Source organism: Simochromis diagramma, unplaced genomic scaffold, assembly GCF_900408965.1.
Source record: "Simochromis diagramma unplaced genomic scaffold, fSimDia1.1 OVJJ01000205.1, whole genome shotgun sequence".
Classification (NCBI taxonomy): Eukaryota; Metazoa; Chordata; class Actinopteri; order Cichliformes; family Cichlidae; genus Simochromis; species Simochromis diagramma.
In genome coordinates, this window is record NW_024386782.1 from 14950464 (window position 1) to 15094642 (window position 144179).

The 144179-nt window shown below is 39.8% G+C and overlaps 6 protein-coding genes and 1 non-coding gene across 25 annotated transcripts in view; 5 read left to right on the plus strand and 2 right to left on the minus strand.

Moving 5' to 3' along the window:
- The first annotated feature begins 5289 nt into the window (after positions 1-5289).
- On the plus strand, positions 5290-24824 carry ano8a (anoctamin 8a). Of its 6 annotated transcripts, none has more exons than XM_040022116.1 (18): positions 5290-5627; positions 8163-8273; positions 11226-11358; positions 14162-14300; positions 14408-14504; positions 14798-14914; positions 15071-15198; positions 17074-17235; positions 17964-18116; positions 18551-18677; positions 18853-18908; positions 19012-19086; positions 20770-21267; positions 21505-21660; positions 21739-21930; positions 22038-22169; positions 22382-22492; positions 22899-24824. In XM_040022116.1, the coding sequence occupies exons 1-18, from the start codon at positions 5426-5428 to the stop codon at positions 23559-23561; spliced, it is 3252 nt and encodes a 1083-aa protein (XP_039878050.1). In that variant the 5' UTR covers positions 5290-5425; the 3' UTR covers positions 23562-24824. The 6 variants fall into 6 exon arrangements, with proteins under 6 accessions (XP_039878050.1, XP_039878051.1, XP_039878052.1 ...); XM_040022117.1 differs by having other exon boundaries at positions 21508-21660; XM_040022119.1 differs by lacking the exon at positions 5290-5627 and adding an exon at positions 5755-6122.
- Positions 17630-17702, plus strand: trnak-cuu. The gene has a single exon. It is a non-coding gene; the product is annotated as a tRNA-Lys (tRNA).
- An 81-nt stretch (positions 24825-24905) lies between the features above and the next one.
- On the minus strand, positions 24906-29593 carry LOC120727692 (DET1- and DDB1-associated protein 1-like). Its single transcript, XM_040022124.1, has 5 exons — positions 29252-29593; positions 28926-29006; positions 28710-28761; positions 27154-27215; positions 24906-27028 (listed from the first exon to the last, which is right to left on the minus strand). Exons 1-5 carry the CDS (start codon positions 29258-29260, stop codon positions 26924-26926), a joined length of 309 nt encoding a protein of 102 aa, XP_039878058.1. The 5' UTR covers positions 29261-29593; the 3' UTR covers positions 24906-26923.
- A 3241-nt stretch (positions 29594-32834) lies between these two features.
- Positions 32835-34659, minus strand: mrpl34 (mitochondrial ribosomal protein L34). The gene is made up of 2 exons (XM_040022122.1): positions 34495-34659; positions 32835-33472 (listed from the first exon to the last, which is right to left on the minus strand). Exons 1-2 carry the CDS (start codon positions 34548-34550, stop codon positions 33157-33159), a joined length of 372 nt encoding a protein of 123 aa, XP_039878056.1. The 5' UTR covers positions 34551-34659; the 3' UTR covers positions 32835-33156.
- Positions 34660-36709: 2050 nt separating this feature from the next.
- Positions 36710-42812, plus strand: abhd8a (abhydrolase domain containing 8a). Its single transcript, XM_040022130.1, has 5 exons — positions 36710-37209; positions 39438-40267; positions 40367-40537; positions 40690-40906; positions 41021-42812. Exons 2-5 carry the CDS (start codon positions 39447-39449, stop codon positions 41231-41233), a joined length of 1422 nt encoding a protein of 473 aa, XP_039878064.1. The 5' UTR covers positions 36710-37209; positions 39438-39446; the 3' UTR covers positions 41234-42812.
- A 3207-nt stretch (positions 42813-46019) lies between these two features.
- kdm4ab (lysine (K)-specific demethylase 4A, genome duplicate b) lies at positions 46020-69683 on the plus strand. Of its 5 annotated transcripts, none has more exons than XM_040022125.1 (23): positions 46020-46205; positions 50122-50266; positions 50364-50539; positions 50692-50806; positions 50932-51125; positions 51522-51571; positions 51698-51801; positions 51897-52034; positions 52147-52373; positions 53255-53421; positions 53540-54207; positions 56748-56855; positions 57057-57168; positions 57448-57623; positions 58054-58267; positions 58786-58865; positions 61400-61455; positions 62909-63017; positions 63945-64136; positions 65665-65835; positions 65943-66062; positions 66746-66838; positions 68181-69683. In XM_040022125.1, the coding sequence occupies exons 2-23, from the start codon at positions 50144-50146 to the stop codon at positions 68316-68318; spliced, it is 3531 nt and encodes a 1176-aa protein (XP_039878059.1). In that variant the 5' UTR covers positions 46020-46205; positions 50122-50143; the 3' UTR covers positions 68319-69683. The 5 variants fall into 5 exon arrangements, with proteins under 5 accessions (XP_039878059.1, XP_039878061.1, XP_039878060.1 ...); XM_040022127.1 differs by having other exon boundaries at positions 57060-57168; XM_040022126.1 differs by having other exon boundaries at positions 46020-46201.
- A 25915-nt stretch (positions 69684-95598) lies between these two features.
- Positions 95599-144179, plus strand: part of st3gal3b (ST3 beta-galactoside alpha-2,3-sialyltransferase 3b) — a 49918-nt gene continuing 1337 nt past the window's right edge. Inside the window, exons 1-14 of one of the 10 annotated variants that reach the window (XM_040022134.1) lie at positions 103772-104177; positions 104284-104313; positions 105958-106105; positions 113144-113218; positions 113700-113741; positions 114948-114990; positions 116238-116330; positions 121471-121565; positions 126589-126652; positions 126749-126844; positions 127639-127825; positions 137784-137930; positions 139709-139855; positions 142697-144179. The exon at positions 142697-144179 is cut by the window's right edge and continues 1337 nt beyond it. In XM_040022134.1, the coding sequence (XP_039878068.1) occupies positions 105997-106105; positions 113144-113218; positions 113700-113741; positions 114948-114990; positions 116238-116330; positions 121471-121565; positions 126589-126652; positions 126749-126844; positions 127639-127825; positions 137784-137930; positions 139709-139855; positions 142697-142786 (1188 nt within the window). In that variant the 5' untranslated portion in view covers positions 103772-104177; positions 104284-104313; positions 105958-105996 and the 3' untranslated portion in view covers positions 142787-144179. Of the gene's footprint in view, positions 95710-103154; positions 103732-103771; positions 104178-104283; positions 104314-104457; positions 104735-105957; positions 106106-113143; positions 113219-113699; positions 113742-114947; positions 114991-116237; positions 116331-121470; positions 121566-126588; positions 126653-126748; positions 126845-127638; positions 127826-137783; positions 137931-139708; positions 139856-142696 lie in introns of those variants that run through there. The other 9 variants (XM_040022136.1, XM_040022135.1, XM_040022137.1 and 6 more) reach the window with 9 other exon arrangements.

The window sequence follows — 144179 nt, forward strand, 5'->3', positions numbered from 1 at the left end:
CACACAAAGCTCTTGAAGTTATCATATCTGTTTAGTTTGAGCAAAGCAGAAAATAATTAAGAAAAATTGGTGAACGCTGGGAAAAATACCCTCTTTCAGATGTCACTGATAATATCTTAAATTCATATGGGTACTTTTCAAAGGTCATGTGACTCCTGGAGTTCCCCATTTAAATCATAAAAAGTTATGACAGAGGTCTAGTGCTACAACCCGGTGCAACACGCTGATAACAAAATTAGTCTGATAACAAAAATCTGCCTCTCAGTCCGTGACAATGACAGCCCCTTCCTTACTTTTGCTTAATAAGTAAGGAAGTGCTTTTGTTTATCTCAGTGTGTCATAGACCTGTAGTGTCTTTCTTTCAATGTGATAAAAGGGTTACAGGTTCACATATTAACTTTGCAGCAGAACCATCCTTCATGACGCTAACCTGTGTACTGCTTCCATCTAGTGTCTATGCCAGTGTATTGCTATACTACAGGGTGGGCCATTTATATGGATACACCGTAATAACATGGGAATGGTTGGTGATATTAAAGTCCTGTTTGTGGCACATTAGTATATGTGAGGGGGCAAACTCCTCAAGATGGGTGGTGACCATGGTGGCTATTTAGAAGTCGGCCATCTTGGATACAACTTTTGTTTTTTCAATAGGAAGAGGGCCATGTGACACATCAAACGTATTGGTAATGTCACAAGAAAAACAATGGTGTGCTTGGTTTCAACGTAACTTTATTCTTTCATGAGTTATTTGCAAGTTTCTCTTTGTTCACAGCCATTGACATGTCGAAGAGGTTAACACGTGAGGAGCGGATCGAAATTGTGTTGATATCTGGTGAACGCAGTAACCGGGTCATTGCAGCAGATTTCAATGCAAGACACCCTACGAGACCACCCATCTCCCATGCTACAGTTAGCAAACTGCTTGCTAAGTTTCGTGAAACTGGTTCATTGTTGGATTTGCCAAAATTTGGACACAAGAAAACTGTCACTGATGAAGAAACATCAGTTTCAACAAATAACTCATGACAGAATAAAGTTACGTTGAAACCAAGCACACCATTGTTTTTCTTGTGACATTACCAATAAGTTTGATGTGTCACATGGCCCTCTTCCTGTTGGAAAAACAAAAGTTGTATCCAAGATGGCCGACTTCTAAATGGCCACCATGGTCACCACCCATCTTGAGGAGTTTGCCCCCTCACATATACTAATGTGCCACAAACAGGACTTTAATATCACCAACCATTCCCATGTTATTACGGTGTATCCGTATAAATGGTCCACCCTGTAGAACACAAGGGTGTCATGAATGCCCGTTTATCTTTCTTTTGATCGTTTCATTTTTACCTGCCTGAAGGGTACACCAATTTACAAAGCAGGAAGTTAATGCAATTTATAAAACCTGAGGTTTGGTTTATTTTTTACCAAGTAGTAGCCTATACTGGCATACAAAGTCAAGAACAGAAAGATAATCAACAGTACTCCATTTTTATCTCTAACTTCAACTTACTTTGTCAGCGCTCAGCCGTGCTTACCTTTCGCTGCTGCTCACGTTGCACAGCCTGCTGAAAGGCAGACACAAGATCTCTTTCTGAGCTGAGGGACAATTTGTCAGGTCCATGTGCTGACATGACAGTGAAAACTGTGGTAGGCAAACAGCTGTGCCTTTGTGTGACAACAAAAGCAGAAGGTGTAAATGAATAATAGATTCAAATAGCTCTAATTATTGTATCGCTATCCAGCTGAATGCTTTCTTTTATACTGCTCGTGAAAAACGATGCACACATATTTAAATACAACGGCATATGCTATTATTAAAACCTTAATTATGACATTATTAATGCTTCATATTGTTTTTCTTCATAAAAAAAATAAGAACATTTACTGGGCTTGTTGATTGACTCACCATAAACCTTATAAGTTACGGCTTTATTTTATGCTATTATTGCTTTAATTCTTTGTGGTTTGGGTTCAACAAGGAGCTGGAAACTTTTCTCAGAGGATTTTGCTCCATATTGACATGATAGTGTCACACAGTTGCTGCAGATTCATCGGCTGCACATCCATGATGCAAATCTCTTCTTCCAACCACATTCCAAAGACACTCTGTTAGACTGAGATCAGGTGACAGTGGGACGGTTTGAGTTTAGATAACTCGTTGTCATGTTCGAGATGATCTCAGCTTTGTGATATTGTGCGTTATCATACTGATTGCAACCATCAGGAGAGGGCTACACTGCCGTCATAAAGGCCTGAACATGGTCAGCGATAGTACTCGGGTAAACTGTGGTGCTTAACTGATCCTCAAAACAGGCTCAAAGCGTGCCAGGAAAATATCCCCATGAATTTACTCCACCAGCTTCCTGATCCATGCTTTTCTGCTGTTTATGTTCAATTCTGACCAAACCTTCAGGGGTACATATGCTTGACTCTTTGTGGGCCCTCTTCCATTCTTGATCCATATCTTACATGATTTTATTTCATTTTATTTCAACAAATAATTTAGTTCATAACTGTACACAATAATCTGTAGTGTAGCCATTCATGAGCTGCCTTTAAAAACACATAAGACCAAAAGTCCGTTTAGTTTGAAATATCCCCACATTTCTACAATTATATTAGTTTTCAATGAGTTTAGCTTGGAGTATCTAACTTAGGGGTGTATTATTTTCTTCATTTATATTTCAGTATTTATTATTCTCTTGGCCTAAAAAAGCTTAAAGTGCAATCTTAGCTTTCTAACATGCTCTGTCCTCTCCGCGTCCTTCCCATCACCCCAGGGTAACCTTCATTTTGCTCTCTCTTTTCACTTCCATCATCTTTTATCGCATTCAGGACTGATTGGAGCCCCTTAACCTTACAGCATCATGCTGCTTTCAACCTGTTTGGCACAAAGGCACATCAGAGGTCAAACCAGATCATCAAGGCAAACCAGAATAATTATAAATGTACTTGTCTTGATCATTGTGTGTAAAAAGTGTAAATAAGTATCCATATTTACTTGTTTCCATGAAACGCTAATGACAGTATTGTACAGGTCTAACAGCAGTGTGTTTACGATATGTGCGATGATGTAACAGCCGCCATCTGTTAGTGTTCCTTTGATGCTATCAAACATAAAAGTTATACAGCAGTTTTTTGGTCTTGACTGGATGATTTAGCAGAACATGAAACTGTGAGCATCTACGTGGATATGTTGGTGTTTCATAAGAACTAACCAAAGGTAAATAAATGCGTCCATCGCCATATAAGTGACTACTTACATACTTTTTTTTAATATTAATTAAGGAGCATTGTATTATTTTAAAGTACTATTTCATCAGCCTTAAACACTTGCTTAAAAATGCCTTGTTTACATCACGGCCTCACTGGTCCAACATAAGCTGAAGCTGAAGCTGCTATTGATAGAAAAGACTAGAATAACTTTAAACTGCTGCTACATGTGCTCACCTAGTATCACATAATCTAGAGAGGGACCTGCTGCTGCTTCAGTCTCTGGCTGTTTCTGAAATGAATATTCATGTGTTAATGAGTTAAGTCGTGCTGGCTAACTCTGATAGAACCACTGGCTCACTGTCTTTAGCAAACGCTCTTAGCTAAACCATTCTTAACCTGTTAGTTGTGCTCTGCTCACCTTTATTTTGAAAGAAGTCTGTTAATGGCTCATTTGCCTCACTTTGCTTTCTTTCCCTTTCCTTTCTTTTGATTCCTTGGTTAGAGAGATGACTTCAGGTATGCATTATCAATCAACTGTAAAGTCGAGTCCAAATGTGGGGTGAATGAAATGATTTCGTGTCAGGAGATTTATTCAAGTACTGCAAACAAAAACAAACTTGTCATTCCTGTAGTTGGGGCTCTGGGGAATCTGTCCAACTTCTTCCTCTGCTACAACATCCATGCTACCATCCGAATGTCACAGACTCATCAGCCTTGCCAACGTTTGTCCAATTCTCTAGTTTTGGTGAATGTGTGCCAACTGTAGCTTCAGTTTCCTGTTGTTAACTGACAGGAATGACACATGGTGTGGTCTTTTGCTGCTGTAGCCCATCTGCTGCAACGTTCAATTTGCTGTGCTTTGAGAGATTCAAAGTCTCTTAAATCACATTTTTTCCTGATTCTAATACTCAGAAATGTGTCACCAGAGGGTGGTCAGAAAATACCAACATGCACATTTATTTATGTTGATCTGAGCAGCAGAGAGTTCACAGAAGCAGTGGACCTGTGAGCTCATGAGAAATAAACGTGAATTTTGTTTTCTTCCTTCTTTAGTTTTATTAAAATTGTATTTGAGAATTGACTTTGTGCTTACTTAAATGTATGCAATGATGTCTTGGGAAATATTCATGTGCACTTCTATCGAACAGGGAAATGGTTAGTGTGGCTTGACCTAATTAAAATGTGACATCATTTTTTTTGGTTTTGTTTGTCTTGTTTTGTACATGAACAAACGTGTAAAACTCAACTTCATTATGACCAAATACATGACCCTGCCTAAAACCAACTTGTTAGTTGTGTCTAACCATAGTCGCATTTGCTCGCTATATTTTTAGTTGAGTGAGAAAATTTGGAATATGTAACTAGGCCAGCAAGTCACACAGAAAAAAAAATGCAGTGAAATGAAAAGGCTTCCATATGCAGTCCAGAGCCACATTTTATAGATGCCAAAATAATGAGATATGACTCAGGGATTATTAAAAACATGACCATGTCAGACTGTCAGGTTTCTTAATTTACTGCTGTGTAATAAGCAAACTACTGAGTGTCACGTGCATACAGACTTGTATAGAAGCTGCTGTCACCACTAGACCCCTGGTAAGCCATGGTAACCACTTCCTTGGCTGCATTCTCCTGCTTGCAACCTCAGAAGATGATTTAAAAAGCAAACTAGTCTGAATTTATTTTTTTAACTCACAAAAGACTCCGATGATATCCTGGGCAGAAAGAAGATTGATTTAAAAACCATTGGTTACAAGTTTACAATCAAAAGTATATTAGTTACAGATACAGGCCATTAAGTCCTGGTGATAACAGGCTATTAATCTTGAGCACTGACTTAATTTAATATGCGAGAACTTCCAATCCTGAAGGGACTCAATACAATCCTGTTGGCTTTGTAGATTTTCAATAAATATATTTTTTCAAAAAAACCAAAACATAAAGTGCACCTTCATGCCGCCAGTGGACCTGCAGTCTGCTAGGTGTTCCCCTAAAACTCTGTCGTCACACAGTCACGACTGGTGCGCGTAACGTGTACATGCCATGATCATGTTCCTCCTCCTCTTCCTCCTCCTCCTCCTCATCTTTCACATACATTAGGGTTTCCCTTTGCACGCAACAGCCATGAAATAAACGAAAAAATCAGAGTCCTCCGTGCGGTGCGGTCTTCCAGCCAATTCACCAACTGGAGTATTTGTGCACCACCATGCAAGCGGCGGGCACCGCGGCAGCTGATGCCGATGCTACTGTAAACAGTGGCAGCAGCAGCAGCAGCGCCGCAGCCATAAGCGACAGAGACGGGGCAGGGGAGAGGATGGAGAGGACGGTGCCAAGCGAACAGCAGCAGGACAGGACCAACAACCAGCAGCAGCATCAACAGACGTCCTCAACCCCGTCTGGAGTGTTGAGTGAGTATCGCAGAGAAAGATTGAGGGGGTGGGGAGAGGGGTGAACTGCAAAATGTGTGTGTGGACTCGCTTTCTCTGTGGTCACAGAAAGCGAGTGTTTGTGTGCCTTTACCAAAGAAAAAAGAAAAAAGAAAAAAAGAAATGAGTGAGAGAATGGGGATAATGCACAAACGATATGGTGCAGTCACTGGTGCTGAACAGACTTTACTGAATGACTCACTGGGGAGACAGGAGGGATCCGTCTGTGACTGGGTTGAGGTTTCCGTGTCCTTTAATTTCGCCGCTACACGGTGCGCATTCCGATTCAGGCAGGCCCGGGAAGAGTCCGAGGCAGGCTTTCTGGTCCACAGGTGCATGAAGGGCTGATATGCAACGGATGTGTGTGTCCCGGCGGGCTGTCGGATACTGTGCGCTATACTCCGAAGACACTAAATAATGCGCTGCGAGCTCAGATGTCAGCTGTGACTTTACACGGAGAAATAGCATGCTACAGTAGTGAGTAAGCAAGAGGTGGATGGATGGATGGATGGATGGATTATGGAGATTATAAAAAGCAGTGAGAACTATATGCGCTGTCATCTTTTACTCCACTCTTCTGTGACAATTCATGGGGGTTTGCTCTGTGGTGGCATGTTTCAGGACGCATAGATACCTTGCCTTTATTAAAGACTCGGGTAATAGTCTGGGCCTCTTACTGTATAACCCTTACAGTCCTGGCCTGAACAGTGTCACGATAGCTACTGCTTTCATTTACGATCTGACTTCAACCAGCCAGCGTAAACCACACTGGGGGGAACTTTGGTGTCACATAATATATATACATACATAAAAAAGAACTTTAAACTTTCAAAGGTTTGGAAAGATATCCTACCATTTCCCATTGCTCTGTCAATCTGGAGGCTACAGCAGATTATCAAAGCTTCCGTCTTTCTGGTTTGTGTGTAGCCTGTTTGTTGAAGACTTTGCACTTCATGGATTCTTGCCTGCTGTTTGACCATTGCATGCTGGGAAACCACCCCATCCCAACTTGACTTGGTAACAGAGTATGTAAACAATATTTAGGCTTACTCCTGAATAAATATTTAAATTAGTAGTAAAATCAAACGGAAAACAACAGAAGTAACTTTCTAAAAGCATTCTTGAGCTATAACTTGCTGTCTGATGAATCCCAACAAAAATATGACACAGAGTAAACTAAGACACAGTCTCATATTTGATCTAATATTTAATATTTACTGTTAGACTTGTTTTTTTAGAGTCCCATTGCGCTTGATAAATATCATCATTCTCATTCGTTATGTGAAACCTCTCACGTTTGTATCAGTAAACTAGATGTTAAAATCACAATTAATGATCAGAAAAGCAAAACAAACTGCAAAACCTGGACTGATATAAAAACGCAGCTGTGAAAAAAAATATCCGATAGCCAGTGCTTAGTAAGTGTAATTTTGTTTGTCATGTTATGTATTAATTTATCTATAATTAATATGATAAATATGTCTCATGGTGTGCACCTGCTCCATTGCATTCTTATATTAAATAAGCTCATCATTTAAAGATAATTTGACCCTAATTTGATAAAATGCTTCTTCCCTGGGAGAGAAATTTGCATGTCAGACACACGTTCAAGTAGAGGATTCTTCATGGCTTTAATGAGCATTTCTGTCATGGGGAACCAGCGAGAACATCGGTGTGCAGTACTCTGAAACACACAGAGCATGGAGTAGAACCAGCCAGTGTCTGTAGCTTGGCTTGGATCGCATCATTATGTCATACAAAACGTCAGATCTTTATGAATTTATTCATCGCATTTCTGGTTAGCTGTGATTGATGTTGGAGTTTATTAGTTATGTATTGAATGCAGTGAGCCACAAAATACTGTAACACAGAAGATGACAGCAGCACTGAAGGCCCTCAGAAAGAGGGCTAATACGTGCTGTAAGTAGGTGATGTGATATTGCAGAATGTGACATCCAGAAGACAGGCACACACTGAAAGAGTGTTACAGTATAATTCAGCGAACTATGAAGCGATTCGCCCATCACCGTGGCTGTCGCTCCTGAGCGTGAGCCACTGAAAACCAACGTGTGAAAGGCACAGCAATAAAAATGATGACTTCAGACTTCAGCGTGTCGTTATACTGCACAAGTGGGATGACGCTGCTGAGTACAACCGAGGCCTGTTGGTTTGTCAGCACTTAATTTTTATCTAGAGAGGCTTGAAAAAGTAGCTTGTTAGTGAGTATTTACTCACCGACCAGTTTGCAGATGGTTTGTTTGTTTGCCTCTCAGAACATTTGCTCAGTCACAGCACTGTTAACCTTCACTGGAGATGACTCATTATTTTCTACATTTCAGTCCCTATGTCACCGTGACAGAGCAAACAGTTAATAGTGAATGGAAAATGTTGTGATTAAACTGATATCAATGAAAAACTGGTCAGCTGTGGTTAGCATCTGTCTTTTTTCTCCTTAAACTTTGTTAATCCCAGTTTGACCCAGTCTCATCCTTTCTCTATATTACCTGTCTTTCTTAGATAAACTGTTTGGGAAGCGACTTCTACAGGCCAGGCACTTTATTATGTCACGGAAGTCCTGGTTAAAGATGGTTCCCACAGAGAACTGTGATATACTGATGACATTCCCAGGTACAGTAAGCTCAGACGTGTCCTGTTTGTTTTGTTTGTCCTGTGCTGAAGCCCTTGCTGCAGAGAGAACAGTGTTCATTTAATATCAGTGATGATCAGCCACCCACTTAGTCAGATGATTGTGACTATCAGATGGGCTCTGGGGACAATTAGAAATCTTCCATTTACTGTGCTTGTATTTGCACACCATCCCCTTCTGCAGTGTATTTTAATGAAGCTGTGAATTCGTTGGCCAAACCTTCACATATACAACACGAAAGTCCCATCCTATACATTATGTTGCATTTTAACATGATACTGTTTGTGTGGGGTCTATGTTAGACTGCTTTTGTAAATAATCTTTGGTGACATGAAATCCTGCAGCATATATGTTCAGTTTACTGCATCTGTCTGGTATTTCTACTCTTCATTTTCAAGACAGTGTGTCCTGTTTTTGAGGTGTACATTTTGCGACCTGACTTCCCAAAAAGGTGGGATGCTGTGTAAAAACAGAATACAATTATTTGCTGATCTCATAAATACATATTGTACTTACAGTGAAATACGGAAAACATCAAATGTTTAAAGTGAGACATTTGACCAAGACTGCGGGGGGACTCCTAATCCTCCAACCAGTGTAAAATCTTAACCAAATCAAACATGTGCATCATAAAGAATGAGATAACCATGTCCGGTCAGGGCCTGGGTTAACAAGGACTGCATCGGGTGCCGTTGGCCAACAGGGTGCTGGAGGAATCTGTGCTACTGTTGTTGAAAGATAAAGAAAGAGGAAAGGGGAAGGCATGTTTGAAGGTAAGGAGAGAGAAGGAAAGGCAGGGGAAAGTAACAAATCTAGGGACTATAACTGGTAAAGAAAGAGAGCTGGCTGATATGATGGAGAGAAGGAAACTAAATATATTATGTGTGCAGGAGACCAGGTAGAATGGAACATTGTAGGTGGATTCAAGCTGTTTTACCATGCTGTAAGTAGGAAGAGAAATGAAGTAGGGGTAATCTTGTTGGAAGAGTGTGTGAACAGTGTTACTGAGGTGAAGAGATTTTCAAAGTGCCCAAAAGGTTAGATGTGAATAAAAAGAGAAAGAGGAACTCTGGAGTAAGTTGGATGACGTGCAAGAGAGTGTCTGAAGGGGGAAGAGGGTGGTGATTGGAGCAGACGTCAATGGACATTTGCGTGACAGAAACAGAGGTGTTACGTGGGTATGGTGTTAAGGAGAGAAACACAGAAGGACAGATGGTGGTGGATTTTTGCCAAAACTATAGAAATGGCCTTGGTAGGGAGGTAAGAGGGAGGACCACGGCATGACATATAAGATTGGAGGAAGGTGCACACAGGTGGATGACATCTTGTGCAGAACGTGCAGTCTTAAAGAGATAGGAGGCAGTAAGGTGGTGTCAGGAATGTAGTTATAGGGAACATCAGATGTCTGTAGGATGAGTGAAGGCAGATATAAGGATTAAATAATGCAACAGTCAAAGGACAATAAAGGTGAAGAAGAGAGTCCAGGCAGGACACGGTTGTCAAGGGTGAACTCTGACAGAAGAATGGCACCAAGAGTGAAAGGGATGGTAGTGAGACCTGCTATGATGTATGATTTGTAAATGGTGGCAGGAATTTGACAAAATTCCTCTCCCAAATTTCCAGTAACTGCTCTCCTCAGTCACCGGATTTTTACAGGCTGCTGTTAAAAGGAGAGGGGATGTTACACTGTGGTTTACACGACCCTGTCCCAACCTTTTTATGAGACATGTAATCATTATAAAATGGTACATTTTCTCAGCTTAAGTATTTAATATGTATTTGAAATGTCTTCTTGTCAACAAAATGTGTTTATGCAATTTTATTATCCTCATTATTAAGAACTGAGGTTATATATATATATATATAACCTCAGTTCTTATATATATAATGTCTTATATATATAATGTAAAATGAATTTCATTTAACTTAATTAGAGTAAAGGGATGGTTGAGACTGTTAAGATGTTTTGTGGTAAAACAGGAATTGAAATGTAAACTCTTCGACATTGGATCTTACGATTACTGTGAAGATTTTTTATGATTAAGAAAACAAATCTGAAGAATGCGCGTCTGTTTTTTATGACCACTCTGAAAAACCTTTTCACTGCACACATTTCCTTTTGAGCCGACCTTCAGCGGAAACGTCAGCTGCTTTGATTGTTTAGAGTTCAACTGTTTCCACCTATTTACGCTTTGATGTTTTAAGTCATTCATCTGAAAGTGCACACATGACGCACAGAATTGCACCTTAACTGTCTTATCTTGCGTACCTGCAGTTTTTAATCAAGGCAGGCACGCTTGAATTTTAACCAGAAAATGTAGTCTTATCGAGTCAGCTGGAGCAGTTTTTAATCAACCATAAATGGCTCAGTATGAGTTTATTCTAAGCAATCAAAGACAGCAGCTGTTACAAAATTGTAACTCAACAATGTGCAACAGTCAGAGCTGAATCTGATAGAAAGAAACACAGACGGCACATGTTTATATATAAATTGCACCTGTTTTAAAGCGTTTCCACGTTAGATGAACTTAACGTTGTAAATGCTTTTCAGTGTGATGTTTAGTGTTAGTAAGGTCTATAACAGTATCATTACTGGTTCAAAATGTTCATAGTCAGCTGAAAAAGATTGATTGGTTACAGTCCATCCTCAATAGCTTTTAAAAAAATCTTTGTGGTAAATGGAGACAAGTATTTAACTGGAAAGGCCTGTTACTGCCACCTCCACCTCCCACCTACCTCCCTGCTTCATGACACTTCAGTCAGAGCTGTGAAAAACTGGCTTTGGTTCAGCCTCCTTACATCAAACATGTAATTTTCCTTATAATTTTGATAAACGAGACTCTAAACCTGCCAAGTTAATGTAGACTGTAATAAAACTACATGTAAATGACATTAATGCGATTGATAAAAAATGTCAACATTTTTCCCTACAGACACAATAGATGACCACACTCTGCTGTGGCTCCTTAATCAGATTCGGGTTGGAATCCCACAAGTCAGCATCCAGGTTCGACAGCATAAACACACCCAGGCAAACGCCTTCTTCATCACAACAACGTTTGAGAAGTAGGTAACTCAAACTCTGTCTGTGTGTGTTACGCCATTTTGACATTTTATACCATTATTGATTTACACCTGCTTCATCTTAGCCACAAACAAATACCCGGACTTAGTGTTGGGTCGTGGCAAATAAATGTGTTTTGGTATGAAAGAACTGTGTGTTTACAGCTCCGATTCAGTTAGGTGCAGTTAGATACAAAAATGTGAAGTATTAATTTTACATATATGATTAGATGGTTTTGGCAGATACAGTTAGGCCCATAACTGTCTACTGTTTGTAGACAGTTATTTTTGTTTTTCCGTTACGTGATCTTGTGTGCACCGTCACAGAGGATTTTAAGATTAAAGCCCAGAGTTTCAGCTTTAATTAAAGAGTTTTAAAAAAATTATTATTATTTTTTTAAACTAACATAATTTTAAATATGAGGACTGTTTTTAATATTTGAAAATCCTTTGTAGTCAATGACTGCCTCAGGTCTTGGACTCATGGACATTACCAAATGCTTTGAATGCTGTGTTTGCACTATGTCCCACATAGCAAAATTGGTATGGTCCGAATGTGGCCCACACAATGTGCTTAGACATGGCCCGCATACCGCAAAGAATGACAGCCCTTTGGTGGCCAGGATCTGGTTTGCCAAAGGTGGCCCACACATGGGCCAGCACAAGGCCAGTTGCAGACACACTGGTGGTCCTTTGCTGGCCCATGTGTGGATTACCTATGTGGGCCATGTGTAAGTTGTGTGCAGAGGCGGTTCTAGCCTGTTTGGTGCCCTGGGCAAACACTCCCTCTGGGGCATCTCTCTATATACTGGACTGTATGTAGCAGAGATGACAAGAAAGTTTACTTTGACTTCAGCAGTGAGCAGGCGCACCGAGGGCTCTCGCGCTCACTTTTTGCGTATAGAATTTCAAAAAAACATTGGTGCAAATTATAAGTCTGTATCATGATGTCTGGTGTTTTCGTGTTTGTTGTTTTGTTTTTTCATTTTGTTTTATTTTGCGAGTTGGTTATTAGATGCTACTCCAGCCAGCCAGAGAATCCCCCGCCGCCCCGCCCTCTTCTCCCTGTACTGCAGTCAGCAGGCGCACCTCACAAACAGAGGGCACCCTTACTCCCAGCAAATAGAAAACCGATCAGTGCCTCTGCCATTCCCAATATGCGCTGGCATGACGTCGGGGCCGCATCAGTACGAGCATTTTTTATTTTTATTTTTTGCAGATGCCTGTGATGCCGCCCCCCACCACGATGCCGCCCCGGGCAAAAACTGCTACTGGTTGAGTGCAGCCACGGGCCAGTTACAGACACACTGCTGGCCCTGTGCTGGCCCAGAACAGTTTCAGCTCTGGCCCCAGATGTCAGCCTAATGTGTACCTTAATTAAGCCATGTAATAAGAACATGTGCATAATAGTGCAGATGTCGGCATGATACATTGCCGGCTTAATACCAGATCTGGGCCAGACCTCCTTGCAATGTGGGATAGCTCTGTCTGATCAGTTTGCACCATTTAATTTGTCTGAGTCAGAGCTGTACACATCACAGTTCATCCTGCTGCTTTTATCAGCATCAGCATCATCATCATCGATAAACATGCCAGTCATACATGCCCATGCCATAACACTACCTCCACCATGTTTGACAGATGATGTGGTGTACTTTATTTCATCAACTGTTTCGATTTTTCTTCAGACTTTTCTCTTCCCATCATTCTGATATAAGCTCATCTTGGTTTCATCTCTTCTTTTTTTAAAGAACCGTGGAGGCTTTTTAGATGTTTTCTGGCAAAGTTTAATCTGATCTTCTAGTTCTTGAGTTTAACTGGTGGTTTTCTCTCATTATTTACACTCATGAAGATGTCTGTTGATTGGAGATCTTGACAATGATACCTCCTCCAAAGTGTTCTTGACTTGGTCTGAAGTGTTTTTGTTAACCAAGGAAAAAAATTCACAATTCATCCGCTTTAGTTGTCCTCTGTGGTCATTTTTTTTTTTTGTTGGTGTTGAAGATCTAGCAAGTACATTCATTCATTTTAACAATGTACCAAGGTGGAGTGGGTGGAGGTGAGAATTAGGGTTGATTTGTGACTCTAGAATTGCAGCAAGAGTGAAAGACAGGTGAGACCTGCTATGATTTATGTTTTGGATACAGTGGCATGAACACAAAGACAGGAGGTAGTAGAGTTGAAGATGTTAAGATTTTCATTGGGAGGGACCAGAGTGGAAAAGATTAGAAATTAGTACATTAGAGGAACAGCTCAGGTTTAGTGGTATGGAGACAAAGTTAGAGAAGCAAGGAGATGATTTGGACATGTGCAGAGAACGTAGTGGATATATTGGAAAAAGACTGTGCCAGCTGCCAGGAAGAAGGAAAAGATGAAGACCACAAACGAGATTCATGGATGTGAAGGAGGACATGCAGTAATTTGGTGTGACAGAGGACGATGCCTGAGAGAAACGGAGTCGGAGGCAGATGACCAGCTGTGTTACAAAAGACCAGGTCTTACCCAGCCAAAAAAAATTGGTATTTAGTCAATTGTTCCAATAATAATTTTGTGGCTCTGAAAATGGAGTACTAAGTGTAAAATGTCACAGTCAATGAACAAACTCTAAGCAAGAAATGTAATTAGAGTATTAGAGTAAAATTATTTTGAACACATGTGACAAGTCATCCTCCACCTCCACTTGTATTCACTGCAGTTTGATATTCACCGGCCCTTAATGTACCTAAATAATGAAACATTTTCAGTGCCGCGTCTGTGCAGTGTCAGTTCTCCATCAGGGTTTATGCTGCTGTTCATTCACCCTCAGCTTACTGCGAGGAGCGGAGCAGATGGGCATGCACAAGAACGTTAAACCACAGTTTGGTGGTGGCATGCGGCGCTTTTCCTGTGAGGAGGACAACATCTATGAGAACATTGAGAGCGAGCTCTGCTTTTTTACCTCTCAGGTTAGAAGCCAAACCCTGGGTCATGTTTGAATATCTTAAACAGTATAAACGGATTAAAATGTATGTGTTCTTTTTTTTTCCTGCTTCGTGTTCGTGGTTTTGTTCAGGAGCGCCAGAGCATCATTAAGTACTGGCTCGATAACCTGCGAGCCAAGCAGGGGGAGGTGCTTCACAACATTCACTTCCTGGAGGGACAGCCAATCAGTATGCTGGGGGGGGTGTTTATGAGCACTTTATATTGAGGCATTCCTTAAACACTCCACAAATTCATTTGCTTTTAAATGCAATATTTCATATTTTATCTGAAGTACAAATAGATGCCAAGTTCATCATGAACATCTGTTGTTCTAACACAAGAACCCTCACTGAAAACTATCAGGACATCCACTGTTAGAGTTTTACTTGTTTCACTAAGATAAACTTAATGTATTGTTTTTTTGCTTGATTACATGAGATTTTAGAATCCATGTTTTTCCAAACTTGATGTGTCTCTTTAGTTCCAGAGCTGATAGCTCGGGGGGTGATCCAGCAAATGTTTCCTCTTCATGAGCAGAGGATACTCAACCAGCTGATGACATCTTGGGTCCAGGCTGTATGTGAGAGGCAGCCCCTCGGTAGGAACATTTACAATTTTACTTTGGAGGGCAGTAAACAGAAGGCCTCCATTAGGCCTACATACAGTTATAAGGAATATTAAATGACACTGTAAAACATTATGTGATGCCTTCAAATCCTAAACCCTCAACATTTTCAAATTTTCTACTTTGTAGATGACATCTGTGACTACTTTGGGGTGAAGATTGCCATGTATTTTGCTTGGCTGGGTTTCTACACCAACTCCATGCTTTATCCTGCTGTCATTGGCTTTCTCCTCTGGATGCTAGCAGAGGCTGACCAGGTACTTGGACCATTTTTTTTCTTTCTTGAAAACATTTGTAATTTTTGGACACAGATTTTTGACAGTAAATTTGCCTCTGTACCCCACCACAGTGGGTTTCAAATACTCAGAAGTAACTGGACAATTGACTACAAACAGAAAAAGCACGTTCCCTCATTATTTCTTGATTAATTAGGAAAAGATCAAAGCTCTAGAGCTGATTCCAAGTGTTCAGCTTGTATTTGGTATTTCTTCTGTTCTCACTATGAGGTCCAAATAGATGTTGATGCAAATGCAGGTCATCATTAATTAGAAAAAAAAGAGTGTTTGATGAAAAAATTATTTCCAGGAAACACAACTTCACAACATGTAGCCAAGTCAAAAACACCCTTGAGGATGTAGGCGTGTCATTGTCAACAATCGGTAATGTACAGAATTTAAACAACTCTACATCAAGTCTACAATCAACAATTGCCTTCATGTGTGGAAGGGTTTGTAAACACTGTATTTCCTTGTTCCTCTTGTATTTCCTTGTTGTAACAAGGTGCAAAACACTGGATACACTCAGTAACAAGGAGGCCAGATTATGCTTCCCCAGACAACACCTATAACACAAAAGCCTGCACAGTTCTGAACAGGTGAAACCAAAATTAACGAGTGAAAAGAAAAGCAAGAAGAAGTAGAGAAACAGCTCATGAAGCATGCCACATTATCTATTAAAACATGTTGGCGGCAGCGTCATGGTATGACTGCAGTGGAACCGGTTCACTAGTGTTTTCTGATAGAAGTAATGGGATGAATTGGAAGTGTACAAGGCTATACTCTCTACTCAGCCTCAGACAAATATTACAAAACTGATCAGACATTGCTTCACGGTGCAGGTGGATAATGAAAAATGAATGTATACTTCAAAGACATTTACAAAGCAAAGAAATCGGATATACTTCACTGGCCGGGTCTGTCATCCAACAGAGCATGCTTTTCAGGTATTAAATACAAAACTGAATGTAGAGACCCACAAACAAGCAGCAACTGAACACAGATCCTGGACAGCCTGAAAGGATTCTCAGGACTAAAAAATAAATAAATAAAAAATCTTTACATTTAAAATTATGCCAGTTTGTCCAATTTCCTTTGAAATGGATTCCTGTGTATAAAACCAGCTTTAATTTCAAAGCAGGTCAAGCCAAACCTTTGTAAAAGGCCTTAAATTAAACATGAAAGTCTGCACTTCAGTCACACCTTCATTGATTTAAAATCCACTGTGGTGGTGTACAGGGGCAAAATAACAAACAAAAAAAAAGCATATTAATCTCAGGAAGATATTTAATTTTTTCTTTAGCTTGTTGTGGAAATTGAAAAAAATGTATTTGTATAAAGCAAATTCAGAGTATTATGTCATCAAACATATGGCTGTGGACCACTAAATATTCAAATAGATGATAGTTGATCTACACGGAAATAATCGTATTCGTTTCAGCGTATCGTTTTGTGGTTTGGCTCTCCTGACACTATAAATACTCTGGCACAGAGGCTTCTAATTTGAATGTGTGAGATTGAAAAGATAGCAGTCCCCGACAGGAAGTAGGCAGCTTTGATTTATGGTCAAGCTGACGTGCTGGCACGGTGAAAGCTGAACAGACAAAACTCCCTCTTCACGATCGCACAGTTGCTATGTAACATGTAAGGAGTAAACACTGGGGTAGTATGCATGAAAGTAAATATGAAATTTCCACTGAATTGCCTCTAATGTTTTTCATAAAATGCTTAAACTGTTTATAAGTTAAAGCAACACATGATACAAACTAAATAATCTAATCAGTGGCACTGCATGGTATAACTTTATCATCACATGTTACAGCATTTTGTCTTTGGTTCTCTAATGCTCCTGCTCAGACCAGTCAGGATATCTGCTGTGTGGTTTTTGCCCTCTTCAACGTTGTGTGGGCGACTTTGTTTCTGGAGCGCTGGAAGAGGCGAGAGGCAGAGCTGGCTTACAGGTGGGGCACTCTGGATACCCCCACAGAGTCCTTAGAGGAGCCCAGACCTCAGTTCAGGGTGAGCACTGTTTCAGATCTTATACCACCAAGAATTTTTCAGTGATAATGATAATAAACTTCTAAAGCTTTTTTTTTTTAATTAATGGATTTACACGCAGACTTTGAATTCTTTTATTCAGCATTTCCATTTTTATCAAGGTAAAAAGCTATATCGCTGTCTTTGCATGATGCAAGGGATCAGTTACTCAGTTCTGCAGCAACTCAGTTGCGTCACAATTCCAGGAAATGTGATCAACGTGTTTCTAAGAGTATTGTGTGAGTGTGAGTGTGTCTGCGCGGGGGGTGGAGGTGTCCAACTCACTGTGTCCTGCTGTGAGGAATGAATAGAAAACTACAAGGGGGGGGGGGGGGTTAATGCCTCAAAAGGGGAGTGTGGGAACTCCTCAGCACAAGCCCGGCTAGCTCAGTCGGTAGAGCATGAGACTCTTAATCTCAGGGTCGTGGGTTCGAGCCCCACGTTGGGCGTGATAGCTTTTAAAGAAGAAACACATATAACCGGAAGTTCTACAAAATAGGAAAATCTGACTTCTTGGCAGGCAATGTTGCAAATTTTACTGATGGCACGAGTTTCATGTAACAAATTATATAGAGAGAATTAGCTGTTTGCTGTGATAAGACACCTCATTTCATTTTTACACTTCAAATGATGACAAAAATCCCAAAATAGCCTCCAATCTCATATTCAGCCTGGCCCGTCTGTTCCCTCCTCCTCTGCTGTCTCTGCAGGGAGTGAAGCGTTGCAGTCCTATAACTGGCTGTGAGGAGTTCTACTACCCACCCTGGAAGAGAGCTCTGTTCAGATGGCTGGTCAGCCTGCCCATCTGCCTCCTCTGTCTCTGCTTCGTCTTCCTTGCTATGCTCCTCTGCCTAGAACTGCAGGTTTGACACCCAGAACAACCGTGTGCAGGTTCAGTGAGACAAAATTAATTTAATATAGTCATGGAGATGATATATATCTGTGTTTAATTCTACTCTTAATGAAATAAATACAGTATATAAGGAGTTTAACAAGAGAGGTAAAAAGTGAGAACAAATTTGCTTCAGACCAATAAAGTCTATCTTTACTCTGTCATAACGTTACCATGTTTTGGGTTTTTTTAATAAAAGCTATGAAGAATGTAAGATCCATGTCAACTGGTAGTCCTGAGATTTGTGTAATGTGTTATTTTCTAAAACAGGTTAAACAGACCATAATCAACTACACCTCCTACCTGCTCACATTCATTTAACGGCCTTTTAAAAATAGCCCAGGGATTTGAGACATGAATGAACAGGCCATTAAAAATGTATCATACTTCTGTTTCACCTTGCAGGAAGTGGTGATGGAGATTCAGGAGCTGCCTAGTATTACAAGATTCATTCCGAAGATACTTCTGGCCATGACAGTAACTGTATGTGATGAAGTGTATAAGAAGATCGCCTACTGGCTCAATGACATGGGTAAGAAGAAATTCAATTTAATGAAGCGTACTTGCCCATGACTGTGATTCAGATTATGTAACTCTTTGGTATGTAGAAGGCTGTCCTATGTCCTAGTCTGCATTTTTACTTTTTGTTAGAGGAAAAACTCCTGCACACTGAATAACACTATTCTTATTTGCATTTCTTTGCATAGAAAACTACAGACTCCAGAGTGCCTATGAGAATAATCTCATCATCAAAATGGTTTTTGTAAGTCATTATTTCCCCTCATTTGGGGATAAAAACAGTTTACCATGAACGAGTGAATGAGTGAGCGTTTGCATTTCTGCAATGCTTTCTTCTTGTTTTGCAGTTTGAATTCATCAATTCTTACCTTAGCCTTTTCTACATTGGATTCTACCTCAAGGACATGGAGAGACTAAAGGAGGTAACCACAGTTTTATTTATTAAAAGTAATTTTATCTTCAAATGCCCAAATGTCACTTTGCTGAACACTGGGCACCGTGGCCCAAAGTAGCGACTCTACACCTGAAACTTGGCAGTTTGCAGTAATAACCTTGTTGTTGTCGGCAATTTTATCAACCAAACTGATTAACCAAAGGATTTTTTTTCAGCTGCAGACAGCTTGGTTATTGAGTTAAAATGAGCGCCATATTTTATTTAGTATTTGGGGGCTTTTCACATGAGTTCATTTCCATTTAAGTCAGGAAGTGGAAATAAAACATTACATTAACGGTTGTTGATATTAACTTTATATCTAATTCAGGTTCAGCTACAAAGACATAAACTAACAACCTCAAACCATATGATCACATGACAAAAATGACTTGAATATTCAAATTCATAAGGTCCCTATTATGTGTGTGTGTGTATATATATATATATATATATATATATATATATATACACACACATATACTGCGTGATGTCAACAGCTAAGCAACTTGAATTTTTATTGTTGTTTCCTTTTGAAGGGGTGTTTTTCCCAACTGGAAACTAATTATGCCAACAGCACATGAATGCAGCATTAGTAGAAATACTTATTTTTTATTAAAAAAGCACTACACACCCAAAAAAGGTATTTTATCCCCAGAATTCTTATAAATACAATATGATAATAGTATGCTATGTTATATTATAGTAAATATTACTGCTGTCTTATAGGTGAACCATTTTTTCAAATGTGCAAAGGTTACATTAAGGCAGGTATTTTGTTTGAGTCTACAAATTCTGAGTGAGTGAACATAGAGTCACGTGGCAAAGTGTAAGGCTACAATCCAAAGTCACTGTTTAGGTGAGAGATTTAATATTAGTTGTGTAATACCGTATAAAGGTCTTCAGCTATCCCTCATTTTTTTGTATTTTGCCAATACAACAGATGCTGTGATTTCTTTAAATTTGCAAACAACAATGAAAGTACAGTAGATGAAGCAAAAACCAGTTTGTTCCAACAACCTCAAAAGTCAATATTTGATATGACCACTTTATTTTTCAGTACAGCCTGAACTCTCCTAAGAAAGCTTTCTTCAAGCAGTCATCAGGAGTAGTTCTCCAGGCTTCTTGAAGGACCTTCAAAGATCTTCTGATGTAGGGTGCCTTTTGTTCGGAAACTGTCTGTCTGCAGTAGATTGTTTTTAAGCCTGCAACTTGGCACACAAAAAGAAATTGGTCAGGTACAAGGACTGAGTGAAAAAGCAGCCAATGTCTAAAGAAAAGCTTTGGAAGACCTTTAGAAAGCCTGGAGAACTACTGATCCAGACCAGTTTAAAACAAAAATTAGAAACAAGTCTATTCCCTTCTGAGTCCCAGAGGGATCCCTGTCAGTCACAGTGCAAACGATGCACGGTGCAGAAGTAAATTTAAAGAATTGAGGGTTGCTCAAGACTATTGCACAGCATGGCATAATAATGAAACACTGTATTTGTTGCCCTAAACTTTAAATCATACAAGATCAAAGCTTTAACAGCAACACCCACAATTTCTTGAACTAAGCACCAGTTTATTATGAATCCCAGAGTCTGTTTTTTCTTTTACTCAACAATCACTGGGTCTTGCTTTGATGTCATTCTTACATTCAGCATAGTAACAGATCCCGTCCTTCTCTTCACAGATGCTAGCTACTCTACTGATTTTCCGCCAGTTCTTACAGAACATTAAAGAGGTCCTTCAGCCTTACCTGTATGAGCAAAACAAGCTCGGTGTGTTCACTCCAAAGGTGCTGTGGGAGCTTCTCCAAGCCATCGTGCTCAAATATGGCCGCCTGGCTCTGGGAAAGGCTCAAGCTTCAATGACATCCTATTCCTTTCTGAGTCCCAAAGGAATTCCTGTGAGTCACAGTGCAAACGGTAACCCAGAGCCAAAGAGAAGAGGAGATCTGAAAGCAGGATTCAGGCTGACAGAGGAAGAGTGGGACATGACCGACAGTGCCATGAAGCAACGTAAAGTCAGCTTCACCGAGAAGGTCGACTACCAGGATGTCACAATGGACACGCAGGCAGCGGATGACAGCTCCCTAGAGGACAGTCCCACGCTGGTGGAGGAGGGCATGGATCCTTCCAGTATTTTTGATAGCTGCGATGAGGACAGTGATTGTGAAGTGCTGCCTCAAGTATGTGGTTTGCTTAATTGAACTGTGTATCAGATTCTATTGCTGCTTCGTATTCTTGCCGTATGTCTTTAAGATGCAAAATTGACGTCCTTTGCTTTAATAGGTATCAAAGGTCTCAATATTACACTGTGCTGTTTGAGAGTCATTTATCTCACAATATCACAACTAAAGTATGCAATGCAAAGCTATAGAATTAAAGCTCCTGTTACTACATTAGCAGTCTAATATTTACTTTAGCAGGACACCAAAGACAATACCACCTCTGTCTGTCAGAGAAGAAGGAATGTGGGGGAGGGCAATGATGACAAGAAATCATGGATCGATCCACCGGAAGAGCCAAAAACTGTCACTCTGACCCAGGCCGAGATTGAGAGTTGTATGCAGACATACGAGGTAGGACGACACTTAAATTGAAAATAATTTAACATTTAATAGAAATTTTGTTGCTTAACGACAACTTGACCCTGACAGGACACACTTCAGGACTACCAGGAGATGTTCATTCAGTTTGGCTATGTGGTGCTTTTCTCTTCTGCGTTTCCGCTGGCGGCCATGTGCGCCCTTATCAACAACATCATCGAAATACGCAGCGATGCCCTGAAGCTCTGTACCGGTCTGCAGAGACCGTTTGGGCAGAGGGTGGAGAACATAGGACAATGGCAGGTCAGTGTGTGTCATGCTTTGAAAAATGTCAGAAAAGCCTCCAGGCTCCAGTGTGCACAACAGGGGCATCTGATAATATGTAAATATCTCTTCCTGTGTGTCACCAGACTGCGATGGAGGCCATGGGCTTGATAGCCATTATAGTTAACTGCTACCTTATTGGTCAGTGCGGGCAGCTTCAGCGTCTGTTCCCCTGGCTTAGTCCTGAAATGACCATCATCTCCATCGTCTTATTGGAGGTATTTGCAGTCGTGTAGATTTGGCAGGGAAGACCTTTGTTTGTTTTCTGTAAATGTGGAAAATGATATTTTCTTATATTTATTGTGATTTTTGGTATTTGTATGACATGTTCAATAGAAATATTAAAGACAGGCGGGAGTGGGAGAATGCCATTGTGCCTTGGTGGAACTGTGTGTTGAGAGTGTCCCTTTGTGGTCTTGGTGGTTTACAGCACTTTGCAATCCTCCTAAAGTACATCATCCATGTTGCCATCCCTGATATCCCTGGCTGGGTAGCAGAAGAGATGGCCAAGCTAGAGTACCGACGAAGGGAAGCTTTCAAGGTATAACTGTGATAGCTTGAAAGACCTTCGGCCAACGTAAGGCTTGCTGTTGGCTGCATACTGTGTCATGTCTTTGTATATCTCTACATTTGTGCCCCTTGGTGCCTCATGGTGTGCATTATCCAACAATGCACACCAGTGAAGCCTTTTCTGATTGTAATGAAGAAGTAACTGTATGTGTTTGTCTGTATAGTCTTGTTGGCATCTTGTCGTGATGATAAGTCTCATTATAGAGATAGCAACACAACTATGAGCCAAAATGGAAAAAAATCTAGATATTTGTATTTATGTTTGCATTTCATCACTGTTAGCATATTTATTTTAAATGTATAATATTTCAATGTGTATTTCTATATGTATTTATCCCTCATCTTCTCTCTTTAATGTCAAACTTCTCCCTCTTTAGAAGCATGAGCTGCAGGCCCAACAACACTTCCAGCAGCAGCTCAGGCGCCGGCGTGAAGAAGAAGAGCTTCAGCGTCATGCTGAGCTGCAGGCCGAAGCCCGTCAGGAGAGTGACTGCCATAAGGCAGACACCCAGCACCAGCATCACCATGACAAAACACAAGCAAGCAAGCCAGGGGACAAGCCCAAGAGACCAAGCTCTCTGCTGGGAAACAACAATGTGATGAAGCTTAAGCAGATCATTCCTCTTCAGGGGAAGTTCTCCTCCGGCACGTCACGCTCACCGGCTCAGTCCCCAACGGGAGGCGAAGCAAAGCTCCCGGGATTTCTGAAGTTCTTGAAGTCACCTGAGGTGAAAAAAGAGCCAGCAGTGGCAGTTGGAGCCATGCAGGGGTCAACAGTGACCTCTTCAGTTCCCCCTAGTGGCCAGGAGAGGTCACAATCCCCCAACCGGACATTCAGTCCTGGGAAGCTGTTCAGCTTCAGCAAGTCAGAGGGTACTGTGGTGTGCCCAAATGGGACACAGCTGACCACCCAGGCTGCTAACACTCAACCCAGTAGGGTTGAGTTAAACACATCCTCAGAGGAATTACCCTCGAATGAGTCAGATAAAGTTGAATCGAAACAACTGACTGATTTAGAAAGCTCCAACTCAAAGACTTAATAAATGATCAGCCAAACCAGTGTATTATTATAAAGTGGAGAGCAGCATACAAGTGACATTGATGCACCTGCACTGCAGGAGAACAGTCATGAGGACCACATGTAAAGTCAGCGAGGATTAGACTTTCACACTTCATGCAACTTACTTCTCACAAAACATTAAACTGTATCTATTAACACTCGACTATCTAACTTCCATGTAAAAATGTACAGTAAGCATAACTCCTTGAATGGAGCTTGAGTAACCTTTAATGAAGGTTCAATTACTGCATGAGTGGTTTTCAACAGCACCAAAACACACTGTATTGATGTGAACGATAGTTCCCCCCCCTTCAATTTCCAGGACTTTATCACCAATGAGCCCTTTTGTCAGCAGTCACGAGCAGCAACTTCCCATTCTGTGTTTATTTCTCCTTCATTTTGATGCCTGTATAAAATGCATGTTGCATTATGTGCATGCATTACTTCTCCATCATGTCTTTTTAGTTGTGAAGCACTTTCAAAGCCATTGTATTCCTCCGCAATAGGTCAGATTTATTCACTGTGACCATAAAAAAAAAAAATTCTATTTTTCTTAACTTTGATTTTCTATGAATTATTTTACTACATAAATTAGTGAATGTACTTCCTTGATGCAAATAAATCTCACTTTAATAAACGCCCATCGAGAAATAAAACACTCACTGTATGACTGACCGCGCTGCTGGATCAATTTCTTTGCTGGATGTAGGGCTTGAATTAAAACGCTCATATACATTCAGAGGCCAGTTTATTAGGTATAGCTGTTCAACTGCTTGTTTAGCCATGCAGACATAGTCCAGATGAACTGCTGGAGTTCAAACTGAGCATCAGAATGGGAAAGGAAAGAACACATGGTTGTTGGTGCTAGAGAGGTTGGTCTTAGAGTATTTTGGAAACTGAGCTGATAGGTAGGCAATAGTAACTCAAATTATCAGGATCTCTGAATGCACAACATATCAATCCTTGAAGCAGATGGGCTACACAGCAGAAGACCAAAAGCGGGTGTGATTGTTGTCAAGAAAAGAACAGGAAAGTGAGGCTACAATTTGCAAAGGTTAACCAAAACTGGACAATAGAAAATTTGAGCAATTTCCATTTTGCAATAATTGTGTCTATCATGTCAATATGGACCAAAACCTCTGAAATATGCTTCCAGCCCTTGGTTGGATCTATGCTGTGGAGAATTCAGGCATTTCTGAGGGTACAAGTGGGTCCAACCAATTATTAAAAGAACTGTACTTAAGTGGTCATTGGTGTATTCTCTTATATAAACATGGTATTAAAGCTTTCAGGTGCCAAGCTATAAAAAAAATAAATAAACAAGTGTTTAAAGTGTTGTATATTACCTGCATATTTGCACATGCAATCAGAAAGAAGGATCTTTCTTCAGTTTCACCCAAAGACTGGCTGCTGGTTACAGAGTCATCTTTACTGCATGTCACAGAGCAATCTATACAAGAACATCCAAAACTGACAATACAACTATACAATCAACTCAAAGCAAAACAACAAACTTAATCAAGTGATGGAATACAAACCATAAGACATCAGGAGAAATGGGTGACTCTTATATGAAGCTAAAGAAAATACACTGCCTCTTTCAGGTTTAAAGTAGTTCTTGTGAAATCTACGTGTACTCTCATTCCACTGACCTGCACAAGTGACGAAAGAAACATTCATGAGTCAGACACACTGATAAAACCTCTGAAAGATGAAATACACAAGTCTATCACCCACTTTCTCTTAAATAAAGTGGGCGTTTAAACAAAGTACATAAGTGGATTAAGGACAGCACTTGCTTCTGGCCAAACATCAAACTGCCCAGGAACAGCTCAACCAACACAAAGAGCCCAAAGCACTGACCCATCCCTTAAATTCCACACACTCAAAGCTGTTGCACGAGGGGGGATCGACATGACATAAGGTCAGTTTTAATTTTGTGGCTGGCTCGTGTACACTGTAGCAGGTTAAACTTTTCAAAAAGTATTTCTTTCCTAAGGTGCAAAAACTCAGCAAATTAGTTAAATGCTTTTGTTTCATTTACAGAAACTCCCTACAGCATAAAAGTTGTCTTAACAATTTGAGGATAACTACAGCTAGCTTGGGAAAGACAAAATTGGAGTGAGTCTTGTTACCTGATAAAAAGGTGAGGGCAATCACAATACACATACTGTACAAATATACAAGATTCGCAGAGCCATGGGAGCAGCTTCACTCTTCGCAATGTATGTACTGAACCTTGTTGATCCAAATATATTTCCTCAACATGGCTCAAATGACTGACGTGTTTAAGCACATGAGAACAGCACATTTACATCTAGGATGCTCAGTAGTCCCTCAAAACAACAGTATGGCTAAAGTGTAAATTTACACATATTCAGTCAAATACTGTGCTGATGGTGCCATTACAAAGATCCAACTGCTGAAGTATTAAGAAGCTGAGATTTTAGCTACAAAATATGTACAAGTAAAAATTGCATCCTCTAGTATAAATATTGGCTTGGATGTTTTCTTACACCAAAGTCCATCCAATTCTGCAGTGCTTAATCTTCCTGAAACACAATGTAAACCAAGGGGCACCCTAAGACGCAAGTGGAAACACACTCATTTCCACATAAGGCAATAAATCATTATAGTTATTATTCATAGGGAGAAAAACATTTCTTCAATCACTCGTCTTGTTTCTGCAACACAGCTCATAAAAACAAACCCTGAATCTAACGCTAAACCACTATTAAAATAATTATTTCCACTTATTGTAATAGCAGTAATCTTTAAAAAGATTACCTAAAATGACATAAGTAACAACAGAAATTGTTCATAATTCAAAAATGTAAGTTCCTGATTGAAAAATATCCACAAGGTCATCTCACAGCACATGCACATTTCAGATATGTGTGAATTACTGCAACTGTAAACCTTTAAAGGGTCAGCCCAAAAGTTTTTTTTGTTTTTTTTTAAATCCCTGGCATCTTTAAATAAAAACTACATGGGTGTAAGTGGAATAAAACCACAGGGACTGAGCAATAAGGAGGTAGATGTTTGATCATTTTAAGACTACTATGAAAAGAAAAAACAAACCTCTGAAGTAGAAGTATGGCCTCCTCAAAGTGAAGAAAACAATGCATGAAAGCAGTGAATAAACTGGGGAAAAAGGTATTTGGTTAAGGAGGAGCTCTAAAGTCAAGTCCAAACATTAAGAACAACTTGACAGCTGTGGTCTGAAATCAAACTGCTCGTGCAGCTGTGGCAAACTTGTTTGCAAACATGTATTTTGCAGCCGGCTCGTCCATTTTGTCCGAGTGGGTCAGTCTCTACTCAGAGAATCGACGGCGCAGCAGTTTATGAAGCTTCATTCGGCTCTCTGTTGTCTGTTCTTGCAATTTTTCGTGGAGGTGCCGTGTTCTCCCCTTCTGTTGGTTCCTGTTCTCGCTTTTTTGCCGCATTCTGATGGAGTAAGGAAAAGGACGTTAACCATTGAACTACAACATAATGGAGACGTGCCATCATAGACAATATAGTTAGCATAAACTGCTTCCTCCATTAGATGAACGATATTTAAAAGCCTTTACCTTCTTATCCCACTGTTGATGTAGATATCGTAATAAGATGTTTGTCTTCTCTGTGACTATAACTGAGGAACAAAAACAGAGATGATCTGATCATGAGAAACACAAAAGCACACAATGCAAAAAGAGAAAACAAATGTAGAAATGCATAATAGATGCAGAGTGTTTATGTAGAGTGACTTTTGGGGAAGATGCAGACATCAATGTTTAGGGAGTAAAAAGAATTGTGATATCAATGAATCAGCCAATGAATCTCTAAATGCATAAATAGGTAGACAATATATTTGAGTCAAAGTGAACATGTTACATGATGAGCCATCTCCAACCATATAGAGCATTTTATAAATGATTTTGTAAGCATACTTGACTGCACACATCTAATGCCTACTGCTGAGAGTAACAATATGAGACATCATATACAGTGATGTGAAAATGTATTTGCCAGCTTCCTGATTTCTTTGTTTGTTTGTTTTTTCCCCCGTGTTTGTCAAACTTACATGTTTCGGATCAAACAAATTTTAATGTTAGACAAAGACAACCTGACTAACTGCCTGTTTTTAAATGATGATTTCATTTTTTTAAGGAAAAAAGCTATCCAAAAACACCTTTCCCTGTCTTGATGCATGCTCAATCATCCAGGTAAGTACATCCCAAAAGGTTGATTCTGTTCATCTGGATGTAGCATTTTCAATGAGAGAACGTTTCGTCACTTGGATGAGTGACCTCCTCAGTCTCAGCTGTGTTCAGCAGGAACTACAATCAAATCTCTGTGACAATTGGTAATGAGTCTTTCACATTGCTGTGAACTTGCTGAGTAATTTGGCCCACTCTACTTTGCAGAATTGTTTTAATTCAGCCATATTGGAGGGGTTTCTACCATGAACGACCTGTTTAACATCATGCCAAAGCATCTCAACTGGATTTACAGTAAGTCTAGACTTTGACTAGTCCACTCCACTCCAACACCTTTTTTTGAGCCTTTCAGAGGTGTATGTTTTGGATCATTGTCCTGCTGTATAAATCAAGTAAGCTTGAGCTTCAGAACAAAGTTATAGCAGGACATTATCCTTCAGCATTTTCTGGTATAGAGCAGAATTCATGTTCCATCTGTTACAGCAAGTTGTCCTGAAGCAGCAAAGCAACATCAGACCGTGACACTACCACAACCATGTTTGACTGCCGGTATGATGCTGCTTTTTTTTTTTTTTATAATGTGTTCCTTTTTGATTTTTATGCCTGCACAGGGGTTGGGGCAATTACTTCTTCCACACAGGGCTAAGCAGGCTTCCCTTGACAAATGATCAGTTAATTAAGTGGATATTGTATTTACTCAGTCATTTACTTTGACTAATATTAAAATTAGTTTAATGATCTGAAACATGAAAGTGTGCCAAATATGCAAAAAGAAAGAATATGAAACAAAGAAGGGGCAAATGCTTTTTCACAACACTGTAAGGTGATACTGATAAGCCTATGACAAGTTGACATCAGTCCAAAGTTTAGCAATCTGTGAGAAAGAACGTAAAAGCCTAGAGGCCATTCACTGGGTGTGTACTTACTCTGCTCTGAGGGATAATCCCGAGTTGGAAGATACACAGATGGTCGACGGTTCTACCAAAAGAAAAAGAAAGAATAAGACAGAGGTCCAAGTTAGTCTATTATTGTTTAAACTTCTTCAGACATCAATAGTGGCATCACAACATGACAAAACGTTCTTGAGCTCAGATTAGAAATGAAAACATCTGAGCATAATGAGAAACACAAGCATCACTCACTGAGGCTTTGCACACCGAGTCTGCATGGAACCTGCTGAAGTTGTTTTTGTTGTAGACGGGCAGTCCCTTCAAGAAATCTCTCTGTATACACAACAGAAAAATAAGACGATAAACACTTAAGTGTAACTACAGCTGCGACACACATACACTACCAGATGTAAAACACACTCAGGCAGGTTGCACAAACAACTCCTGCCCTTCACATTTATCAAGGTGACGTATTTGTAACGTGACAGACTATTTACAGCACGTCGCACTTGCTACAACAAGCAATTCGACGCAATAGCAACTTAAACAGTTCAGGAATGAAGTATCTATGAACCAACCTTCTCCATTTCTGCCCGGGTCGCGCTCTTCGTCTCTTATTGAGCAAAGCACGGTGAGGGTGAAAACCAGCAAATGCTACTGCTTTAGCTAGCTAGCTAGCTACTAAGCCTTGTTTTTGTCGAAGCCAAGATACCGAACTGTTTACCCGTTCAACGGCGCCTGCTACAAAACATAAACTACGTTTGATATGATTGCATCGCGTCACTTCAGTCAGGTAGAAAACTACCACTCGTGTAACTACAAAAACGCCGAGTTTTAGGGTCTTTTTGGCCGCCAACTTGCTACTATTTTAAAACTCCATATTTGTTGTTCGTCTCTTATGGGCGGTTATCTTCTAATACCCAGCCTATCTCATTGGCTGAGCAGTGACAGGTCTGGGAAAAGAGAGAAAGAGCAAGAAGCCGATTGGCCAGAAAGTCATGACGTAGAAGACAAATTCCCCAATACGACGCAGGTTATGGACGAGGGTGCTCATAAAAACAACACTACTTTCTCCACTATTCCTCCCGCACGTACACCGTTTATCAGCTTCTGGGGATCTGCACACAGAGGGAGGGAGTGTTAAAAACGCAGATTATACAGCAGCATAAAACAAGCTATAATAATAATAACATTAATTTAGTGATCGGACTGATTCCTGTCGTGTATATTCAGTTAAAATGAATTACAATAATGGTTTAAGAATATTGCAAGGGTGTTAAACTGTAAATGTTCAGCCCCCCCCCCAAAAAACAAAAACAAAAACAAGACAAAACCTACCTTTAAACTCATATTTGAAGAGCTACAACACAATTTAATTGATTTAAAACATTTAAACATTTGAATTCATTTCAGTTTTCTTTTAAATAGCACTAATTCACAACAATAGTCGCCTCAATATGTTTTATATTAGAACATTAGAAAGAAACCCTAACAATCAGATATCCCCCTAAGAGCAAGCACTTCATGAAAGAACTCTTTTTTACAGGAAGAAACCTCTGACAGAACCAGGTTCGGGAAGGGCCAGCCATCTGCCAAGACCAGTTAAGTGTAAGTGGAAAGAGAAGAAAGCAGAGAGACAGGACAAAAGACACACTATGGGAGAAAGAGCCAGAGTTTAATAATAACTAATGATTAAATACAGTAGTGGACAATAAACATACAGAGACTATTTGGGATTAAATGAAGGCTTTTCAGGGAGTTTTTAGGACAGCCTGATAATAATGTATGACAGTCCAGCCTACCTTGGGATGTTCTGCTAGGTCTTGGCTGCAGCCACCTTCAGTTGCCACTTGTTTGTGGGTCTCTCTGCCAACAGTTTTGTATATAATACCTGAAAGCATGCTCTTTTGGGTTGACTATTGAATAATACCACATCATTTTCTTTTGAGGAACTCTTTGGCTCATTATTCATTTGCACTGTGAAGCGCTGTCTTCATAAATGTATGAAGTGATTCTCAAAGTTTGGGCTGGGGACCCCTGGTGGGCTGCGAAGGTACTGCAGGTGGCCGGCAGCAATAACAAGTTCAGTTTGAAATTAAATCACTACCTACAGCTTCATATTTATATTTAATATGAATTAAAATTGGTAATGGTACATAGTTAGTTTGTGACATTAGTCATTACTCTGACCTTTACTGCTCTTGTATTGAAGTTTGTGTCCCAGTGGCAAGTGGGTCACGCACTGGCCTTAACACTTTGCATGTGACTGGGTAGCATTAACAATTTATAACCAACAGTCTGTGTTGGTCATGCATGTATTTTGATTGCATTTTTCAAGGAAATAAATGACCTTCTCTTATATTTTGATTAGTGTAATGATTTAAGATTGGGTGGAGCCTAATGGGATTTTCTGGATTTTAAGTGATATGTAGCAATCTTGGTTTTGAAAATGGTTGAACTTGTTTTAGTGTCACTCTGACAAAAGATTTTTCTAATTTTAGAGATGTTGCACAAATGAATGAAGGCAGTCCTATATATTTGTTTGATGTGCTCACTCTAGAACGTGTCGTGGTCAAAAACGAAACCACCTTGTTACTGGAGGCCAAGGTAATGCCATCCAGAGTAGGTATCTGATAACAGACCATATTTCTAAGATTTTTAGGGCCAAGTAATACAACCTCAGTTTTATCGGCATTTAGAAGCAGGAAATCAGAAATCATCCAGACCTTTGTGTCTTTAACTAGAATCGTGTCATCTAGCTCTGTTGCTTAATAAAGCTGAGTGTCATCTGTATACGAATGAAAATATGGACACTTTTGCAGTGTTTTCTAATAATGTTGCCCAGGGGAAGCATGTACAATGTAAAAAGTACCGGTCTATGTGGAACATGATTAACTTGTGTGTGAAGACTCCCCATTTACATAACCAAACTGTAGTCTATCAGTGCAGTGCAAAAGCAACAGTGTGTAGTAAAATCTCTCTGTAGTAAAATACTGAGGTCTAATAGGAAAACATAGAAATAAAGTTCCCTGCCAGAGGCCAGCAAATCATTCATAACTTTCACTAGTGCTGTGCTATGATGCACTAAATCTTGGCACAAACTCTAACTCTGCAGCAAGCTCTTTAACAACTACTGTTTCAAGAGGGGTCAGTGTGGTCTAAAAGACAGATTGATGGTTAAGGGGAAGACATTATTGAAGTAAACTAAGATATATCAGCAGTTGCTGTTCTTATAAACACATCTGTGGCATGGCTGTGACTATTTTTGTAATGGTTACATTTTTATTTGTAAAGAAACTCATGAAGTCATTACTAGTTAAGGTTAAGGGAAATGTTTGATCAACAGAGCTTGGATTCTGTTCGCCTGAATGCAGTGCTGAAGAGAAACCTAGGGTTGTTCTTATTTGATAAATAGTAAGATGTCCTAGCTTTAGGGAGGACTTTTTTAAAGCAACAAACTATTTGTACAGCCTAAATGAAGACCTTCTAAATTAGATGCATGTTTGAGAGTTATACCAAGGAGTACAAAAGAGTAAAGTACTTCTGGTTCTGATTTGTTGGGATGTTCTGCTAGGTCTTGATGGCAGCCGCCTTCAGTTGCCACTTGTTTGTGGGTCTCCCTGCCTTTGGTTTTGTATATAATACCTGAAAGCATGCTCTGTCGGGTTGACCATTAAAGAATACCTCACTGTTTCCTTTTGACGAACTCTTGCCTTGCTTTTGCAGTATGCTTTGGGTCATTATTCATTTGCACTGAAGTGTTATCTGATCACTTTTTAGTGATTTTGTCATGGACTAATGACGAAACAGGGCCAATCTGGCCACAAAACTGATTGTTAGTCAATCGTCCAGTTAATTCTGAGCCTCTGTATCTGTCAAATATCAAAAAAGGAGCTTTTTGGTACAAACCAAAGGGCAATCTTTAGTTTTTTTAGGCCACTGTTGTGATGTTTCATTTACTCAAGCACAATACACATTTATCAGATATGCAGAATAAATAATGTATATACCTTTTCGTGTCAACTAAGGTAACACAGACTTATTTTTTTGCTGCAAATGAACTGATCATGCTCATGAGCACAGCGACTCTACAAAAGCCATTCTAAACAGGACAAAACTAACAGAAGTGAAGGTGGTATTTTCATTTTCAGGCCAACCATGCTGATTCTGGAAAATAATTTTATTATAGGAACATTTTTCTTTAAGTCAACAATGTTTACTCAAAAAGAAAAAGAAATGAAGTCACACAAATGTGCTAACACGTAATGACTTTGACCAAAACCGCCCTGACCAGAGAGGGTGGGCAAAACTACAGGGCACTTTTACACTCTCAAGACCAATACTGTGGAACTGCCAGACCCAGACCACACCCAGTATCACACCAGTTAACCCAATACACAAGTTCTTTGCTGCATGCTGAGCACCTTCAGCATATAAGAACCAAGGTCTGTTTCTTTAAAGTCAAATCTTCCATTGGGAACTTTCAGTGTGTGAGCGATTTCCGTCCTTTCAACATCCGCCGCAGAATCACTTCGATGCCTCCTTGTGAGCTGATCCTTTTGATCCAGCCGTGGGTTCTCTTTCGTTTGATGTTTTTGGGCTGATACTCGGTGCCTCTTTTCCGGGTCCGTACCTGCTGGTACTGCCAGGGAACCTGCTGAAACACTCCTGAACCTTCAGCTTGTGAAGAAATTGTATCTGAAGCTTTGAAAACCTGTGTTCTAGCAGCTGCTCCAGGACCAATCCAGCTGCTGAACCATCTAAAGTAAGAGGTTCCAGTTAGGTCTGCTGTGGGAATGCTGTTGGAAGAACAAAGATTAAAATGTTGTTGAAATATGTTACTCTAATTTCAAAATTATGCCACAATAATACAGTAACGTCGTGCAAGTTGTAAATCCATTTATCATAATGAAGTTTATGTGTACGGTTTCATTTTTTCACAACAGCATTATATCAGTTGTACTGCTTCAATATTTACAATAAAGGGGCTAATTAAGAATTTGCAAACAAAATTTAGTGCAGGTTGTCTTAAAGAGTGGTGGACCGGGGGCAATTATAACATCTTTTACATTTTCCTTGATAGCTCACAGACTACGTGAAATATACTGGTCATATTTTCATAAAAGAAACACACACACACTCGTGTGTGTGTGTGTGTGTGTTATTGTAGAGTATACATTCAAGACATCCATTTCTGTTTTTCCAGAAACTTTACAACAGTTCTAGCTTCTACAAAATAGGTTTTAAGTCTTTGTGTTGAGTTATAAGTGCATTTTACTTGAATACGATATTTACCTGGGACAATAAAAAGGTTCCATGTTAAAATCTTGCATTATAGCAAACAACACCTATATTTAGAGTAGGCTGATCAACCATAATGAGCACGATCAAAGAAAGTTGGTCCCGCTTTGAATAACAGATCGCTACAACTGGCCCCGGTCTCCTCTACATAACATATGCAAGCAGAATATTGTACGGATAAAATAACTTGTGCAAAAATTAGAGCAGAAAAGTGTTTCAGTCATCCCCCAAAACTGCTTTTTAAAAGTTCTTTATAGCAAACATTATTACTCTGTGTTTCTCCCCATGCCCACACTGCTTATTAGCAATTAAACGTAACATCGCCTATAAATGTAAATCAGTAGTGTTTGGTTTAGCCATTGCTTGACTAAATAGAAGTTCCCATGAGTATCTATCCAGGTTAACTGCAACTAGCCATGCTGCTAACTGATTACCAAGCTAGCTTTTCAATGTTAGCCTCATAAAGAAACACTGTTTGCTTCGGGGTTAACCTCGCGTGCAAATAACTTAAGTCGCTTACCTACGCACGTGAGTTAGACCACGCAGTCGGGAAAATGAGGACAGCATAATGTTCATTTTGAGATATTTAGGAATGTACAGATGACACCGACATGAGAGCAGTGAATGTCACAGGCAAGTCTGCTTCTTCTTCTTTAGTTTTGTTGAAAGACTGCAAAGTGAATGCTGCCACCTACTGATCCCAGCGTGTAAGATCCACAGAAATGGTTACATTAAAATGAGGTATTTTTGGATATTACTCTGAGTCACGGTACAACTGCTTTTGGTCCCGTTGGACTGACTTTTTTTTTAAAAGTTTTTACACAACATTTACGTTGGTGTAAGGTATTTAGCATTTGTATATTCTAACTGCTCTAATAGGGTGAATGACCCACCAGACATGTTATGAGTTTTACATTGCTTGTGCCAGGTTGAACCCCCTATCGCCTTAATTCAGCCTTAATTCTTCATGGCATAAATTCAACAAGGTGTTGGAAACATTTTTCTGGTCCATGTTGGCATGCGCATTACACAGTTGCTGCATATCTGTTGTTTTCACATCCATGATCCTAATCTCCTGTTCTACCACATCTCAAAGATGCTCTTTTGGATTAAGATGTGGTGATTATGGAGTACAGTGAACACACTGTCATGTTCAAGAAAGCCATTTGAGATTATTTGACTTTAGGGTGTATTATTCTGCTGGGTGCAGCCTGAAGATGGATACACAGTGGTCATAGCAATGAGATGGGCATAGTGATCAACAACAGTCATCTAGGCTGTGTGCTCAGTTCTTACTGAGGAGCATAAAATGTGCCCAGAAAACACCATTGTACCAACACCAGCCTGAATTGTTGATACCAGGCAGGGTGGATTCATGGTTTGGTCAAGATTTGGTAACATGTGTAAACTATGTCCTCATTTTCCTGTTCTTAGCTGAATCTGCAGTCTTCTGTAGCTTAACTGCTTCAAATCTTGGCATATTGTGCATTCAATAGTGCTCTCCTTCATACCTTGGTTATAAAGAGTAGGGATTTGAGTTACCATTGCCTTCCAATATGCTCAAAGCAGTTCAGCCATTCTCCCCTGACCTCTCACATCAACAAAGCATTTTCTGTAAGAGAACTGCCGCTTATTAGATATTTTTTCATTTTCAGGCCATTCTTCCATGTTTTGGAAATCCCAGTAGATCAGCAGTTTCTGAAATACTCTGTCTGACAATAGCAACCATTCTACTTTCAAAGTCACTTAAATGACCTTTCTTCCTCACTCTAACGCTCAGTTTGAGCTTGTGAGCTTTAGATGTGAGAAGATGTTTTTATAATAAAGTTTCTGTATAGTCTATCCTGGCATGCTGACTGAGGACTCCTTGAGCTGTAAGTGTAATTGCTGTTGAGTGCTCTGGTGGCCATCTAGAATGTTATATGTGTAATTCACCTGCATTTTGGAGGGTCTGCTTTTTGCATTGTTGCTATATTTTAATCTAAAAGTTTAGTCATTTAACATTAACTTCAGGCTAGCCTTTGATGTAAAAGACCACCCTGTGATAAGACAATACACACAGAAGCAGAGATGTGCAAACACAAATTCTGAAGGTCTCTCTACTGACAGTCGGTTTCAGTACTTTTTCATAACCAAGCTGTTGCTTAAAGTCTTCCCTTTGTGCAGTACATTATGATTACAGTGATGATGTTTCGTGAATAATCTGCACACGGTAGGAATCCTGAAAAGAACTGACGCACGTTTTGCTTTTAGGCCGGTATCAGTGATAAAGGCCTAATTTTTTAAAATTGAAATTTAATCGTCCGAAACACAGATACAGATACAAACAGATAAACCAATGATTATTTACGCCAAGCAATAAAACAAAGCACCCAGTTGGCTCACGGGCTCTCCGCCCAATAAACGTCACAGATTGCTTTCCAGTGACTGGCACTGGACTGTCACAGCAGCAGGCCTACCAATTTGCTATGTGAGTTCAAGAAGGGGGCACTGCTCGAAATGTGTTAGATTAAAACTGAAAGGTCACGTCTGTCCTTGGTGGTGAGGCAACAATAACTCGTTCTCAGGTGACACTTTATGATCATAGTCCGCAATCAGATGTGGGATTTGAAATAAGACCCCACGCAGAGCCCCGACTGTGGTCACGTGCCAGCCCAATTAATTTAGATAAATTAGCCGGACAGTCATTTTTATCATTTGTCTCCTTTTCAGCGCCCAGGCAGGACCACACAGCCTTTCCCCTTTTTTTCTTTCTTTTTTTGCTGGCCTGTCAGCCCTAGCAACAAGCAAACAGGCGCCTCTCATTGGCCTCCTCAATATACAACTGCTTTCTATTCGCCCTCCCCACCGCCACTCAGCAGCGAAAATACCCGAAGATTGCTGCTGGTGCTGCGGATTCAAGGGCAGCAGGGCTGGGTAGGGTCTGGCCCGAGTGCGCAGTGGATGCAGAGGAAGCAAGAAAAACACGGGCGTCTGTTTTCGTAATGGGTATATCATTAAACTACCAGTGGCACTCTTTTATGGATGCATGCTTTATCTTCACTCCATGCCCCCCTGCGGTCTGTAATGACGGTCTAATTGGGCCAATAAGGAGCTTTTACTGTTTTGCAGCATCTCTAGCGTAGACAAATTGTTGCGCCAGATGCAACGCCGTTCTCGATACTGTGTGGTCGGCCCTTGACTGTCATCTTTGGGTGCAGGTTTCTCATCACCTTAATCATCAGTACTTCTGCAGGTAATGCAAATCTTTTGGTTTTGGTTTTGTTTTAGCTTTTTTTTGTATTGCTCTGTGGCATCTGGATACCTGATGTTTACTGTGCAGCATATCAGCGCCAATAAACGGCTGCACGCATGATGCATGCATGCATTTCGCCTGAGACAGGATTAAAATAATAACAGATTATGAATAATACAAGCAGTGTCATTCAAAGCGCACTATTTGTGAAGCCTAAAGCTGTTATATATATATAAATATTTATATAAACATTTTTGGTGCGTATATTTGTGAGTATTTGAATCTTATTGCGATGTATAAATTGTTTAAAATAATAATTATAATGTGTTGTTGTAGGAGCCAAGCCGCTAAATGTTTGTGAATCAGGCGTTTTTAACATAACGGTCTCATGTTGAAAATATAGGCCACTCACTTCACGTGCATCTTGACAGACTGCGCCTCACTCTGCTAGACTCTTGTTATGGAAATGCAGCAGCACACAGTGTACCGAATGTGTGTTACTGTAAGAGTTGGCAGGCCTGTCAACCTAAATATTCTGCAATGCAGACACACAAAACAAACAACTTCAACATGGCTGAGTAACCTTCAGCCCTGACTTTGGTCGAGGTTGGATGTCGCGGAAACCATTACATTGCTCCCCACAGCCATGTTCCAGACCTGCTGGTGGGATTGGAGAATTGTAGGTCAGGAAGAGAAGCCCAGATTTAAGTGGGAGGACTGTTGGATTTGTGCTGCTGTAGTTTGTTTTGTGCCGATCTGTTGATTGTCGGTGGCCATGTAGAATATTTTTTATCTATGTGTTTTTGTTTTTTTTGTTTTGTTTTATTTTTGCAGACTAGCATGGTAATAACCTTGCTCTTTGGGGAGGATTTTGCTTCTTGTGTTGATGTTCTGTTTTAATGTAAGGTGTACGGTGCTTGAAAAACTGGCACGTGCACAATATACAAAAATATACCTAAAGGATTTGTTTTTGTCAGATTTCCACAGACATCCACCAACAAATAATCATTCCCACTATTTACATTTTGTTTTTATATTTCTTTAAACTAGTCAAGGTACCAGTCATTAAATATACTAAGCACCCAGCATGATTGGAAGACAATAAAGATGTAAACAACATGTACTATTTTGTACTTCTCAGTATACTTTGCCAAAACGCACATTAATATAGCGGAATGCACAAATATCCTACAATAATGCACATAATGCTAAATGGTGATGAGTTGCGAATGCAGCTCAACTCAAATGTTACAAGGGTTTTCAATTTGTGTGTAAAAATAAGGGTTCATTTTGCATCCAGTGACATCACTTTGCATTCACACAAAAGTGTGCTGAATGATAGTGCGGATAATGCATACATAGTGCATAGACACAACAGCAGTTCCTTAAACAAGGAAACAAACAAGGAAACAATAAAGTCTCACCAGCTACTGAAGATGTGACTCAGCCTTGTGTGTTTCCTAGAGATAACTGTGTTTTGTATCAAAAGTGGGGACACTAACGTGTGTGTTTGTGCTGCTGACAGCAGACTGTCAAGCAGTGGCTGGACCTGAACGGAAACATAGAAACCAGCTCTCATCTCCCGCTGGAAAGAACGCAGTTTGGAAAACTGCTATCACGTTGTCGTGAGACACACAGTCCGCAGACATGTGTACAGTCATGCCCTCTGACTGGAGTTCTCTATTTATATATATCCTGATTCTGACCCTGTGAAATGGAGGGGTTATTAATAGCAGACATCTAGCTTGGCCTAGGTTTTTTACATGGTGTGTGGTGCAAATACTGCTTTGCAGTTGTTTGTTGAATGCATCAGAATGTCAAGCCAGGTGAGTCACTGAGGTGAGTGTGTTAGTAGAGACTTAAACAGCTCTGTTGGATATAATATGGCTATTGATTTTGAAATGTGTTAAAGTACCCTTTATTTTGGCGTACTTTCTTTCTGGCTCTGGACTGATGAAGGATAAAGAAAGCCTTTTCATTGTGTCTCTGTTGCTAGGAAACAGCTTGGGTTCAGTTTTGTAGGAATCAAGCTGGGTCCAATTTCTTGCAGTGCAGCCAATGCCATTGGCAAAGCAGTGCAAATGGAACAAGTTAGAATGTTTGAAACTGTGAGACTAAATGAGCTGTGAAAAGTAGGGCAAGACATGAAAAATATTTTTTTCCCACATTTCAAAGGAAGCAGAGTACTGATATGTTTTATTTGTGTCTGTGTGATGTTGTTCCTGCAGGGAAACACCATGCTGACTAGCATCACTGAAGGGATACTGTGCTGCCTGACTGGGAAGACTGCCAATCTAGTCTTGCCCCTGGAGTCATCAGAACCCTCTGATGGTTTTGAGTATGTGGAGGTGAAACCTGGGAGAGTCCTGAGAGTGCGGCATATCGTCCCCGAGCGCCAACCCATAGAAACAGAAAAACAAGTTGCTGAAAAGGACAATGCAGATGTTGACTGCTATGATAAAGATTCTCCCATATCTAATAATGACGGCGACAGTGGCAGCATTGTCCACTGCAAGAGGAAGATCACAGTCTACCGAAATGGCCAGCTGGTGATCGAAAATCTCGGGGATGTTTTGCACTCTGAGATTCTGCAGTGTCAGGATGGGGATTTAGAGCCCTGCAGCACTGTAGAGGTGGAGCTTGCTGACTACAAAGACATAGCCTCTTCTCCAGACCCCAACCCTGTTCCTCCTCCAGTTCCTCCACCACCTGGGGAACATAAACCTGCTCCGCCTCCACGCCGCCGCCGTCGCAAACCCAAGCGCACAGTTTTAATAGACTCCAAGAGGATGATCTCGAGCTGCAAAGGAACGCACTCGGATGTAGCACTGTTCTTCGTGCATGGCGTCGGAGGATCTCTTGACATCTGGAGCAGCCAGCTGGACTTCTTCTCCCGCCTGGGCTACGAGGTCATTGCGCCAGATTTGGCAGGTCACGGAGCAAGCACAGCGCCACAGATTGCAGCAGCTTATACCTTTTATGCCCTTGCGGAGGACCTGCGAGCCATCTTCAAGAGATATGCTCGTAAACGCAACATTCTTATTGGCCACTCATATGGGTGAGGATTTGTGAGATGCTTGTGTTACGGGTCAGCTTAGAAAAGTCAGTGGCGTACAGTGATTAACATGCTGTACCTACCCCATTATATCTCTTCCAGAGTGTCATTTTGTACCTTCCTGGCCCACGAATATCCCGATCTGGTCCATAAGGTAGTAATGATCAATGGAGGGGGTCCCACAGCTCTGGAGCCCAGCCTCTGCTCCATCTTCCAACTGCCATCTTGTGTCCTTCACTGTCTGTCACCTTGTCTGGCCTGGAGCTTCCTCAAGTAAGATGCTGTGATGCTGCAAACAGTAGTGACACACTGTGACAGACAGATGTAATAGATAAATAATAGCTTGCTTAAAATGTTAACTATCTTTAAAATGTACAGGAAAGAGATTTTGGTAAAGTTTTTTTCTTTCTTTTTCTAATCTTCAGAGCTGGATTTGCCCGTCAGGGTGCCAAAGAAAAGCAGCTTTTGAAGCAGGGCAATGCCTTCAATGTGTCTCCGTTCGTTTTGCGAGCCATGATGAGCGGTCAGTACTGGCCCGAGGGGGACGAGGTATACCATGCCGAGCTCACTGTGCCCATTCTTCTGGTTCATGGCATGTGTGACAAGTTTGTGCCCATGGATGAGGACCAGCGGATGGCAGAGGTATATCACACCTTTATCCAAACAAGAGCTATTTTGTTTCATTTATTAGTTATTGTCTCATAGCTTTGGATTCGGATCTGTTGTAAGATTATCCATTTTGGCTCTTGTTTTTAGATCCTCCTGTTCGCTTTCTTAAAAGTAATCGAAGAGGGAAGTCACATGGTCATGATGGAGTGTCCTGAAACTGTCAACACCCTCCTGCATGAGTTCTTTCTATGGGAGCCTGACATGTCAAGAAAAGGCAGCAGCAAGACAGACACAGAGAAGGCGATCGCTGCCAGTGACACTCTTCACACGCTGAAAAACAGTAAACCTGTGAACAAATAACCATCAAGGCATAAAGTTTTATTAAAGAGCAAAGGAGAAGGCCTATTTTTCGGCAGTTGGCATGTATTCCTAAGGCTCCCAGGCTGAGAGCTGTTTAAAACAGGGTCACATCTTATGGATGTAGATGACCACTTGGTGCTCCGAGATGAAGCGGGAAAGGACGTATGATAAGAGGGGCGGACGCCGATACACAGTCAGTTTCTGCTACGCTTTTTGATACCAGTTTGTCCTCCATCTCACCATGTTTGCAAACCAACACAAAGTCTGGAGGTAAAAGGCACCATGATTTGTGTATGAAATGTTTGTGGTGAAGAACTGACCGACGAGGCATAAAAGGCGTGAAACGCTGTTGGAATCGTCTCGCCTCCATCATATATATTCTGTAAAGTACTGCAGAAAAGAGCTCCTGTTCTACCTTAATAAAATGGCTAATTTATCCATTTTAACTCTGCTTTCAGTGGAAGAGAAGAAAAAAAAAACATCAAACATAGTCAACCGAGGAATCAGGGAGGGTGAAGAGCAATTTATAACAGAATAATTGTGTTTGATTAAATGCAGACAGTGGAAAAATAGATTAAATGCATTAAATATACTACACTGTCCATGTAAAATGTGGATAATAACTGTGTCACATGCTTACATAAATGACAATATGATTGAAGGAGAAACACACACATACAAAAAAAAATTTGTACCATATTGTTTTGGAACCACATTCACACAATATGCAGTGTACAGCATCTCAGACACACAATCTGACTGATTAACAAATGACAGAAGCAAGTAACTTTCCTTGCACTAAACTCAAAATCAAAAATGCTATGCGTCAGTATTAAAGTGTAACGATTTCATAATTAATATTAAAACATAAAACAAACATCAAAGCCGAGAGAGATTCTCTTCCAGATTAACAGCCATTGCCTCGATACCATACATATATACACACATATATATATATATATTATCCTAAGGATAAAAAGTACTGAGAGCCTGCATGAGTTCAGAGTATGGAAAGATATATACACAAGGGTTGTTTCAGACAGTTGCAATATATTGCCATAAATTCCCAGCACAATTGTCTTTTAATGAAATGGTTCCTCTCAGTGTGTAAGTATTATTATTGTTTATTTATTTCTGTTTTTATCCTGGCGTAACAGCAACAAACTGATAAAATGTTGTCTTAAGCTAATAACTGATCGCGAAACACGTGTGCGTTACCTAACCCTGCTGCTCCCCGTCCACCCTACACTGTATATCTACTCATGTCGGACTGAAGGAATGAGCAGGACGTGCTGCTCGCTGTTAGACATTCATTCGTGAATGTTGCTTTGTCTCATAGTGGGACAGTAAAGTGTGAATAAAAGCACAGTCTGATTCTCCCTGACAGTGCTTATCTGTTGACTGGATAGATTACTGTTATGTGTAACAGAGGATGTAAGTCAGAGGAAGCCCAAATATGAATCTGCCAAAGGCGAAAAATCCCCTTAACCTCCTAAGACCTGAACTTTTCCACGGCATGCATTTTTAGTTTCTCTTTGATATTTGGACATATTGGGGCCCGATGAACGTAAAAACAAAGAATTACTAGATTTTTTTTTTTACCTTATTTTTGTTTTTAAGAAAAATAAGAGCCACATATGAGCATATTCATTTAAAATTTCCTCGTAAGTGGATATCAGGACCTTGTAAAGCAAAATTGAGTATTTTGGTCTAAATAACCCAAAATGTGATGTCCACATATGTGGACGCCAGGTCCTAGGAGGTTAAGAAAAAAAACAACAACAAAAAAGGGACTTTTGTGCTCTTCATGCTGGTCTGTTATATATGCATTTTAAGAGAGAGTGCAGATGCGAGATGACTGGATTTATGCAACAGGAACAAATGAACAGAAATAGTTTGGGAATAAATGGAACCGGCTCTAAAACATTATATATTCTCTATGGACTTTATAAAAACCAACAAGTGCTGCTGATGCAAAGTACTGTATGTCTCTTTTGGTGTAAAAGGTCAGTAAAACTGTATGGACTACAGGGTGCACATGTACTTCTCCTTATGCTAAAAGTGTGCATATATAAATTGTCAGTGCTCATATGTGCTATATCTTTTTGTGGTTAACAAAATATGTTAATGTTATTGTGGCATTTATTCAAGGGAATCATATTATATGCACTGCCTGAATGTAGATGCATATAACATTATATAGCCTATTAAAACAATTGAATTCAGTGTATGAATGTGCCTTTCCTGGCATGAAATAAATCAGATGTTCCCAGTTAAAAGGTGTTTGTTTTCTCTGTTGAGTGCTGGATATGATTCTTCCTTCTCATCTTCTTCTTCTTTTTCCTGCGGCGCCCTTTAGGGGTCACTGAACATCTGACTACACCTCACCCTCTGCTTAGTATCCTCCTCTGTCACACCAAACCCTCTGCATTTCCTCCACATGACCTTGCAAACCGCCTCTTTAGCTCTTGCTGTGATCCTTTTGTCTCAAATGACTCCTAAACTCGTCTCCACCCTGCCTGCACCCTCTTCTTCATTTCTCTTTGGCACTGTCCATCACTTTGAATTGTTGACGCCAGGAATTTAAACTCATCCACCTCTACTGTACTTTTTTAATCTTTTCAACCTTTCTACTTTGCTCAATCACAAACTTGTCCTATAAGGATTCATTACAAATTCGAAAACGGAAGTGGGCAATTTGCATTTTACTGAAGAAAAAATCATGTTTTGGGGGGGGAAAAAAATTCTATTTTTTTCATCAAGTTTATTAAATAGGGGCCTGCAAATATTCCTAAGGCAATATACTGAATGGACACATATTAGCTCAATCCTATTCTTTTTCTTAAATGACCATAGAAATGCATTTCTTGTCTCTGGACAGCACTTTTTATAAGCAGTCATGATAAAATCTTATTTTAAAATGTTTTGTCGCTCCTCTGGTGTTTCTGTCACTTTTGTGAAACTGCAGACTGGCATCAAAATGAAAAAATTATTTTCTATTTTTCAAGCAAAAACATTCTTTAATTTAGCAAAATTTCATACACTGGGTCTCAGCTTCTTCTTTTTTTGCCAGTTAATCGTATCAAATTTACTTGGGCCTCCTTTGCTCAACTGCTTTATCTGAATGGGGTGAAGCTTTACGCAACTCATTTGCTACAAGAGCAGGAAAAACTATTTGAATTAGGAAGAAAAGGCAGTCGCTTCCTTTTATTTCCTATTTGCATAGGTTAGGAACAGTTTTCTGGACGAGCTGATTTGCATCACTGAGAGGTCAAAGCAGGGTAGGTGCCAGCTCCAGCTGGATAACGGCAGCAGTCTTGAATTCTGAACTATTCAGATACTGCATTTACAACTCTGATTCACTAAAAAAAAAAAAACAACAACAGCACAAAAAAAAATCAAACATAAACTAGTTTTCTGCACCAAATATTCTGATAATATTCTGAAAACTTCTCTTTTTTCTGAGAGACACAGCCTCTCTGGGCTGCTCTGCACATAACCAGTTAGGTTATACACCAGTTATTTTCACCATATGGTCTTGTCTTTTATTTCTGCAAATATGCAGGTACTTGCTGGCTGAGATGGAACAGTGGGGCAGAATTACATAGATAGTTAATTTGGGTGCAGTTAGAGCCATTCCCAGAATCTTTCAGGCTAGCTTGTCCTGCAGCATTGTCTGTTAAGCAGCTGTAAAGGATTTTATTACACATTTTTACATCATACAATTTTATGCTTTCTATACAAGACAGCAGGCATGTTCTAATTCAGAACAAAAGTATGGGGGTTTTCCCACTTCAGAAAGCGTAAGCACTCCCCACTGAGATGGTGTGAAAACATGTTAATCCTGTCAGGGTGATACAAAAGAAAGCTCAGTCAACCACGGCATTTACAATTTCGACTCCCTAAAAAAGGAGACACTAAACTAAACAGACGATACAGTCTGAATGTAACTTTTGAGTTACTATCTACTGCAAAAAGTGGCAATTTTCTAACATTAGAAAGGAACTCACTTGAGTTTAAATAAGGTGAGGCCATGTCCTGTTTCTCTGAGTTGCTGTTGTTTAATTGAGGAACATTATTTTAAAACTTTTTTTTAACCTATTCAGCTTTTGTTTGCTGCCATTTCAACTTGTGAAATAGACGGCTGACACTAAAAAAAATTTTCAGCACTTCGTATGATGTCTTTGCTGTATTGTCGTTGACTATAGGATTTAAATTGCAGAGAAAAACATTAAAATGTTTCACTGGAAATACCTCTGATCATCAGATGTTGCAACTGGCCCTGTCCTTGCTGTCCAGAGGTCAGTGTGGAACTTTCTCCACTGTTCTGTACTGTAATGCACTCTTGTACACTGTTCACCAGGTTACAGTATAGTTTTCTGTCGTAATAAATGTGTATTTATTAGTAGTATTTATGTATTAGTGCTTTTATTAGCATTTATTGTATGTTTAGCATGTTTGTGGATACTGCAGAAATCTGTCTACCTGCATTTGAAGAGCTGGAACCCTTTAACAAAACTTTCTATAACCTACTGAATGAATACCTTTTTCTATATTATCTTGAGCTGAAACTTTAAAGAATAAAAACTGTAATATGAACATTTTAGCAACATGTGTTAAAAACTTAAATACAATGATATCCATCGTTTATAGGTAAAAAGTGAACTATTCCCTTGACCGATACTGTCAGATCAAATCTTATGGTTACAGAAAGACGGTTTTTGCGGTCTTATGACGTGACTCAGAGTGGCTTTATGATTGGCTAAGCGTCTCCCATGCGTGTTGTGGTAAACAAAATCCGAGGAGCGTGTACATGCGTAGAGCTGGTAATGGAGGATACTGGTCTACTCACAGGGGGCTTAGTTAGCAAGCGGTGTTTTGTCTGTTATGTTCCAGGTGGCCGCTTGTATTGATTACGACGATATCAACAACGCGAGGGACTGCTTCTGAGAGAATTAAGCAGCGGTGGTAGGTACGTGCATGTCGAGCTGTCTTCGTCGTAGAATGTGAACTTCTGAACTTACGATGCTAATATGTAGAGGGCGATGCTAGCCCTTTCAGGGTGCAGTCTATTTCCTGACAAAACATCATTGACTTGACAAATGATAGTTTCACTTTTATTGTTGTCTGTGTAATTCAACCCGAATAGTCATTTCAAACGATGCTTTTTGGAATAATTTTATATACCTGTGATGTAAGAACTCAAGCTACCGCTGTGCAAGTTTGCAAAGAGGACACTATACGAATTCGCTGGATAGTGTATACTAGCGTTGGTTGAAATTGTAATACGGCGCATAGTCTCAACCCATGTCGGTGTTAACGTGAACTAAGGTTAGGTTAGTTAACGCAAGCCTTCTCGAATATGCTGCCTGTCACTTTGGAATTAAGGTTTAGTCACACAGTTCACTTTCAGTACTATGTCCTAGTTTGCAGTGTTGCGGACGTCACCAGAGCTAAATCGGACACCAGTGCTATGCTATCATAGTGGCTAATGCTAACATTAAGTGCCGTTACATGAATCGTTTCCTGTTTGTTTAGCAAGTTTGTAAATGAGCAAATATTTGTTTCGTGGACTTCATCTGCGAGTCCGAATTAAAGAGACGGATAAATGGCCGCAGGTTTTTCGGGGGCGGTCACAGTACTTAACAGGCTAGCTTGTTCCACGTTAATGCAATGCTGAAACTTACAAGTGTGCAAGTGCGAACAGACAACAAGGACATTTAAGGACACATTCGCATTAAATAAGGTTATGTTTTCTGTGCAAGACCGTGGGAGCGTTTTAATTCAATGGTAAACGTGTACGTGGTGTGCGCCCACTACAGGACGTATTGAGTACTGAGGCGCTGTGACGGTCTTGACGGTGTTGTGGCAAAAAGTGATTGTCTGCCAAAAACTGATTTCCGGTATTTGCCAAAAACTGATTGCTCATACTTAAACTGCTATAAGTAACTTGTTGGGCTATAATATGGTAAACATATGTCAAATGCATCCCTTATGGATGACATAAAGTCATCTTGAGCCACAAACAACATTCGTGTAACAAGGTAGAAGCCGCAATCAGTTTTTGGCAGTGACTTTTATATAACCTTTATTTATGCAGTTAAAAAATGTCATTAACATTAAAATGTCTTTTGTAAGAGTAAGCTAGCCAACAGCACAGCAGAAATGCCAGCAAATATTACAATAGTTCTGTAAAAATATTTTAAGTGGGGATAAAGGACCGGATTGGTTATAATGTAAGTACAATAACACAGAATTGTAAAGATACTTGAAAAACAGATAATTTTTTTAATTCTATATGTAACCCCTTTGTAAACCCTGTTCACCGAAGTCTGTTTACGAACGTACATAAAGATATTACACATAAAAAATACACAGAAACATTGGAAATCAGTTTTTGGCAGGCAATCAGTTTTTGGCACAACAACTGAAACCACTAGTGTATATATAACACTATATTTTGACGGCGGCTTACTGCAGCGTAAAGATTTAGTTGAGTTGCACTATGAATAATATCAATAAAATCATAAATATAAATCAAATACTGTGCATAAGTCTTGAGCCACTACTTGTTTCTATATATTTCGCTTCCAAGGAGCCAGACTTATCATTTTTAAATTGGTCTCAAGCAATAATTTCTGACGGTTTTCTGAAGGTCTTTCATAGTTTTTCTTTAGACATTGGCTGCTTTTTCACTTATTTTCAGTCCAGTTCTTTTACCTGCACATTTTCAGAGGGTTTGATTTGTTAAGTAAGTAATTTGTTCCAATAGAGCTCGACAGATCACGTGACTTTCACGCATTGCGTTGTAGATACGTGTGGCAGCAAAATCAAAACACTGCATTAAGCGCTAGCATTTCCAGCACCGGTAATCATTAATTCTGCGGTTTTAATCCCTACTTGCATTTTATTTGCCCCAAAAACAGTTATGTACAAAACGAAGGAGAGCACGGCAGGTCCGTACAAAGACAGACTTGACAAAAAGGGCAAAAAAACCAAAAAAGTACGAGGAAAAAAATCAAAGGAGTGAAAGGGTTTCCAATAGAAATAAAACAAGTGTTTCATAATTCATTCAATTTATTGTCTTTGTTTATAACTGGCATCATTGTTTCATTCTATTATAGAATCCTACAGGAAGGAGGCAAAACTGTATTCCATTGTGCTTTATTAGCTACTTCAGTGAGAAACAAATCAACATACTGTAAAACAGTTATTCATCATTTGATTGCTTCAATACAAGGTTCAAGGTTCAAGGTAACTTTGAACCTTGAACCACTTGATTGCTTCAATACAACGCTTGGGCACATATATGCAGGACTTTTCGTGGCTGTTTTGATTTCGCGCTCCCTTTTAACCGATCAAATCTCGCTGTGGTAGCAGCTTTAAACTCTGTATGACCCATGTTGATAGAAGGTGCCCAGTTTGGATTGCATTTCAGCATTCTGTAGGCTGGTTTTCCTACAAAACACAAGACGGCAAACATTAGCCCGCAAAGCAACAGCAAACAAAGCAGCACAGCGCAGCGAATTCAATTCAAATCAATATAAGACTTATTTGTAACCTACATCAACAATTATGTTATGATTAAATTATGTAATAACTACAACAAAAGACTCACCTTTGTGGAAATGCTTGGAGCAGACTAACATGTAAGCTGGAGTGTTCTGGAACGTTATATTTGGTCTTCGAATCACTGCAATCCAGGCCATCTGTCGGCTCTTTGTTACTTCGGAAACACGGCTTGAACAACTTTTCTTCCACGGTGGAATCCGATAAAAACCGATCTTTTTACCCGTCGGCTTCCTGTGGCTGTCATGGGACCGGGTATTGCAGTTAATAATGCAACAGCTTCTTGCCATTCTTTGTGCTTCTTTTTATCACTGTGTGACTGTTTTCTTGTGAAAGCCTGTGTGCACTAGTACCACTTGCCACTCGTACCTACAATCCTTTGCGGTTTTGACGTCAAATTTTCGAGCTCTATTTGTTTTGGTGAATCCATAAAAAAGCCTAAATGTAGCACAGATTGACATGTATATTACAGTATTTTCACACCAACAAGCTTACTTATATCTATGTTATATCTACGTATATCTTAGTGTGGTCTATAGTGTGTATGAACACTGGAGGACTGAAGAAGTGGCAGACCCAAAAGGAAAAAAAAAAAACAATCTACACAGATGAACACTATCTCAAAAGTCATATCCCTTAAGTAGATCCATCTATTGTTCACTGAAGCCTTATCAGAAATGGTCTCAATGAACAATGGCTGTGAAGAAGCCATTCTTAAGGAAGAGGAATGGGGAGGAAAGGCTGAGGTATGCCAGACTAGCCAAGAACTGGTCTGAAAATCAGTGTCAACAGGTTTAATCGAGTAGAAATTGTTTTTTGAAAGTTTTAGCTCAAATCATCATCAAAAAAACATAGAAGTGCTTGTGTGACTTTGTGAATGAGGCAAGTTGTGTAAAGCACTGAGTGCTCAGAGTAGAAAAGCGCTATATAAGAACCAGCCCAAGGCTGAGTCACAAGAGAATAACAATGAAGACATTATATAAATATAAAGAAATTATAAGAAGACTTGGCTAAGAGAGTTCAGGCTGTGTTGATGGATAAAGGTGGTCAAATATTGACTGTCAGACTCTTTTTGTCTTCTACTGTATTTCCATGTATGTTTGCAGATCTTTCTCATTTTCCTAGCAAAAAAATATTATATAAAAGCTGTGGCTCAAGACTTTTGCACAGTACCTTACTTTACATTGGAAAAAAAATAAAATTATTTGTTTACTCTTTATGTGTGAAGAGCGACATGTAAGTTCCACTTAAATGTGTTTCCTTTTGCATGCAAATTTGTTTTGCATGCCACAAAATACTTTGACCATTTACATTTGCAGGCGCTGCCATCAAGTTTTGGAAATGGCTTCGGACGCTTCCAAAGGGATTATGACTTTTTATCCCACTGCTGAGGAATTCAAGGATTTCAGGCGCTATGTTGCATATATGGAGTCGAAGGGAGCACATAAAGCAGGCCTGGCTAAAGTAAGTGCTAACACATAATATGCTAACACTTGGGCCATTATTTGATATTTTTATCTAGCCATTTTCAAAGCTTCACTGTCTAATGTCTTCTTCCAAGATTGTCCCACCAAAAGAATGGAAGCCCAGACATTCTTATGACGACATAGATGACTTGGTGATACCTGCACCCATTCAGCAGGTTGTGACAGGTGTGTCAGGTCTCTTCACGCAGTACAACATACAGAGGAGATCCATGACTGTGAGAGAGTTTCGCAGGGTTGCCAACAGCAACAGGTGAGAAGCGCAAAATTAAAGAGGTTGAAGATTTTTATTTTCTGATGTGTCTTGAGTACTAATACTAACATATTCAATATTTTTCATGCTTTAAATCTGTGTACGGGGTCAATGTTAATAAACTGTTTTTTTTTCTTTTTCTTCTTTTACAGGTACTGTAGTCCACATTATGATAACTTTGAGGAGCTGGAAAGGAAGTACTGGAAGAACGTGACCTTTAATGCTCCTTTATATGGGGCAGATGTTAATGGAACATTGTATGATCCAGTGAGTTAGCATTATTTCACCCGGCACACAAGCTGATGACATCACTGATCATACTGTACTGACTGATTCTGTTTCTGAGTCTCATTTTAAAAAAATATCTTGTTTCCTTTTCTGTTTACTGGTAGGATGTCAGGGAGTGGAATATTTGCCATCTGGACACCATTTTGGATACTGTGGAGCGTGACAACGGCATCACTATTGAGGGTGTTAATACACCCTACTTGTATTTTGGCATGTGGAAGACCACCTTTCCATGGCACACAGAGGACATGGACCTCTACAGTATCAATTATTTGCACTTTGGAGAACCTAAATCATGGTAAAGATGCATGCTAGTTAGTTAATTGATTTACAACTGTAATTTGTTTTATCTAATGGTAACTTGCACAAAGTGTTTTTTTTTTTTTTTTTTTTTTGTTTTTTTTTTAAATAGTGGTTTCTCATGTCTGCTTGAAACTTGGGGGTTGCAGGTTGGGCATGAGTGCTGTTTCATGTGTGGCTGCTGAGGCCTTTGATGGTTTTCATTTACATTAGACAGTTTCGTCTCTCAAGGTGTTAAAGAAGAGGCAGAAAAAGCAGTTAACTGTTAAGTGTGTACACAGTGTTAAAACGAAAGAAAGCATTCAACTTAACTTGTGCATAGAAACCAGGCTGAAAAGATCTAGGGCAGATGGATACATGCACAAAGTAATTTTCAGCATTTGACTGTCTGCAGGTATTGTATTCCTCCAGAGCACGGGAAAAGATTTGAGCGTCTGGCTCAAGGTAGGTGGCCAGTAGGATATTTTCTGTAGATATGTGTTATATAGCTATACAATGAATACATCAGTCATGGATTCTTGTACTGTAATATTTCATATTTCACAAGAGATTTGATGTCTTTCCTTCTAGGCTTCTTTCCCAATAGTGCTCAGAATTGTGATGCCTTTCTAAGGCACAAGATGACACTGATCTCTCCTTTTGTACTAAAGAAATACAGCATTCCATTCGAAAGGGTAACTTTTTTGTAACAATTTATTGTATTTTTAGCCACGACACAGGCTAAATGCAAGAACTGCACTTGCTTATTGTTTTATTATCTGTTCATTAGATTACTCAGGAGGCTGGGGAGTTCATGATCACTTTCCCCTATTCCTATCATGCTGGTTTCAACCACGGCTTCAACTGTGCAGAGTCCACCAACTTTGCTACAGAGAGATGGATTGAATATGGCAAGCAGGCAGTTTTGGTGAGGAGAGTCATTCAGTGTCGGAGAACCAATTTGATTCTTATCTTAGTGGAAAGAAATACGTTTTATTATTACTTAAAAGAGAGTCTGTGTATGCATTTTTCCCTTTTAGTGCTCATGCCGTAGAGACATGGTGAAGATTTCCATGGATGTCTTTGTGAAAAAATACCAGCCAGATCGCTACGAACAGTGGCTGGAAGGCCGAGACCTGGTGCCCATTGACCATTCACGACCCACCCCAGAAGCTAAGGAGTTCTTGGATGAGTCATTTAATGACATCACCAGCAGCAGTGAGACTAGCTCCATCAAGAGCTGTGGGGAGGACGGACAGTGGAAGAGGTGGGCCATTTCCTGTACAAATGAATCTCCTCGTGAAAATGAACTTTTCCTCTATGAAGACAACGAGCATCAAATTGACATTATAGGTGTATCTACTAACAATCTTGGATGAGTTTTGGTCTCTGTGACCTCTGACCTTTGGGTTCAAACTCGTCATGTGATAGTTTGAGAACAATGCGACATAGAATTTTGAAATTGATACCATGTGACCTCTGACCTTTGGGTTCAAACTCGTCATGTGATAGTTTGAGAACAATGCGACATAGAATTTTGAAATTGATACCATGTGACCTCTGACCTTTGGGTTCAAACTCGTCATGTGATAGCTTGAGAACAATGCGACATAGAATTTTGAAATTGATACCATGTGACCTCTGACCTTTGGGTTCAAACTCGTCATGTGATAGCTTGAGAACAATGCGACATAGAATTTTGAAATTGATACCATGGCTGTAGCTATGGGGGGGGGCTTAGGGGTACCAGTGGCTGCTGCCAGTGTTTTTACACGTGGTTTCACTTTATCTCATTGTATGTCATAACTTTACTGTTGTCCACGGCTGGCTATAAGAGTACAAGCAAGAGTGGTTCATAGACTGGTTCTAATACATACTTTGTACACTGCCTCTGTTTGGCGACAGTGCACACTGTAGGAAGATGGGCAGTCGCTGGAGTTGAGCTGACAGCGGGGGTGCCACCTATTGTGGGACCATAAAACCAGCTTTAGCAGAATATTAAGATATTTAGTTCCTTTCCCCTTTTGTAACAGTAGAAATTAAGTACTTCACAAGTGTGCTTTATTAGCAAATTTACCTTAAGGTATCAAAAGTATTCATTCTGCATGTAGTATTCACAAATCCCACATCTGTTTTGTTGAATCTCAGCACTAAACAAAGAATAGAGACCAAAAGACACCGGGTGTGTCTGGAAGTGCCCGAAGAAGTTGTGCCTCAGGTTGAAGATGAAGACGATGAAGAGCAGTATGGAAAGCGTCCTAGACTCAGTCTTATACCTCCACGGGCTGTGGCACAAGATGGCAAAAGAAATAAAGGTATTAATACCGTCTCACTGATTCCTGTATGGCAACCAAGAGTCCAATAACAATTACTGCTTGATGGTGGAGTTAAACAGTGTAGCAAAACTTATTTTCTGTTTCATTTAATTTACAGGCCCACCAAAGTTGGTTGTCACTCCAACCAAGCTCACGCTAATGGATCCATTTCACAGGGGCCTGTCCCAAAGTAAGGGTGACAGTGGCTGCCCTCCTCATTATACCAAGACTCGTGCACCTGCAATCTCATCTCAGTCCAGGTCCAGAAACGGGCATCTCTCAGTCTCAGCAGCCTCTATGTGGACAGAACTTGGAACTCAGCCTGCTCGCAAAATGGGTGTTGCCAGTCTGCTATTCCACAGGACTCTGAGTCCTAAAGATATTCTTCAGGTGCAGAGCTACAGTCAAGAGACGCAGCGGCAACCCACCACACAGCTACATGTGCACAGCTATGCCAGAGAGCACCAGGCCCGCCATCTCCAGCACAAAACCTTAACGCCGGTTCCATCTTCATCTCAGGCGCCGCACTGTGAGCAAATGAAGGCACGGCCTCAATTTGAAATCACTATGACCAAAGTAGCACAGAATGAACAAGAAGCACAAAACATTGTGGTGACGGAGAAAGAAGAACATGAACCCAAAATGTCCGTGCCTGTCGAAGCTCTGGCTGAAGTCAAGAAGCCTCAAGTTGAGCCCATAAGCAAGCCTGCTTCCCCGCTGGTTCACACACAGCCACAAGATGTGAACAAAGTGGAAACTGAGGCTCCCAAGAGTAACAAGAGAAAGGTTTGACTTTGTTTTTATATTTCTTTATTATAAAAATTACAAAAATTATGTTTTTATAATAGACAATTACATTAAAGATGTAATGGGAGAAAGATGTCAGTTGTTATATTTGTTCATTTGGTCAGTGTTGTGTTGTATGCATGTTTGAACACGGGCCACAGTGCATGCATTGTTATCTCTGTAGGTACCAGCAGGCTGGCCAAAGCAGCTTTTAATCACATCTTTGCTCTCTAGTACTGACGCCTGTTCCTAGAAAGCAGATGTGACAACTCAAAACATAAGTTTCCCTCTGAGTAGACTAACCCCAGCATGAGAAATGATGATTCATGGATTAGTGCAGGTCCTGCCTCAGATTATATTAAACTGACAGGCAAAAATCTGCGCTATGGCTGATTTATTTCAATTAATTTATTTTTCTTCCTCTTCAGGCCTTCTCTGCTTGTTCACTCATATAAGAACACAGACATGTATCTTCACTTTAGCACTGTATATAGTCATATGGCAAAAACGGCTGTTCATAAACGCCAAACAAACTAATAATAAAAACATATTTATTAGTGCTGTCAATAGATTAAAAAAATTAACTAATTAATCTCACATTTTTTCTGTAATTAATCGCGATTAATCACAGTTAGTTGATCGCTAGCCTGGTTGCAATTACATTTTTTGCAACTTCATATTTAAGCTTGTAACTGACATTTATTCAATATAATGAAATGGCGAATAAATACAAATAATGTATTCAAAGAGAATTTGAATAGTTTTCTTCAATCTTTTAGCACAGGTTAACTGGTACTAGAAATTATGCCCATCCATCACACCAGTTTTAGCCAACCTACATTGGCTCCTTGTTGAATATCGTATCAATTTCAAAATTCTCTTGCTTACCTTTACAATTTTAAACAATTTGGCTCCCAGCTATCTATGCAAACTCCTCCATTTGTATATCCCTAATAAGACACTTAGATCTTCCAATCAAAAGCTCCTGATGCAACCGAGGTCTCGTCAGAAGTCCAGAGGTGATCGGGCCTTTGCTGTCGTAGCTCCCAGATTCTGGAATAGCCTCCCTCCTTTTATTTGTTCCTCCGAGTCATCCAGTCTTTTAAATTGCGTCTTAAAACTTATTATTTTAATCTGGCTTTTGATTCAAGCTAGTTATGTTTTTTGTTTTTTTTGTTTTTTTGTTTTACCCATATTGTTCATATTGTTTCTTTTAACTGTTTCTTTTTATTCTTTCTTATGCTATTGCTCTGACTAACTGTGAAGCACTTTAGTCAACTTTGTTGTATTATTATGTGCTATAGAAATACATTTTGATTTGATTTGAAACATTTATCCACTCTGTCACTCTTGGTGAGGCACTTCAAGTCCTTGAAACGAGGAACTAAAGCTATGTAAAGCGCGTGTTCTCAACGATATTAATACATATGCATTTTGTTGCAATCCACTTGGCAATTATGTCAGTTAATATTTCCGAGGTAGACTTACTGAGTCCCCGATGCTCCGTGAGTGGTTTGTCGCAAGCTGGGTGACGCGCTACCCAAAGTCCTACCAGCATCCCCGACTAACGTATGCTTCATCAAACTGCCCGAATTGCGTTGACAGAAACATTTCAGGGATTTTGAGTCATTCTGCACTCCAGATGCGTTAATTGCGTTAAAAAAACTTTAATCGCGTTGACCGTGATGGCGGATTAATTTGTGTTAACGCGTTAATTTTGACGGCACTAATATTTATTGTTTTTCTTATTTGCAAGTAATTAATTACAGGCACTATTAGCTTGATGAACACTTATTTACAGATGTGGCTAACAGGACATTTTAACTACCCCAGAGTGTCACTGCATGAAAAATTGTTGAGCAAAATGTATTTAATAAAAAAAGCAGCAATGTAAATGTGCAAGTTATGTCAATAGCGTACACGTAACACAGGCATGCTGTTGCAGTTTGTTTTGAGATGAGTTAAATATAATTTGTCAGGATCTGAGTGTTGTAAAATAACTCAGAAAAGCTCTCCAGATGTTGGTAATCCTGATTGTAGTGGAAATTGGGTCTAGCTTGATCACCAGATGATGCATGCAATGTTATGATATTGTTTAGATTTATTTAATAGCAGTTTTGGTAAAAATTTATTTTTATTACATGAACAAAAGTTAGCTAGCGGAAGGGCACACATCTTTAACTCTAAGACATTCACCCAGATTGATTAACAAATTTAGGAAGTGATGGGGAACGGGCGTATATTTGTAGGCTAACAAACTAACATCCAAAAAGGGAATTGTCTCACCGTGCGATGAACAATCTTAGGTTTCACTAAAAGCGCTTGCTTTGCTAATACGCATGTGAGTGTCCAAACTAAAACAGCCACAGGACTGTCTGGTTGCTCTGTACTGGCGCATCTTTCTGTGTATGATGTTTGCACACTAATCTCTATTAACATCATAGTCTTTTTATAATCTCTCTCGTTGGCGTGTTGAATTTTAAAAGCCATTATTCTAAAATCTGAGATGTTCAATGTAATTCATGCTGTTTAAACTACAGAATATCCAATCCCCCCTCGTGGATAATGGCATTGTCATCCTGAAAGACACCATTCCTGTCATGAAACCAGTGCACGATGAGCTGAAGGTGATTCCTCAGATTCATCATGTAAGTATTTAATACCTGAGACCAGAAGCTTGAAGGCACGGTTGGATCAGATTTTTATCTGGAAAAGTGTGCATATCAGTACAGAGCTTCCATTATGCCTGATTATAGGGAGACCTCACTGCAAATTAATTTTGTATGTGTTTATTACAACATGCATTATGTGTCCTTTAGTTATGTCTTGCTATGCACTTCTTTCTACAGCAGGTGTCAGACGAGCAGTCGTACTGCAAGCCTGTCAAGAACCAGCAGGAAGCACAGCTGTGTAAGCTGCCTCGTCATCATCCTCTGTTCAGGGAGGCACACAGTGATGATGGTACGTAGTATTTTAGATCCTCTGTGTAATTGTGTGGTGTGTAGTTCGCCAGATTACCAAGCACTGTGTTTACCACAATGATTTTATGTCTTGTTTTAGGCTTTAATTTTTTTTCCATATCTTTTTCTTGCTATATCTGCTAATAAATGAACTCAAGTTTTGTAAATTCATAAGACTAAGGTGGTTAATGTTTTTGTTTTATCACTTCACCTTGTCTTCCTAAAACATAATGGATTCACCATCTCCTTCCTTCATTTATGCCACACCTGTTATCCATAGATTTATATGTAGATGTGCAGGTCATCCAAGAGGAGAAAGAGGAGTGGGCAAAGCCACTAACCCAGTTATGGCAGTGTCTGCCATTTAGCCCTGCTGCAGAGAGGGAATATAACAAACGCATGGGCCAACAGGCTCCCTACTGCTCTATCTGCCTGCTCTTCTACACTCACCATCAGGTAGGAACTAAGGACCTAAATTAACAAAGCCATGTGTAGTCTATGTAGGTGTGGTTAGTTTTACAAGTGGTTCACAAAAGTTCTTGTTTTCTAAACACAGACACACTCAGTTCATTTAAATGTCAAGGAGGAAAAAAGACATGTTTTTTTGCTGTTAGGTATTGTCACAGTTAGCAGTGAACTGTGTGTCGCAAACATTAGTAAATCGGTTTGTCTTGTATTCATCTATATTATATCCTTGCTTCTGTTGTAGAAAGAGCAACTATGCATTTGCAAATAATATAATGTGTTAGATATATTAATATACCTCTTTAAATAAAGATTGCAATAAATATGCTGCATGTTTCCTACAGTTACCATAGTACTGGATTAATCAGAATTTGAGGAGAACAATGATGCTAACAAACCTCTAAACTTTTTCTCTTTTAAGTCTGAATCCAATACTGGGAGTTCTAGTGTGACACTGGTGAATCGTCCAGGGGGCCAGCAGTGGTCTAAACCACTGATCCCTGAAATGTGTTTTAACACCCAGTCCAGTAAGATTACTGACAGCGGGGAGGGGCAGCTGTCTAACCCTAATGTAGCTGAGGATGGTACCAGCCGCCTGGTGAGCTGCACTCAGTGCTGCGTACGTGTACATACAAGTAAGCCCATTTTCTCTGACGCATCTATTAAAATAGTTAGAAGAAGGCTGAGGGATTATTAAATTAAATCTTAATTACATTTAGTACATCCAGACCTGTTTGTTTTTCTTTAGGAAACTAGCACTCAGCTGCTTTTTTTCTTAAGCTACTTTAATAAACCATAATTCAGGCACATCAAAGATGAATACATAAACACCCCTTTGACGCTTAAAACGATTCAGCCAGTTCCTCTAGCAGCTGCTGCACAAAGTCTCAAGTGAATGGTTTTGCTGAATGACGTGCTAGAGTTATTTGCTTCACAGAGAACATAAATGGGGAGTAATGAAAGTGGAAAATTTGCTGCAAACAGTAGCCCTCAGTTTGGTTTTTTAAATACCTTCTGCACTGCTAACAGTTGATGGTTTAAGAATATTATACTTAGAAAAGCAAAATAAGAATAAGCAAAAAGTTGATTTTAGCATCTCTGCCCTTTTAAGCTTTGAAATGTCTGAGTTTGTTTATTTCTGGTTCTGTTTTAGGTTGCTATGGCATTTCCAGGGATGATGCAGAGCTAGATGAATGGCTGTGTGCCCGCTGTGAGGCTGACGCCATCACTGAGGTTAGTTAATGAAGGCATGTCCTTTGTTTTTGTTTTTTCTTGACAAGTTAAAATAAGTCTTTAGCCCTGCTTAGTTGTAAACTTGTATCTAAATGAACAATTTAGTACATGTATTTAGTCTAAATGGCATCACATCCATTAGTGTTAGCTTGTGTATGTTGATTATGTTGCACTCCATACTGTACAGTAATGCCACTGTTTTGCACATGTCTCAACTCTGTATATTTTATATATTTTATTTATTGTTTACTCTATTTAATTTGTAAAATATGTGTACACACACACACACACACACACACACACACACACACACACACACACACACACACACACACGTAGAAAAATATTTAGTATACACATCCAGAAATGCATATACTATTATATATTGTACATATATTTATTAGTTTCAGATGTAGCCATTCTTGTATTTTGCTTGTTTACATTATTGTATTTTGCACAACTCTGTTGCTTGTGAAGCTCGCACACAAGAATTTCACTCACATGTGCTGTACCAATGTACCTGCACATGTGATGTGACAATAAAAGTGATTTGATTTGATTTGATGTTACAGTAAAATCAAGTGTTTAGCAGTGTAGTCTGCTGCTTGGAAAGGCTCATAAATGGAAGCAGCTTACCACTGGAATCTTAATGGGCCCCATTTGTGTCACTCTTTCATAGCGGTTCTGCTGTCTGCTAAAAGACACGGAGGAATGTCTGTTAAAACACACAAAAAACATGTGTGTATGTCTTTAATTAAGTGTTAAATGTAAAGTAAAATTAGATGAGGTAAGATGTAAACAAAGCTACTGTATTACAGGCCAAGAATAAATTTGTGCTGAGCCACATTCACCATATAGGATGATAACACACTCACTGTGGGGCCATTGGCATTGAGATGTCAGTTTCTGTGGTTGCATTGAAACCAATACATGTACTCCTTACTTAAAATATATAAACATGAGGTGGTTATACCCACACAAAAAGATGTGAACAGTTCGCTACCTGAAAGTACCTGAAACAAAAAATCGGAAGGTAACATAAAAGGATTACCAGTAAAGACATGCTGTGTTCACGGCTACCTTCCTCAGAGGAATGAATCATTGGTACTGTTTCCCAATAACTAGAATTGCAGAACTTGTATAACAGATAAACTTCAATTGAGAATTTATTTGACTGAAGTTGAAATGATTTGCAGCTCCGGCTGCAAAAAATCTCTTGGCAATTTTTGTGAGTGTGAAGATACCTTTGTTTATAAAAAAAAAAAAAAGTGTCTGCATATGTGCACATGCCAGCTCTTTCTCTCTGTCAAAACATTGTACTACTACTGATGATGATGATGATGATGATGATAATAATAACAACAACAACAACATATTTCATGGTACAGAATAAGGCATAACTGTTCACGTCAGCACTACAGAATTGGCTTGTTGTTTTTTGGGGGGTAAACAGAACTGAGAGCCGCATCATTAAAACTTGGCTCTGTATGACGTCGCTTCCTCTCTGCAGAGATAGCGTTAGTGGCCCCTTCCTCTTGGTGGACATGTATTTTTTCCACCTTTTGTTTTAAAAGATTATCTGAAAATTTCCTTTGCTCTCAGCATTCCCATCAGCTCAAAACAATAGGGAACTATTCTGGGAATGTCTCCTGAAGATAGTCTAAATCCCTCTGACCACTAGTGGGCAGTGCTCCACTGTACACTTCATTAAGCCTGAGACGATGTTATGTAGTTTTGTGTTTGTGTTTTTTACTTGTGGAAGTTTTCGGTCTTATCTAACTTGATGTCATGGTTTAAGTACACTAAAAAGTTTTAATTTTTTTTTTTTTGGTAGGTTTACTTAAAATGTTATTGCTACAGATGTCCTTGTTCTGTTTTTAGCGAATTTTAGGGCTTTAATCAGGATTCAGGGTGTCCACATTAAGCTGTTACTTCCCCATGATTCACAGATCTTGTGTCAGTGCTTTTCTGGTTTATATCTTGTATAAAGGTTTCTAAAAAAGGTGTATAGAAAGCTATTAAAAATAGCTTGCAATAATTTTTATATTTATTCACAGAAAAGTAAATATTAACAAGATAATAAAATGTGAATATTACTGCCTAGCATAGCTTTAAATGGCTTTAAGAGACTTGATACATTCAAGTCTTTTTGTCCAAATTTTTAGAAGCAAAATAAACAGAATTTTTTTTTCCTGCATGTGATTCTTTCATGAATGTTGTGCAGCTTTTTGTTTATTGGCGACACTCGTTTGTTTATTGGTTTATTTATTTGAAACATGCAGAGGTGGTTTTTCGTGTTCTAGCACATGTCTGTTGGGTTTGTAGGACAAACAAATGATCAGACAAGATTAAGCTTCATATGACTGATTTTTTTTTTTTTTTTTTTCATGCAAACCTTTTACAGAATTGTGGTTTTCCTCCAGTGTAGACTAAGAACAACATACTGTCCTAATCAAAACATTCAGTTTGGTGTAATAAGAGAAATGAATCATATACTACAGCTAAAAATATATGATGCATGTTTCTTTTTGCAGGACTGCTGCCTGTGTTCCCTGAGAGGAGGAGCTTTACAGAGAGCCAACAATGACAAGTAAGAAGTACTGAAATAAACAAGTTATGATATTCTAAACACAACTTTGTCATTTACACACAGTAATGCAGCAAGAGGTTGAAACTGGGGCTCTGCCTCCACCTTTGTTCACTTGTTTGAAGTTGTAAGAACTTCAGTCAGGAAAACATTTCCCTGCTTCTTGGATTCAGTCAATCACGCTCAGTCGCAACATTATGTCATAAAATTGTTGTCATTCTCTTTGACTGCTGTAATTTTTGCTTCCTTTAACCTCTTACCTCTGAAATCATCTCATCCATTAGACCTTTAAACTAATCTAATTTTTCAAATTCATATGTGTGTTGTGCAAACAAACAAACATCTGTGGTTACCCAAATAGAAAAGATTGACTATCTTGACTATATTGACTACATGCATTTTCACACGCACCCGAGTCCAGGAGCTGTACTGAATTTATGTTGAGAGCGCCTGAAGGCAAAATCCTTTAGCCCAGATGATGTTAGTCACACCCTGTTTGAGAGTAGAGCGTTCTCAGTGTGCTGAAGTTCAAATAGCAGATTTTCCTCACACTGTCAAAGTGATATCATTCAAAAGTCATCTTGAGTTCAGCCCAACTGGAGAAACTAGTTTATCTTTAGATTTTTGAAAATACATGATTTAATTTTTTTTACAGTTTCATTCATTTATTTAGTATTGAATATGTGTAGACAATAACATGTATCCCTAAGGCTTTGTCTACACTAATCCGGATAAAGTTGAAAACGGCGTTTTCGTCTAAAAACGCTCCGCGTCCACACTATCGTTTTCAATCGTTTCAGAACAGTTGTTCATCCACTGAAACGCCTGAAAACACTTTTCTGAGCATGTGTGAATCGTGAGACAATTCGACCTGCATAATTTCTGTCTGCTGTTTATTTACTTTCCGGCTCTTTGAAACATCACGGCAAAAGGTCGAGGAAAAGCACCGAGTTTTTTAAATGGATTAACAATGAGGAGTTCTTGCTGCATGTAACACAAAAGTACAAAGTTGCAAAAGCGAGTGAGAATTAAAGAATTTGAAGAAAAGCTATCTGGAGCAGGTACAAACTGATATTAATCTTTAATAGGGCTGTCAAAATTGAGCGCAAACAAAACAACTGCTGTATAATGCCCTCTGCTATCTTTGTTTAATTGGTCACATGATGGCATCATATGACTAACATGCATCATCGTTTTCGAAAAGGCTCCGATTTCGCTGTCCACACTGCAACACGAAAACGGCGTTTTCAAATGTATCTGCTTTGGAGAGCGTTTTCAAAAAGCTCAGTTTTCCTCGGCCAAAAACGCCGTCTCAGTGTGGACGGAAGGCCAAAACAGAGAGAAAAAGATGCTTTTTCAAACGAAAATGTATTAGTGTGGACATGGCCTAACATTCGGTGTGGGTGTAACAGCATACTCTTTCTGTGAAATCCAATTCATGTTGCCTTTCACACAGGTGGGTTCATGTGTTGTGTGCCATAACTGTGCTGGAAGCTCGCTTTGTCAACATCACTGAGCGGAGCCCCGTTGACCTCTCTGCCATCCCATTGCCACGTTTCAGACTGGTAAGTCAGTACAGCTGTGTACTGTAGGGTTACACATGAGTGCGGTGACCCACACAAGGCCACGCGTTTTGTAGATTTGGGGATATCGTTCCTGTGAATGTGGAATGCATCTGCCATGGAATGCAAATGACACGGTAAGGTGTGTGTGTGTGTGTGTGTGTGTGTGTGTGTGTGTGTGTGTGTGTGTGTGTGTGTGTGTGTGTGTGTGTGTGTGTGTGTTTTTCACTTCCGAGCACAAGGGCACTTGGGATGTCATGAGTTCACACATCACTTCTAGAGTCCCTGTTGTACTGTCACCACAGTTTTACTTCTTGTTTTTGTATGTTCTAAAAATAAAGAAAAAGTACCGCTTAACTGTGTAATGACACACACACACACACACACACACACACACACACACACACACACACACACACACACACACACACACACACACACACACACACACACACACACACACACACTTTTTTTAGCTTCCTGTCAGCTCACCGAAGTAAATTTCAAAATAATGTAAAAGGATTGCACTATCCTTGTCTTGTAGTTTGTTTGAGATCTAAGCATTGTGATGGAAACAATCCAGGAATTCAGTTACGACAGTTGGCCTTGTTGGCATTGTTACGCGTCTGTAACACAAAGGAACCTTTGTCAAAGGATCTGCTTTTACGTGTGTTTAAATAAGATATATGATGTCACTAAATTGTCAACAGGAAGCTGTGTAATTTCCTCCAGCATGTCTGCATCTCAGTTTGTGTGCCTTTTATAATTCATTTCTGACTTCCTTCCTCTCATCCTCCCTGCTTGGCTTAGACGATTTCTTTTCTCCTTCTTCGCTTCTCATGTTTTTCCTTTTCCTAGCCTCCCATTTACAATATGGAACACTTAATTTCACCCCCTTATTTCACTCTTTTGTCTTTGTTTCTCCTGTAGAAATGTGTGTACTGCAGGAAACGGATAAAGAGGGAAGTGAAAGGCTGCTGTGTTCAGTGCTCCCATGGGCGTTGCTCCACGGCATTTCACCCCACATGTGCTCAGGCAGCTGGTGTCCTCATGCACCCAGATGACTGGCCATTTATTGTCTTCATCACCTGCCACAGGCATAGAGCACCAGCCATACCTGAGGTAATCGTGGAGAGTCCCAGTCCGGCCAGTAATAATTTCTGAAGGTGTAAAACAGATTACCAGTGAAAGGAAATGACAAACAAATTTGCCTTTTTCTCAGCATGAGCTTACACTGCTTTTTCGTCTTAAAATTGTTTCAGAGAAACGTTTTCAGTTCCTCACTGTAAAGAAGTGTTAGTTCCACATTATCAGCAAGGTTTAAAATGACCCTGAATGGCTTTCTGGGACTTTGATTTGAAGAGCAATTAGGTTTGATGTGCAGGTTAATGAATACTGTTAAATTAATTATTTTTTTCATGCGCTTCCAGCTGAATGTATAGAGATACTGGGTCATAATAAGAACATAATGCCATCCCATGGTCTCCTTACACCTTCATCACATCTTTTTTTCGTCTCATCCCTGTGATACATTCTAAGTTCAGATGTAAAGTTGCGGTCTAGCAACATGTCTAAACATCGTACTGTTAGAGACACTTACTCATCACATCCTAAATCACACATCAGATGTGTTGCTGAATTGAAGAAAAATATGTACTAGGCAGTTGGAAGCTAAGCTGCTAATTTGCAGTGGTGTTTACAGTTTACAGTGATGTGCTGTGTTGGACTGGTGCAGGTGAAACTGTGGTCATGTTTGGTTTCATTAAGGGTAGCAGACGTCAATATAAATTCAAGGTTATGATTTCGTTTAGCTTCACACATTAAATTCTACCTTTTGTACTAGCTTCATAATGTTTAGAGGGTTGGAAATCAGCCATATAGCCCTCTGCCTGTATCTTGTGGAATTCAGTTTGCTAGATCCACAAAAGAGCAGTAAATATCAGAGTAGGCGCACAGGTCAGCTGATCGCAGCCTGTACACAAAGAAAATTCAGCCAGAGTGCTCAATAGAAATGATTAAATGACTTCTTTAATGTAACTCTTTGCCCCACGCTGCACCGCTGCTTAAGTGGTTCAGTCTCCAGCTCATTGTGTCCATATACCCATTAAAATAGTTGATGTTGTTTACACTACTGTTAGGAACTGTGGCATGTGTTGTGTAGCATTTAAAATTCCTCTCTTTTTTTTTTTTTTTTTGGTTTATGTTATCAGTTGATGAAGTGTCTTTGCAACAAGATGCTTTTATAAAGTGAGGACTGTCTTGCCTCCCGTTGTAGCTTCCAGCACAAGCTTAGTCAGCCGTGCAGCACCATAACAGCTGGAAGCTACCACAGGGATTTCTGCTTTTGCACGTTGAAGCTTTGATTCACTAACTGGAGAAGAATAACACAATAAATCTGCTCTGACAGTCTCCTTGGTATTGTTGTGACTACCAGTTTGTGTTGGTTCTCATGTGTAGTGTTCATATCTTTTTTTGAACAATGGGGCAGGGATAGTGTTTAAACATTGCTGTAACCTGCTAATCCATTTCTCTGAGTTATCTTTATTGCACTACAGCCACCGTCTTACCCTTAATTTTTTTCCCCACAGTCCCAAGATAAACTTTAAAGTAATAACATTTGATTAACACTCAGTATGTTTGTCTTCCACAGCGCAGCAAAGCTGCCATGCAGGAACTGGTAGTGGGCCAAAAGGTGATCTGTAAATACAAGAATGGCCGTTACTACCAGAGCGAATTGCTGGAGCTAACCACGGCTACGTTTTATGAAGTGGTGTTTGACGACGGCTCATTCAGCGACAACCTCTTCCCTGAGGATATTGAGGTTAATAAACCTCTCAGATAGCTAAACCTGCCCTCAAGTTTTCCTTTTCTAAATGCCCTCCCTTTCCAGATGGCCTGAGGTCAATATTTGTTTAAATGTGTTTGTAGAACCGGGACTGCGTCCGCCTCGGCCCACCTACCAAAGGTGACGCTGTTCAAGTTCGATGGACAGATGGGTTGATATATGGAGCCAAGTTTGTAGCTTCCCACTCCATCCCCATGTACCTGGTAAACATGCATTTATCCCTCTGATCCTCATCAGCTTCAACTCTGTTTGATTAGACTCCATCAACACATAAAATGCTGGGTTAGGATGATTGTAAAGTCTTGGTTGTCTGGTTTAAAAATTAACATTTTGTCATGTTAAACAGATGGTTGCTAACCAGTTTGTAATACTTTAAGATGAAGGGTCTTTATCAGTCATGTTTTTTAAGCTCTAAACAGAAAATAGGAGCCTTTATGCGAGTGTTGATGGTAGATCAGTTTGTTGCATTCTCATGAATCCAGTGTGTTTGAATATCTTTAAAGAATTTCTTGGCACAAAGAAGAATCACATAAAAACTTGTCAAGCTTAATGTAGATAAAATGTTTTTCTTTAATACATTTAAAACAAGAATTAATGTGGTCGTGATGAGAAAAATTCACTTTAACATCCAACAGGATAAAATAGAGCGAGGACATTTTATGCCTGAGGGAGGTGAACTTTACTGTTACATCAGTCAGGAGCAGAGTCAGACATTTCACTTTTTGTTACACTTACTTGATAATGTTAATCTTTGTTGCCCTAGGTGGGAATAAATGGGAATTCTACTCTGGCTATGAAGAAAACTATTATGTGACACATACAATACAGTATGAGTAGAAATATTCAAATACGCTTTAATTTAAGCACTTCCTCTATGTGTGTGTAGGTGGAATTTGAGGATGGCTCGCAAATCTCTGTCAAGCGAGAAGACATCTACACTCTAGATGAGGATCTGCCTAAACGGGTCAAGTCAAGGATGGTGAGCTAAAAATCTCAATGCTTTATGTTTTGCAGAAATAAATATGACACCAGTTGTTGGGATGCTGTGTAAAATGTAACTAAAAACAATGGAATGAATAACTTAAACTCGTATTTTATTTAAAATAGAACATAGAAAGCACACACGCCCGAGCCTCAACTCTCGCGGCCTGGTACTAAACGACTCATGGACCAGTATGGCCCGGGGGTTGGGAACCGCTGATCTACGGTACATAATACCAACAGATTCAGGGAATCTGGAGAAATGGTCTTCAGACCTTTTCCCAATTTCCAGGAGAAAAGGTTCAAAATCAGTACTGGATGCCTGAGATCTTCAGACCGTCAGGCAGCACTGCATTAAAATCACTCCATGGGCTCAGGAAAACTTCCAGAAATCACTGTCTGTGAACACTGTTGACGTGCCATCCACATATGCAGGTTATAGCAAAAGAAGCCAGCAATCACTGCTGTCTTCTCTGAGCCAGAGCTCATTTAAAATTGGCTGACACATACTGGGAAACTGTTCTGTGGTTAAAATTTGAAATTCTTTTTGGAAAACATGAACATTACACCCTCCAGACTGAAGAGGAGCTTATAATCAGCACTCGGCTGGTATGGGAGGTGCATAAGTGCCCGTGGAATTGACAGTTTGCATATTTGGAAAGGTAGCGTGACAACTGAAAGGTATTACAGGTGTTAGAGCAACATGTGCCCCATCCAGATGACACCTTTTCAGGGAAGACTTTGTATATTTCCACTAAATAATGCAAAACCACGTACTGCAGCTATTGCAACAGCGTGGTTTCATACATAAAGAATCTGGCCTTCACCAACTGAAAACATTGAGTATCATGAAGTGAAAAGTTCAACAAAGAGCCGAGACTGTTGAGCAACTAGAATCCTTTGTCAGACAAGAACAGGACAGCAGTCAGTTCTCAAGGTGTAGACTGTTGGTAATTGATGAGGGGACGATTAATCTTTAACTATTTATCTGTTCTGTTATGAGTAATAACGGGTTTGTGAGCTTTGCAGAACGTTGCAGTCTGCTTTTATTACCTCTCAGCTCTAAAAGGCTAATAGGGTATTGTCATCACCCTGCTTGGTGGATGACATGGACACCAAACTTTGTGAACACGATAGCTTGAGAATGAGGTGACATAGGATTTTCAAATTGGTCCCATAGGTGCATCTACTTTGAAGGCTGCAGGGTGGGACTGGTGACGTATTCTTTTTTCCTTCTTTTCTACACAGCTAGCCAACTTTGTTGTGCAATTGCAGCTGTATGTTTGCATCACAACTGTAGAACTAAGCAGTAACTTTTGTATCCCCTTTTTGGTTTTCAGTCGGTGGCATCAGACATGCGTTTCGAGCTCTTCGCGCAAAACGACGTCAAGCAGAACACCAAAAGGCAGCGGGTCATCAATTCTCGATATAGAGAGGACTACATTGAGCCGGTCATCTATCGAGCCATCATGGAGTGACATCCTTTTCTTTCTGAGGGTACTGCTTAAAGGATTGACTACCCCTCCTGCTCTTCCACGGCCTGTCAGGCTCCATATTTATAAACTACGGCTGGGACTTTAACTGACTCTTGTGTGCTTTGAATAATATTCATCGACATTCATGTCCCATTGCAGTCTGGAGATTGTTTGCTTTCCCCCATTTCATCGTTTTTTTTTTTCTTTCCTTCAGGAAGAAGCCATTAATGAATTAAATGTGAAAAAGATTTGATATTTTCTTTGTTCTCTGCCACCCTGATTAGCAACTGTTGACTAAAAAACTCTACATGTTATACAGCAGAAACATATTTCTCATTTAAATCACAATTCACTGATTCAGACTGATGTTTTCACAATTTTTGCCATAAAGAAACTTGTTGATGGAAGTTTTCTCAACTCTGTTTTCTCCACTGATGCAGACACACTGTAGCCGTTGACTGTTGACAGTTTGAGTTATGAAGAATTGTGTCAAATCATAAACCCCAAAGAACTAAAATTCTCTGTCACCGTTTTAACAACGGTTGATTTTGTTGCTTATTGCGTTACATTTTGTGGTTGAGAAATACGTATACGAGTATGTAGTTCACCCATACATAGTTGTCATTGTGCATCTACTGTGAAGACAGAGGACGTTTGACATGTTTTACAGGCCCAAGCCTTACACTTCAGAGGGCCTACAATACCTTGGTTTATTATAATTATTGTAATTAATGTTATTACTATACTTTTATTTATGCAAGTGCATCAAGTTTGAAAACAAAGCTATTTTTGTCATGTCCTTTTCACAGTCTGTAGAAAACCTCAGATGTATTTATATTTATTATATTGACTGGTTTTCAGACATGCTGTTTAAACTGAGGCTCGCGTTTGCTCTGCAGTGAATTCGGGAGGTAAAGATTATTATTGCTAAAGTTGTTCAAATAGCTTATTGTTATCTTCTTTCTGAGCTTTTTTTTTTTTTTTGGTTTTTTTTTATTTCATTTTTTTATTTTCGTTTTGTTTTCGACTTATTGCCTCAACCAAGTGGAGTTTTTGTGTTTCTGATAAATGCTAGCTTTAGAGATTGTAGTTTCAGATGATAGTTCAATCCCTGATGACGACAAACTCCACGACAGCTCATTTTTGGATTTAAGTGAGTTTGCTTTCATTTGCAGTTCCTTGAACCTGCTTTAAAACAGACTTGTGCAGAGAATTACGAACCTCTGTAGGATGACCTTTGCAGATACCTTTTAGCTATGATCTTGGCTACTGTTGGGTTTCCTTTGGGTCTGTCTCCACAGCAGCATTAAGTCTGTACACTCTTTGTAAACACCAACTGTTTGAGTAAAGTTTTGAATACGAAAAATACCCTTGTGTAATTTATTTTCTCTACAAAATCCTGGCATGTACTAGCATGTAGCAACTATAAATCAAACTTTTCTTTCTTTAAGGGAAAACAGAAACTCATTACATGAATAAGTCTACTCTGCTTGGCTTGCCCACTCCTGCTGTCAGATAGTGGTAATAGCTGTATTCAAAATGCAAAATATATGTATACATCTCTGTAAGTTAAATCATATCACATGTTAGAAAAATTTAACAACTGGTACCAGCACTGGGGTAAATATATGTACAGATAGATAATTATATTTGCATATATCTTCTCGGACAACATAAATAATCACACTATAGTTAACAATAAGCTGTGAGTTGACCGTAAGTGAAGTGTTAATTTTAGTAAACAAGTGCACATGATTAGAATCTCTTTTAAAATCAGCATATTTGCAATTCTAATATGCACATTGCAGAAAAACAGCTTATTCTCAAGAACTTATCCCCACTTTGAACTGTGATTGTTCACATTGCATTATCATACTGACATTAATATTGGCAAAATTATTTGGAGGGGGTGATGGTGCATTTTACTATTTAAGAAAAGAAATTGTGTAAGATTTGATTCTGTTTTGTTTATAGAGTAATAATTACAACAGCACTTTATACTGTAAGGCAAAGACCCTACAATAATACAGAGAAAATAATTACATGACCCCCCCTATGAGCAAGCACTTGGTGATAGTGGGAAGGAAAAACTCCCTTTTAACAGAAACTTCCCAAAACCAGACTCTGGGAGAGGCAGCCAATCTGTGGTGACCAGTTGGAGGGGAGGGGAGGGAAACAGGACAAAACATAGACTGTAGAAGGGAGCCGGAGATTAGTAATAACTAATGATTAAATGCAAAGTGGTGTAAACACATAGTGAGTGAAAAGAGGTGAGAGAAGGAGTAACACTTAGTGCATTAGCACCTTAGGCCTACTGCAGCATAACTAAAGGAGGATTCAGAGTCACCTGATCCAGCCCATGTAAGGAAAAGGATTTAACAGAGAGCCAATGAAGGGAAGCCAGTCTGAGAGAAATATGAATCTCTCTTTCGGTCCCCGTCAGTACTCTCGCTACAGCATTTTGTGATCAACAGAAGGCTTTTCAGGGAGTTTTTAGAACAACCTGCAATAGTCCAGCCTAGAAGTGATAAATACACAAACTAGCTTTTTAGCATCACATGACAGGATGTTTCTAATTTTAGAGATAATGATCAAATGCAAGAAAACAGTACATATTTGTTAAATATGTGCACTGAAACATGTGCCTAGTCAAAAATAACTCCCAAGATTCCTCACAGGGTTACTGAATGCCAAGGTAATGCCATCTGGAGTAAGCACCTGGTTGGACATCATGTGTCTACGATGTTTTTAGGGCTGAGTACAATAACCTCAGCTTTACCTAAATTTAGATGCAGGAAGTTAGAGTGCAAACTAGAACTCAGACATAGCTTATAAAATCAACAAGTGTTCAAAAAAATTGATTTTTTTTTTAAAGAAAATACAAATCCTATAAAGTACGGACCCGTGCTGCTCATCTGTTATCTGCATTGTGAAATTTCATAGTTAACTTTGTCAATCACCAACATTAAAGATCCTTTACCTAAACTGGTTGCTCAGTAAAGGGTGCCCAAGGTCTTTGAATCTCTTTTATAATCTACGATTTACTGCCACTGACACACTACACCCCAGACCAGGCACAACACATCAGATGTATTGAACTGCCTGAGAGAATCTGATGCAACTGCATAGCAGAGCATACAAAAAATTTTTTTAATTGCTTCATTTTATCTACTCCCAGCATACGTCATTTTGTTCACCACAGTCCCCACAAGAAGAAGAATCTATGTGGATTTAATGCTACTGAACCTTTTCCTATAAATAACTGAAACACCTGGGAAATATTAGCAAATGGTTTATAAAATACTAATATAGAGCTGTAAGACCTGTGTTTTTATGTACAATTTTGTACATGTCTGTAATAGTACCCAGACACGTCTTCAAATTTTCATGAACACACCTGATGACACAGGCTGGTGTGTATTAGCAGAATACCTTGGCACACAAAGCTGAGTACCTACCCTGCTGTGACACAGACACACCCTAAGGTTTCCATCACATGATTCTGGGAATTTTATAGTCTGATTCAGCGTTTGGTTTACTTACTAATCAAGGAGTACTATTTGACTTCTTGTTAGGTGAATTCCTGATGACGTGAGTGAGACCATAAAACTCCGCTTACGTTTCAATGAAAGACGGGCAAGATGTGGTTATCCACGTATAGGCTGAATACCAACATCCTGCCTATTTCACTTTTGTGCTGTGCTTTCCCTACTGTTTTTTTCTCTAAAAGACACGTAACAAGAAACCCCTCTTTGGTTTCAGGACTTTCTGAGGTGGCACCTTTGGTTTTGTTACATCATACTCATGCATCGCTTTCTATCGTCATGAAGGAAGTCAAGATAATCATGGCTTCCTCTGTTGTATTGCTTCTTTTCTAAATTGGTGATTTCCAAATCTTTCTGTTTGCACCAGGGTGAAATTATTTCCAGATCATCAGAAACACTATTTATTGCTGGAATCTATGGTAAGCTACCTGGTAATAGCATTGTCATACTATACCTGGTAAAATATTTGTCATTCATTGTTCCCAGATACACAATCCTGATGACAAGATACTTTGTCTTTTCCGCTAGCTAAGGGGAAGGGGTGTCGAAGGGTGTCCGATTTGACCCAGAGGATTTCTTTTCAAAAAATGTTTTTCACTATTTCTTTTGATTTATTTTTATTTTTTGTTGTGAAGGGGAAAAAACGATTTAACAAAAATTTTCAGTTTTATAATTACAAGACAGTCTGTCTTGAAAAAGTTATTTCTTACAACTCGAGCCCAAAAAGTCATGCTCACAGCTTGTTTTTGTTTTGTTTTTTGTTTTTGTTTTTTGTTTAAATCGCTACAACAGTATTTCTTTATCATGTAGAAAAACTGAGATGTACAGTTGAAATTGCACATGTTGGGTTTTCTGGTAAGCTATTTCACAGATTAAATATGTGGTCAAACTTCTTTACAATAAAAGAGAGGGGAACTTTGCTGGCCACACCTTGACGTCACAGTTGCGATTTGGTGCCAAAAGAAGCCGGATTTCATCTGATCCAGGTAATCTCAGAGTTAACACTGAGGTTTCTGTTGTAGAAACGTGGTTCACGTATAACGCCATGGTAACTTATGCTGGCTGACAACACAACAAATGCTGGTGACTTATGTAACTTACTTACTATTCCTGGGAAACATCTCAAACCTGTGTAACCAGATTATTCCAATAGGGTAAACAGGGGATTGATTGTCACACTTTTGCCTCTATGTTGTGCTGTGTGTTGTCTTCCTTTATTGCAATAATTGCATAATTGCAACAAAAAAGTAATTAACTATCAATAAGACTCATAGACAACTAAAGGTAGTTATCAATGGGTTTAAAAAGTAGTAAACATCAGTAATGTTTGTAATAGACACCACCTAATGCCTAGTGTATTTAACACCAGCGATCATTTTTGTGAATGATTCTACATGTGAGCAGTGAAATTCAGGACTTTACATGGCAAATGGTAAATGGTCTGTATTTGTATAGCGCTTTTTTTCCAGTCCCTAAGGACCCCAAAGCGCTTTACACAACCTGTCATCCACCCATTCACACACACACACATTCACACACTGGTGATGGCAAGCTACATTGTAGCCACAGCCACCCTGGGGCGCACTGACAGAGGCGAGGCTGCCAGACGCTGGCGCCACCAGGCCGTCTGACCACCACCAGTAGGCAACGGGTGAAGTGTCTTGCCCAAGGACACAATGACCGAGGCTGTCCAAGCCGGGTTCGAACCCGCAACCTTCCGATTACAAGGCAAACTCCCAACTCTTGAGCCACGATCGTCCCATACTTTAATAATGTAGCCTGTTTTAAAGCCATAAAACAAGTGAGATTCCCATGACTGTATTTTGAACTGAGTTACTGATGTCATTAAAGGCCAGAATTTCACTGTATCTTTTACTATTTTCCAACAAGTAATTCGTGCAGTAGTGAGCAAGTCTATGTAAACACGTGAGAAGAAAAATGAACTATAGTCATATCAACCTGAATCTGAACTGTCAGTTTGAAAGTCTCTGGGATCTTCCTTTTTAAGGTTGCTAGCCTTGATTTAGCAACCCTCTAACTTATTCACAGTAACACACATCACTTATGACAAATGTATAACCTTGGATTGCCAGCAGTAGGGTAGACTGGAGTTGGTCATCACAAAATGTCAGCGTGTCATTGATGGTTCATTACTTTTTGTTAAAAAAAAGGAAACCAATCTTATGGCAGCACCTTAAACCTCAATTTAATGAAGCAGTTGTTGTTGAAAGACCCTTCACTGATCAGCAATTCATGCAAGAGTACAGTGTGAGAACCAAACTTGCTCTATCCTACTATTTCTGAGATCAGTTTTGGCAGATAACACATGAAGCCATATTTCCTTTGTCAGAAGAGCAATGCTTTTAGATTACCTAGATGCAAAAATATTTCTTATACTTGAGATTTGTGTAGTCCTTTTTACTTGAACTGCAATTACACAGAGCACACCAAAAATACAATGTTCAAATTAATTTCACTTGTATGTGCCGGCATACCAAAGCTATTTTCACATCTCCTTTATCAGGCTGTGGGACTGTAAGCTTTCATTTTTAAATGAAACCGGTTTACTGTCACCTAAGAAATAAAAAACAGCTCTGAGAGCGCACTCAGTGATTAAACTAATCTTGAATAAGGTTGTGACTACAGTTCTGTGTGCTAAATCACGAGATAGATTTATTTATTTATTTTAATTGCAGGATTAATTGGGTGTCTGTTTTGCAAATGTTTTTTAATTTATTTTAGATTTTTAATCATCGTGTCTGATAAAGTCTCTGGAGTAGGGGGCAATGATAACAATAATTCTGTGAAAGAAGAGTCACGTGACATGGGAAACTTCCCTTTTAGATGAGTCAAATGCTGCTAACACGATGTCTTTCATGAAAAGGAAACACTGGGTTAACTTGGTTGATTTATGTAACTGCTTATCTCAGCTGTAAATGTTGGGATAAGTGAATCCAGATAGCAGAAAGGTATTCTGGTTGAACTTGCTTCGTGGTGTAGGGATCAGATCAGAGCTCTATTTTTAACATAAAATGGTTTGTCTTTAAATGGTTGACTTACTCTACATGGCGTAAGTATGATTGATTATGAGATAACGACACACTTTAGATTTAGTTCTCACGGGTTTCTGAAGGTTATTGACTGCTATTCAATACTTTTAAGTCCAGTCCTTGTACCTGACACATTTTCAAGATTTTTTTTTTAATTATTTGTTTTTGCTTGAGCCACTTAATACTGACTTGAAGTATTCAAACATAAAAAGGCATCGAACTCAAGTTAAGCTGTTTATCATTTGTTCTCGTGTCTTTAGCTGAATCTACAAAAGGCCAAAGATAAAGTCTGACAAGCATAAAATGCTGTATTTGCACTAACAAAGAGCTATTAGCTGAAAGTGTGGCATATCATAGCATGGTGTTTTGTGTCCTTAAAAAATCTGAGGAAAGAGGACAGTGGAGAAAAGAAGCAATGTGAGGCCTAAATTATCCACAGCAGATGAACAGTATCTGAAAGTTAAGACGTTAACCTCGTAGGACCTGGCGTTCACATACTGTATGTGGGTTGTCTAGACCACAATACTAAATTTTACAAACATGTTCTCACTGGGGGGGAAAAGTTGAAGTAGCAGTTTTGGAGTGAAACGTTTTGTGTTTCATGCGATGTTCAGAAATCTTTTACTTTTTTGTACTTTGTTACAGACATACGTCTTCCTGCAACTCTTAGCAGCACTTCAAATGAGCCATATTGCTCAAAGGGGCACAATTGTTGTTTCCCATTTTGTTTTTGTACTTGGGAAAATGCTGCTGTGTTCAGACACCAGATAAAGATGAGTTGCACATCATTACTCAATTGTGACTTTATGGTGTTCTACTGAAATTTAAAAATGAATGTCCTCATATGTGGATATCTTTTTTCTCAGAAACTACATCAGGTGAAAAGATAATTCTTTGTTTTGTTTTTCCCCCCAATCAGGCCAAAGAGCAAAGAGAAATAAAAAAAAAATGCTGGGTATGAAAGAGTTCGGGTCTTGTCAGAGACAAAATGGTTTTAATGGGAGGTTGACTGTAAAGAAACCATTCTTAAGGATGGGAAATGCAGAGAAAGGGGTGAGGTATGCTGAACTACACAAGAACTGGAATGAAAGATCAGAGAAAAACAAAGGTCTGGGAAGATTAATCTAAAAATTGGAATTTTTTGTTTCAAATCTTCAATATGTAAGTAGGACAGGAGAGGGGTATAGCAGTGAGACTGCACAGCCATCTGTAAAACACAGTGGAGGCCAACGTTCCCTCTAAGCTGCGCGCGTGCGCAATTGCGCACTGCTGGCACGGTCTCTGCGCACAAAAAAAAAGTCCAACCTGAATTGAAATTAAAATCAATACTTTAACAATTCTGTTTTGCAGTGTTAGTCAGTAAGTAACTGGCTGCTCCCGTATGGGATTAGAACAATGCCACCTTATCCCATAGTCCAGCCAATAATGCGATTCACATTCGTATATACGCAGCTAATCAACGTGATTGACAGGCTATGACAGCGTCCTTATATGCCGACACCTGTGTTTTAGCTAGCAAAGCGGCGTGGCTGCGGAGTGAAGCCACGTTAATGACAACGTGCACAACCATTGGAGATGTGAGCAGGACAGACGGAACAATTGACGGAATTCAGTAACCCTGTGAGGAAAAACTGGTATAATTGACTTTATACCAGTTTTTAAATTGTGTTGATAGGACACGTAAAACCAGAGTTATGATAAAAATATATGCAATGTTTGGTTTCCTTCCTGAATACTATCGTTGTTTATATTTACTGTGGGAAGAAACGGTAAAAACGGTGTTTTATAAGGAAAACGCTCGAAAGCCTGTGAGCAAAAACAAAACCAAAAAACCCCCCACCCTTTCCTATTGGTCGAAAAATGTACTATGTCGACCAATCAAAAAATGATATGGCAACATGGCATTTAGTTGTTTAGGAAGGGGGGAAGTTTTAGGAGTGACGGCGGTGTTTTGAGATGTGAGAGATCTGCGATGTTTAGCGCAAATCTTGTGTAGCTAGTGTGTAGTGTAGTCAATAGTTTTGTTGTGTGTGTCAGAACAATGAGGCGACTACTGAATGTTACAGATGTTACAGGAGTGATGCATCTCCTGTTGTCAGGCCTGCAGGTATCTATGGTGGCCCCTAGAGACAAAGCACGTACAAACTCCAAAACACATGCAAACTCCAAAACACTTGCAAACTCCAAAACACATGCAAACCCCAAAACACATGCAAATTCCAAAACACATGCAAATTCCAAAACACTTGCAAACTCCAAAACACATGCAAACCCCAAAACACATGCAAATTCCAAAACACATGCAAACTCCAAAACACTTGCAAACCCCAAAACACATGCAAATTCCAAAACACAACGGAAGTGCTCCAGGACGCTAGGGGCAGTGTTGAGCTTTTGTTACCTAGTAACTACACAAGCCAGGAAGTACCAATGACCGGATTTGGGCTGCAGCCTTAAAGGCCGCATTTTAAGGCCGATTACGTCACAGCGACACGACGAAGGCTGTCCCAATTCAAAGACTGCTCGAAATGCGGCCCTCAAATGCGTCCTTAATTTCCCTGAATTTTAAGGATGGGTCGGTGTAGCCTTCATGGCCCAACATATCCCAGATTTCATAGCGCGGCAGTGGTGTGGATAATTTTGCCGAAAAAAACGGCGGAAGCGGAGCCGCCGAAGAGTAAACTTTCAGAAGTACTGAATATTATGTCACTTATTTATGCGCAAATGTTTTTATAATGAAGAACATTAAAACATTACTGTTGGCCACATGTCGGGAAAGTTATGTGACATTAGCGATGTTTGTACTAACTTGGTTTTAAAGCCTTTACTTCAAAATATACGCCGTTCAATAGTTGACTTTAATCTTACAGAGAATGTGATGATTTTATGGATAATTAAAGTCAGTCATATATCCACAAACACAACAAGCTGAAAGTCAGTGATGCTGCTCGGTTTGCAGTCCTGAATATCATGGCACAAGCAGGATTCACTGCACTGTTAACCCCTGGAGAGTCTTGGGTCGATTTGTGGCTCTAGGTCCGATAGTGTATGCATTTTTCTAAGATCCTCCAGGGGTTAATATTAGCTATGTTATATTGCTGCCTCTGTTCGGTGGTGTCGAGCCAAACGGACTTTAACGTGTGTTTGAACGAGCTGACGGTTCACTCGTTAAGCTGAAAGAAAGATGCTTTAATCACAGGAGTCACACATGTGTCCACTGTACCATCTTGGAACTCTTCTTGTTTCGTAATAACACAGTCCTCCTTCTTTTGTGCTGTTTTGTAGTAGTGTATACACCTGAGACTGTCACCTGTCTGTCTGTCCTGCACTCTCTCTCTTTTTCTTTCTCTCTGATTGTGTAATAAAAGTATGAACATTCATTTATAAGTCACACTTGTGTTTGAATCCTGCAGCTTATCACACATTTGATTTCCATGTGTGACAACTGCAAGTGTCCAGAGTGAGGACAGACTGAGGGACCCACTGCTGCACATCATCTGTGAGGCTTTGCACCCCTGATGATCCACCAGGACAAACTCAGCAGTGTGTGAGGAAGAGGAGGAGGAAGAGCCAGCAGCAGCTGACAGATGGAGAGAATAGACAGACTGTTCCCTGTTTGTGAAGGACTGCTAGAAAAGTTTAAAATAACTAATTGTCTGTCCTGAATCAGTCTTATTAGGTAATGTTCAAATAATTTTATCCTCCCAGTGTTTTCAGTGTGGGAGAAAGTACTCAGGGCCTTCAAGTTACACACTATGAAAGACAGAAACAAGTTTAATGTTCAGAAACATAAAGTATGCATCAGCAGCAGAACGGACCTAAAAATAAATGTTTGTTTCAGTTCTATGAAGCTTTGAGTATTTTGGATTAGTAGTACTGCTGTGTTTGTTGCATCATATTGCTGTAATTGTTTATATGCTTTATATATTCTGAGGTAAGTTGATCTATAGTGTTACATCATATTCTATAAGGATGTTATGTGTTTGTATACTTTCTGCCCAGTTTGACCCATTTAGCAGAAGTCAGCCTGTTTAAGGCTCTGATATCTATTCTGTATGACTTAAAGCAGTTATGACATGGTCTGATTTTCTCACCCAATAAAGGAATATTCAATATATCAGTCTACTCTTCATTTTATCAGAAACAGTTATCACAGCTTGTACATTTTCTTTTTATAAATATATGTAAGCAATGAGCCAAATTTAGTAATGCCAACATACTGAAGGAACAACATTTGTCTCTTATATATGATACACCTATATATGCACTGTCAAAGATACTTGTCTTTGAGTGAAGATTTAAGGTGATAAGACATATAAATAACTGCAACTTGAATCTGTACTGAGGCTCAGTATTTGACACAGAGTTCATGTTCACTGCTGTAATAGCTAATAATGATTAATAAAATAACTATAATATTGGCCATATTATATTTACATTACCAAAGTGATATGACTTTAGTCTCATGAACAACATTAGCTGATTGTTATTTACTAACTAATCTTAAATGACTGTTCAGTACAGAAATGAAGCCCAAAAATCATGTTTTACTGTCCTGTGGCCTCAGCCTCAGATAGGTAACCTGGGAAGCGCGACGGAGACTAGACCGTCCCATACAGACAAACTTGCCATTTATTTTGCAAATCGAGCTCAACACTGCCCCTAGCGTCGTGGAGCACTTCTGTTGTGTTTTGTTGTTTGCATGTGTTTTGGATTTTGCAAGTGCTTTGGAGTTTGCAAGTGTTTTGGATTTTGCAAGTGTTTTGGAGTTTGCAAGTGCTTTGGAGTTTGCACATGTTTTGGAGTTTGCAAGTGTTTTGGAGTTTGCAAGTGCTTTGGAGTTTGCAAGTGTTTTGGAGTTTGCAAGTGCTTTGGAGTTTGCAAGTGTTTTGGAGTTTGCAAGTGTTTTGGAGTTTGCAAGTGCTTTGGAGTTTGCAAGTGCTTTGGAGTTTGCAAGTGTTTTGGAGTTTGCAAGTGTTTTGGAGTTTGCAAGTGTTTTGGAGTTTGCAAGTGCTTTGGAGTTTGCAAGTGTTTTGGAGTTTGCAAGTGTTTTGGAGTTTGCATGTGTTTTGGAGTTTGTACGTGCTTTGTCTCTAGGAGCCACCGTAGGGTATCAGGCTGTTGTTCTCCTTTATCTCATAGTGGACAGAAATTATTTTTGGAGCAGCACAAATAATTTGTGTGGCATCAAATTTGATGCAGAACACCTGATTGTTCTGTAAATAGTTTGAAATGTTTCTATTTTAAAAAACGCCTTTGTCAGGATCCTGGGTCTTCTGACCCAGTGTTTTTAGTTCTTTTGTAATTTTTGTATTTTGTCGAGTACTTGAGTGATTTATTTTATGGTTTCTAGTTTTGATCCCTTGCCCCTCATGTTTCCCTGTGCCCCCTTTGTTCTGTGTAAAGTCCGCGTTTCTTGGTCTGTGTCTTCGCATGTTTTGAGCTTCTTGTGTTTCAGGATTTCCCTGTGTGTATTATTTATCATCTCTAGTCTTTTGGTTCTTTGCCTTATGGTTATGTCTCTGTGTTTCTTAGTTGCTGTCTCTACTGTGTCAAGTTCGCGTCTCTGTGTTATACTTCCTGTTTTACTTTGAAGGTCCGTGTCTTATGTGAATGTGTCCTGCTTTGCTTCCTTGTCTCGTCAGTTCTGATTTCTCCCAGCTGTGCCCTCCTTCTGTGTCTTATTCCCCTCGTTACTTCCCAGTGTATTTAAATCCTGTTTCTCTGAGTCAGTTTCGTGTTGTCCCTCAAGCTGTGTGTTTCCTTGTGTGCCTCACTGCAAGGTGTAAGTTTATAGTAGTGTAGTGTAGTGTAGTGTAGTGTAGTGTAGTGTAGTGTAGTGTAGTGTAGTGTAGTGTAGTGTAGTGTTACGTTACTCAATGACAGTAACGTATTCTGAATACTTTGGATTACTTAATATATTATCATGCTTTTTACAACAACGTGAATGTACTATTGCTGTGTGATTTATTACTATTACTGAAGGTCCGCGACCAGAGATGGGCAGTAACGCGTTACTTGTAACGCGTAACTGTAATCTGATTACTTTTTTCGAGTAACGAGTAAAGTAAGGGATTACTATTGCAAAAACGGTAATTAGATTACCGTTACTTTCCCGTAGGAACGCTGCGTTACTGCGTTACTAAAACCGTGATTTTTTGCGAGAATGTCTCATGACAATGACGCAAGCGAGTGCGACGGCTGTGGTAGCTCGTGTGTCAACAATAGAAAACATGGAGCGAGGGATAGAGTACGATCGTGCAGCATTTAATACTTGGAAATACCGACATTACTTTGAATTTGACTCTTTAAAAAGCGACAAAAACATAAGCGTACGTTGTACACTCTGCATCGGAAGAAAACTTTTTTCTACGTCGAAAAATTCCACTTCCAACCTGAGCAAGCACCTAGCACGCTGCCACAAGAATGTTAAATTGACAGAAAACCCCCAGGATCCCCTCACTGACGTGACCGCTGTGGCTACCACATCTACTTCCACCGAGCAAACCTCAGATGGACCCACTCCTGCTAAACAGGTTAAACTAGACGTAAGAGCGACAGGACTTAGTGCCGCTGAACTGAAGAAGCTCGTCGCTGCCTATATCGTCGAGGACATGTTGCCGATTTCCACTGTTGACTCTGAATCATTCCAACGCATCGTAGAAAAAATACCAACTAAAAGTGGTGTCAAGCTGCCCCAGAGAAAGTCATTTGTAGGATACCTTGAGAGAGAATATGACAAAATGAACTCTAACTTGAAGGCTACACTCGAAGAGGCAGAGTTTGTTACCACCACTGCTGACATCTGGACGGTAAATAATAAAAGTTTTATGGGTGTAACAGTTCACTGGATTAATTCCACATTACAACGCAACAAGGCCGCTCTAGCATGCAAGAGAATTAGAGGCAGCCATACCTATGATGTAATTGGAGCAGAGATTGAAGAAATCCATTCATCATATGGACTACAAGGCAAAGTTATTGCCACTGTAACGGATAATGCATCCAATTTTTCCAAAGCATTCAGAGTATGTCAGCCCTGTCATTTGGAGTCTGAATCTGAAAATGAAGAAGGTGATGACGAGGAACCGACCTTTACTGATGTCATAGAAGCTCTTTCAACTGCATCTGGTGATGCACAGTTTAGCCTCCCTCCACACTACAGATGTGCATCGCACACAATTAACTTGATTTCAACAAGCAATGTTGACAAACATCTAAATTCCTGTGCAGACACCAAGGCTGTATATAGGAGTAGCATTGCAAAATGTTCTGCTCTTTGGACTAAAGCAAGTCGATCAACATTAGCCTCTGAACAGGTGGAGGAAGTCAGTCGGAGGAAACTAATGGTACCGACATCCACAAGGTGGAATTCCCTGTATGAGGCCATTTCTAGAATCATCACAATTCCCTTGAATGAACTTAATCCCCTGTGTGTAAAACTGGGAATCAAGTGCCTTAATGAAAGGGAGTACCAGTTCTTGAAAGAGTACTGTACTGTGATGAAGCCCCTGACAGTGGCTCTGGACATCTTACAAGGGGATGAGTGCACCTACGGGGCTTTACTGCCAACACTCACAAGCCTGATGTCAAAGACGCTTGCCCTGAAAGATGACCTCTCTAGAATGACAGCCAGCCTTCCAGATGTCATTGTAAAGGTAAGATTATTATTAATTGCTTTGGGTGGATTTGTTAAATTTATTATACCATTCACAGTGGGTGGATGTTATACTTTGTTTTAAGCAGTGGGTACAATTATTAAAATGATAGAATAAAAGACCAAGTATTCACCCCTTCTTAGATATCAGGGACATTGATCATCATTAATCATGAAAATTAATCATAATATAAACAAAAGCCTCAGCCAAAATTAAATCTCATACAGTATTGATAATAGAAAATATAGATGGTTTAGAGCTGTAAAGCCCACAAAATAATGACAATAGGTAATTATATAGTAAAATAATTTTATTCTTAGATGCATCATATTGTATGTTACAGGCCATCAAGACTCGTTTTGATGCTGTTCTGGACAGCCAAGAAGGACTTCTCACAGTGGCCACTTGTCCCAAGTTTAAACTTCGTTGGCTGAGAGATGAGCGTAGGAGAGAGTATGTGAAGGAGCTCCTGATAACAGAGTGTTGTAAAGCTGCTCCTGCAACTGAGAACACTGTGTTCCAAATCCCAGCCAGCCCAGCCGAAATGGACTTTTTTGAATTTCAGAATCAGCCCACAGAAAGCTTCTCAGCAGAAAAAGAAGTAACTGACTTCTTAAGGTCAGGCTATGAGCTTGAGATTCTGAATCAGTTCCCAGATCTCAAAAAGATGTACATGAAATACAACAGTCCAACTCCATCCAGTGCACCAGTGGAACGGCTGTTCAGTTTAGGTGGATTGGTGCTTTCCCCAAAAAGGAACAGAATGTCTGATAGAAGGTTTGAGAAGCTTCTACTGATGCGATATAACCACTGTTTCAGTCCAAAAGAAAACAATAAAACATAGGTCTTTTTCAGGGTTGCCACAAACTGAGACTGGATTAACAGCCTGAATGTAGCATGCAATAGCATTTTCTGTTTTTGTAATCTCAATATTATGCCTCTCTGCACTTTACCAACTGTTAAAAGATGTTTTTGTTAATTTTATTTATTTATTTTTTGCTGTATTTATATGAAAGGATGTGTGTGTGTATACACAAAAATAATTTATGTTATATGCTGGAGTATGCAGAAATACAGTTTAAGCCTTTATTTTCTTAAAATATGGTGTAATGTGCAGAAATATGTTCAAATGTTAAACAAATTTATTAAAGTCAAAGACTGTTGAATTTAATTTAATTTTTGTTTGATGCACTGTTTATAAAGTTAAGATTAAAAGTAATAAACAATTTTTTAAAAAGACACTTTTCCATTTGATTCACTTTCATATGATGGATTATGCAGAAAAAATAGAATTGGCCCAAAAGGTCTATTGCTTTATCACGCATTCAGGTAGTGTATCATGTTTTTTAAAAGTAACTAAGTAACTAAGTAATTAATTACTTTTGAAAATAAGTAATCAGTAAAGTAACGGGATTACTTTTTTTGAGAAGTAATCAGTAATCAGTAACTAATTACTTTTTTCAAGTAACTTGACCAACACTGTCCGCGACTCCGAACTGTAGTAAAGGGACCTCTGACTAATACGGCGGGGTCCCTGTCGGCTCGTAGCCGAAAAATAGCTTTACTTTGTTGTGTGGGTCAACTTTTCTTGACAGAGAGAGGCGTTGAAAGGCTGCTCCAACGGAACTTATTGTTTTCGGAGGAAAACACGAACACGGTGTACAGTCGAGTCTTAATAGCTTACTTACAACTGGGCTCGTCAGGCACTCTTCTTGGCTGAAGTGGTTATTATTATATTTACATGCTTCCAGCTCCCGTTTTTCCTCGATGACAACTCGTACCTTTCCACTCCCCTTTTTCTCCCTCCTCACGCTCACAGACCCATAACGTGTATGGCAGTCCATTCTCCCTGCAACACGGACTACACTGCCCATGATGCTACATTCTTTAGAGCTATGCTTGTAGCGTTCTGCCTGTTAGCTTAGCACAACAACAACAACAACGAAAAGGCGCTCTCTCACCCAGGAAACACACAGTCGCAGAGAGAGAGAGAGAGAGAGAGCGTCGCCCTGTAACCATGGCAACCATAACGCTGCCGCCTGGAACAACAGAACGTAGCTGTCAAACAAAACCCAAACAGTCCTGACCCGCGACAAAATGAAACAGGAAAGTACCGCAGTGTAATCCATTTATTTCAACAAAGTAACTGTATTCTGAATACCACCTTTTTAAACGGTAACTGTAACGGAATACAGTTACTCATATTTTGTATTTTAAATACGTAACGGCGGTACATGTATTCCGCTACTCCCCAACACTGAGTGTAGTGTAGTGTAGTGTAGTTTAGTATGCTTTTCCCCTGTCAGCAAATAAAGCTGAGTTTTTTGAGTTCATCCCTCGAGTCTGAGTGCCTGCCTCTTGGGTCCAACTCCTGCCTGCCACACAGCACTTCCTGACAGCCTTGGCTGCATTTTTAGGTAAACAGCTGCAAAAAACTTTGTTTGCATAACTCGGTTACTTTTTTGAAGAAGTAACGATATAATTAATTGCCCGACATTGGTCATTATATACTGTAAGTCTGTAAGTCAGAGCTTTATAAAATATATATATATATACATACATACACTATGCAAGTAACCCTGGCGGAAGGGGTTATAATATCCTATTCATATAACCGTTATAAGAATAGGATGAGGGATCTATGGATTCTTCAATACCCAACATCCACAATGACAGCGAAACAACTAGTAGCTCAGTGTTCCAACATTCGAAAGAAGGGACTGCTCTCACAGCTAGAGATTGACGAGGTACAACATAAATGCTACGGCAAGGGGGAGCCAGAACGCCAGGTCAGGGGGGAGATATCATCCCCCCCACCCGAGATTGGGTACCAAGTGCGATAGGAAAAGGATCGTTGAGTGCGATAGGAACTGACCTGAAAGATAGGATCATGGCCAAGCTTGAAACCTGGACCCCCTCCGTAGCCGGTTACCAAGATTACGTGAAGTACCCTCAGGTACTTCACGTAATCTTGGTCTGCTAGATGATGTTAATGCAGCACTACGGACGATACCTACAGCCACGATTACCGATTCTGCTGAAAAGGGGTGAAGAAGCTGATATTTGTGTTGAGAAGAGTTTAAAAAAAAAGTTTAAGTGTTAGCTGAAAAAATCTGATAAAAACTGCAGAAGTAGTTCCACGGTGAAGAAAAAAATGGAGCAACTAGAATAAAGTATAAAGAATAAAGAGAAACAGGAACAGGAACTCAATAGTGTGAATGCCTTCACACAATAAATTTCCATATTTTGAAACGAGTTTAATCTTTAATGACTTCCTGTTCTGATTATATTTACTTCATATGGTTCATGATTTGTCACATTATAGGGCTTTACCCACATCCATCAAGTTTTTCTATCTTGAATGAAGATTTACTTTTTTAAATGATTAAAAGTGGCTTTGTAGTTGATATGTATTTCATACTGACCTTATTTTTAAGTGTCCCTACTGCATAATTTGATTATGTGCAACTTCTAACTTAATGTGTTTCACATAAAGGCAGCTAAACTTATCACCTGCTACACAAAAGAAATGCACGACCCACGAGTGAGCGGCCCTTTTTTGCCTTGACTTTTACATTTTTATACGGCATTAGTTTTCAAGTGTGACAACCATGTCAACCATCAACCCAAACTATCGTGAATGAAAAGAATCCACTTCTACACTACTTGCAGTACAATTTGTCTCCTTTCCTATAAAATACTTGCGATACCCAAAACTTATACTTACATACTTATTAAAATTACCTACAGTGTAATTCTTTCTTGGCTAAATTAAGTAGGTAAATTGTTTTGCGTTTTAATTTCAGGTAAAATACATGGAAACTCAATATTAAACTAGGCCAAGTACACCACTAGTTATCTTATAAAGTGTCATATTAGTGTTACCAATTTTTTAGATTTTAAAGGTATGGCCATCTTTTAAATAGCGTGTATGGCTGAGAAGTAACAAATGCACATAAATGCAGTAGATCATTTTCGTCTCTTATAGAGGGTGAAGAGACTGCTGTGTCTGTGAGATGTGAGATTCTGTAGTCAGTATTTGTGCGTTTAAAAAATGTATTATAAATGTCGTGCTGTAATATTCCAATCCCAGATCACAATCATGGCACTTTCTGATAAAGTGAATGCTGCAGGGCCATTAGACCAGGGAAAGAAGATTGAACCCTTTCACTATAAAGGATTAAAAACAAGACGCTAGTTGGTTTTAGTGGGATTTCTTTGTCCACCAATAAAGGGGTAAAATTCAGGATTATCTTGGAGCTAGCATCCGGACAGCTAGCCTAAAAGATGGAAAAGAGGATTAGCCTAATGACCACCAGCATACTTCAACACATTCATCTTACCAATCTCTATCATGTGGATGTATGAAAGAATGAAGAACACCAAAAAAAGGCTGTGAACGATAAATAATTTGAATTTATTTTGCTGACCTACTCTAGCTACCGTTAAAAGTACGAATAGAAAGTTTCATAATTCGTTATGCACGCTATTTCTACCATTTGATTGGCTGCTTGGCTTAGTGTTCCAATCAGTTTTGTTTGTGGCTGTTGTCTTTTCCAACTGTGTCTAACTGTTTAATACTTCTCCTTGCTCTGTTTTCCTATCTATGCGTAGATCGCACAATAATAGACACAGAGAAAAACCCAACAATCATATGACCCTCTATGAGCAAGCACTTTGGCGACAGTGGGAAGGAAAACTCCCTTTTAACAGAAAGAAACCTCCGGCAGAACCAGGCTCAGGGAAGGGCGGCCATCTGCTGCGACCGGTTGGGGTGAGAGAAGGAAAACAGGATAAAGCCATGCTGTGGAAGAGAGACAGAGATTAATAACAGATATGATTCGATGCAGAGAGGTCTATTAACACATAGTGAGTGAGAAAGGTGACTGGAAAGGAAAAACTCAATGCATCATGGGAATCCCCCGGCAGCCTACGTCTCTTGCAGCATAACTAAGGGAGGATGCAGGGTCACCTGGTCCAGCCCTAACTATATGCTTTAGCAAAAAGGAAAGTTTTAAGCCTAATCTTAAAAGTAGAGATAGTGTCTGTCTCCCAATCTAAACTGGAAGCTGGTTCCACAGAAGAGGGGCCTGAAAACTGAAGGCTCTGCCTCCCATTCTACTTTTAAATACTCTAGGAACAACAAGTAAGCCTGCAGTGCGAGAGTGAAGTGCTCTAATAGGGTGATATGGTACTACAAGGTCCTTATGATAAGATGGGGCCTGATTATTTAAGGCCTTGTATGTGAGGAGCAGGATTTTGAATTCAATTCTGGATTTAACAGGAAGCCAATGAATGGAAGCCAAAACAGGAGAAATCTGCTCTCTCTTTCTAATTCATTCTAATAATGAATTACAGTCGTCCAGCCTGGAAGTAATAAATGCATGAACTAGTTTTTCAGCGTCACTCTGAGACAGGATATTTCTAACTTTAGAGATGTTGCGCAAATGGAAGAAAGCAGTCTTACATATTTGTTTAATATGTGCGTTGAAGGACATGTCTTGGTCAAAAATGACTCCAAGGTTCCTCACAGCATTACTGGAGGCCAAGGTAATGCCATCCAGAGTAAGAATCTGGTTAGATACCATATTTCTAAGATTTTCAGGGCCGAGTACAATAACCTCAGTTTTATCTGAATTAAGAAGCAGAAACTTAGCGGCCATCCAGGTCTTTATGTCTTTAAGACATTCCTGCAATTTAACTGATTGGTGTGTGTTATCTGGCTTCATAGATGTCATCTGCATAGCAGTGAAAATGTATACTATGTCTTCTAATGATGCTGCCTAAGGGAAGCATGTATAGTGTAAACAGAATTGGTCCTAGCACTGAACCCTGTGAAACTCCATAATTAACCTCAGTGTGTGAAGAGGACTCTCCATTTACATGTACAAATTGGAGTCTATTAGATAGATATGATACAAACCACTGCAGTGCAGTACCTGTAATACCTACAGCATGTTCTAATCGCTCTAATAGGATATTATGGTCAACAGTATCGAACGCTGCACTGAGGTCTAGCAGGACAAGCACAGAGATGAGTCCACTGTCAGAGGCCATAAGAAGATCATTTGTAACCTTCACTAAAGCTGTTTCTGTGCTGTGCTGAGCTCTGAAACCTGACTGAAACTCTTCAAATAAACCATTCCTCTGCAGATGATCTGTTAGCTGTTTGACAACTACTCTTTCAAGGATTTTTGATATGAAAGGAAGGTTGGAGATTGGCCTATAATTAGCTAAGACTGCTGGGTCTAGAGATGCTTTTTGAGTAAAGGTTTAACTACAGCCACCTTGAAGGCCTGTGGTACATAGCTGATTATTAGAGATAGGTTGATCATATTTAAGATCGAAGAATTAATTAATGGCAGAACTTCTTTGAGCAGTTTTGTAGGAATGGGGTCTAAAAGATTATAAGATTAAAAGATTAATATTACATCTGTGAGATGATTATTGGTAATTTTTTCTCTAACGATAAAAATTTTATTTGTGAAGAAGTTCATGAAGTCATTACTAGTTAACGTTAAAGGGATTGTTGGCTCAGTAGAGCTCTGACTTTTTGTCAGCCTGGCTACAGTGCTGAAGAGAAACCTGGGGTTATTTTCTTCAATCAGTGATGAATAGTAAGATGTTCTGGCTTTGCGGAGGGCTTTCTTATAAAGCAGCAAACTATTTCTCCAGGCTAAATGATGATCCTCTAAATTTGTGACACGCCATTTCCTCTCCAGCTTACGAGTCATCTGCTTTAGGCTACGTGTTTGAGAATTATACCACGGAGTCAGGTACTTCTGATTTGAGGCCTTAGTTTTCACTGGAGCTACAGTATCCAGAGTCATACGTAGTGAGGAGGTAAAATTATTAACAAGATAATCGACCTCTGTTGGGGTAGCGTTCAGGTAGCTGCTCTGCTCTGTGTTGGTACAGGGCATTGAAGATGATAACAGTGGGTGGATTATATTCTTAAACTTAGTTACAGCGCTTTCAGAAAGACATCTACTTTGATAAAGTCTACTCTCCACTGCTGTGCAATCAATTATTGTAAATGTAAATGTCATCAGGAAATGATCAGACATGAGAGGGTTTTCAGGAAACACTGTTAAATGTTCAGTTTCGATGCCATATGTTAAAACAAGATCTAGAGTGTGATTAAAGTGGTGGGTGGGTTCTTTTACAGTTTGAGAGAAGCCAATTTAGTCTAATAACAGATTAAATGCCATGTTGAGGCTGTCATTTTAGCATCTACATGGATGTTAAAATCACCCACAATAATTATTTTATCTGAGCTCAGAACTAAATTAGATATAAAGTCTGAGAAATCAGACAGAAACTCTGTGTAAGGCCCAGGTGGACGATAGATGATAACAAGTAAGCCTGGTTTCTGAGTTTCACAGCTGGGGTGGACGATGTTAAGCATCAGGCTTTCAAATGAATTAAAAGTCTGTCTTGGTCTTTCATTAATTAATAGGCTGGTGTGAAAAATTGCTGCCACACCGCCCCCTCGGCCTGTGCTTCGAGGTTTCTGGTAGTTAGAATGACTCGGGGGTGTTGATTCATTTAAACTAACATAATCATCCTGCTGCAACCAGGTTTCTGTAAGGCAGAGTAAATCGATTTGTTGATCAATTATTAAGTCATGTACTAACAGAGACTTGGAGGAGAGAGACCTAATATTTAATAATCCACATTTCACTGTTTTATTCTTTGGTTCAGATGTGGATACTGTATTGTTCTTTCTTTGTGATTTTTTTTTATGTTTAAGTTGTTTGTTGCTGGTTTTTAGTTTGTTTTTTGTCTGTTTGGGAGCTGACACAGTCTCTATGGAGATGGGTTTTTGGGGGGGTAGCAGGAGGAGAGAAGCTGCAGAGAGGCGTGTAAGACTGCAACTCTGCTTCCTGGTCCCAACTCTGGATAGTCATATTTTGGGGGGTTTAATAAATTTGTCCATATTTCTAGAAATGAGAGCTGCTCCATCCAAAGTGGGATGGATGCCGTCTCTCCTAACAAGACCAGGTTTCCTTCAGAAGGTTTGCCAATTATCTATGAAGCCCACATCATTTCTGGGACACCACTCAGACAGACAGCAATTTAAGGAGAACATGCGGCTAAACATGTCACTCCTGGTCTGATTGGGGAGAGGACCAGAGAAAACTACAGAGTCCAACATTGTTTTGGCAAAGTTGCACACCGATTCAATATTGATTTTAGTGACCTCCGATTGGCGTAACCGGGTGTCATTACTGCCAACGTGACTTATGATTTTACTGAATTTACGTTTACCCTTAGCCAGCAGTTTTAAATTTCCTTCAATGTCGCCTGCTCTGGCCCCTGGAAGACAATTGACTATGGTTGCCGGTGTCTCTAGCTTCACATGTCTGAGAACAGACACACCTCATAAAAATAGCTTTAGCACTGTCACAGGATATATTGCACAAACAGGAAACCTTATTCTTCCTCTCTGAAACTGTTTGAAGGTAGGATGCTCTTTACTGTGAGTAAACTTTAAATTAAGAATTCTCTTGTACATTTCTAACTTGTAATTAAATGCCTCTGTAAAACCCTGTAATGCCAACTGTATCATATTTGACACAGGTTTTTGTTGGTGTTTGTTTGTTTGGTGTTGGGGGGGAGGAGATCTCTACAGTGGTCTTATCTTTTCAAACCAGTCATTGCGGCAATTATTCAATGGTTCATGCTTTATAGGGAGAGGAAAATGTTTTACTCAGAAATGGCACCTTGTTGTATTTGGCGTGATATACTATATTGGTCCTGCTTAATGTTCAGCATTTTATTTCTGGACACTGACACAGTTTTTTTGTTTGTTTGTTGTTTTTTTTTACCTGTTTACAGAAACATATTCCAATTATAGTTATATAATGGACATGGACATAATGTATAGTGTCTTAGTTTTCATTTGAGGGCATCCACATTCAAATTAGATGAAGGGTTTAGGAGTCTCAGCTTCTAATTGTGTGCCACCCTCTTTTTAAATGAAAAGTAATTGGACAATTGACTCAAATGCTATGTCGTGAGGAGACGTGTGCAATTCCTTTGTTATTGTCATTATCAGTTAAGTAGATAAAAGGCGTGGAGATGAGTTGAGGTGTGGTGCTTGTATTTGGAAGATTTTGCTGTGAACAGACAACATGCAGTGAAATGAGCTCTATATGCAGGTGAAACAAATCATCCTTAAGCTGTGAAAACAGATCGTAACCCAACTGTGCATGCATTTTAACTGTTGCAGACTAAACTTCCGACAGAAAGACCCACAAACAAATAGCAACTGAAAGCCGCTGTATAAAAGGCCTGGCAGAGCATTAAAAAGGAGGAAACCCAGCATCTGTGATGTCAACGAGTTCAAGAGTTAAAGAGTTCAGGCAAAGGGTTTTCAACCAAGTTACACTAAACGCCTTTCACGCGTTTAGTGTTTTAAAGCTAAACTGCAGGTGGCTTCACATATGGTTATTAAAAATATGAGTCAGTGTCTTGTTTTCTTTCTGAATAGTTGCCTGCATGTCTGTATCAGACATGCACCATTTGGATTAAAGTATCACTTCCTATTTTTTTTTTTTAACTCAAGGGTTTTCAGTCCCATTACACAAGTCTATAAGAGCAAGCATTGTTTTCTTGTGGCTTTAGAGGTACAGTGAACTCACTGTCATATTGAAGAAAGCAGTTTGAGGTGATTTGAGTTTTGCAACTTGGTGCGTTATTCTGCTGGAGGTACACATCAGAAGATGGGCCCACTGTGCTTATAAAGGGATGGACATGATCATCAACACTGCTGTCCTCCACGTCGTTACACAACAAGCAGCCTGAACTGTTGATGTTGATGTTGTTTACACCACATTCGGAGCCTACCACCAGAATCTCTCAGCAGAAATCGAGACTCTGTTTCTTGTTCTTATCTGACACGAATGGTCTTCTGCTGTTGTTGCCTGTCTACTTCATGGTTCAAAGTGTTGTGCATTCAGAGATGCTTTTCTGCAAACCTTGGTTGTAACAAGTGATCTGTGGCATCAACGATGCATTTTCATTCAGCACGGCCACTCACTGAACCATAGAGGTGTTAGTGTGGGAAACTCCCAGTACATCAGCAGTACCTGAAATATTCAGACCAACCCATCTGGCAGCAACAACCATGACACATTTCTTTCCCACTGATGCTCTGTTTCAACATTTAGGAACTTTTCTGTAAGAAGCCTACGTGCCATAATGCTCCAAGTTTCTGAACTGAAACAATGCCAAGCAAAACATGATCCGATCAGGTCCTTTGTCTTACAAGTACATCATGTTCAGTCCTTGCCACAACTTGCCCAATGTTGCCATTTCATATTTTTTCAAACTCCCTCACAGAAAAAGCTTAGCTGCATTTCTGCAGCTGCAGAGCAGGGGACCAGAAATATCACGTATGTGGTTGTGTACTCAGAAACGGGGTGGGGATAGGAGGATACCAGAGACAGAAAGTCTAGATTTCATATGTATGTAAGCATTTGTAAGTCCCATTACAGGATGTGAAAGTGGCCGTCTATCTGACAACTAGTTTTGTGAACGAAGCTGCTAGAGAACAAAACAGGGAGCCATGGGTTAATTTTGATGTCCAATACTAAATATTTTTAAATGGTTTTAAATGGTTTTCAAGTATACTTTGTCAAATTGTTTATGGTTCTTGTTATTTTGGCTTTATTAAAGATATTAAATCATATTGAGATTATATGCTGTTACTGTGATCCTCTACAGCAGTTTTTCTGTTTCATTCTTCTTCCAGTTGGTGCCTCATCACTATGCAGCAAACTGCAGCATAGTGGTTTCTCCAAGGGTCTACTTTGTCCGAGTCACTTTATCACATGACAGATCAATCCCCTAATCACCTGACCAATCTTGTGTATGCACAGTGCATACACATGCCAACATTCTGAGTTCGAGCCCCCAGCTCTGGACGTCCATGCTGAGTAAATGCTATCTTAATGGTGTATATATGTACTTAAAAGTAAATGCTTGTTGCCGCAAAAAAATAAAGTTCAATGATTCAGTGATTCATTTTATAATTTTATCCCCTGGCTTCCAATTAAATACGACATTGATTTAAATATCCTGCTGCTTACCTATAAAATCATAAATAATATCGCACCTTGCTACCTTATTGATCTCCTTAGCATGTATACTCCCATTAGAACACTGAGATCGTCTGACAAATTGCTCTTGGTGCAACCTAGGTCACGGCTGAAAACCAGAGGTGACAGTGCCTTAGCTTCAGTCGCACCTAACCTCTGGAATAACCTCCTTCATACTATTCGGGCGTCTGACTCGATCCAGACCCTCAAGTCTCGATTGAAAACCCACCTTTTTAGCTTAGTCTTCCCGGCCTCCTAGAGCATGCCTTTTAAGTGTACTTTCTCACCCTCCCCTTTTCTTCTCTTTTGTTTAGATTGTTTTATGGATTTTATCTTTAAATCTTACTTGCTTATCTGCGTTCTTTTATGCTTGGTTAATCAGTGCCTCCCACCTGCTAGCTTATCTGCTTTTGTACTTTGCTACTGTTTTACTGGATTTTGTGAAGCACTTTGGCTACCTCTGGTTTTAAATGTGCTATACAAATAAAGTTGTATTGTATTGTATTGTATTATAAGCTTACTGGTGTGGCCCTCTACAATAATCCCAGTTTCACATGTACGCCTTGGGAACATTAATTGCCATAGTCTGAATTAGACTTCTTTCTACCATAGCATTTCAGTCATGTTAAAGTCTGGACCAATGACTTTCAATAATATATGAATGATACATATAATATATAATATGTTTTTACAGTCATTGGTCTGGACTTTTGACTGGGCCATTGTAACATGTTGATTCTTCTCCTTTTCAGCCATTCTGTTCTAGATTCGCTGCTGTGCTTGGGATCATTGCTCTGTTGACCCAGTTTGGGTCTTTAGCTGTCGGACAGTTGGCCTCACAAAAGAATATAACATAACAATATAACAATATAAGATACTCAGGTCCAGTGGCTGCAAAAAAGGGCATCCCCTTTACCCCAATCACCCCTTTTCTTTTAGACAAATGAGGCGTTATGCGCATTAGGGAGAAATATCTGCAGTTTGGTCTCATCTATCCAGATGACATCCAGAAGTCTTGTAGTTTGCTCTAATGTAAATTTTCAAAGTTAAGCCATGCTGCCAGGTTCTTTTTAGAGAGAAGCAACTTTCTCTTGGTAATCCTTCTAAGCAACCTGTACTTGTTCTGTCTTTCTCTTAATGTACTGTCATGAGCTCTAACATTTAACATGCTAACCGAGGCCTGTAGAGACTGGGATGTAGCCCTTGGGTTTTTGGCAATTTGTCTGAATATTGCACGATCTAACCTTGGTCCTTTCTCATTATCAAGACACACCTGAATGCTCCAGGCCAGCAAACTAAAAAAAAAAAACCTTTGCTTTTCACACTTGCTGTTGATTAATAAATCAAGTGTATTTTGATTAGCAGCACTTTGGCTTTATTTTTGTTAAGTAAATGATAAAATTGAATATTTTATGCACTGTAGATCATCTCAGGTTGTAGTTATTTCATTTTAATTCCTGTTAAGGACAAGATTTATTTTATGTCCTCAAATATAAAACCTTAAAATAACTCATAGTTACTGTGTTATGGCTTCTTGTTCATGAAATCCTGCTGTTTATAATTGTACAAAGCATCCAAATTCCATGAAATGTCTGTCACAACAGGATCTTATTTAAACAAGCTTGTGCGATGTTTGTTAACATCTAGTACGAAGGTTGCACCAAATATCTCCCTCTGCTTTTATCAGTTCCTGCTTCATCCAGGCCCCAAACATTATTATACTGTATTGTATGAAATAATGAATTCCAACCTTGTAATTAATTAACAGCTGTGTACAGGGCCCAGCCACAATGTACAGCCAGTATTTTATTGGATTTCTAGGGTCTTATTTTCCCCATTATTTCTGTTACTGATTAACTACTGTTTACGGTGACCTAAAAAGGAAGTCTCCAAATCAATATGGTCCTTTTTTTTTTTTTTTGGAAACCTCCGTGATTCATCTGTTCTTAGTTCTTAGTTCTTGTCTAGTTTTAATACTCTGGCTAAAGGACTTGACGGCAGCAGCTGAAAAGGTGATGTTTCTTTCTACCTTTAATGTAAGTTTATAAAACTCAGATGCATTAATCAGATTTTTTTCCCCCTATATGTTACACAACTTTAAAAAGCCAAGAACAGTTCTGTAAGTGACACATTAATAATCTATTCATTCACAAAATTATGTCCTCCATCGGGATATTGTTTCTGTATTTGTGTGAGTATGTTGCCATAACAATTCCTTTTTATTATGCCAAATTGACCCCATACACATAAACATGCGCTTCAGATCGTAAAACTTTTACAGTGTTTTTACAATTGTTTTAAACTTCGGTGAGAGATAAAACTATTTATAAGCACTCTGAGATCTAGGTTATACTCTAATCCGGTTGTTCAGTGATGACGCGACGAATCCTACTTCCGGGTCTAAAGTAGTCTGCGTTTAATATGGCTTTTGTGTTGTTAACATGTTTAATGTTATGTATTTTCTTCTATTTGATCTCAAAAAGCTCCTAAAACAGTCAGTGATCACTGTTGACCTCCCTCGGCTTTTATTACCGCTAATCATTTATTTAAGCTCAGTTTTTAAAACCTTAGGATGTAACTACAGCCCAGCCCATGCAGCAGTATATGAATGACTAACCTCGTATTGTGGATGGATTATCTCAGTTGTTCTCCTGGCTGAAGTTTGGTCCTTTTACAGCATCCTGCCATGCGATTACATTTGTTCCTGACCACCGAGAACACTCACGTTAACTTTTATCGAGTGGAAAAAAAGTTATCTTGTTTATATTATGCTAACATAGCTGTGTCGCTAGCGGTCACGTAGCACATCATTATATACCAGCTAGCCAAACTTCAGTAACCCTACAAACGTCACTGCTGTTTAGTTTTCTGTCTTCATTTATGTTGGAAGTGATAACAGAGCTGTACGTTTTAATTTGTTTCCAAAACCCCGCAGTCAGGACATGCTATATTGTATTTAGATAGAAGCTAGCGAGCTAACTCCCTGCTGACTTCTAACTCTGTTAAATGTCATAAATTCCGTTTTCATGGATGCCTGGATGTTAAACTCAATTGTTACACCTGGTAGAGCAGAACGCTGATCATTTTATTAAAGATGAAAGACTTTAGACAGTTTTTCAACTCTCAGTAATGTCATAGTGATTGTTTGATATATGGACCTGCAGCGGAGTGTAGACCCAGACACGGCTAGTGACATCAGACTGAACAATCGGATAGGGATGTTTCCAAATTGATTTGAACTGTGACAGGAGCCAAAAGTTAAACATATTACACCAAACACTGAATTAATCACAGTGTAATATGAATTTTAACGTCTGAATAATTAATTTCCAGAATCAATTCTGTAGACATGATCTTTTTTTTTTTTGTAATGGTCCATCAGAACCCATACCCACAGCATTTTGTTCCTCTCTTGAAAATTTGAGGTTTGAATATGAATATCTCAAAAACCTAAAAGAAAACTTTTCTCAGTCAGTTGCATCTTGAGACACAAGAATCGTGTTCTGTTCAGGCTACTGACATTTCTGCTTTAGTGTTTCAGCATGAAATTTGGATGAAAATAGTATTTGCTTCAATTTTTGTGACAAAGACTTTCATGTTTCAAATAGTTCTACATTCTTTATTATGTATTATTATGAAATTGTGTGTGATTTTTTTCCCATAGTTTATCTAGCCAATACTCAGTCCTTTGTTGATATATTTGTCCACATCCAAATTAATAATTAATTAATTAATTAATTTAGATTAATTACAGATCCTTATTCATTTTGATGGTAATAAAGGCCAGTAAAACTTCCAGGTTGTTATTTTTAATAGTTTGGTCTTAAGTGAGCAGAACCAGTGAAACTATTTCTGTCACCATAAAGATGCTTAACCACATCTTAAGTGCAAGTTCAACAGTACATGTCATTTTTTCAAAATGATAAAGAAATGCTGCTGGAACTGTTGATGTTGTTAGTAAATGTAAGATATCTGTCAGCAAATCAGCAAATAAATGCAGAACTGTTTGCTAGAGTAAAAGCCACACACACCACTAAGGAAGTGGTCCGATGATTCACATGACAGAACACTGGAGTATTAATTTTGCCCACCGTTCACTTTGGCTGTAGTCGTGTATTATTTTAACTCAGATTTGCGATGAGGACAGACATAGAAAGGATGTTAATAATCCTGTTCCACAATTAATTCATTCAAATTGATACTTTTTGACATATCTAAAACAAAAAATACTTCTGTTAATATCACTGCATTTGCATAGTACATTTGGTCATGTGCATAGCTGACAATTAAGGCAAAAAAGAAGAGAGAGAGATTACGTTGTGGATACCGACTGTTCGAGGTTGCAACAGGAGCACGCGTCATTAGGTTTGTAAACTGCAGTGAGTCACATTTACCTGTAAACTTTGCAACACAGTTTTAACCTGAATGAAATCACTTCTAACCCGTATGACTGGATGGCCAAGGCATACTTGCAGATCAGCCCAGTTTTAGGAAGATATCAAGGAAAATTCCCTTTAGTTCCATCTACTTCCTCAATTATCTATCTAATTTAGGTTTGCAGGAGTACTGGAGCCTCATCCAGCTGTCATAGGGCAAAAGGCGGGGTACACCCTGGCCAGGTTGCTGCTGTCATTTAGTTGTGAGATTGTGAAACCTGAATAAATTATTCTGGATGAGTTGAAGCCTTCTGCTGCTAGACTACATGGCTGCATCTTTTGGGGAATACACAATCAGAGCTGAGCAAGAAACATGCCAAAGTAACTGAGAAAAACTGTAATACAAGCCGATTTAAGGTACTATGTTGTAAAAAAAAAACAAAAAAAAAAACGTCATTGTTAGAAGAATAAAATAAAAGCTCCTCGGTTAGGCAAAAGTGTGAGCTTATGCACGACAGAAACTGTCTGCACTGTGGAGAGAAAACTTAAATATCTGTAACCGGATGGTATCACTGCTAATAGAAGGCAATTAAGAAGCAGGGAGTAGGATAGCATTTTCACCAGCACGTGTACTTCTGTTAACATGACCAAATAGTCAGTCAAGGCTATACTGCTCTGGTTTGTTCTTGTTTGCAAGTCTGAAAATAATTCATCAGAGCAGTGGAGTGTATCAGTAGAAGGAGGGAAACCACACCTGCAAAAGTGCTAAGCCACAACCCCCAAATGATCAAATTAATTTCCACGTGCTTTCATCTCAGGGACTGAACTTGGGATAGACAGAACAGAATTGTAAAGGAGAAATGGTACATTTTCCCTTCAGTAAGCCAGACGAATAAATAATGGTGCACTACACAGATGTGGTTAGAGATCAGAAAAATTCTTGATTCTCCCTTCTTGCAAGACCATAGCAATGAATGACTCCCGTGCCAACTCATAAGGGAATCCCACACCAGCTCTTGAAAGGGCTTGTGATTCTCAATAGGGTAAGTGTGTGCGTGCGTGAGTTTGCTCGTGTTTTTTTCTCCTGGCTCCTGCTAATCTCCTGACCCCAGATGGAGAACAGTGGGTGAGCAGATTCTATTTCCTGCTTGATTCAATATTAATAGATCGGTGTGCTACTCTGCCACACTCTTTGCTGGGCAAAAAACGGAAGACTGCTGCCTCCTGTCTCGGCTCTCAGCCCAACAACTGGTTATGTAGGAAATGAGACCATGTGAATGTCGTGTCATAAATAAGAAGCAAGAAGCACAAGGAAAACTGAATAAAGTGAGTAACCTGAGCAGGTGAGAAGGACAGGACTATGGATTTACTGCAACATAATGTGCTGTAAGCAGCCATGTGATGGGGTAAAAGTCTAGCTGGGATTGAAAGCATACAGCATACAAAGCCTACAGGGGCCATGCTGATGCAGAGGATGATACGGGTCTATGTCCAGGAATCAACACAATTTGCAAATAGTTTGTTGTGTTCACTTGAATTTAATGCAAAATCGACATATCAACTGTTGGAACTGAGAAATTTGACTTACTTATTTATATGCTAAGTATACAGTACTGTGGAAAAGTCTTGAGCAATTTATCTTTTCTTTACATTTAGCTAGGAAACAGGTGCAGTGAATTATAAAGACGCATGCAAACATGCATATATAAGGTAAAAACCCTCAAAGCTTGAACTCTCTCAGGCAGCTTTCTTCTTGTTTCTTTAAGTAGTCTTCAGGAAGAGTTCTCCAGGCTACTTCGAGAACATTCAAAGCTCTTCTTTGGATGTTGGCTGCCTTTTGTTCTGTTCTCTGTCAACATCTACATATCTTCAATAATGTTGAGTCCGGCTCTGGGGAGGCCAATCCGGGACTGATAGGGATCCATTGTGTGTTTTTCTATCCATGAATGCTTTTACTGCACTGGCAGTGTGTGCCGGATCATTGTCATTCTGAAAAATGAAGCTGTTGCCAATTAGATGGTTTTCAAAGAGTACTCAATGGTGAATCAAAATCTGATGTTGCTTTTCTGCATTTTATTAATTTTAACAAGATCTCCGACACCCCTGACTGAAATTCAGCCCCAAACCATGACACAGCCTCCACTGTGTTTTACAGATGGTTGTGCAGTCTCACTGCTATACCCCTCTCCTGTCCTCCTACTTACATATTGAAGATTTGAAACAAAACATTTCAATTTTTAGATTAATCTTCCCAGACCTTTGTTTTTCTCTGATCTTTCATTCCAGTTCTTGTGTAGTTCAGCATACCTCACCCCTTTCTCTGCATTTCCCATCCTTAAGAATGGCTCCTTGACAGCCACCCTTCCACTAAAACTATTTTGTATCTGCTGGATTTTTTTCTTATTTCTTAAGGTCTTAACTTTCAGATACTGTTCATCTGCTGTGGATAAGTTAGGCCTCACATTGCTTCTTTTCTCCACTGTCCACTTACTTCAGATTTTTTAAGGACACCAAACACCATGCTATGATATGCCACACTTTCAGCTAATAGCTCTTTGTTAGTGCAAATACAGCATTTTATGCTTGTCAGACTTTATCTTTGGTCTTTTGTAGATTTAACTAAAGCAGTGAGACCAAATTATAAACAGCTTAACTTGAGTTCGATGCCTTTTTATGTTTGAATACTGAAGTATTAAGTCAGTATTAAGTGGCTCAAGCAAAAAAATTAATTAAAAATGAAAAATATTCTGAAAATGTGTCAGGTACAAGGACTGGACTTAAAAGTATTGAACAGCAGTCAATAACCTTCAGAAAGCCTGGAGAACTAAATCTAAAGTGTGTCGTTATCTCATAATCAATCATATTTACACCATGTAGAGTAAGTCAACCATTTAAAGGTGGGGACCATTCTTCATTTCGTTGTTCTCGTGACAATGACAATAAAGTTTCTGATTCTAAAGACAAACCATTTTATGTTAAAAATAGAGCTCAGATCCGATCCCTATACTACAAAGCAAGTTCAACCAGAATACCTTTCTGCTATCTGGATTCACTTATCCCAACATATATAGTTGGTATAAGCAGTTACATGAATCAGCTGTCCAAGTTAACCCAGAGTTTCCTTTTCATATAAGGCATGGTGTTAGCAGCATTTGACTAATCTGAAAAGGAAGTTTCCCATGTCATGTGACTCTTCTTCCACAGAATTATTGTCATCATCGCTCCCTACTCCAGAGACTTTATCAGACACGATGATTAAAACTCTAAAATAAATAACAAACTTTTGCAAAAAGGACACGCAATTAATACTACTTTTTTTTAAATTCTATGAATTTGGTGAACTGTGGATGCAGTTTAATTCAAGTTTAGTTTAATCACTGAGTGCGCTCTCAGAGCTGCCGTTTATTTTTAGGGTGACAGTAAACTGGTTTCGTTTAAACATTAAAGCTTACAGTCTCACAGCCTAATAAAGGAGGTGTGGAAATAGCTTTGGTATGCCAGCAGATACAAGTGAAATTAATTTAACAGGTATTCTTGGTGTGTTCTGTGTAATTGCAGTTAGTAAAAAAAAGATTTGGCAGCAGATTAGAATGAAGTGTAACAAAAATTTATGGATTTTCTAAATAACCAAATGAAAACACACATATCTGCAGTAATGCAGTGCACACTGTGATCTTCATTCTGTGGTTCTGGTAAGGTACTGCCCAAAGTTGGAGTACAACCTGCTCCCGACAGTTTTACTTTTAATTCTCAGCTCCATAGTCTGTGCGGTTTAAGGGTCGGAGTGTAAAAATGTAATCTAAAACAAAAAAAAGACACCAAGTTGTACCTCTCAACTGACCTCTCCCATACATACTGATGATAGGCAAGGCAAGGCAAGGCAAGTTTATTTGTATAGCACAATTCAACAACAAGGTGATTCAAAGTGCTTTACAGAGACATTAGAAACAAGAACAAATAAAAAGCATGATTTAAAATTGATTAAAACAAGCAAATAAACTAACTAACTAATTAACAAACAAACAAACAAATAGTTTGCATTTCAAATGCAAATGCAGATATATCTCTCTGGTCCTGCATCAGGTCTTTGCTGATTTTTCTTTTCTATTTCAAGGACTTGACTTAAGATTTTGCTTATTTGTTTTGTTTTTTTATTAGTAGTTTTTTAATAGCCTTGGGAATTGCATTGTTGTTGTTGCAAAAATACTAATTTATGCCTGTAGCTAGTAACAAAGGGCCTGAAGATACAGTTTAAAATTAGCTTTGTGCTAAGTAGTCTTTTATGTGTAGACACAACACATGTTCATCCCCTGGGTTAGGTGCCTTTTTTAATGCATGCAGTTTGGTCAGTGTTAAGTGGCTTAACACAAATCACAAATTCAGAAATCTAATTTTCACACCTTGGCTCATGTGATTAGAGGATCATCAGGGGGTCCTTTTGTCCCTCTGTGGGGGGGATATTCTCCCACTAGGTTTAAATCTGGGACTCCCCACCATTTGACCTGAGAACTGAAGAAGCCTCTCAGATGAGAGGTGAAATGTCTTCAAGCAACTTAAAGAAGTCCAGACGCTTTTCTTTGCAAGCACCTTTGACTATTTCCTATTTTTCCTTCATATAGACTAGTTCAGGTCCTTGATGTTTGGTAAACATTTTTTCTTTGAATTTGTCTGCCTGTTTTAAAAGTATTTCTTATTTTAGTGCTCGGAAAGTGAGAAATAGTGGTGAGGTCTTGAGGTGAACTGGAGGCTTTAAAGAATAGCAACTAATTTGTATGGGCAGAAATCTGTGCCATCAGAAACTGAATTTGAATAAGTTAAATTCGAATTGCTCGGATTGAATCTGAATTGTAACTTAAATAAATGCTTTAAAAACTGAATATGAATTATCCTAATTTGAAATTCAATTTATTGGTTTGAAAATGATCATCACTAAATTGAAATTGAATTTTATATTTTGAAAATGAATTAATTTGCTTTGAAACCGTATTTTATCCTTTAAAAGTTTAGCTCTCGAATAATTTCAGATTCACTTCTCACCATTCAGTTTCAGTTCTACAATTCAATTTCATTTCCAAAATTCAGTTTTTAGGGACCTATGCTGCACATAGCATTACACTAACAGGACAGGCAGGACAACATGCTCTGTACGTTACAGGATCTCTATTATTGCTGAAGAACAAGGACGGTTCGTGTATATGTGAGCTATTGATGCAAACCCAGCTACAACAGTACTACAACAGCAGAAAAGCAAAGAGAAGCACCACGTGAAGATCCACATGAAAAGGTGCATTCATCCTGGCCCTACTAAAACAGGAAGCGTGGGCATCGTAATTCACTGAAAGCCTCATGTGACCGTTGCAGGCAAACTGTGTTGCTGTGGACAAGCAAGCCGCTGTTGATCATCATCATCATCATGTTGATGGAGGGAGTGCGTTTTTCTTTGGTCACTCTTGATGCACACTAGAGCCCGGGGAGGCAGGGAGCTCTCCTGTCTCAGCAGCCACACACACACACAAGAGACTCGAGCCGTTCGTCTTCTGCTTACTGATCCACTGACTTTCGCAGATTTTATCAAGATGGCTTGGAGAGGAGGGAGAACACTGTCATTTTATCGGCCAAACCTCTGTTTATTCTAAGAGAGGTACCGTTTCTCACGGGGGGACTCGGAAAGAAACAGAAAAGGTAAAGACTAAATTTATAACAGTCCGCTGGGAATGGCAATGAGACGTGGCTAAACCGTGTTTTCTTTATTCGGCTGTGATCGCGGTGGGTAATTCAGCCAAACCGGTAGTCTCTCATTCTACCACCAACAGCTGTATTATCGCAGTATTGTACTGCGGGCTCTGGTATACTCGCTGTTGTTATGAGCCTTTTTATTCGTACTGCCTCCGTGGACCGTTTCACCAAGCTCGCTGTTGTACCTCAAAAATGTCTGGAGCAGCGCCGCGCTAAACTGTAGGCCTGCCGACAGGATGAAGGCAAAACTCCCCCTGTGCCAACGCAGCGTTGTTAGCATAACGAGTGGCTAGCCGAGGCTACAATAGCTAGCCGTTCATGTCATCTGTCGTCTTTTCCACAGCTCTCTCTCAGTAAATATCTGGGTAATCATTTGCTACGACGACGTCAGGGTAAGTGGACTTTACTAAGGCAAACCCTTGTTAAAACGGCCGTTTTATGAAAGACTGGGACACAACTTTTGATCACTCAAAGTTCCGTTATGTTTGTTCTTGCTAGCCAAGGACCTCCCTGCGGTCTCAGCTGAAGGTAGGCGAATAACGTGACTTACACCTGAATATAGAGACCTGACCTTAAATGTGGCCTCTGATACAACACTTTAGGAACCGTGTGTATGAAACGAGCAGTGGGGTGAGGTGAGGTGAGCGACTGTTGCTTCTAGACTTTTACCCTGTGATAACTTCCAACCGCCTCGGGTTCGTTTCTGCTGCAGCGGTTACCCTTTTCGGCCTACCTACCTACTCTTTATTTTTATTATGTTTAAATCTTTTTTTCTTTTAAAATTAGGTGTCTGCGTTTTGTTTGCGAGTCTGTAGTCAAAGGCACCGACCGAGGAGTGTGCCTAACTGTCTATTGGGCAAACTTTTAACAGATTGCAGGCAGCAACAAAACTGGATGAATAAGTTCATTTTTACGCGAGATGGTCAGCGCAGTGTCAACAACTGCGCAGGTTGGTGCTTGCGTTTTAAATATAGAGGACAACATCTGTTGGCTCATGCATATTATTAACTTTTTTTTTTTGTTAAAGTGTCAGGCAGAGGCATTACTCTTTTCTGTGCTCAGCTGTGCTTCGACACCTCCCTGTGCTAAAGCTGCTGAGTCCTTCTCTGCAGTTTGCCTTCAATTTCCAGGATCAGAGACAGTCCACTTGATATTTGATATCAATATTTTGAAGCATGTCAGATCTGAGAATTTCTGCAGAATGCTTTTTCAGCAGGGTCTCCTCATATTTTTATTTTTTTTTTATTTATATATTTTTTTAAATAATGGATTTCATTTATATAGCGCTTTTCTAGGCACCCAAAGACCGAACTAAAATCTCCAATGGTGTCAGGGGTTGAAAGAGTCTGTAGACAACAGACCTGTATTTAGCAGTTTGTTCCAATCAGGGACAAGGTCACAAAGATCACTGACTGGGTTGTTTTGTCTTCTGCCAGGTAACCTCTAGACTGCATAATTCACTGCATTATGGCATGTTGATTCACGTTTGTTTGCCTGAGGCAAGTAGATCGAGGTTAACTGAGCTATAACGGTGACTAAATACAGCAGTAACCTTAGTTTTTGTTCGTTTTAAACAGAGAGCCCAGATTATGAGCGCTCTGCAGGTGTCAAACCATGAACACAGGGCGTGGGGTTTCCTGTTAAACTATAGAAAACGTTTGCTGGAGTGAGGCCTTTAGCAGCACATGCTGATACATTTCAGTATTGCTGTCCTCATGTCTTAAAGACGTGCTAAAAAACAAAATGACTTCTTCTGCCTCTCAGTTATTGTAACTTCTTGCATTTGGAATTCTTGTCAAGGTTCCCTGCATGAATCAAATCAATGTTTTTTCTTATTATTATTTTTAGTGACTTTTATTTTCCTGTTGTAACCAACAGAAGAGATCAACAATCACAACTCTGTAGAGTTAAATGAGAAATCTAAAATCTTCTTGATAAAACTACCTTTCATCCCACACATTTGACCTAAAAAAACCCCCCATTTTTACCCTCCTTTTTTTTTTCTTCTTATCTTTCTTGCCAGCCGATCTTTTGCTATGACTCATTTTCCCCCTCCTCTAATCACCGTGTTTTGTTTGTATCAGTTTATTTTTTTTCTTGTGCTGCTGACAGATTGCTTTAGTCTTTACAGATGTGTAAATAAAATATCCCACTCTCCTCCTGTGATTCCAGGTGATGACCTGAATAGTGCCATGTGAATGACTGAAGACAATGAAGCCTGCACACAAGCTGCTGTTCATCCTGTGCCCCATGCTGGTCTTGGGCTTTATTTACTACTCCTCCGGGAAGCTGCATCTACCCATGTGGGGACAGAAGTCTCGTAAGTGACATCTCCAGTATGACTAACATTTATTCCATCACCTCATCGTCCATCTGTCGTAGCTGTTTGAAACATTGCATGTTTTATCTGTTTTTAGAGAGAGCAAGTCCTTCTTTTTTTTTTTTTTTTTTTTTTAAATCTGTTTTTCTGTCTGCTTCTCTGCGCTCACTGTCAGCTAGTTGCACGCTCATTTTTTTGTTTTTGTTTTTCTTATTTATTTGATAGGCCAGAAGGCCAAGCTTTGTGTTTATGTCTCAAAACTTGTGTGTTTGTGATGTGAAAGTTAGTTTTTCATTTACTTCAGAGGAGCACTGAATGTGGAGGGGACATTTTAATTAGATCTGCTTGTACATCAAATATAAAAGCAGTGGACACACCCATGTGGATTGTCTCAGAAATGGAAATTAACTCCCTCCACCTAGACTACAGTTTGAAAAACAAAATAAACTTTGTGTACAACTGATCAAGTGACCTCACCCCTTTTTCTTTATGCTTTTGACATGAGGCTGGCAGTTAGTTTCACAGTACGACTGCACCTGCCACTGAAACTGAAAATTAGTTAGTTAAAATTAGCACATAATAATGTAGACAGAGAGCACACCTGCTGGGTGTTGGTCATGAGTAGGTATTTGTAAATTGAATTATATTTATTTAGAGAAGTAATGATGAAAACCAATTTCTGTTTGGCTAAGTGCTTAACAACCAACTTGTTAAAGCCCCTGGCCTCTCCAAAACACAGCTGTTTGTGTCCAGCAGAGGGGGCTAGACGATTTCTGATAGAAAGTTGGAAGTTTTCTGAAGAAAGGTTTCTCAGGGAGCAGTGTTTTGACACAGAAACCACAAGTGTAAGTTTTTCCAGTTAGTTTGCAGCTCTTTATCATTACAAGCTATTAACTGATGCACTCTGCTTTTATTCCCATCAAGATAAAACTGTTTACCTTAATAATTGATCCCATTAACTAACTACAGTGCAGCAAACTGCTTAAAAACCCTGTAGCAGAAGTGAGAGAATCTTTTTATTTCCTTCGGGTTTTTTTATTATTATTTTTTTTTTTTACTTATCACCATTCCCCAGAATTGCCCTCCTAAAGAAATGGTGAGTAACAAAAAGGGCATCAACTTTTCCCCTGACATTTGTGCCATGTTTTTAGCCATGCAGCTAAATTTGTTTTTATACTGATTCCAAAAGGAAAGTGTTTCAGTAGGAAGCCACGCATAGATTCTGTTCACATTTTTCATACATTATGACCTAATTTCTTGCCTTGTCCTCATTGTTTTAACTTGGCCTTGTTTGTTCTTGGATCACTCAGCACTCTCACTATCAATGTCTTGTCCGTGAATCATTGATGATACAACCTTTTTTTTGTTTTGTTTTGTTTTTTTTAATGGTCTGAACCTTGTTTGGTACGTCTGCTTTTCTTTTTTTAAGTTTGTCTAGTTGCCATGTGACCGTGGCTAACTCCCTGAGTCCAAATATGACTTTAAAGTAATAACTTTAAATAAAAGTAAAAAACTCATCTCTCTTATGTTGCATTACTGACAGATCACGTGATCAGTCAATGGTCCTGGTTGTCACAGTGCTTTTTGCTCCCTCTTTTTTAACCAGGCTCATGTGTTCTGTTGCAACATCTCACATTTTCTTGAAATTCAACATGAGCATTCATCATCTTAAAGTGTGAAATACAAAGGCGTTCAGCTTTGTACAGTTACCTTTGTAGGTTTGAAATTGTACAGCAGCAGTGTCTTCTAATAGGTTGCATATAAGGGTGCATGATGTGAAGAGAGTGAACACACTTCAGCAGCACACCAAAATAAGATTGCAGGGGGAAATATTGGCTTTCCGTAGTGCTGTGATACCAGATGTTTGGCTTAAAGAAGGTCAAAGGGGAAAGAAGAACATGTGGCTTGTCCCTCCCGCCCTCTGGCCTGGTCAGCTAAGCTGTGCTGTCGCAAGAGTGATCTCTCTCTTCACCATTATTGTCTTACAGTGCAGGACTTAGTGCTCCAGGGGCAAGTGTTATATGGAGACTTGATTATAAACATCATTAATACCATCATTTATTTTGTTTGTTTTTTGTACTGTCATGCATTCACTGATTTGTGGCATTGCTGTGCACTCTTTTTGGGATTTCAGCTGGGAAATACTGGGAAATTTTTATTGGTTACATTTGTTTACATTTATTAAGAATCTGTTCTTTTACCAGTTTGCCTCCGCTGTTTTGACCGTGGGAATTTGAAATCAAAGTGAAGGCTGGTTTTGAACATGGGTGTGTGATCATTGTATTCAATTTCTTTTTATGTCAGCTCATGTGATTCTATTGTGAGATGGTTTCTAGTCGGTATTTTAACACGCTTCTTCAGCTGAGGTGGAGCCTGTACTGGTAATTGAGGTTCATAAAGCAGGGAAAGATTTTCCTTGTCTGGTTTCACTTATCCAAGCATGCACGATCCCTAAGTGGTCACATAATGGTGTATTTAACTTAGTAAGTCAGCACAGAGCTGTTCTACCTAGTTATGCATGCAAAAATATAAAAAAAAGGCTCTGTTTTGTAGCATATAGGCAACCACAAGCAGAAGGGTGGATTGGCAAAGAGAGCAGCACATTTGACAAACCAGGACACAAATACAATCTGAGAAATATTAGAAATGTTATTCGTATATTAGAAGAATACAGATACATTAAAGGCTTAATAAACATATTAAAAAGGACTGTATGAATATATGTTGTGGGCTTTGTGTGATCAGTAAGACTGGAAAAGCGCTGAGGTCTATCTGAAACCAGGAAGGAAATGAAAAGGTTTTCTGTTAAGACTGTCAGTGTCACAGCCCTAATGGCAAGAGATGGTGAGGTCTAACTGCTATTTATACCTATGTGTTCTGTTACATAATAATGTGCAAGCATTTTAGCTGTATTTTTTTCAGTTCCAATTCCAGACAAGGTAGAGAACTTAAAAAAAAAACAAAAAAAACCCATATCAAACAGCAGGCCTATTTCTAAACTCTTTGTTTTGCATATGTCAGAGAAGCGCAAGGCTTGCGTGTTCTATCTTGGGAATTTGTATTAACCCTCGTGTGGTGTTCATATTTTTGTTACTCAGCCAGTGTTCATGGGTCTGGTGGACCCGCTAGAGTTTTGGCTTTCCAAATTAACACTATCAAACAATTTTATGTTAAATTACTCAACAGATGTTTACTTCATCCCAATTACAAGCCATATGAACAGCAAACATGGTTAATTTTTTCCCTTTACCTTTGATAGATCACATTTATGAATTAATGTGCTTCTCGTTTCTTTTTTTATATATATAAAATGTTATAAAAAAATAAATCTGTTATAATCAAGTGGAGTGAGTGGAAAGACACAACACATTTACACGTGAAGCAATATGTTTCACAACTAAATGGGATCAGCTGCTCATCAATGGTGACATTAGGCCCAGGTTTGTAAAACAGGGGGAGGTGGTGCACACACTTATCCCACACTGTCCTGATGGCAGCTAGCTTGTCTTTCTGTCGTCGAGCTGGTCTGTCGTCTCTGTTATCAAAACAGATAATCCTGGAAATTTTGTGGAAGTTTTCCAGAGACATTGATGCACGGAAAGGTTCTTGCCGGTTTCTGCATCCCACAGGGATTCTTTGGATTTCCCTTTGGACCTGAAAACTCCTGCAAGGATAAGAACCCCAAAGTAGGCCGTTAGAGTTCTTAGATGAATTTGGTCCATCTCCTTCCACCTCTCTCCAAAAAAAACCACCTTCCTTCTAGATTACTGCAATCCAAAATAATTTTCTGGATGGAATCTGGGATGAAAAGCTCAAATGAAGACTTGATGTCCTGCACATGAGTAACTGCCAGCTGTGTTGGCCCTGGCTTATCACAGTAACAGCTCTGCAGGGTGGCTCATTTCTTGGGCAAGAAGACCATTCAATTTCACCAGTTATTGACATCCATATTCCTTCACTTGCTGTCTGGTGGGCTTGTTCTGGTCCTGGAGCTGGCTGCAGATGGGGTACTCATCTTCGTTTTGTTACCAAATGGTGCTCAACCTCATCCTCTTCTTCAAAGTCACTGTCAGACTCTGAATTTTCAGAAATGTGAAATATTCTGAAACCTCTTTGTCAACATCATCATCCGAAGCTCCTCTCTCTTCCAAAATCAATTGGATGGCCCTCGCAGCAGATAATCTTTTGCCATATTGATCAGTTGTGATAAAGAACCACACTGGCAAAGTCTTATTTATAGTATTATGCCCCTAATTTGCAGGTGGGACAGGGTATGAGAAAATAAAATTTGGATCCCTCAAGAAAGAGGGTAAAATGTGCGGGAATGTAAGAGCAGACGGTGTTGGTAGTTGAATTTTCAACAATGTTGCAACTTTGTGCGCGAGCAGGAGAGGAAGAAAACACTATCAGCAGCACCAGAAAGGAGGAAGACAGAGTGTGGGAACACAGGACCTGCACTTTCAACACTTTTATTAGACCTGGGTCCAGTGGACCCGAACACCTTGTATGTAATGTAAATGCGTGGGGGGGAGGTACAGTATGAGGTCATTGAAAATTAGTTCGGATTTATGTTCTTCACAGAAAATAAGCCAAAGCCAATGAATTTCAGGTTGAAAAAATAATTAATTAATTTTTCTTTTGAAAAAAAACTGAAAACGGGTCTCACAGACCCGAACACCATACAAGGGTTAAAGGTTATAAAACAGTAAAATGGCATTTGATAGCACATCTAGCGATTACAAAGTAAAATAATAAAGCTGCTCCCATAAATTTGTAATACTCAATAACTGCACAAAGGTTAATGATGGCTTGCAAGTAATACTTATGTTCACAAAATAGTTCATTAGGTGGTAGTTTTGTACACGTGGATCTGTTTACTTGAGCGTCACCTTCATCAGAGCAGGTTAGGTCTGCAGCTGAGCCAGTAACCATAGCTTTATCACCTTGTTATGCTTGTAATTGTGGCGCTCTGTGGAAATCCAAAAGTTTGTGTCCTCTGTTTGAATTCCTGTATCTGTTCTTGCAGCAGTGGGGTTGATTTAGTCTCTTAGAGGAGGTACATTGCTGCCTGTCCAGAAAATGGCACAGAGGGTACCCAGATTATCCCTGATGGATAACAGGTTATTCAAATATCCCTTCTTCACCACAGCCTCCAAAGTGCCCAGTTTGCAGCCAATCACAGAGCCAGCTCTGCTAATCACTTTGTGTAGTCTGCTTAAGCCACCAGCTCTGATGCCGCTCCCCTTACAGACTACCGCAAAGTACACTGCACTCACCACAGCTGAGTGCTAGAAAATGTTCATTCGCTCAGGTATTTTTTATTTTTATTTATTTTTTATTTTATTTTATTTTTTTTATCCATCCTGTCCCGGGATAGACACAGGTCTGTAGACTTCAGAAGGAAGAGCACGGCTATCACTAACACATCCAAGTTCCAACCACTCCACAGTGCATTTCTGTGGATACCATCGGCAGGCATTGTACTGACCGTCTGAACAGAGACATCAGTCCCCTGTGGAAATCCTATACTGCACACCACCAAACCAGTCTCGCACATCGCCACCTATCTGTCATGTAGTCTGTAATGAATGAGATGGTGGACACGTTCACTGACATTTCCTAACATTTTTCTCTCAATAGCAGTGACTGAGTAGTCTTAAATGCACTTGAGAAAACAAAGAAGCTGTTACTATATAGATGGGAGTAAGCGCCCATCCATTCCCCAACGTAGTCAGTATGCAGACTGCAGAGCGTCAGCATGACATTTTACACTCAGTTGTCCACCTGTTTTCTGACAGGAATTCAAAAGAGACTGTCCCTCTAAGAGTGTTCATGCTAAACTTATCTCAATTATATGGATAATCTACTTACAGCCAACTTTGTTTTCAAGTTTACCAACAGCAGGGTCACTTATTATTGGGTTCCTTGCTAGTAACAAGAACACTACTTTAGGGTGCTAAATCACACTTGAAATTAACGTCTGTAGGGTGAGAAAAGAATGTGTACAGCACCAACTGAGCTGCTAACAGTTTCTCTGTAATTGCGGTAGCCAACATGCCACAGCTTTTAATCCAGATTACTTAAAGCCCGAACTCCATTAGATGAATTGAAAATGTTGTCTTGAATTTAAGTTTGTCCGAGGCATTCATAAGAATTTCTTTAAACTTTGCTCACAAATCTGTAAACCCATGCACTCACCTGTTCAATATAAAATTAATCACTACACATGTAGTAGATGTGGTCAAGAAGAATTCAAACTGAGCATCAGACTGGAGAAGACAGGTGAACGTGGCAGTTCAGATGGCAAAAGGCAGTCCAGTATATTTATTTTAAAATGGGATTCTCTCTGTCACTCTCAGTGCTTCATTAACATTGAGCTCAACAGCAGCTCAAAGAGCATGCTCTAAATATCCCCAGCTTGATTTTCAGCCTCAGAGATCAACTTCTCTTGTCTCAGCGCTATAGTGATACACCTATACAGTTTCAGCCGGAACAGAGCCTGAAATTCACTAATTGGCGAGTCTGAACAGTCGTGAAAGGCAGCAGTTCGGTTTTGCATACAGCCTGTTTTGTAAAAGAAAACATTTCTGCGCAGCAGTTTACATCTGTTTGGTTGAAAACCTTGTTAAAGGTCCTCAGACTTTATCTGATCTGCCAAACAAATTGAAATAAACTTTTCTGTAAGAGGAAGAAATGTGAAAGTATATTAAAGTCAAAGTGATCTTCACTGCAGGCTTATCAATATTGCAAGCCCCGTCTTTAAAGTAAACTTCCGTAAAACCTATTTATATTCTTATCTATATTCAGTGTAAGCCACTACTGAAGGACCGGGTTATATTTCCGTTTCCTTTCATTTCTGTCGCTGCCTCTTGTTTGTGCGCATCTGTTCTTGTTTGTGGCCACTGTTGTCTTTTCTGCTGAAGTAAAAGCATTTATTAATATATATTTAGGACCTTGTATATTGGTTGTTTGGTTAATAGTTGCCTTCACAGCTTTATCCTCATGATCTTATTTCAGTTTAACCCCTTTTGTTTACAGACAAAGATGCAGAAGAGCCGACTCTAGCCCAGACTAGAGCCCAGACTAAAGGTGCTGAAGTGAAAAGAATTACAGGTAGAGGCACTGGGACTCTGCCCACATATACTGGGTTACAGTTATGAAGCTTTTTTTTTTTTTTTTTTTATTTCTTTTTTTTTTTTTTTTTTTTTTGTTCTTAATGGTTGAGTTGTTGAGGGGTTTAAATATAAATATCTGCTAACTTCACATCGCTTTCCATAACCCTTTTTTATGACTCAAAACGGTTTTAAACCGTTTGTGCTTATTCATTCATCATACTCTCAATGTTCCAGTGTCCAAACAGTCATATAACCACAATGGAGTCTTGCTTTTAATTTTCTACTTCACTGGGCTTTCTGTCTTTTGAATAAAGATTGGAATTCACAGTCATAATTCAGCCCACTGGGATTAAAGCCACTAACCCCTTCTCTTTCTTACTCCGTAACTCCTGACATTTCTACTTGGCTTTATTTTCAAGTCCAATGCTGCCATGACAGAATGACTTCAAAAGGTGCTAACTGACCCTTTTCTGTTTCAGAGTTGGAAATGGACAACAACGTGGGACAAATAGTAGGCTCAGGTACAGCTGCAGCCCCACCAGCCCAAACTTTTACCCATCATTGTTGTCCCAGACACCATTTTAAAAAAAAAAACCTGGGAACCAACAGCCCTGTTAGGTTGGGAAACACGTGGCATTTTCAAAGAAGTCAGAGAGCTTTGTTTGCTTTTTCCAGTCTGATCTATTCCTAACAAAAAAAGTACTTTGATTTTAGAAGTATCTTTGCTAAATTGATGAAACGCTCATAACAACTGCAGGGGAAATGAACATGTGCTCAGCCATCATTCTCTTATGAAGGACAATACAACACTGCCCTCTGTTGTCTCAGTTTGGTAACAAACAGCAGTGAAGCGGTCTGCATGAATTTTGGTGGATTATACTGTAAAGGGTTAGAAGACGTAAGATTTACTTACTGCAGGTTAAGATAAACCACTAAGTTGCTTTGACTCTGCCCTCTGGCTGTTATTCTACAGATGTGTCACCCATCTTGGCTGCTAAGGCTAAGTTCCCTTCCTCCTGGGCAGTGCTTGGATCCTTCCCTTTCAAACTGTCAGACATTCCCATTACCCTTTTTCTTTATCTTTATTTTCTTTTATTCTCCAGCTTCTCTTTGACAAGATCCACAACTGCAGGTGTAATGCTGCACTATTCCTAATTTCCTCCATGCTAATGTAGTTACAGATTTTTATTTATTTATGTTTTTGGCCAGAAATGATCATAGCAAGTATTTTGCAGACCCAATCAGCTTTATTGCAAAGAGTCGGCCTGCAATGGAAACAAAACTCCCATTTCACCTTAAATATGTTCCTCCTGGTTTTCTGTGCTCTCTCTCGCTCTCTCTCTCTTCTACCTCAACGCTTCACTAGGCACCTACTGGCTGTCCCTTTGGTTGCCCATAGGTGATCTCTGACTTGTTTTTCTAACTTTTATTTTAAACTCAACAGATTGTTTTGGCTGGCTTCTCCCTAACCTTGCTTGTTTGTCACAAATCCTTGATCCTAATGCTTTTGTTTACATCTGCCATATTGTTTCCCCCGTGAAAGCCGCACAGGTTGTTTACAACTACAGCTGCTGAGCTGTTAGTTGAATAGCTGGATGACTACATTAAGATGCCATACCTTTTTGTTGTTGTTCTGTTTTTTTGTGTTTTTTTTCTTAAATCAAAGTGGTTTGTGGGCTCTTGTGGTGATGGATAATTTCCATTTCTTTTTCCATCTCTGTCCCCAGTGTATGATAAGCAAGGCTTTCTGCTGCAGCTGGACACAAAATTGTGAGTACATCTCTTTCTAGTAAACACTTATGTCATCTATTATAACACATTTAGCTATTCTCCATCATCGTTTGCCACATTACACATGATGGATTCCCAAAACCGAATTCCCTTTTAGACTTTGACTCCATTAATTCAGCCGTGTTTTACATCTGTTATCACAGAATACTGCAGTCAGGCTTGATCAATGGGAAAACACGAAACATGAAAATGTAAACGTTTGGCTAATTAATCTAGCCTTATTTCTTTCCCCCTCCCCCCTCCTCTTTTTAAATAAACACACAGTGTAGGAAACACAGATGGTGACACGAGCACAGATACGATAGGTGGTCTGAGTAATAACTTTTGAAACAAGTGTGAATTGAGATGTAGGTCAGTTAGTGTTTTGTGTTTAGACTGGCTGTGGTTTGTCAGAGTAAGAACATGTTACAATAGATCATTATGCAGCTGTCATTGTGTCACTGTGTTTGTTGATGTGTGTATAATTCCCTGAATTGGTTTGACACATTGGCTCTAAACCACCATGGCAAGGTCCTTTTCTCTGGCCCTACGTTACCGCACAGGAATGAATGAGATGCTGCCATCACAGTCCACATCCACTGCAACCACAATGTCAGCACATGCTTTAAAGTGGAATTCACACGGGTTCACTTCATGTAATGCAGCCGCTTTCTTTATTTTATTGCAATTCATCTTGTAGCTCAGAATTCGTTTTGTGACTTGGGTCATATCTTAATGCGGGGTAGGCAACCTGATGGAAATACCCCAGAGATTTTAATTCCACTCTACTGCAAGTGATTGAAGAGGATTGAAATAAAGTCTGTTAGCATAGATGAGCTTCAGATTATGTGCAAGAAGGCCCCAGTCAAACAGTTTCTCCAGCCAACTTTGATTTTTGGACCTCACATAGTGCAAAGACACGGGCCCCCCTCTCTTTTCCCGTTGTTTATTTGAAGTAGAATCATGGCATACATCACATTATTAATGATCCTGGTAGTAATCGGGAGGTTCAAGCTTTACCACTGCCAGCATGATTATTTAAACAAGGCTTCTCTGCTTCGTCTTGCCACACACACAGGTGATATGCTGACTTGTTGCCGAGTTCCCAGCTAATTCCACAGCCCCATCTCTCCTGCAGATTGTTTGTCAAACAAAGTTTTTGAAGCTTTGAATTTGTCATTTTAATTGGCAATCAGTTATCACGATGTGTCTAATTAAGCTCTCGCTTTCTTCTTTTTAATGTACAGATCGCAGGAGTTAGAATACAAGTACGGCAACCTCAGCGAAGGAGTGTGCAAGCCAGGATATGCAGCAGCTAAGATGGCCACCATCTATCCTAAGTGAGACATTTCTTTTGGACTTTTATTTTTTTGCATGTGAAGAACTAACTTTTAATGCAAAATCAAGATCTTTACACATAGATAATGTTAACTGGATGTCAGCAAGAGAAAAGCTTTTACTCAAGCATACAAACTTGCATGATGTCACTCCTCAAGCCAACTAGGCCTTAAGGGTTTTGAGTCAGTAACAGAGAAGCCCCTACATTCCTATCCAGTCTCCCCCAGTTTCAATCATGTTTCTATCATCTTCTCCCCACCACAAAACCTCAACTGTGTCCTTGTGATCCCCCATTACACAAAAGAACTTTTGTCGCCTGAGTAGAAGGTCTCACATCACTTCCCTATCGTGTTAAAGAGCCTTAGAGGCGTTCTGTGTACGCCACCAACCAGCTTCCTGTCTTGACTCATCAAGGGGTCTCTAATACCCAGCCTACACAGTCTATACAATCCCCAATAGTCCTCCTGATGTCATTGGTTCTTTTGATTTTTCACTGTCTCCACTTTGTCGTCCATTTCAGCTCAGTCTATTGGACATTGTCCTTTTTAGCGTTCTTGTGCAAGGGTAGTTTTCATGTTGCTAAATAATAGGCTGTGACACTAAAGTAACTACTTGACCTAGCTATTGGGCAAAGGAATATATTGAACCTCCTTTATGTATCGCCTGAAGCACCAAGTTTTAATCTACCTGTTCAGCATTGAATCCTGCTTGTTTGCGTGTGGTGGTAGAGTGGTTAGCACTGCAAAAAGTTTGTAGGTTTGAACCCTCTGGCCAATTTGGACTTTTCTGTTTGAAATCTAAATGTTCTCTCCGTCTCTGTGTGGGGTTTCCTCCAGGCGCACAGGCTTTCTTACCACAGTACAAACACATGCATGTTAAATTGTGATTGCAAATTGGCTTTAGATGGGAGCGTGTTAGCAACATGTTCAAGGTGGGCCCCATCAGTCGCCCAGTGACCGCTGAGATGGTCTCCAGAGATCAACGTCTCCATACATGGATTCATTTTATTAATTTTTTGTGGTATGTTTTTTTTCCTTAGTTAAGAGATTTGAGTGGAAAAAAAATGGAAATGGTAGTGACTCATAGGTGCAATCTATTGTGATCCCTGGCAATCATGGGCAGCCACTGTGAAGGTTTGTACGAGTTTGACTTCATGGTTTTGCAATAGGTGACACACCAGTGTTGATACCCAGAGGCATGCCATTCTACTATACTGAACAATTTGGGACTAGCTCTCAATTCCCATACTTAACAGTCGTAGTATCTTGTTACTCTGCCGTGCCATTTTTTTCCAACTTTTAAATTAAAAGTAGTAGTAGTTAATTGAGTCTATTAAAGGTATATGACCTACAGTGGCTCTAAATAACACCATCAGCTGCCCTGTGGACTATAAAGTGTAACTCCTTTTTTTTTTTTTTTTTAATAAGATGGACAAAGCACTTTGTGCCACTGCCCTCTACCTATATGAGAGGCTATGATTTAGCAATGTCCTCCCTGGTAATGACTTCCTCTCATCAGCCGCACGTGTCGGATCAAAGTTCTGTTCAACACAGAAAACCCCTGGGAGCCCACTGATTACTACCACCTTCAACCCAGTTTCTCACAGGTCAATAAGCACAATTAATGCTGCACTTAGTATAAGTTTGTCTGTATGCTCATTTGTATAAATAAGTGTAAGTGTACAGCCAAATGTACACAGTTGTGCTGTGTGTGTGTTTGGTCGTGATTTATTGTCTCCTGTGTGGAAGGGAAGTCGGCTGTTTAACATCTTATCTGTTAGCGTTCTTTATTTCTGCCTGCTTTGTACATTTACCATTAAAATATTCTCGTTAACAGTTTGTGTGAATTGGTGTGGACGACAGTTCGACAGTTAAAGAAAACCTACTTAACCTCTAGCAGTGAGGTCCTATGGCTCTCCATCTAATCATCATCTGCTTCCTCCATGTTTGTCTTCTTCTGAAGCTCCTTGCCCTGCAGTCTCCAATTTATTTTACGCCCCTCCCCTCACCCTCTCCTTTCCCCCAAAACTGTTTGTATTAGAGCCCTAAATCAAGTGTTGGCAGTGAACTCGAAGTGGCACGGTTATGAAAATATTGCCTGTGAGAGATGGACCCAGCAAAGGAAATGAGCACAATGCATCCCTGCCTGTTGGCTGTTTTTGGGAGCCCTCACTACTTATTTAACAACAAGCAGCCCCCTGTCTCTCTGCTTGGTCAGGATGTCAGTGACTGACTGTTGGTCAGGGCTCACTGACTTGTAATGGTCCCGTGTTATTTATAGCCCCATGTGGCCTCAGAAGGCCCAGGTTTAATGAATCTCCATTTGTTTTGCCTGGACACAAGTCTCTGAGTGTGCATGCCCCTGTCAGGCGAGGTGAGTCAAGGTGGAGAGAGAGCCATACATAACTACCTCTAGTCACTCGCTCTCTGCTTTAAAGCTGGAGAATAATGAGGATTTCAAAGAATGATTACCGTGCTTGGAAGAGGCTGAAGCTTAACCGGAAGGTCTCCCAATAATGTCAGCCATGTTTGGTCATTGTGTCTCACATATTTCTTGTCAACCAGTGGCAGTGTTATATTATGGGAACAAGTACAAGTATTCAAGGGTCCTGCTGAGAAACAGAGGTGTGATCGAGCTTGTGAGTCTTTTCGTGCTTCCATAGTTTGAATGCTGTTTGTCGGCTGCAGGAGGAATAATTTACAGCTCTGTGTGTTTATTGGACAGGTGCATCAGCACAATGCAACACTTCTGTCGCTGGTGGTCTAGTTCTGGGGAAGAGGTGCAATAAGCACTCTGTAATGTAATCTCTGTATTTCTTTAGAAATTATCTAAAGATGTACACCAGTTTGATAAATCTCCTTAACTTTGTCTTTTCTGTAGGGGTGTCACGATGCTTTTAAGTTTGACACAAAATGTTAGGCAGCTTGTTAAAGAACAGCACATCCATAGAGCTCCATCCATGTAAACATCAGAGGAGAAACGACACGAACGGCTCCTTGCTCCTTTTTCCTCTTGCTTCGCATCCCTCGAGCTTGACAGCGGGTTATAAAAACACACATCCATCCCGAAGCTACACTTGCAGAAGTGGCACATAACCCAGCGCTAGGGTCACAGGCGTTACTAAGAGGAAATGACTCCTTTTTGATATCGGAGCTGCAGTTAATCAAAGAGAGACACACACGCACACTTCTATAGCCACACAGGATAAGGAAGAGGCGATGGCGGAAGTAGCGGGTCGTGGGCCATTAAAAACATTGGCCACTGGGGTGTTTTTGACTATCAGGCCTAATTTGTTTTCTAATGGGACTGACATTTTGTTCTAGCCATTTCAACTGTGTATTCTGTCGTGGGTAAAACAATTTTTTTTTTTTTTTTTTTTTTTTTTTTTTATCAACCCCTGAAGTTTTATCGTGTCTCTTCATTGAGAACAACATCCTCCACTCTAATTCAGTCTTGCTTCAGATTGTTAGAGGAAAAAACATTGTGACATGAGTGTTGTTTCAGACAACATCATGTGTCAGATGTGATTTAGGCCCTGGAGGAGAGGTTATGTTGACGGGTTATGCACTGCAACCTCTTAATTTCTATCACCTGCTTAGATTTGAGCTGTTGTGCTAAGGTGTGTGGAGGCTTTGCTCATTTTAGGAAGCTTTTACAGGGTGTGAGGAGGGGGATGCTAGGCTTTTTTTTTTTTTTTTTTTTTTTTGTGTCCCGTTTGGATCTATAGCCATCAGAATTGTTGTCTTAAGGCCAAGAAGATGCCAAGCGGATTTATTTTACCAAGTGGATCGTCATGGCCTTGCCATATTGGTCCATTTGATTGACCTTTATTATAATTATGAATTTATTTTATTTTCAGTTGCTACAAACGGGACAGACATGACTGGAGGATAGGACAGGGAGAAAGAATGAAAGAAAGAGAGGGAGAGAAAGAAAACCAAATGGGAGAAGAGACGGTGAGAAGGGGGGGAAGAAAGGGGAAAAAAAAAAACAAAAAAAAACAAAAAACTCCTGGGTCACCTGTATGGAGAAAAAAAACAGAAGAGAAAGCAAACAACAAAGAGCAACATAATAAAAAAAAAAAAAAAAAAAAAACGGCACCATCACAATAAACTAGCTAGCAGTAGATATCAGTAGATACTAAATAATAAACGATATTGTGCAGCACGCAAGATAGACAGCGCACAATGTGCTTTGAGGCAGCAGCCAAGAAAGCTGTAGTCCGTGTCTGTGAATACCCGTGTGTACACCTGTGTGCATACCTGTGTGGATCAGCATGCTTGCATTCCAAAGGTTTCTCCATGTAATGGATTGGATTTATATAGCGCTTTTCAAGGCACCCAAAGCGCTTTACAATGCCACTATTCATTCACTCTCACATTCACACACTGGTGGAGGCAAGCTACGGTTGTAGCCACAGCTGCCCTGGGGCAGACTGACAGAAGCGAGGCTGCCATATCGCGCCATCGGCCCCTCTGGCCAACACCAGTAGGCAAGTAGGATAAAGTGTCTTGCCCAAGGACACAACGACCAGGACAGAGAGCCCGGGGATCGAACCGGCGACCTTCCGGTTACAGATACGCTTCCCAACCCCCTGAGCCACGGTCGGTAGGGAGTGTGGGGAGCCACAGCCCCGTCCTCCAGGGCATGAAGCAGGTATGGAGGAGATCAAAACTCCAGACATCCAGAGGCCCCCAGAACACAAGAGACCAAGGAAGACCAACAGAGGGGCAGCCGCGCCACTGTCCCAGTAAGAGCTGAGGAGAGTCCCAGATGAGGGCTCACTCAGCAGCCGCGGAGCAGAAGCCAGGGGGAGTTGCAGTGACGCGCCCGTGAGCTCCGCCGGCAGCCAGCTGTGCCTGATGCTAGGCTTAATGATGATGGGACATAAAAATTCAGTTATCACCTCCTTGGTAACAAAAACTTTATTATCCCAAGTGTAGTGAGGATTACGAGAACCTGCCGGGCCGTCGCATAGAGCGACGGAAACATTGATAGATTCAGCACACAATAAGTAATTGTTGAAAGTTTGTAACAGGAGCTGTTATACTAAGAATACTGGATATTACAGCATTGGTGTTTTTATCTTCTGTATCTCGGCTAATGAGAACCATCTCCACTTTTGTTTCATCTCTCTTACAGGTTTACGAAATTGGCGCCAATGTTTCTTGATCGAAACTTCAAACGGCTATCAAAAGTCAACAACTACTTACCTCCATTCGGCTTTAAAACGCAAGGTAAAGCCATTCATCACAGTTCACTCTCCACTAGTGTGTATGTTTACTGTGGATTATAGTAATTATATGTTCTGGGGTTTTAGAAGGAGTTGCCCATAAAAACAGAAAGAAGCTTCGAGATCCCGACTTTTTTTTTTTTCTTTTGTTTTGTGGTTCATGCTTCTCTCATGTTTTCCCTGATGCATGTCAGTCCTTCATTAGACCATTGTCTTCTAAATATCTTCATTTCTAGCTCTACAAGTTTTGGTGTAATTTTCTGTGTGTGTGTGTGTGTGTGTGTGTGTGTGTGTGTGTGTGTGTGTGTGTGTGTGTGTGTGTGTGTGTGTGGTGGGGGCAAAGCCACACAGGACAGCTATTTTCACATGTTTCCCCCCCTCTTTAAATTAGACACCAAGCTTAAGCCATAAAGATTGGTGGAGTGCTCATTTAAAGTAAGACTGAGCATGTGTTCGTTTGCCACTGTTACGTTTAGAGGCTGTGTGGGAGATTGATGCCTGATGTAGTGCAGTTTTGTGCCTGTAGTGCCTGGTATCTCAGATATGAGCCAACAAGCTTTGCGTGTTTTCAGTATTAATCAACATCATATTCTGGCTTGCCAATATTTTATTTTGTTCAGTAGAAGCAATGGCATTCTTTATTTATCGGGGTTTTATCACTTGGCTCCTCATACTGTTTGTACTTGGCTACAGTCAGTACATACCAACCAACAATTTCAAAATGTCTCCTAAGAAGTTATTTTAACAGTTCGGACTGAATTTCCACTTGGTTTGTTTTGTATGAGTTGTTGAGAAAATCTGAGATCTAAGAAAAATAAGGCTCATTATTTCCTCTGTGACTTAAAGAATTTCTTTTTACCATTATTGCAAAGTTTGTATTTTGGACATAATATATATATATATAATATGGAAATAATGTATTTTTCCTTTGCATGTTTGTTTGTTGCATATTATTTTTGAAAAATGGATAATAATTATTAATAATTATAGTCTCCAAATAATAATGCAAGCACAGAGTGTTTACAAATTCCCAAGATGAGTTTCTGTTAAGATTGGAAAGGGTTGCAGAAGTTCATTTACAATAGACACAAGAAACTGACAGACATTATTTGGGGCTCCCAGGTCATGCTTTTAGCTCTGATGCTAATTGGTCTCATATCAACCTTTGTTTAGTTAAAGCTAATCCCCAACAACACAGTCTTTTCTCTTGAAGGTGAAAAAATATGTAACTGGTCACTTTAATCACTTTGAGTGATTAAAGTCTTTTTGGAAGCAAGTCTTCTAACTTGCAGATGTAGATGGACAGTTAATTTGAGACCAAGCCCCTATAAATAGACTGGCACGTATAAAGTGCTTTTCTATTCGAAGCACTCAAAAGTCTTTTACTACAAGCCTCTTTCACCCAATCACAGGCAGTTTTTTTTTTTTCTCTCTATGCCAACCTGTCTCTCTGATGGATGCATCAGGGGACACCTTCAACATAATGCCCAAGGATACTTTGACATGCAGACTGGAGTGAAGGAAACCAGCAACCTTCCGATTGACAGGTGGCCAACTCTACCTCCTGAGCCATTGCCGGAGGTGGAGAGTGTGTCAAAACTGCACTCACCAAGCTGTAGTTATGGAATTGCCAATCAAATCCAAAATTTGACTCTACCTACATGGGTTCTCTCCCAGCACTCTAGCTAACAGTCCACAGTCCACAGACTTGGTTATTACTTTAACTGGTGATTCTAAATTGTCTGTAGGTGTAAATGTGACTGAATGGTTGCTATCCCTAGGTGCTATCCCTGAAATGGACTGGCAACCTGTCCAGGATGTACCCCACTTTTTGCCCCCTGGCAGCTGGGAAAGTCTAGTACCTATAGCCCGAAATTAAAGAATACTTGCTTTACTGCCTTCACAGCCAGCGAAGCACAACATGGTAATACTGGTAATGCTCTCACGGTATAACATTCATAAGTATATGATAGATTTTTTTTATTTTTATTTTTTTAAGTATTCTCAGGCAGTCAGTCCAACCTCCGCAGACTTCTGTGTTTGTCGTAACCTTTCAAGTGATTTACATTTATTTGCTGGATGAACTCTATCTTGGGACCGGAAAATTTGATGTCTTCTAACACTCCAACGTTAGCATGTCCGCACACAGTGTTTGCACTTGTTAACTGACCTTAACACACTCCAGCACTTGAGATATCGAACAAGTACACAGTACCATGGGAACCTAAGAGATAACATTAATCTGTCTTCACTGGCATGCTCTGTCACATTTTCCAATACTTACAAGCAGAAGGTAAAGTGAATGTTACCTTTGTGCTCTGGCAAGTTCTCCACCGTCAATTGAACGTGTACTCATGTACACACACAGCCACAGCTATCAATAGAGCGCTCCCTGTGTGAGTGTTACACCTGGTTTCTGTTTTCTCCACGGACTGTGATGGCAGTGGGGTTTCCCTTTTAGTGGTATTCATGTGGAGAGATGATACGTGTGGATCTTGAATAGAACTCCACAAAGGATTCCAAATTGAGACCACGGAGTAGTGCTGGTGGGTGGGAGTTTTATTTTTTATTCTGCCAAGAAGTATCTTTGGGACACATCAGCTATAGCCTGAAGAAGGAAAAGTAAACGTTAAGCTGCCCTGATCTGGTTTCCGGGGGGGAATAAAGCTACACTGCCAGTGATCGCTCAAAATTCAGGATTAATTTAAATTTTAAATGAAAATCTTTTTAAATATCTTATTCCTGCAGTCTAAAGTGGACTTCTTTTTAAACTGTTAATAGACAGGAGGAATTTTGTGGTGTGAGGGTGTTGAACCATAAGTTTATAAATTCCTTGCAGTGCTATTTTTGGAGAACCTGTTGGGAGGAAAGGATGTGATTTGTTGTTAGTTGCTTCTGTACGTATCCATGCTTGTTTCCAGCTGTTATATTTAGTTTGGGGCATTAACTTTTTTTTTTTTTTTTGTGTATGTGTGTAGGGATGAACTTTTTGATCAGAGAAGCTAATCTGTCTTTGCAAATACTGATCCAGGGTTAGAAAGCTACAGCAGACTATTTAAAAACTGTGTCCTCATCAGGCAGCTCCACAGTTTTACAAGTAAAGGAGTGATGTCCCTGCACTATTGGTGCTGTTTTCATTCTCAGCATGTCCACCAAATGAAATCACACCGACCGTTATGCAACTTTACACTTAGTTAGGAGGAAGCACAATTAAGGCAGCCAGACTGTGAGCTGCTGCCAAAGACTTGAACACATCTCACATTTGCAGTCATTAGCAGTTCTTTTTTTTTTTTTTTTTTTTTTCCACAGTTGTTAACTAATTTATCAAGGATAGTGATACTTTCTTTGTACTGCAGATACATTTTTGGCCTTTTGTTTTTTTGCGATCATCTTTCTTTCATCACAGGATTTGTTGTAGTGTTTAGTCTCCACTCTTTCCAGCAAAGTGTCTGTGTTTATGTGTTATGTGATGCTTCTGCTATTCGCCGGTGTTGCCAGTAAAGATTTTTAACATTTCAAGAGTTCCACATTGGACTAATGTCTGCACTTGCAGCAGTTTGTCTTTTGGCACTACCACAAGACATGCTTTGCTGAAAGGGTTTACCGCAGGTACTTAGAGCAATTAGCTTCCATGTTGTCCTCTGAAAGAGCACACTACCCATTGTGATTTTTCACTTTTCACCCGCTCGGATCCAGGTGTGGTCCTCGGCCTTGTGTTTATGCTGCTCAGGGTGATACTTGACGCCAGACATTGACACCACATCCAAACAATAAGCTGTGGCTCTGCTCGCCTCTCTTCACTAGGTTAATCATTAGGATTGTTAGACAGGGTGGATGGACTATAATATGTCTTACAACCTGGTTTGAGGCCCCAGTCTAAACGCTCAGTCTGCAAAAAGAGGCCAAGAGAAACAACAAGAGTGAGAGTAAAGGCAGACGGTGTGCTGCATTATGAATATAATAAATGAAATAGAATGCTATAAAATAATGCCAGACTTTTTGTGTGTCTTTTAAAAAAAATTTTAAACGATGAAGATGCGAATTGAGGACTTTTTTTTTTTTTTTTTTTTAAATTACAGCTGTTAAATCCACGTAGTTACAAATTCCTGCAAATGTAAGATGGAACAAAAATAGGTGCAACTCTAATGGAATCTGCACATTTGGGATGTTGAAGAAGATGAGTTATAAATATAAGAGGTCTAAAAATGGTCAGGAGGAAGAAATGCATGCAAGATCTAATGCTGGAGCTATGACTCCAGCACAATAGCCCGTAGAACATGGCAGGAATGCACGCTATGGCTAAACATCGCCGTTTCTCAACCTGTGATCAGAGGGGTGCTAGCCATGCAAGGAGACGAGTACAACACCGGCCACTTAACCAGGAGAATGTGATTGTTTGAAAACAGCATTCCACTCTGAGTGCTTTTATGGCAGAGTTTTTACATACACACGCATACCATCCTTAACTCCGTATGGGTGTTTCTCTCAGATTCACTCCTCTCCAGAATACAACAGCTTCCCCCCCTGTAATCCCCATCACCACTATTCCTGAGGTTCACTGGTCACTCCTTATCTATGAGTGAATAAACGGAGGGTGGTGTTCTCTCTTCCTGTTTGAAGACCACCTAGATTGTTATATCTCGGGTGGTATGTTGAAATCTTTGGCAGTCTGTTTGGCCTTTAAAATTGTGATTTTCCCCCAGTTTGAGCTTTTCAAATATGTCATTTTCATTATTTGAGAACATCAACTCTTCTTTGGAGCTAAAGGGACGTTCTGAGCGCTTAAAGTGACTGACTCTGATGACAGAGCTCCATTTCTAGTGCCAGATTAGTAGATGGAGTATTTTAATGTTTGATACTTGGAGCATCATTCACTGCCGAGGTAAAAAATTATAAGCTTGGCAATGAATTTCACCCACATTTTGCATTTGATGTACTCGTGGATGAATTTTTAATGGGGATTTATTGTAGTATGGAGGTTCTGTCCTGTCTTTAAAATCCTGCTTTGTTTTCTTCTTTCTCTGCAGAGAGAATAATAGACAGCATTTTGACTATAACAAAAAATTACGGGCTGGGAGAGGAGCTTGACAGGTACCTGCACCCTACTCGTCAGCGTCAACATGAAGTCTCTTTTTGCTTCCTTGTTTCTCCTTAATATGACTAATGTCTGGCTGTCCTGCCTTCCAGTCTCAGCTGTAAACGATGCATCGTCGTGGGTAATGGTGGGATCTTATCCAACAAGTCTCTGGGGTCCCGAATAGACGAATACGATGTGGTGGTCAGGTAAGATACCAAAATAAAAGGGATTCTGTATAACAGCAGTGTTCTGTATAAGTTAAATAGTGTGAAGGGTTTTTTGTTTTGTTTTTTTTGGGGGGGGGGGGGACTTGGACAGCTTGAACTTTTAGTTGAGGGGAAGAAAATGTCTTCTGCATCAACACGTGACCAAATAGGAATGCATGGTTGCTTCAGTGAGCTGGGAATCGGTATTGTGGAATATCGAGAAGTCTCTGCTCTGTTTTTTGTTATTTGGGGGGGACTCGGTAACATACTTTGTTATGACCTTTTGTTATGCATACTTTATACACTGCCTCCACCTGACATCAGAGCTCACTGCAGGCAGACGGGCATTCCCTGGAGTGGAGCGGACTGTGAACTCTCATCAGCCCACAGGCGAGCACAGCAGCTCAGCTAAACGAGCTAAAGATGAAAACAGGAAACTCCAAAATAAAACTGGATGTACTGTTACCTTTAGTGACTGTGTCTGAGAGCTCACTTAACATTCCACTTGTTTCCAGAATGACTGTGGCTTACCCAGATGTTGTCAGATGTTAGCTCTTGTGAGGTTGCAAGCTGGGTTTCCCTCTGGCCAGTCTTTATGCATAGACCCAGCTCATGTTTCAGCACTGCATATGTGCTTATGTGTCAGCTGAACCTTCATGTGGAGGTTTTGCTTTGTCTTTCTGTTTGCAGACGTGTTGTTTTATCTAAATATCGAAAATAATAATCCTGTGCTTTTCACTATGCTTTTCTTAAATTCCTGATTCCACCCTTTGTTGTCTTTCTTGCGTTGACAGGTTGAATGAAGCTCTAGTAAAAGGTTATGGAAAAGATGTAGGAACCAAAACCACCATAAGGATTACATATCCAGAGGGTGCGATCCAGAACCCAGAAAACTACGAACAAGACTCACTTTTTGTTCTATCTGCTTTCAAACCACTTGATTTCAAGTGGCTCAGACAAATGGTCTACAAGGAGAAAATGGTAAGGACATATTTGAAGGGGGGCGGGTTGTTTTGTTTTTTTGTTTGTTTGTTTGTTTGTTTGTTTGTTTGTTTGTTTGTTTTTGTTTTTTCTTCCAATGAATGAAGGTTGAAATCTTGAACTTACAAACACAAAACCTGGAAGATATTTGAACTACTTGAGTATTAAAATATAAATGGATCCAAAATGCAAGCAGTTTTCATAGAACAAGATTCCTGCTTATGCTTGCATTCACTTACATTCCTCACTCTGTATTTGTTGGTTTGATCAGCACTCAGCTGAATTATTGCGCAACATTTTTGTCCTCCTTTGAACGTCTATATCAGAGCAGTATAATCTATAATCACATCCTCCTGATTACCTTCTGTGGAAATCTAAACCACTTTGTAAAAGAATAAATAAGAATACACATAACTATGCCATATACTAAATTAATATTGGGAATGTTTTAGATGATTTAAATGCTTAATGTGGAAAGGACATTCAAGGAAAAATGACCTTATTTTTTCCCTTTGCTTTGCTATGTAACAAGCCTATCACATGTCCCATGGAATATTAGTATTGGCACAGTTAATTGACAGGTTATGAGTTGCCCTATTAATCTCACAGGGTCAGACTGAATGGCCCAATTGTGTCTACGTTATCTATGAAAGTATTACCGAACATGGCAGTCTTTTAATGCCTCCTCTTCTCGTTTTGTCCTTTTGTTAGAAAAAAGCTCTCTTGGCACTTTCATTCTGTTCTTGTTGAGCAGTCTATAATATATCTTTGACTGGGATTATTTTGAATCCACTTAGCTTAAGGACAAAGGGCCTGCCTCAAAGTATTTAAGGGAACATACTAGATCATCCCTTTCTTTTCTTTTTTTTTTTTTCCCTTTTTTTTTTTTTTTTTTTTTTTAAAGTTGTTGCATGTTTTATATCTTTATGAATTTACATTATTGCTGAGTGCTTCTATAAAGCTCAACATATGCAGTGTTAAGCAAAACCAATCCTCCCTCCTTCTGTGAGTGGAGGTCACAAATTCACCCGTAAAGGGCAATAACTTGACTTGATTTTAAATTTGGACGATTTCCCCTTTAAGGCCATTCTGTGCACCGTTGCATCACTTCGAGCACTCTTCCTAGGTTTGAATCGCTCCCTGGCCACTTGCATGCACACTGAAATTTCAGTTGTCAAAACGGCAACACTTCCACTTGGAATTTCCAAAGTGGTGTTTATACACCACTTTGGAAATAGTCATTAGTTATTATTAATCCATGGCTTTCATCCACAGTGTGCCTTTTATCGTGTCTCCCTGCCTGGTCTCACTTTGGGGGTTCTCTCTCTTTTATTGTAGGGTCTTTACCTTACAATACAAAGCGTCTTGAGGCGGCTGTTGTTGAGATTTTGGCGCTGAATAAGTAAAATTTAAATGGATTTGTGAGAAAGGACAGACATACAGAGGTGTGAGTGGTTAGCATGCTTCTGGTCACACTACTGACCTTTTGGGTTTGGACTCTGTGTGCTTTCTCTAAACTACAGTTTGGTGTTCAGGTCGTAGCTTTAGTGTCTGGCTCCAGTGATCATCCTCGACATGAAAGCTGCATCTGACAAACATCAACAGAAGTTGATGTTTGTCTGTGGTGAAATCTAAAAAGAGCACATGCAGGTGGTCATATTGGGCTTTCCAGTGAGCAATCAAAAAACTGTGAACACAGGAAGTGGTGCAAAGGTGCACACAGAGGTCTCCTGCGTGGGCAGGAGTGTTGAATTTAAAGCAGATGTTTGTTTGTGTGGGTTTTGGTTTTTTGTTGTTGTTAATGTTGGTGTTGTAAAACTCACATTTGTAATTTTATTAAAAATCAGAGTAGGGAGTGTATTTTTAAGCAGTCAGAATAATCAAATTATTTATTTTTGTTGTTTTGTTTTGTTTTGGAAAAAAAGTCTCATCAGAAAACACAGGATTTGGGAAACCTGCTTTATTTTCTGACACAGCCGAGTGAATTTCAGAGACCGTATCCCAGTAGAGGAATTTTTACAAGGCGGCTTTTGTCAAAATAGAAAGTCACAAGTGGAAAAAAACAGAATAAGGGTGGGTGGGTGGGAATGGACAATACAGTTAGGGTATGGCATAACAAACTGAAATAAAGTAGTAGTGTGAATTTTGGTTAAAGGACAAAAGAAAATGGATAGGTGGAAAGGATAATGTCAAATGGAGTAAAGGGTTAACATCTGAGGAAAGGAGAGTGAGTAGTGGAAGTTGACGGTAAAGTAAAATAAAATAAAACTGCTTTCTTGGCTGGCTTATGGCGTCTTCAGCCTTTGATAGTGCCCAGATTTTTGTGGCGTGTCAGATGGAGAGGACAGTGAAAATAGCTGCCTGGATAATTGATCTGGCCCCCGGCGTCTGACTCAGTCCTCTTTGATCTGCTGAGGAAGGAGGAATGCAACTCATGCGTTAATTATCAGGAAACAGAAATATCATCAGTGTCTTCTGTTTTGAGGCTCGATGACAGCATGGCAGAATAAAACTGACACATGTGCAGACACCCATGTTTGACCTCCAGAAAACAGGAACATAATGGGACACGCTATTTATATGGCAGGAAATCGAATGCAATTCATCTGTACTGCCATTCTAAACAGTTTGCTCCATTTTTATTTTGGCAGCTTATGCCCTTGAAACTCTTTCAGTGTAAAAGTAATCCATTAACGGATATCAGTGTAGTGAGGTGGTTTATAGAATTACAATCCAAAAAAAAAAGCCCCTCTAACTGTTCAGGCTTGTTGCTAAGAGTCTACAGTCCTAGAATAGCAGAGTCGGTCAGTTGTGCAATCTGTCGGTTTAAACTGCTTTGGTCCAGATGTTAAATGGGCTGCCTTCCTCATTAGTGCTGACCGTTGCTCCCCGGTAGAGTCTCAGTGGTGGTAGGTGTTGTTATGACTGTAAGCCGATGTGTTTAGGGAATGCTTTAATTTGACACTAGTTTCGAAAGTTGTGTATAATAAGTAGCACGTCACATTGGTTTAAATGATAAATGAAGTGTCTGCAGCGAGCTTTTATGTGCTTATTTAAAAATTCATCACACGGGCATTTAATTTGTTTGCTCACATTAAACTATTTGGTAAGAAGATGCAGCATATACCTTTAGTGAAGCATGAAGCTGCTTGTGTTACTAGGAGAGCAATATCTGTTTGCTGTTGGATTTTCTGCCTTGGCAGCAACATGAAAGAAACCCGTCAAAAGACCGATATCCTGTCTTCATTGTATCTCATTCACTAGCAGCAGGAAAAATGCAGAGTAAACACAAAGATGTTTTTATCTGCACGTTTGATTTCACCTCCCGTGATCTCAGGAAAAACGTTCCTAAAAAAATAATTGTAATAATGAATTTTTTTTAAATATATGCGTGCTCATTATTTTAAAACTATTTTTCTTTACTTCTTACCACACAAACAGGTATTTAATGGAATAAAACAATCATACTTTTGGTAAAGAACTATTTGCAGGAAATCCTCATCATGTAGCAGCAAGCCCCCCCCCCCCCCCCCCCCCCCCGCACCCCTTTACTCGATCCATTTTGTTCGTGCTAGAGGGTAAAATAATGTAACTCTGGACAGCTTTTACAGCCGGGAATTTCTTTGTGTAACCTGCATACTTGGAGCTGGAAGGGATGAAAAACCTTTTTTACTTGCCTTCTGTGGTTATGAAAGCAAGTGTAATTTTTTTTTTTTTTTTTTTCCTGAAAGGTTAGTGGGTGGTACACACTTGCGCAGTTCCGAATGACTCATCTAGCCGGTGGTAAATGTGCCGGACTATCCTTCATTTATTGCAGATTTTCATGAGCCTAGAGTGCAGTCTTGGAAAGCTGGCCAGAATACAAATTAGCAAGACAGTTTCCCAATCTGTTATTTAGAGTTTCGGACACTTCCACAAACACGCAGACGCACGCAAAGAAATCCAGTCGTGATCACATCTAATCCTTCTTCCTAATTGTGCCTGTCCTTTTTAATACATACACAGTCCCGAAGCATCACAAAGCTTCCAATTTCCCTTATCCCTCATTGTCTACCTGATTACAAGCTAACTTTCTCACTCTGCCTTAAAATTGGACTCCACAACGGCAACAGGCTGGTTGATTGCCACATTACATGCTGTTTACACATGTGCTCAAACGCGATTTCCACGATTGCTGATATAGTTTTTTTTTTTTCTCTCCTGGGTCTAATTTGCAATTTTTTTTTTCCTTCATGCACAGTGTGCACTCACAGTTCATGCACACACAGCCTGCATGTGTTTGTATATGTGGGGATATTTTTAAACAGATCCAGTGAAAGATATACAGCCGGTGGTAAACACAGGGTTTGAAGGTGGAGTGTCGGTGTTCTATCTCTCCTGTTTGTTTACAGGAGCTTTCGCTGCTGGCTGCAGGGCAGAGAGATAAATGATGGATGCAGACAATTTGTCGAAGAAAGTACTTCTCCTTTAATAGAAATGCCGCCAGGGGTTCTTATTCCAAAGTAACAAAATACTAGAGTGTAGCCAATATTTCTGTCTTTTGGTAATGCCAAAAAAAATCGAGTGTAGCTAAAAAATCGAGTCTCTAGAATGGCAAGGGTCTCCACATTATTGAGAAATTTAAATGTAAATTCCTGATGGCTGGAATACTGGTGTGAGCCAGTGAGCTGTGTCACCCCGTGTGGTGCCCAGATTTTTGGGTTTACATACTTGTCATTTTATCCCAAAAAAGTTTATTGCAACCCTTTCACTGTGGATGAACTGCAGGAAGGTATATGGCTCTTCTTTTAAGCCCAAACATCTGTGGAGAATCCCCCAGTTGCATGCATACATGCATTCATAAACATTTACATACTTGTAAACATGGATTCTGAACGTGAACCAAGTGACTAACGTGGTGTCCGGATGTCACTGATTGCCACGAGTGTTGTGTTTCAGAAGTGCTTCACCTACATAGCCTGCTGTGATTTACACTGGGACCTGTACACTGGGTTCCTTTGGTGCTGTGTTCCAATAGAGTGGATGTTGATTAATGATGTATTTATGAGAGTTTAAGGCGACCTATGAATTGTCAAAAGGTCACCAAAAGAACTGATGTTTGTGTTGTTGTGTTTTTGTTTAGTTTTTTTATTCATTTGGGGTTTTTTTTATAATGAGATACAAGCAGATCCTTGTGACACTGCTTGTGATCTTTCAACATGTCATCTGTTATTTCCCAGAGACTTTGCTGCACCTGCTGGTTTTAAAGGTTGTAGTGTTGTGAAGCGGTGAAGCATTGGCATGATTTTCATCTTTGCAATCGTGGAAGTTTGAAGATTTGTGCTTCCCATACCGAGTAACCCCAGAGAGATCAGGAATCGATCAATCACTGTGACCTCAATGGGAGGAGAGGTTGTGGTATGTGTCAAGAAAACAAAAAACACAAATCGGGGACCGCTTCAGATTCCCTCCTAAAAACAAAGAGGGGGAATATTATAAGTGGACCTTTAGTAACTGTAATCCCCTGCTGCGCACCTCCAGGTTTTACTGCTACCTCCCTCCATTCAGACATTCTTGCACAAATGGCTCCTCTTCAGAGGAGCACTTAAGTGGTAAGACACTACCACTTGTAAACTCAGAGACCTGACATGTACACAGTGCTAATGACCTCCAGGCAGCTGTAATTGTGATTGTTCGCAGTTTGGGGCTGCCGTTTCGTTTTCAAAATTGCTTTAAGACGGCCCTCTGGAAATTCGGTCCACCTCGTCTGAGCCGTGCAGCTCCACGGCACAAACATCAAACGCAACCACATTCTCGCTCGGTAAGTTTACAGGATTGAAAAACTCCAAAAAGTGTTACGGTTGTCGATCAGGGAAGTAAGGCCATTCGTTGCTATCGAAGCAATACTCTGAGATCAATCTGAAGAGTAGTCGCATGTAAGGTGAAACTGCAAACCGCTTCTGGTGACGAGATTGTTTGGTTTCACTGCTTGTGGCAGATGGTTTACGCTGAAGGCATTTAAAGCCACTTGCAGTAACCCTGCAAATGTGAAACCTTTTTCCCTTTATCCCTCATATTTCATTGTTGTTCCGTGTGTCTGCACTTTTTACTCGGACCCCCAGAAGCTATAGACTGAGCTGGCTGTTTCACTTAACACAGCGGACCACTTTAGTTTTAAGGTGAGTTCAGTTTTGGTTTGGGCTGGAAACCACAATGAAACCAAAGCACGCTAAAAACTCTCAATGCAAGGCTCTAAACCAAAGCTGTTGCTTATTTGAGCCTTTTTATGCAAGGACACAGGATACATACCATTATGTTTATGGACAGTCTAATTTAGGTATCTCACCAGCACATGATCTTAGTTACCTTTTTCGAGATTTTTAGCTCTGTTGTTAACGACCTTTTTCCTTGTACCATTCCTTTTTGCTTCACTTTTTCCATTTGTTTGATCCTTTCCATCTTTAGGCTTACAGTAGGATTTCTCCTCATCCTGTGGCACGCTTTAATCCTCTGATTCAAGCTCCCTTTTTTTTTTTCTTCTTTAATGGTTTATGTAATTGTGATTTTTCCAGCAGCTTTGAAATCACAAAACAAATACACTTAGCCTTTGTAAGGCTTCAGCTCAAGCTGACAAGTTACCTGTACTCTGCCATCTACTTTAATCGTACATGCTTTTGTTTGTGGTTTCCGAGGAATCAATAATAGTCCATTTCTAATCTCAACAGCCTTACTGCTCTGTTGGTACATCCTCTTCATCCTCAGCACAGAAAAATCAGTATTGCACAGATATTATCGCAACATCACTGCATTGATATAGTGCTGGGGATTGTCTCACACAGTGCATACATTTAGAACTGCATTTCCAGCTCTGCACTGTGTGGTAAACAATGTTTATAATTAGCTCTCAAGAAATGCCATGAATGTTGGCTGTAGTGGACAAATGTGTGTAATTCAGAGTTTGAGGTTAAGCCAGCCCGAGCTGTATGCTGTGCTTTGATGTAGCTGTATAAGCAAGTATAAGCTTGCTGTTCCTGTTATTTGGAGAATTGTTGAATCTGTGAACTCATCATTTCTGCTCATCTGCGCTCAGTTCAGGCTCGTTATGCTTTGAGATCCACCTTCTGACAAGGCAAGGAGTTGTATTATCTTTTCCTCAACACGGTTGACTGGCACTAAGCTGATTTTTAAGTTTTTGTAACTAAGTAATGTTGACCCCCTCTAGGATCTATCTCCTTGCATTGCAAATAATTAACTCACCCAGTTCAGGTTTGTTTTAACAGGTGCTTTATTGGAGCGCACTGCCTTGTGCACACACTTAAATCTAATAATCTAAACCAATTTAACCATAAAGCTGTCACAAGAGAACGGAAACAGTCATTTCCTCTTTGAACACAGCTCAGTGACAGCCCAGCCAGCCAATGCAGTACACGTGTGTTCACCTTTGAGCATGTGTGCGTCCATCATTAGCAAGTGGTGTGAAAGACTCTTTCCGTAGCTTCCTATCGTGTCTAGGGCAAAGTTACAGCGCTTTGTTTTGAGAAACAAATGCGTGCTCACACAGAGGTTAGCAGTTAGTCCACAGTGGGAGCCACATCCTGTTCCCTTAAGGCTATTTGTAGGAGCTTTAAGTACAGATTGTACGCTACTCATCGCTGGAAGTGCAGCCTTTTCAGTGCTGCTTTAAAGCAGTTTCTTTTACTCTTTATTTACTGGATACCTATCTTATGTCATTTTGATGTTCATTGTTCTTTGCTGTGTGTTTAACTTTCAATGAAACGTCCAAAACAGGGCTTATTGTTTGAAAGTGAAGTTCTTTCTCATTCTGCTCAGCGGTTTGTCGTCCTTCTCGCATATGTTTCATTTGTAATGTACCAAATGTTTCCAGTGGGTGGCAGGTGTTTACTGCACGCTAGCTAGTTAAGCACCGAGATTCTTTTGCTATAAAGCCATATTAATGTAGTACATGCAGGATGTGGTTTGGTAAACTGTATATAATGTTCAAGCCCTAACGGTGCCTCTGTAGAAGCGCAAGTTGGCCATAAAAATAGATCAGTTTTCCACTTCCCCTTAATCCACCTTAAATTATCTCTCAGGTACAAGGAAGTCTGTGGAATTAATAATTTTCTTTTGGTGTTTTAACATTTATTTCCTGCTCCTGTGATGTGTTCCTGAGCCTGTGCGACTCTGTACAGAACTGTCTGGTTTTAATGCAGTGCAGCCTGAGGCTGAACATCACAGCCATTCATGACTTGTTTTCAGTCTTGTTCTTGTGCACAGGAATGCCACTGAATTCTCTGAATATTTTTTTATGATCACTAAAACATTTGTAGTTTTATGTTTTGTTGTTTTTTCTAAACCATTTGCTCACCAAGTTTTCACAGCATTTTGAAATCCACCATATCTTTCCTTCTCAAAGTTTGGAATCAAGTAAATCATTGCTGTCTGTTTTTTGTTTACATGTTACAAAGTGTTACAGCGTTTTGGAAAACAGGGTTGTGAGCAGCTTCCCACATTCCTGAACTCATAAACATACCCACCGTTCCCATCCTTCCTAACAATCCCAAATCCTTACATACGAATTGCTCATACATTTCTCAAAACCACCTGTACTTGTCTGATCTTCAAAGAGATCCCCACCCTGTGACATTTGTGTCTATGTGCATGTCAGGTCATTGCTGTGTGTGTGTGTGTGTGTGTGTGTGTGTGTGTGTGTGTGTGTGTGTGTGTGTGTGTGTGTGTGTGTGTGTTGTGTCATTAGCTGCTCTCCTTCCTAGAATAAAGAAAAAAATGCATCACTCTTTATTCAGCATACACAGACCTGCACACATCCAAACAGCTCGGCTAAATAGATTTCTGGCAAACACAAGCTGTGTTGACAGGAGAGATGAGCTGCTGTTCCTGTCGCGGCTTGCCGAGGGCACAGAGCTGGGCCTGCGTTCAAAAAGAGCCGCCACTGTTGAACCCACAAAGCCATCAGACTTGTTGCTACTGCCTCTGCCAACACACACACACACATTGCTGTATCAAAGGCAGCCAGGCGAGTGTTTGACTGTTTGAACAGGTGATTCACATTGGCTTCATGGATCTTAGGAGACAAGTCAATCACGCACTGTTAATTTGTTACTTGTTAATTTAGTGTAACATTTGAATTGAATGCAGTAAAGGAAGCTAGGACTCAGGATTCACTTGCATTATGTATAAACTTCTCCAAGGGGGAGCTTTTTGTCTGTGTCTCAGTTTACTAATATCCGTCGGCTGTTCTGGAAGGACTAAGTTGGGCAAGTGCCTTTCATTAGAGTTGCATAATTTTATTCAGGTGGTGTTACTAGCATGTCTGACGGGTTGTGCTTGCGACTGATGAAGATTGCCTTGTGTAAAAAGACCCGAGGTCTCTCGGAACACCCTCGGGTCAAGGTGTGATTTTGTGATTTTTCTTTCTAATGCAATATTTACCCACAGATGTTGAGTATGGATAGGTTCCCAGCAGGGTGTCTGACTTCAGACAAAAGTGGGTCTACAAAAGATTTTTTGTCAATACTATTGTCTTATCTACATCTTCTAAAACTTTGATGAGGACTTTAGTGCAGCCTCTCGTTACCACTCTAGGGCAACTGCATCCCTCACAAACTGCTAGACTTTCCTTCTGATGGGTCAAAAGTTGCTGGTGTCCTGCAAACAGCAACCCCCAACCTCCCCTTCATTCATTAAAGGTCCAGAAGTAATTTCCCCAATCAGTGGTAGACGGAGCCTGGCTTCTGGTTTGCTTCTTTGTTTAAGGAGGATAATCTTTTGTTGATGTTTGGTTGGTAAATTTTAGTTGCCTATCACCAATGCCATCAATTGAAACCTTTTGTTGTTGTTTTTTGTTTTTTCCCATTTGTGCCTCTGTGACATGTCTCTAATCTGACAGTGTAAAATAAATTCTTTATCATACACAAACTGACCTTTATCTGCTGTCCTCCATCTTTTTACTTTTCAGAGGGGCACAGATGGCTTTTGGAAGTCGGTGGCTCAGTCTGTGCCTCGGGAGCCGACAGAGATGAGAATCCTCAACCCCTACTTCATCCAGGAGGCTGCCTTCCAGTTCATTGGCCTGCCATTCAACAATGGCCTCATGGGCAAAGGAGTAAGTAACAGTGGAACTTTACTTTTGTTTTAAACCTTCACTGTAGGTATGTTGTAACTGCACACCCTTCTTAAAAAAAAAAAAAAAAAAAAAAAAAAAACCTGCACGGTGTTCAGTGGTGTAACCTGACGTGCACCCCCCTTGAAATGTAACTGTGCAATCCAGACAAGGATAAATGCTGGCAACGGCGTCGGCCAGTTACGTAGGCTACATCAGATATCGACTTTGTATGCATAGATGAGACGTTCATCTGTTTTTGTAAGAGAATGAGAGCTCGATATCCAGAAAGAATGGGGAGGGGATTGGACTGTGTTTCCAAATGAAATGCAGAATAATTACAGTCCCACTCTGTGCCCTGCTTACACAAGAGTCTTTTTCCTTTTTCTTTTTTCTTTAAGTAACTAATTGAAGAAAATATACACATGTTATATAATCTGCTGATTCTGGAGCCATTTAGGGGCTTATTTTGCTGTAAATTATGAGCAGAGTTCATTCTTGGAACAGGAGCTGCGATTAGGGAGCCACGGATCTAAAGCGTTCCGATCTTTCGCTGCATTTTACTTCGGTACATTAAAAACTAGTGAATACTCGATGTAACCCGGAGCCAGGGTGAATCCTGCTGCCGTGTCATCCCTTTAACCAGAGAATATTTTGTTTAAGAAGTGATGAAATTTAAATTGGTGGCTATCAAATCGATTGCAGAGCAGAAAAATTACAAACTAAACATCAGACTGTTTGAAATTAAATACTGGTGTGCAAGTGTATATAGTGTGTGTGTGTGTATGTGTCTGTGTACACTTGGCGAGTAAAGGGGGGATAGGGGGAATTGGAGGGGACATGAGGAGTGTATCACCCTAACACCACCCTCTGGGGGCCACCAAGAACACCCCTGCATGAACTCAGCTCTGCAACATGTGTTGAACATGTGGGCATCACATTATATATGTGTGTGTTTGTGCGTAAGAGAGCGAGTGCATGATGATCTGTGTGCACGTTTGTGTTTGTGTCTGGGTGTTTGCAGGGCTGTCTGGCTGCAGAGTTGTATGATTTGGCACATTCTTTCCCTAGAAACACTTTACCGTTTCTCCTCTGACCATCACAGTGTATGTTTATGTACATGGAAATTAATGAGGAGGACTATTTGTTATACTGGTGTTTATGTTGAGTGTGTGTGGCTGCATGTGTGTAAAATAATCTCTTATTAGAACATGCAGTGGGGGGTTGGCCAGCTGCTGGTTCAACTCCACCTACCCTGAGGGCTGCAAATCAGGGTAATGATTTAAATAGGGCCTCCCTCCCTCTGCTTTCTTCTGCACCCTGCATCCCCCCCCCCCCCCCCCCCCCCCCACACACACACTCTCTCTGTTGTTCTGCAACATCCTCACGCACAATCAAACACACAGAGGCCCTTTTACCTACCCCCCCCCAAATCCCAGATCTCTGGCACCCCAGGGCGGTTAGGAAGCACAGCTTCAACCCTGTAGCTCAGCGTGTCGTAGCAGGGGTCTACAGGCATCACATCTCAAAGGTAATAGTTAATCACCAAGTGTTCAGAGTCAGTTAGCAGCAGTGAAGTAGAACAAAGACAGAAGTACCGAAGAGGGAGGGAGGGAAGCAGATACGAGAGTGGTAGAATACATCTGTGTCAGATGCAATGAGAAAATTATAATAATAATTGGGTAGATTTTCTTTTGTCATACCTGTTTTTCATTTTAATAGTGTGTGTGTGTGTGTGTGTGTGTGTGTGTGTGTTGCCCACACCTGTGTTTCTGCCACAGAACATTCCAACTTTGGGGACTGTTGCTATAACAATGGCACTGCACAACTGCGACGAGGTGGCGGTGGCTGGTTTTGGTTACGACATGAACAAGCCCTACGCACCTCTGCACTACTACGAGTCTGTCAAGATGTCCGCCATTAAAGAGGTGAGCGTTCGCACATCAGCACTTATTTCACTACAGGGTAATCCAGCATTGGAGGCACTCTTTAAGATTTCTTTAAATGAAATGCGGAACGACATGGGCTCATTCCTAATGAGAACAATATATTCTAGCTGCTCCTTACCCTTTGGCCACAGTAGAATAACCAAAGTAACAACTGTAGACTTTGATTAGGAGGGACCACCACTCCTGTGAAGGAGTGCGAGGGGGACGTGAACTGGCCTACAGCCAAAATACATTCACTACAAAGCAGTCACTGTTTGGACTTATGGTAATATTAGTCCAAGAATTCTTTTGGGGTTCAACTTCTCCCATTTTTTTTTTTTCTTCTTTAAAGCCAAAATTATAGCCGTTATGAGCTTATGGGGGGGAAAAAAATGCTTGGAGGTGCTCCGGAGTGCTAAACAGCTCTTTGCAGTTGGCTAATGGTTGTTCTACAAATATTTTAAGATTACAAGGGACTGTTAAAGCTGCAGAGGTGTCAGGAACATTTTGTCTGATAACTGCGCCATCAGCTCAAAGTCTCTGGATGTTTTGTGAAAGGATTAACTTTCCAAAAAATATCCCTTCACTGATCCAATATCTTCTATAGTTAAGATGTGTAAATGCCGTAGCATGCAATACACAGTATTTCAATACTTTTTAAACCTTTCAGTGACCCCTCGTGCCCTTCAGATGGATGTAGACTACGCCCATCAGAATCAGGAAATGCTACATTGTAAGATGAAAGCAATCACTAAACAGCTTGTTATGGAGTGATGCTTCAAAGAGGAAAAGCATGCCAGCCACATGGCCACAAGAGAGTAACGGCCACCTCGATACTGAGGTTTAAGGGCTCAGGCACTTCTCTTAATTTGTCACCTGTCTGTAACTTTACGTCCCATTTGACTTGGAAAATTAAGTCAGAGCTGCTTTCATGAAAGATTAAGAGCACAGATTAGTAGAAACCAGAGAAAATGTCTGGGGGGAAAAGGGAAACAAACCCGTACGTATATTAAACCATAAACAAAATGAAAGATTGGTGAAACTTCCTGATAAATTTAAACATAAATTCATGAAAGATGAAAAATGAAAATCGTCAAACTAAATTTTTAGATTGAAGTGGGAACTGTCTTTCATCAGACACTTAAACGATCGTTTTCTAAACGTCCTCATGACGGAGCTCTCTCTGCTCCATCACGTCTGGATCTCTGTGTTTACACTGAAACCGAGCTGAATCAGAGATGTCACCCCTGCGCTGACATGTGTAAACCATGAGCTCAGTATGATGATAACCTTTGTCTAAACTCCCAGTAAACCTTTGGCATTTATTGTCATCATCTTCATCAGCATTGTCATCATCAGCCACACGTGGCTAATTAATGTTAATGTTTTTAGCCTTTCATTTTTTTTTATCTCTGTTGTTTGGAAAGCTTAACCAGCGCCTGAGGTTTTGATTTTTCTGGAACCGCACAACTGGTAAACCCTCCAGCTATTCTTAGGCCTGTTCTTTAACTGTCTGGGTGGAGGATTAAAATCCACAATACATGTCTATCTATGCATCCTCATTTTTGGCATCTCAAAGCTGTGCTTGGAAATGATCTAATTTAAACTGATCGGATCAATAGTTGATGAAATGACTGTGAAAACCCACAGAGAATGATGACCTGAGGCTGTGGAGCCATTGGCATCTTTCTGCTCATCTTCCAGTTTTGATTTTATGGTCGCAACTTTAACATTTTTGTCATGTGGAGTTTCACTAAAGAAAGAAGTCAAAGAGGAATAAAGTCTTACAGTTATTATTTGGAAGTTACCCAAAGACATGATTGCAACCAATGCATATGTTGCCCTGTCTGTCCCGTGTGCAAAGTGGATACGGACAGACTTTTAGTGAAGCTGAGAAGGCATTGGGGGTTTTTTTCTACCCTGCTCCTCCTCGTCTTTTAGCTGCTGCCTATAGGGGTCACCACAGCGGATCGTCATTAAAGCTAATGAAACACCATAAAACCAGCCAGAGTGGAAGCTAAAAGCAAATAGAGCAAACTGTCTCGAGTGCTTACATGCTGGATTACATATTAGATGACGACCCCACAAGGTGCACTTTTCAGTTTCGCTACCTCTGTGAGTAGTTTACATGAAAAACGCCAACTTGTCTGCAAATATTCACAAATTACTGGCAACCAAATCTGCTAGCGACCAAAGCAGCTGGAAGGAGCTTTTCATCGTGGACCTTTTTAATGATAGCGATTGCACGTAACCTTAAGTAAATATTTGCCAACTGGTCGCGGAATACACACTTTTCTCTCCCAACCAGTGGTTGCCAGCAGGTCGTTATTGTTGTTATTGTATTTTAAATGTCATTGTAATTTTGCTGGTGACTTCTGCGAAAACTGCAGGTTATTGTTCTTTCAGGCCGTGGCGTTTCCCATCATGTAATTGTAGGAGGCTTGACCCAGACAGACACACACTCAGACCTTATAAGAGAGTCTTGAAGCTCTCCACTTTTTTTTTCATTCTTTCTCATAGGTCTCTTCCTCCACCCTGTGCCTCCTTTCTCTATATATCCCTTCTCCTTTTATCCCTAACTATCCCACTGGACTGAATTCTTATAGCACAGCAGGACAGAAGACTGACCACCATGGCTTAACACATGCTCCATTGTTGTACACTTGAACACCCACATGTATAGACACTGGGGATATAGTAACCCTAAACTTAACATACAGTTTTGTCTGGCGCTGTTGGAAAATGTGCTGTTTAATATGCCTCCTCCCACCACTTATCCTCGTGTTTCATCTGTGATGTTGTATCTTTCTGAATATGTCCTTTCCTTTGATTATCCTGCAGTCATGGACACACAACATATCCAAGGAAAAGGAGTTCCTTCGTAAGCTGGTGAAGGCAAACGTCATCAAAGATCTGACCAATGGTATCTAAGTTTACACCCGCCCACAGTCTCCCTCCGCCATTCCCAAAAGACTACTAGCAGGAAGCTGGGAAATGGATTGACTTTTTGAAGAAGGAAAAAAAAAAACCCTGGAGTCCGGGTGGCCTGCACACTGCCGGGGTTTTCATATCAAAGGATATTTAAAAAAGAATAAAATACAGGAGGGATTCTGTGGAGAGACGCGCACACACGTGCCTTCTGAACCAAAGACTCTTGCTGATTGAAGCGGGGGGAAACGAGCATGGGGGGAGCACTGGATCTGCATAGTTTTGCGTCTTATCAAAAGACATTCGCAGGAACGCTCCGCCGGCCCCACACTGCAGTGTTTACCACTTCAAAGCCCCGAGTATTACATGAATGAACAGTAAGAGCAGAGGTGACACTTTATGACCCACAGAAGTCAGAGTTTAGCTTGATGTTCCGGTCAGTCTGGTGAAGAGACAGAAGACAAAGGGATGGAGAAGGACTATTAGAATGTGTGGGGATGGTTGAATATTAGCAGTGCCAAATGTACCTCGTAGAGAGAAGAGGCCACCCCCCTCTCCTTCTGCTGCCTGAATGTATTCTTGTTCCTCATTGTAAATATCAAAAATAATTTTTACTGTGCTTTTTAAAGCGCTGCAGCAGCTGCCCTGATCCTCGTCTGTCACTACTTCATTCATTCATTTTTTTTCCCCCATTCTGTCCTGACTTAAAAACTAACACGTGCTCCACCAGATGATCCCTGACACCCCCCACCTGTCACAAAGACTGGTGTTGCTTTGACACACTAATATAAGCTTGCGGCTCCCCATGCTGTTTGCATCAGGTAAGAAGCCACCAAAAAGCTAAATATTAATGAAGACTGAAGCTCTTTGAGGTATTTAAAATTGAAGTTTATGTGAGGTATTTTAAAACTCTACATCTTCTTTTTTTCAATAAAGATGCTATCTTTTGTAGTTTTTAAAGTTGACCACCTGTAAGAGAGAAAGTAAGACACTGCAGTCTCCTCTTACTTAATCCTATCTTTGTTCATGAGACATAAAGTGATCCAGGGTGTTTTATGGCATCCCTTTTCCATTCTCCTGTTGCTGCAGAGGTTTTGTTCGTCACTAAATGGTGAACTCTTGGATTGTGGAATATATATTATTGTTTTTTGTTTATTTATTTTGTTCCAAAGTCCCAGTGTTTTGGTCACAGGCAGGCCTGCTTTCTGTTCTAAAACAAAAGTTTGCATTTGTGCTTTAAACTTCAGCACCATGTGCTTCCCCAGAGACTGCAGCATCATCTAGGCTTGTGGCAGAAGTAACAGTGCGACTGAATCTGCTTTAAACTGGATGGGTGTTAAATGTCTGCACCTCTTCATTTTCTTTGTTTTATGCAGCATTTGTTAACACAACACAT

Bases quoted from the DNA above. Each gene is read 5' to 3' on its own strand.
- ano8a (XM_040022116.1), top strand. From the start codon at position 5,426: ATGCAAGCGGCGGGCACCGCGGCAGCTGATGCCGATGCTACTGTAAAC. The intron at 18,117-18,550 runs GTTTGACACCCA...TTCACCTTGCAG, and splicing joins TCCTCTGCCTAGAACTGCAG to GAAGTGGTGATGGAGATTCA. The intron at 21,661-21,738 runs GTAGGACGACAC...TGACCCTGACAG, and splicing joins GTTGTATGCAGACATACGAG to GACACACTTCAGGACTACCA.
- LOC120727692 (XM_040022124.1), bottom strand. The intron at 27,216-28,709 runs GTAAGTACACAC...TTTGTTCCTCAG, and splicing joins GGATTATCCCTCAGAGCAGA to TTATAGTCACAGAGAAGACA. The intron at 27,029-27,153 runs GTAAAGGCTTTT...TTACTCCATCAG, and splicing joins ATCAACAGTGGGATAAGAAG to AATGCGGCAAAAAAGCGAGA.
- mrpl34 (XM_040022122.1), bottom strand. From the start codon at position 34,550: ATGAACATTATGCTGTCCTCATTTTCCCGACTGCGTGGTCTAACTCAC. The intron at 33,473-34,494 runs GTAAGCGACTTA...TTCTTCCAACAG, and splicing joins GGTCTAACTCACGTGCGTAG to CATTCCCACAGCAGACCTAA.
- abhd8a (XM_040022130.1), top strand. From the start codon at position 39,447: ATGCTGACTAGCATCACTGAAGGGATACTGTGCTGCCTGACTGGGAAG. The intron at 40,268-40,366 runs GTGAGGATTTGT...TATCTCTTCCAG, and splicing joins CTTATTGGCCACTCATATGG to AGTGTCATTTTGTACCTTCC. The intron at 40,538-40,689 runs GTAAGATGCTGT...TCTAATCTTCAG, and splicing joins CTGGCCTGGAGCTTCCTCAA to AGCTGGATTTGCCCGTCAGG.
- kdm4ab (XM_040022125.1), top strand. From the start codon at position 50,144: ATGGCTTCGGACGCTTCCAAAGGGATTATGACTTTTTATCCCACTGCT. The intron at 53,422-53,539 runs GTATTAATACCG...TTTAATTTACAG, and splicing joins AGATGGCAAAAGAAATAAAG to GCCCACCAAAGTTGGTTGTC. The intron at 64,137-65,664 runs GTAATCGTGGAG...TGTCTTCCACAG, and splicing joins GAGCACCAGCCATACCTGAG to CGCAGCAAAGCTGCCATGCA.